At 40.5% G+C, this 122,122-nt stretch overlaps 4 protein-coding genes across 9 annotated transcripts in view; 1 reads left to right on the top strand and 3 right to left on the bottom strand.

The window, feature by feature from the left end:
* Window positions 1-15,484: 15,484 nt before the first annotated feature.
* porb (P450 (cytochrome) oxidoreductase b) lies at window positions 15,485-67,605 on the bottom strand. 2 transcript variants are annotated; one of them, XM_039654839.2, is made up of 16 exons: window positions 67,464-67,605; window positions 60,139-60,330; window positions 40,481-40,529; window positions 39,015-39,143; window positions 38,709-38,858; window positions 36,177-36,301; window positions 35,398-35,487; window positions 35,053-35,151; window positions 26,502-26,618; window positions 24,667-24,785; window positions 24,393-24,574; window positions 23,357-23,506; window positions 19,359-19,626; window positions 17,527-17,672; window positions 16,507-16,592; window positions 15,485-16,398 (listed from the first exon to the last, which is right to left on the bottom strand). In XM_039654839.2, exons 1-16 carry the CDS (start codon window positions 67,553-67,555, stop codon window positions 16,254-16,256), a joined length of 2,139 nt encoding a protein of 712 aa, XP_039510773.1. In that variant the 5' UTR covers window positions 67,556-67,605; the 3' UTR covers window positions 15,485-16,253. The 2 variants fall into 2 exon arrangements, with proteins under 2 accessions (XP_039510773.1, XP_039510774.2); XM_039654840.2 differs by lacking the exons at window positions 60,139-60,330; window positions 67,464-67,605 and adding an exon at window positions 42,830-43,474.
* Window positions 62,329-63,948, bottom strand: LOC148973295 (uncharacterized). The gene is made up of 2 exons (XM_089121609.1): window positions 63,595-63,948; window positions 62,329-63,507 (listed from the first exon to the last, which is right to left on the bottom strand). The coding sequence occupies exons 1-2, from the start codon at window positions 63,946-63,948 to the stop codon at window positions 62,425-62,427; spliced, it is 1,437 nt and encodes a 478-aa protein (XP_088977735.1). The 3' UTR covers window positions 62,329-62,424.
* Window positions 67,606-86,731: 19,126 nt separating the features above from the next.
* sbds (SBDS ribosome maturation factor) lies at window positions 86,732-93,030 on the top strand. The gene is made up of 5 exons (XM_039654869.2): window positions 86,732-87,005; window positions 88,642-88,771; window positions 88,867-89,067; window positions 89,378-89,542; window positions 92,650-93,030. Exons 1-5 carry the CDS (start codon window positions 86,878-86,880, stop codon window positions 92,776-92,778), a joined length of 753 nt encoding a protein of 250 aa, XP_039510803.1. The 5' UTR covers window positions 86,732-86,877; the 3' UTR covers window positions 92,779-93,030.
* An 8,675-nt stretch (window positions 93,031-101,705) lies between these two features.
* Window positions 101,706-122,122, bottom strand: part of dock10 (dedicator of cytokinesis 10) — a 188,844-nt gene continuing 168,427 nt past the window's right edge. For 4 of the 5 annotated variants that reach the window (XM_089120921.1, XM_089120920.1, XM_089120924.1 and 1 more), the window contains 13 exons: window positions 121,543-121,653; window positions 119,189-119,404; window positions 119,045-119,102; window positions 118,328-118,426; window positions 114,617-114,723; window positions 114,410-114,532; window positions 114,212-114,325; window positions 111,300-111,446; window positions 108,659-108,869; window positions 105,362-105,552; window positions 103,504-103,604; window positions 103,158-103,296; window positions 101,706-102,352 (listed from right to left, as the gene is read on the bottom strand). In XM_089120921.1, coding sequence (XP_088977047.1) covers window positions 102,305-102,352; window positions 103,158-103,296; window positions 103,504-103,604; window positions 105,362-105,552; window positions 108,659-108,869; window positions 111,300-111,446; window positions 114,212-114,325; window positions 114,410-114,532; window positions 114,617-114,723; window positions 118,328-118,426; window positions 119,045-119,102; window positions 119,189-119,404; window positions 121,543-121,653 — 1,665 coding nt within the window. In that variant the 3' untranslated portion in view covers window positions 101,706-102,304. The remainder of the gene's footprint in view (window positions 102,353-103,157; window positions 103,297-103,503; window positions 103,605-105,361; window positions 105,553-108,658; window positions 108,870-111,299; window positions 111,447-114,211; window positions 114,326-114,409; window positions 114,533-114,616; window positions 114,724-118,327; window positions 118,427-119,044; window positions 119,103-119,188; window positions 119,405-121,542; window positions 121,654-122,122) is intronic. The other variant, XM_089120923.1, reaches the window with a different exon arrangement.

Below are 122,122 nucleotides of genomic sequence, written 5' to 3'. Positions count from 1 at the left end.
ACTCTGAGGTCACGCGCTGGAACTTGCTCGTTTAATGCCGATCTCCACCTGTGAGACACAAGATCTGTATCTAGAGATTTAGAGATATAGCCTAGAATTACGAATAAATGCTTAAGCTGCACTGTCCCACAAAAAGCATAGAATAACATAGAATGAAGGAGGTGGTCACTGCTAATGGGCTATATGCACGCATAAGTTCCGCATTTGACGCAAGGATGCTCATCCATTTCCGGTTGTGGAGATTTAAGCGGAGGAGAACCGAGGAAAACGGGATTATGGCAGAGTCTTCAAAATTTACTGTCCTCCCGTCTTTGAAACGAAACGTACATACGTTTAGATGTAATTTTATATATAGTTATGTTTATTTAATATAATTTTGCACATAAACACAACGAGGGGTGTCTGTTTTATCTGTTTTTTGTGACTGACGTTTCTTTATTATAACCATGGAGTATAAAATTCAATATAAATTCTCGGTATTGCATTGGACTCTACGATCAGCGGAAGTTATCGAGCATCCTTAATCCTTCACCGGAAATACCGCCGTGCATAGAGCCCATTGCAGCTGCTTTGCCAATTGGCTTTATGCACAGTTGCACTACTTCCAGCTCCTTGTTTCCTGTCTGCCATTATTGGCCAAACTTGATTCATTCAGGTGTGTCTGATTATTGTTGCCGTGACTACTGAGGTCAGGCACGCACACCTGAATTAATCAATTTGTCCAATGACAGAGCCCATCTAACGGAGAGCCTTGGCACTTCCTATTAGCCCCATTGTGCATCACCTTGGTTGCAGTTCCATTAGAATTCCACTGGAGGTGATCGCGGGCGAGAGCAGAATGAATGGGAGTCTATGGGGCTAAACGGCTACATGTGTCTCTTTCACCTGCTTGTCGTTAAATCAACATGGATTTTATTGTTGATTCCGCAAGTTCAATATAGATTATAGACCAAAAGTCGAATGAACGAGTACTTATGTCCTTTCGATTTCTTACAGGTTAGGCCGTTGTTGGTCGGAACACGCTAGCATTCTGCTATTGTGTGACGTCATCACATTTTTGAACGGATTTTTAGAACAGATAAGTGAACTTAAAAATGCAATTTTCAGCTGAGTGTATTTTCTTAGCCCTTCCTTTTGAATGCAACTTTCAAATTACTTGACAAAAAATTACATCCTGAGAAAAGTGGATTTCTGGGGGTGAAACCCCATTGACTTAGCCTGACATCACCATACTCATATTCAAGAGAGAATATGAGTCTGAAACCCCTCAGTTGGGCTTTGATTATGAGGCGTGTCATAACCGAACCAGGAAAAAAAAAACAACCTCTGCACTCAATTGGATAGTCGGTAGACCTACAACCAATCAGAGCAACGCAGTAAGTCAACTACTTTGCATAGCGCAGTTTTCAAAGACAGAACGTAGCCTAACTTTATTTATTTTAGAAGTTAAATAACGAGTGTTGCTTCTTTTACTTACTTCTCAATGAGTGCCACCAAAGGAGAAACCACATCGACCACAAGCTTTTCATTACGTCCCATCTTCTTAACGACCGTCAGAGCCAGCTGATAAGTTACACTTTTCCCGAATCATGTAGGATTCGGAAGGACGCCAAAAATATCTTTCCGATTGACAAATGCCTTGATTGCAGTTCTCTGTTTGTCTATTAAAATGAATGCGCTGTCGATTTATTTTACAAAAGACGCGACAGCGGAATCTATACATTTCAATTCTCCAGCTGCAGTCATCTTTGACAAGCGCTCTTTGATACCGTGATGATTACGTCCCTGAAGATCATCTGTCCATCATCGTATAAAGCCCGCCCTGGCAATTTGATTGGCCCGTTCATTTTTTGCCTGATCATAATTTCTCCTCAATGGATCGAGTCCAGACCGAACTTCCCGACCAAAAAATGTGGGCGGAGTTCGGGCTGGCATCCAGGCTATTATTGTGCCTCAAATAAATTGACTCCCATTCATTCTGCACTCGACCGCGAGCGCCCCCGCATGGACAGAGACGCGTTACTGCAGCCAGTCCAGAACCCGGAAGTAATTCAATATTAGACATTCTCTGCCAATAATGGCAGAAAGGAAACAAGGAGCTGGCTTAAGTTCAGGAAGTATTATGTAAAGATTAAGTATTTAAGTATTTAAAATTAAGTATTATGTATTATGTAAAACCTAAATGTTTGTGTTGCTGTGCTGTGTCTCGGCGTTGAAACATAGGCTATTGTTGTGGAGACTTGTTTTGCTGTGTTTTCTGTTGTATCTAATGATGATGTTGTGATTGGTTTCTTATTGTTGTTTGTTATTTGTTTAATCCTGCTTCCGACCCTGTCTTGACTAGGTCTTACTTGTAAAAGAGGTTTTAACCTCAATGTGACTTTCCTAGTTAAATAAAGGTTAATAAATAAGCAGCATGCGGCCGGTGACATGGCCTCATCTGTGCTGCTAAAGAGCAAATGACCCAGAATTTAACAGTTCAGTTCCTGAAAAAAATAAATATAATATAATATAATATAATACTACATGATAAATTATCACACTATCTCCTACTACTTTTCTCGTAAAAACTCTTGCAACTTGCAATTCTGACTAAAACACGCAATTGCAACATTATCCCTGCAAACATGCCACTGCGGGGCCCACGCTGGCTTTTTGTGGGCACAGTGGGCTAGGGCCAGCCCACGCCAAACCTAAACAGGCCCAGTGCGGGTTGCCCAGGCGAGGCCCACAGCTTTGGGCTCACTGCGGGCTATCAGTAAGCAGCCCACACTAGCGGGCTGACCACATTAAGCCCACTGTGGGCCATCTCATTCGGGCCCATGAGAAGGTTTTTCACCTTTGGGCCCATGCGGGTTTAGTTTAGGTAGCCCACATTTAGATTTGCCCACATGCCCACAACATCGTCAGTACGTCCTCTAATCATAATAACTTGGTAATTTTAATTCTCTTAATATATATATATATATATATATATATATATATATATATATATATATATATATATATCAATTGCAAGTTTATATTACACAATTCATACTTTTTTCTGCAATTCTGACTTTATAACACACAATTGCGACTTTATATCTTGCAATTCTGAGAAAAAGTCAGTATTGCGAAATGTAAACTCAGAATTGTGAGATAAATAGTCACAATTATCTTTTTTTATTGCTTGGATATACCATGCCATACCAGGCTCAAGTGGGAATATAGCTGCAGGCAGCGATGACGGGCCCAAGCCCCAGTGGCTTCAGGACTACTGTGCACTGCAGGAAGTATTTTAAACCACAACAGCCAAGAGATCATTTACATTTCGATGAATTTCATGTCCATAGGATGTCATGTAGGTCAATTTCAAATAAGTAGTAATCCGAATCTGCCATGTCTGAGTTTTTCTCATACAACCTCTATAAAAAAATCCAGAGCAGATTACCAACTGGTTTTTGGCAAACAGTTGTCCTAACGCTTCTCTTTAAGTGTTTTTGACCTGAGCTACCGTTTGCGCACCAATCTTACGCACCAAAAGCATGCTCGCATTTAATTTCAATATCGATGGTTTCTGGTGGAAAATAAAATCATAAAATTAATAAATAGAGCCAAATCACGGAATTTGCAAAGATCTGTGTCAGGTAAGACTAAGATGTGTAGATTTTTCCACTCACTTTAGTCAGAGACAATTTATATGTTTTTAGTTTATTATAAACAGACACTTTTACATAATCAATTAAATTTTTTAATTTTTAAACAGTGTAGCAAGTAACTTTTTACACAAGCGCTTCTTACAATACAGATTGTTTCAAAGCAGCTTTACAGAGGTAACAGGACAATAATGCAACAAAGTTTGTTTCCAGAAGAAAATAGCGTCACAGTCCAGCTTATGTAAGTTCAGTGATGTTTCATTTTTGTTGTAAAAAAGTTATTAATTTGGTTCATTTATATATATATATATATATATATATATATATATATATATATATATATATATATATACAGTGCCCTCCACAATTATTGGCACCCCTGTTTAAGATGTGGTCGAGGACTTCTAAAAATTCTCCCTTTTTTTTAAACAACATAGAACCCAAATGCAAAAAAAGAGAAAAATCCAACCTTTTATTCAAGTACATTACTTTGGTGGTAAAAAAAATGTAAAAATTTAGAAAAATAAAAACTTCAAATCCTGTGTCCCACAATTATTGGCACCCCTAACAATTCCGCTGAAAAATGTAATTGATTTTTAAAAATATATATATTTTCTGTAGTTGCTAATGTTGGTCAGGATATCTAGGAACTTTTAATTAGTAATTCATGACTTCCTATTTCCCTGGGGTATAAATATGACATGACACAGAGGCCTAATTCTCTTACCCATTTGTCAACATGGCAAAGACAAGAGAACACACCATTCAAGTAAGGCAGATGTGTGATGACCTTTATAAGTCAGGCAATGGCTACAAGAAAATAGCCACTCACCTTATATTGCCCATATCTAAAGTTAGAGGAATCATTAAGAAGTTTAAAACAACTGGAACAGTGACAAACAAGGCTGAAAGAGGTCCCAAGTTTATCTTGCCACAACGCACTGTGAGGAGGATGCTAAGAAAAGTAAAAAAAAGTCCTAAGCTCACTGTCACAGAATTGCATCAAATAGTGGCATCTTGGGGTCACAAAATCTCCAAAACAACCATCAGACGCTCTCTACATGCCAACAAGATGTTTGGGAGGCATGCTAGGAAAAAGCCTTTTCTCACTAACACTGACAAACGTAAACGTCTGGAGTTTGCCAAGCGGCACTGGGACTTCATCTGGGATCGTGTGCTTTGGTCGGATGAGACTAAGATTGAGCTTTTTGGCAACAAACACTCTAAGTGGATCTGGTGTAAAACAAAAGATGTGTATGCCGAAAAGTACCTCATGCCCACCGTGAAGTATGGTGGAGGATCTGTGATGCTGTGGGCCTGTTTCTCTTCCAAAGGCCCTGGGAACCTTGTTAGGGTGCATGGCATTATGAACGCTTTGAACTACCAGGACATTTTAAATAAAAACCTGATGGCCTCTGCCAGAAAGCTGAAGATGGGTCGTCATTGGGTCTTTCAGCAGGATAATGATCCAAAACGTGTGGCAAAATCTACACAAAAATGGTTCAGTCACAAACTCAAGGTCCTCCCATGGCCATCTCAGTCCCCAGACCTCAATCCAATCGAAAACCTGTGGGGTGAGCTAAAGAGGAGAGTGCACAAGAGAGGGCCCAGGATACTGGATGATCTAGAAAGATTTTGCAAAGAAGAATGGTCAAAGATCCCTCTCTCTGTGTTCTTCAATCTTGTGAAATGTTATAGGAGGAGATTAAGTGCTGTCTTGTTGGCAAAAGGGGGTTGTACAAAGTATTAACATCAGGGGTGCCAATAATTGTGGGACACATGATTTGAAGTTTTTATTTTTTTAAATTTTAAAAAAAAAAATTACCACCAAAGTAATGTACTTAAATAAAAGGTTGGATTTTTCTCTTTTTTTGCATTTGGATTCTATGTTGTTTAAAAAAAAGGGAGAATTTTTAAAAGTCCTCGACCACATCTTAAACAGGGGTGCCAATAATTGTGGAGGGCACTGTATATAAACTCACCTAAAGGATTATTAGGAACACCATACTAATACTGTGTTTGACCCCCTTTCGCCTTCAGAACTGCCTTAATTCTACGTGTCACTGATTCAACAAGGTGCTGAAAGCATTCTTTAGAAACGTTGGCCCATATTGATAGGATAGCATTTTGCAGTTGATGGAGATTTATGGGATGCACATCCAGGGCACGAAGCTCCCGTTCCACCACATCCCAAAGATGCTCTATTGGGTTGAGATCTGGTGACTATGGGCAAGGCAAGGCAAGGCAATTTTATTTGTATAGCGCATTTCATACATAGCAGCAATACAATGCGCTTCACACAGTATAATATAAATAATTAAAATTCAATGTAGCCACACAACACAAAAATAAATACACATTTATCAAAAATACATGAAAAATAAAATAATGTAAATACATTTATTTGTCACGCATTAACTGGAAAAAGCATCTGAAAAAAACTTAGTCTTTAATCTATTTTTAAAAATTGTAATGGTTGGAGCGTTTTTAATGTTATCTGGAAGTTGATTCCAGAGATGAACGCCGAAGTATTTAAAAGCAGCTTCCCCTTGTTTTGTTCTAACTATAGGTTTTAATAGAAGCTGTTTATGCTGTGATCTAAGCGGTCTAGGTTGAGTATACTGTTGAAACATATCATGAAAATATGTAGGTCCCACCCCCTTTATTGACTTAAAAACTAATAAAAGTGCTTTAAAATTAATCCTATACATAACTGGAAGCCAGTGTAAGGACTTTAAAATCGGAGTAATATGTTCTCTTCTTTTGGTTTTTGTAAGGATCCTGGCTGCACTATTCTAAACCATTTGGAGCGGTTTTAAATTCTTTTTAGGGAGTCCTGCTAAAAGCACATTACAGTAATCAATCCTACTAGAAATAAAAGCATGTATGATCTTTTCAAGATCCTCTTTAGAATTTTTTACGTTTATTGATATTTTTAAGATGAAAATATGCTGATTTTGTGAATGATTTTATATGACTATTAAAATTTAAATTATTATCCATAAGGACACCAAGGTTTCTTACTATTTCCTTAGGTATTAGGCCCTTCTTTTCGAGCAGAGTAGAAATTTTACATTTTTCCTCACTTTTTCCAAAAACGATAACCTCAGTTTTATTTCTGTTGAGCTGGAGAAAATTCTGTGACATCCAAGTATCAATTTCTTCAATGCACTGGCAGAGAGTTTCAACAGGGGTATAGTCATTTGGCATTATAGGTAAATAAATTTGTGTGTCATCAGCATAACTGTGGTAGGAGATTGATTTTTGTTTTATAAGATTACCAAGTGGTTGCATGTAAAGGTTGAATGACAGTGGACCCAAAATTGAGCCCTGTGGAACTCCACAGGACAAAGAAGTTAATGCTGAGGAACAATTTCCCATTTTTACAATAAAACTCCTATCACTAAGATACGATTTTAGCCAGCCAATCACAACACCAGTAAGGCCAACCCAATGTTCCAGTCGATGAAGTAGTATAGAACGGTCTACACTGTAGACTCTACAGTGTCGAAGGCTGCACTAAGATCCAATAAAACTAAAATGGATGCCTTACCTGCGTCCGTATTTAACCGGATATCACTCGTAACTTTAGCAAGAGCTGTCTCAGGGCTATATGGTGAGTCCGGAAACCTGACTGAAAATTATCTAAACAATTGTTACGAGTTAAAAAAGATGTTAACTGATTAAAAACAATTTTTTCAATAATTTTACCAATGAACGGTAGGTTCGAAATCGGCCTATAGTTGCTTAATATAGATGTGTCTAAATTATTCTTTTTGAGAAGTGGTTTTATAACAGCCGTCTTCAGGATTTCGGAAATGTGCCCATTTGTAAAGATGAATTTATGATATTAAGCAATTCTGGTGCTAGAATATGAAAAACAGATTTAAAAAAAGTGGTGGGTAAAATATCTTGTGCACATGTGGAGGAAGTGAGGCTTTATACTGTTTTAAGCGTTTCAGTATATTGATCAAACTGAAGTTAGCCATCCTGTTTAATGTTTCTGTAGATGTCTGTTCTGGTTGCATAATAATATGCTTTTGATGTATTATGTTCAATCTAATTTGATCAATTTTAGTTTTAAAAAAGGATGCAAACTCATTGCATTTTACAGTCAAGATGAATTCAGGTGGTAACTTTTGAGGGGGAATTGTCAATTTTTCTACTGTCGAAAAAAGAACTCGAGCGTTATTTAAATTTTGATTAATAATGTTAGAAAAGAACAACTGTCTTGCTTTACCAGTTTCAAAGTTAAAGTTCTTAAGCTTTTCCTTATAGATGATATAGTGTACTGGAAGTTTGGTTTTTCGCCATTGCCTTTCTGTTTTCCTACATTCTCTCTTCAAGAGCTTAACTGTTGAATTAAGCTTCCATGGAGATTTCTGTTTGCTATTAACTTTCTTGAGTTTAAATTGTGCTATATGGTGCTGTGGGGGCCATTTAGTACAGTGAACTCATTGTCATTTTCAAGAAACCAATTTGAACCAAGGGATGGGCATGGTCAGAAACAATGCTCAGGTAGGCCGTGGCATTTAAACGATGCCCAATTGGCACTAAGGGATCTAAAGTGTGCCAAGAAAACATCCCCTACACCATTACACCACCACCATCATGCCTGCACAGTGGTAACAAGGCATGAAGTCAAGGCATGACTCCCATTCATTCTGCACTCGAACGCGAGCGCCCCCGCATGGACAGAGACGCGTTACTGCAGCCAGTCCAGAACCCGGAAGTAACCAGCCAGTGCCAATTCTCTTCAATTAGACATTCTCTGCCAATAATGGCAGAAAGGAAACAAGGAGCTGGCTTAAGTTCAGGAAGTATTATGTAAAGATTAAGTATTTAAGTATTTAAAATTAAGTATTATGTATTATGTAAAACCTAAATGTTTGTGTTGCTGTGCTGTGTCTCTGTGTTGAAACATAGGCTATTGTTGTGGAGACTTGTTTTGCTGTGTTTTCTGTTGTATCTAATGATGATGTTGTGATTGGTTTCTTATTGTTGTTTGTTATTTGTTTAATCCTGCTTCCGACCCTGTCTTGACTAGGTCTTACTTGTAAAAGAGGTTTTAACCTCAATGTGACTTTCCTAGTTAAATAAAGGTTAATAAATAAGCAGCATGCGGCCGGTGACATGGCCTCATCTGTGCTGCTAAAGAGCAAATGACCCAGAATGAAACAGTTCAGTTCCTGAAAAAAATAAATATAATATAATATAATACTACATGATAAATTATCACACTATCTCCTACTACTTTTCTCGTAAAAACTCTTGCAACTTGCAATTCTGACTAAAACACGCAATTGCAACATTATCCCTGCAAACATGCCACTGCGGGGCCCACGCTGGCTTTTTGTGGGCACAGTGGGCTAGGGGCACCACCAGCCTGGTTGTGGGCACAACATTACACCACCACCACCAGCCTGCACAGTGGTAACAAGGCATGAAGGAGCCATGTTCTCATTCTGTTTACGCCAAATTCTGACTCTACCTGTAACCGCTAAGCTTAAAACAGCCGAGGGTTATGCAGAGGGTTGAAGTTGGCAATAGTTGACGCGCTTACCGTGGTCGCTTTGGCTTGATTGAGTAATGATACAACAAGCTTAAAGTTCTCTTTTCTTCTCTGTTGTGAGAGATGTTTATTCAGGGTTCCCAACCCTTGGTTAGCTTCAAATTCAAGGACCTTTCAAGGACTTTCCAGGTCCAATACTCTCAAATTCAAGAACTTAATGTGGGACACATGTGTTGTGTCCAATAACAAACGTTGGGATACCATCGTAGTAGTTTTGTGCGTGAACATCATGGCAATGTACAACACAAAGTACCTCACGCAGGAAACACAACGTCACGCATAAATGTGCGTAACTAACATAAATGAAGAAAGCTATTATAGGCCACGAAGTGTTGGCGAAATAACACATTAGCGGACCAGAGGGAATAATATGGATTTTTTTTCCAGAAAATGTTTTGCACAAAATAAATTCAAGCACTTTCAAGGCCATTTTTTCTATATATGTTTATTTTCAAAAACTTTCCAGGGCCTTGAATTTTTTGTCTTCAGATTCAAAAACTTTCAAGGATTTCAAGGACCCGTGGGAACCCTGTTTATTGGATTTCCTTTTCCATAACAGAACAATATTCCATCTTCACCAATAGTCACATAACAAACATTCAACCACAGCCTCGGTGGTGGTCAAAAACTAGTTTGCCCTTTAAGTAGATGAGCCCCAATTGCTAAGTCATAACCCTAGTGCCACCTAATGGTCAAACCTGGACAGGACATTGAAATGGCTCCTACACTACCATCTGAATGTCTCAACAGAAATCAAGACTCATCAGACCAGGCAAGATTTTTCCAGTCTTGGAAAGATCTTACAAACTGTAGCCTCTTTTTCCCATTTGTAGTGTAGATGAGTGGTACCCGGTGGGGTCTTCTACTGTTGTAGCCCATCCTCCTCAAGGTTGTTTGTGTTGTGGCTTCACAAATGCTTCGCTGCATACCTCGGTTGTAACGAGTGGTTATTTCAGTCAAAGTTGCTCTTCTATCAGCTTGAATCAGTCGGCCCATTCTCCTCTGACCTCTAGCATCAACAAGGCACTTTCGCTCACAGGACTGCCGCATACTGGATGTTTTTCCCTTTTCACGCCATTCTTTGTAAACCCTAGAAAGTCAAGTCAAGTCAAGTCACATTTATTTATATAGCGCTTTTCACAATACAGATTGTATCAAAGCAGCTTCACAGTGATAACATGTAAGTAGCACAACACAGATCAACAACATTGCTAAACACTAAATAAATAACCCCAACTGAGCAAGCTCAAAGCAAGCCAAAAGCAAGGCGACAGTGGCAAGGAACCAAACTCCATCAGATTGGATGGAGAAAAAACCTTGGGAGAACCCAGGCTCAGTCGGGGGCTAGTTCTCCTCTGGCTTACATTCATATTGTTTAAATATAAATATTAAATATAAATATTGTTTATGAATCAAACGGCGCCATAACGCCGTTTGAGAAATGGTGCGTGAAAATCCCAGTAACTGAGCAGATTGTGAAATACTCAGAACGGTAATAATAGTTCACCTCTGGCCAACGAGCGAACAGTGTATGATTATGATTCAGGCATTACAGGTCAGAGGTCAGATTGGATCAGGTTGGATTCATCTGGTTGGAAGTCGGAGTCACGCCGGTACGGAGACGAGTGTGTTGAGTGTCAGTGCCGATGAGGCCTTACAACAGAAATGACCCATCACTGAACTTACCTCAGCTGCACTGTATTTCCTCTAGATCTGCTGTACAGCAGAAACAAACTCTGTTGCAGTATTTTCCTGTTATCTCTGTAAAGCTGCTTTGAAACGATCTTGTAAAAAGTGCAACATATATAATAGGTGACTTGACTTGACTATGCATGCACCAACATGCATCTCAGAACGATCTACACAAACTACACATCCCCAGCATGCTTTAGTAACAGTTTCATATTAAATCTAAAGGGGAATCTATTAGACGGCGACTGTCAAATGCGGCTTTATCAAGCTCAACAGCTATTGGCTATTTTTAAAAGGGGAGGAGCTGTTCAATATGCCCCGCCTTCCTTTTTCAGTGGAAGTGCGTCTCCACATTGGAAAACATGTTTCAAGGAGCGCCAGTGGGCCTTTAACTTATGGTGCGTTCTATTATACCCAACGAACCGACTCGGACCTCGGATTTGACGTCACGTCCATACTTCAAGCGTTCTATTATGTTTTGCTTGTCCGAGTCGGAGAAAGCTGTTGTAATGGTAGCACTGGCCGCCCAGACAGCAAACTGACATTGAATCAACGTGGAAACGACGTCTCTCATGACATTGAAACAACGTTGATTTTGCTCATCGAATTAACGTTGAACCAACGTCAGACGCGTCTTTCTTTAAAGCTAAATGAAAATCGAAAATTGGTTTGCTTTCATAACGCGTTGATTTCAAGTTGATTTTCCGTTAGTTTTGAAAGAATGACGCGTCTGACGTTGGTTCAACGTTAATGCGATGAGCAAAACAATGTCAGATCAATGTTGTTTCGATGTCATATTTCCACGTTGATTCAATGTCAGTTTGCTATCTGGGTAGGCTACTATGGAAGTCGGGACCAGAAAATACTGTTATTCTACTAAATATCAGAAAATCGGTTCAATGGGTAAAACTCAACTGTTTAACTCTGAGGGAGTTGTAAAATGAGCCTATTTCCAAAAAGAGTGAAGTTGAGTAGGCCTATCCCTTTAACGTTATTAAATTTTCTTCCCGCCCATACAAAATGTCAACGATCTGTTACGTCACACGCCAAAAACAATGGGGTTTTAGTACAGGTTCAACGCGTTTTTCTGCGCTAATATTACAATTATTTACTTGATTTAAGTCTTATTATAAATTCATTCACAATTACGTATTTAGAAGAGGCTTTTATCCAAAGCGAATTAAGTTGCATTTAAGGTAAACATTTATAAGGTAAACAAACATCAGTCATACTTTCCTTGGCAATCGAAACCGAAGACTACTGCCTCGACAGTACCTGTCCGGGATAAAATATCCACACAGTAAATGTTGAAGTGTTGCCACTTGCGGCAATGGCCTTGTTTTATATATGGAGGTGAGTTACTGAACAGTATTTATAGCCTATGCTAGGCCTACTTGCATTTGTTCATTTGATCATCCATGATAGACTCATTTAACAATGCTATCACGTGACTTCTCAAGTTAGTTCCCAGATAGCAAACTGACATTGAATCAACGTGGAAACATGACATCGAAACAACGTTGATCTGACATTGTTTTGCTCATCGAATTAACGTTGAACCAACGTCAGACGCGTCATTCTTTCAAAACTAACGGAAAATCAACTTGAAATCAACGCGTTGTTTCAACGTTATGAAAGCAAACCAATTTTCGATTTTCATTTAGCTTTGAAGAATGCCGCGTCTGACGTTGGTTCAACGTTAATTCGATGAGCAAAATCAACGTTGTTTCAATGTCATGAGAGACGTCGTTTCCACGTTGATTCAATGTCAGTTTGCTATCTGGGCGAGTACCAGGCACTTACATTAAAATAAAAATATTATGACTACACCTTATCAAAACGCAGCCATTTGAACTTGAAAATGTTCACTTTATTTCAAGTTTTTCATGTTAATCTTCTGTTAGCAACGCTAGCAACGTTAATTGCACTCACAACAACCGATTCCCATACCTACAGGGGACGCAGTAATACGAGTGATTATAATCGTCATTTAAAATACCAAAGTGGTTCAAAAACAATGAAAACAATTCATTCTTACAAGTCACAGGGCGCAGCCATCTTGAATTCCGAAACGGAATTCTTGCTCGGTGTCCTGACGGTTGTCCGACGTCCGAGAGGAGAAATCCGAGGAAAGGGGGAGTGTTTCTAGGCAACGTCTGTCGTCCGAATCGGATCTCCGAGACGGATGAATAATAGAACGCACCATTTGGACAGGGTGGCTACAGGTATAAACAATTTCAATTTAAAGGAGAACCCTGGCGAACAATGAACCTTTGGTCTAATAAAACATCGACACCTAGTCAATCGTTCTCTGAGTTTCGTTTTCATGATAATCGAATGTAAAGAGTTTTATCTCTAAAAACTGTTTAGCGTATAATGCTACCCAGATAGCAAACTGACATTGAATCAACGTGGAAATATGACATCGAAACAACGTTGATCTGACATTGTTTTGCTCATCGAATTAACGTTGAACCAACGTCAGACGCGTCATTCTTTCAAAACTAACGGAAAATCAACTTGAAATCAACGCGTTGTTTCAACGTTATGAAAGCAAACCAATTTTCGATTTTCATTTAGCTTTGAAGAATGCCGCGTCTGACGTTGGTTCAACGTTAATTTGATGAGCAAAATCAACGTTGTTTCAATGTCATGAGAGACGTCGTTTCCACGTTGATTCAATGTCAGTTTGCTATCTGGGTAGTAATGGGGGCATTGACTAAGTAAAAAGAAATCGCTAGTTTATACCACTAACAAGGCTCAAAATAGCCCCACACTCACACAGTAACATAATGAGGCTCCATACATACAAAACGAAGCATTCAGAACTTTGTAAGTGTACAGACCGTTTAATAAGAAGATACTTTATGAAGACAGTTCACTTCGCGTATACAGACAGGAGCCATCTTAAAAAATAGTCTCGATAAGTCAAACCACGAACGCCGCTCATACAGTTCAGAAGTTCGCTGAACTTCATACAGTTCAGATCACTCAGCACGACGTTCGTGGTTTGACTTATTGAGACTATTTTTTAAGATGGCTCCTGTCTGTATACGCGAAGTGAACTGTCTTCATAAAGTATCTTCTTATTAAACGGTCTGTACACTTACAAAGTTCTCAATGCTTCGTTTTGCATGTATGGAGTCTCATTATGTTACTGTGTGAGTGTGGGGCTATTTTGAGCCTTGTTAGTTGTATAAACTAGCGATTTCTTTTTACTTACTCAATGCCCCCATTACTAGCATTATATGCTAAACAGTTTTTAGAGATAAAACTCTTTACATTCGATTATCATGAAAACAAATCTCAGAGAACGGTTGACTATGTACCGATGTTTTATTAGACCAAAGGTTCATTGTTCGCCGGAGTTCTCCTTTAAGACTTTTTAATACCACTTCTAAATTAAATTTAAGACCAAACTTACGATGGAAATATAAATTAAAACTGAAAATATACAGTAATATTTCCAAGTAAACACACTGTCTGTTCAAAAATATGGTGAAATGACAATAATCAATTGTCAATTCCGTACGTGCGGTCGCCTGTGGTGGAGTACAGTGGAGTGAAAAGAAACATAGAATAATAAAAATAATAAAGTATATTAATAAAGGCTTAGATTTAATTTACTAATAAAGGCATAGAACCAGTTTATTTATAGTGTACTGATAATAGTTTCATAAAAAAAAGACTGAGATATGTTTGGTTATTGTACCTTTTAATGAATAAATTAAAATTAATTTGCTATATTTCAGATCAATATATTTATTTTCCTCAATTTTAATTAACCCTAACTTTATTCTCATCATAAGAATTATAAATAATTGATTTCCATATAAAATAATACTACAACATTTTTTACAGTCTATGGTCTCTACACACAGGTTACGTTAACGTTACCTTGTAGAAAATATTCGACCTGGCTGGCAGAACGATTGCCTTTGCCTGCATCTTTGCGGTGACACATGACTAACATATTTAAGACCTATCCAATCTGAATTTAAGACTTTTTAATACTTTTTAAAGTACACCCTGTGAACGCAGTCTCCACCCGCCCTTGATTCTTTGAGGCATTTGTGTATGTTTTAGTCCTGCACTGTAAAGCCCCATTATTTCTATCTCTGGTGTATGAAGAATTTTTATTTGTGTTTTACAAAGGAAGAGAATTAATAGGTTGCTTTTTTAATCTTCAAACAACATTATTAACTAATCGAAATTTGACGATGTAATGTTATCAAAAACATAATTGTATGGTGAAACATCACACCATTAAAAGAGTTGAACAAATCCTCCTCGTGACAATATCATTCAAGTGACTTTAATTGCGTCACACAACTTTCAGCATGCGAAATCCAACAATGGTAACAACAATCAAATACATTTTGCTAAGACGAACATCTCTCCCACTTCCACACGTTAATGTTGATGACTTAATAATATCGTAAAATGTGGGAAATATTAATTAAAAAGCAGGTGTGTCTAATAATAGGCAAACTACCTCTAAGATTAAAAACAAAACTGTCCTTACACGTAGAGGATCAAATCAGACAGGTGGAAGTGAACAAACATGGGTTAAGGACAAAGGTGATGTTAAAATGAAAATTTAATCATTACATGGATATGCCTAAAGAGTTGTAATGTAATGGAAACAATAGTTTGCATATAAAACTTGATGAGGTCCTGCCCAAACAACTACATCTACTTCTTCTATCATCTCCCAAAATAGTCACGTTTTCAGCAGCAATGCTGGTCTTCAAGATGCACTAAGGAAAAGGCAAACAACACAGGAAATAAGGCACAGGAGCTTGACCAATCAGTTCTTCAGACCCGCGTCTGTTTCTCCACATTCTCAGAGACTAGTGCGTCTAGTGTAGTCGTTGTGAGAACAGAATAGGGTTGAGTATTTCTGGCACTTCCAGGGTTAATTAAATCTGTTAGGCTCATCCAGATTGAAATGGTTACACTCATATTCACCCATAATTAAAAAAATAATAATAAAAATAATGGGATAAGAGATAAAGACATTAAAATGCTTAAGAGAACTACAAAAAATAAAATAAGTGTGATCCTCTGAAGGTTTCCAAAATATTTCGGAAATTAACAGGAAATCATCAAATATCAGTTAAAATCTCTACAGGAAGAACTGTTTTTCAGTGAGTTAAAGTTTCTTCATGCTTACAACCCATCCCATTACAAAGGTCCATGCATAAAATGTGTTCGATTAGTAAGTTTTCACTATAAAATGAGGGAATGTGTGTCAAGTGTTTTCTTTTCTTAGACAAACGTCAGAATGATGACGGCAAAACACATATAAACTCTTCCTTATAAAAACCAGCAGGAATGTTGCGGGTGCTTTAACTCCAGACGTCCTGTGAATATCGTCCTTTAGTCATCAGTTTCTTGATGTAATCTACAGCCTGAGCGCGGCTCATTCCTCCCAGCTCCTCTGCGATCTCGTAGAAGGCGTTCTGCACGTCCCGGGCCATGTTTCGGGCGTCTCTGCGGGGGAAAATCAAAATCGGCAAAATTAGAGCAGTTTTAGGGGTGCCTCGGTCTCATGATGTCTCGGCATGCGTTCGATTTTTCGGACTCGTTCGGTATACGCACCCACAGATGTAGATGTGGGCATTGTCTGTGTGGATTCGTTTCCAAAGACCCTCCTTGTTGTTCTTCAGGAGATGTTGTACATACACCTGGGTGTGAATACAAAATAAAGTAAGTGATGCAAAGAATGGTTAAACAGTTCATAAAAACAGATAAGCTCACCCTTTTCCCATGATTCATTCAGAGATGCATTAAAGGAGTAGTTCACTTTTAAAAAACTTTTGCTGATAATTTACTCACCCCCTTGTCATCCAAGATGTCCATGTCATTCTTTCTTCAGTCGAAAAGAAATTAAGGTTTTTGATGAAAACATTCCAGGATTTTTCTCCATATAATGGACTTCAATGGGAACCAAACGGTTCAAGGTCCAAATGAGAGTATCAGTGCAGCTTCAAAGGGCTTTAAATGACACCAGACGATGAATAAGGGTCTAATCAAGCGAATTTTAGAAATAAATAAATAAATAACAAAGTTTAAGTTTTATAAGCACAAATGCTCGCCTTGCTCTGTTCTGTGATGCACGTTTGTGACTCTCCTGTTCAAACTCGTTCATCAAAATGAACAAATCTTTTTTCGAGTCATAACTCGAAGGGTCCTAGACAAGACCCTTATTCATCGTCTGGTGTCGTTTAAAGCCCTTTTTAGCTGCACTGAAACGCTCATTTGGACCTTGAACCGTTTGGTTCCCATTGAAGTCCATTATATGGAGAAAATCCTGGAATGTTTTCATCAAAAACCTTCATTTCTTTTCGACTGAAGAAAGAAAGACGTGGACATCTTGGATGACATGGGGGTGAGTAAATTATCAGCAAAAGTTTTTTTAAAAGTGAACTACTCCTTTAATGCCATGCCGTTTATAGTTTTTGATTAAATATAAGATGGTTTCAGAGAGGAAGTGTGGATTTTTAAAAAAAATATTTTGTCTCTCAATCACAAAAATAATGTTACCAAAGTTTTTTAGGGAGACACATTTGATAGTGGGCCAAAATAACTGTAGAGGTGTGTGTGTGTGTGTTACGGTACCTTCTGTGCCTGGTCTCTGGAAAAAGCTACATTGAGTGCCGTCAGAACGCCAGTCTTCTCAAACCCCTCGAGCTCCTCTTGGTACAGAAAGTCCTCGTTCTTGCGACGACAGCCAAAGTACAACTCGGTCTCTCCAACTTCCTTACCTGCAAACGGGAAATCAAGATGTTGATTGCATAAGGGTTACAAACGTAGGGATTTGCACATAACTTCCCAATTCCCATTGTTTGTAAAACTAGTGTAGTGGGTAATGCAGATCCTAAGAGTCCCAATCAGTGTTGGGGTGAAACATCACAAGTAGCGCCAGTTACACAATCTGATTACTTTTTCGAGTAACTAGTAATGTAACATTACTTTATAAATGTTCAAATATGTGACGCATGTATTGACCGCCAGCTCTCCTGTCCCCATGTTGAGAGAAACCAGGAGTAAGTGCAGAGCTGTGTGAACATGATGATTCCTGTAGGCATTTACTCCTTAAAATGAACAAAAACACTGATATGCAAACCTGCAAATTAAATATGTTAAATAATCAAATGTTAAATTATTAAACAAATATACTTTATGTATATGATCTCACAAACAGATAAACATCACATTACATTACTTTCCCAAAAAATAACAAAGTAACTTTTTACGGAAGTAATGCAATATTGTAATGCATTTCCCCAACTATAAAAAGTACATAAAAAGATAATACGTCCCTAAAATCAAATGGTTATATTTATGCTCTTAATATATGCAAGTAAATATAGTTGTTAAACAAGTATGTATGAATCTGTCACTGCTACCAATGCAATTCTATATGGGTATTGTAAATGAAACTGGTAAATGTGGAATATTACAATGATATACTGCACATTATTGTTATGTTTGGGCTTCTCTCTTTCTATAATAGTTAAAGAGCGGACAGGGAAAGTAAGGAGGAACCTGTGAACTCTTCACATCACACCTAGACTGTGCCTCTCTGTAGATTGAACATGTGCTGTGTTTTTACATCAACGTCTGGGACAAACTTAAATGAATCATTTGAAGAACAAATGCAACAACTTGACCGGAAAAACTACACATTTCTGAGAGTGGAGTTACAAGATACAGGAGAAGTCCTGATGTGACATTACAGTTATTAGATCCGTGCATTGGGTAAACTCGTACAACAGTGGCCGTCTGTGTCATTGATGGTAATCAAATAACAAGAGAAGACCACTCACTGCACGTAAAGGAATAATTGACTTAAAAATGAGCAGACTTCCATAGTCTTTTTCCCCTACTTTGGGAGTCTATTAGTTGGGGGCCTTAAGCACATTTTCGCGCAAATTCATCTAAAAGGGCCAAATTTGGCACAGATGTAGCTCAGGTCATACCGAAACGATTTAGCTAGGGCGCCGGAGCCAGCGACCCTCGGGACCAAGATGGCGGCCAAATCCAATATATGGGATGCATCAACTGTCTGGTTACCACAATCTTCAAACTATCTCCTTTTGTGTTCATACAGGTTTGAAACAACGTGAGGGCGAGTAAATACAAAAATATAAATGAAGTGAACTATTCCTTTAACTCGGTGACTTCAGTAGCTAACATCCGTGCAGTGTTTAAAACTCACCTGGGCTACTGTGTGTGAAAGACATATATGGAAAACAGACACATGCTGTATATCATGCATCTGATTTCTGCACATAGTAAGCAAATCAATTAGAACAAAAGTTAAATGCGATTACTTCAGTTGTTGCGTTGATTTTGAACACATTTAGGAGAATGTCTCCGCCTCCATTGCCTCTTCTGATCGTAATAAGCACACAACAGCAGAAGTCCGTGAACTGCGCGACTCCTACCTTGTTCTTTGAGCCAGCCGCGCTCCTGAACGAAGCCAATGAAGGGTGCGATTCCAGTCCCAGGTCCGATCATTATGACTGGGTTTGTGGCCTTGAAGGGCAGGCGGAACTGGGATTTGCGGATGTACATGGGCACTGTAGCCTTGTGTCCGTTGTCGGTGGGCATCTTGTTCTTCAGCCAGTTCGTGGCCACTCCTTTATTCACACGGCCAGTCTTGGTCTCATACTCCACCACTACAGCACAGATGTGGACGCTGTTGGGGTGGACCTGTGTCACACGCAGCAAACATTTAAACACACACAACATACAAAGTCAATTATTTCATTTTAAAGAGACCCTATAAACACTATAAAAAATAAAAATATAACAAACACTATATTTCTCTCATATGCACTGCATATGAAAACGCTTCATTCGAAGATTCAGTCTCTCTAAACCCCTCCTTTCAGAGGGTCTACTCTGCTCTGATTGGTCAGATGGCTCAGTCTGTGTGATTGGTCTGCTCTGCTCTGATTGGTCAGATGGCTCAGTCTGTGTGATTGGTCTACTCTGCTCTGCTCTGATTGGTCAGATGGCTCAGTCTGTGTGATTGGTCTGCTCTGCTCTGATTGGTCAGATGGCTCAGTCTGTGTGATTGGTCTACTCTGCTCTGCTCTGATTGGTCAGATGGCCCAGTCTGTTGTGATTGGTCCAACTGTGCTCTGCTCTGATTGGTCAGATGGTCCAGTCTGTTGTGATTGATCAACTGTGCTCTGCTCTGATTGGTCAGATGGCCCAGTCTGTTGTGATTGGTCTGCTGTGCTCTGATTGGTCAGATGGCCCAGTCTGTTGTGATTGGTCAACTGTGCTCTACTCTGATTGGTCAGATGGCCCAGTCTGTTGTGATTGGTCTTCTGTGCTCTGATTGGTCTGCTGTGCTCTGATTGGTCAGATGGCCCAGTCTGTTGTGATTGGTCTACTCTGCTCTGATTGGTCAGATGGCTCAGTCTGTTGTGATTGGTCTACTCTGCTCTGATTGGTCAGATGGCATCGTCTGTTGTGATTGGTCTGCTCTGCTCTGATTGGTCAGATGGCTCAGTCTGTTGTGATTGGTCTACTCTGCTCTGATTGGTCAGATGGCTCAGTCTGTTGTGATTGGTCTACTCTGCTCTGATTGGTCAGATGGCTCAGTCTGTTGTGATTGGTCTACTCTGCTCTGATTGGTCAGATGGCTCAGTCTGTTGTGATTGGTCTACTCTGCTCTGATTGGTCAGATGGCTCAGTCTGTTGTGATTGGTCTACTCTGCTCTGATTGCTCAGATGGCTCAGTCTGTTGTGATTGGTCTACTCTGCTCTGATTGGTCAGATGGCTCAGTCTGTTATGATTGGTCTACTCTGCTCTGATTGGTCAGATGGCTCAGTCTGTTGTGATTGGTCTACTCTGCTCTGATTGCTCAGATGGCTCAGTCTGTTGTGATTGGTCTACTCTGCTCTGATTGGTCAGATGGCTCAGTCTGTTATGATTGGTCTAACGCTTAGCATGGGTAAAAAAAAAAAAGCCCATTACCAAATCTGGCGCTAAAAACAGCATCTTCTCGACATGTCGACAACAGGCCTCAGCTACACCTACAGTGCTTGAAGCTCAAAGTAGACATTGTTCATGGGCAGCCAATGAAGACCATAGGCTTGCATTATGCAATTTTGTTACATTTTTACGTAGGTTTGACAAAAGAAGTGAGTTTGGATATGACCGACGACTCGGTTCAGGCAGTTCAGAATCTTTTTTTTAGGAGAAAATAACTTTATTTGTCGTGCACTTTGATCTTTGAAACTTCACAGTTATGTTACATTCACAAACGGCTATGTTATACACTGCATGAGAGACGTTTAAGATCTGCTGATCCGATGTCCTGACAGAACATCACGTGACAAACTAAGGTACACTGTGTTTAGCATTGAAGGTAAAGATGATGATGATGATATCAAATGAATGATTCTGTTAAACAATGTTCCTGCCAGTTCCTGTTCTCTTTATTGTAAGTTAAATGAGCCGGATTACTGAGACTCTCACCTATTGTCATTGATAGCTTATTATGGTGCCCCGTTTCCATTCTCTGAATAGTTATGTTCCTATATCTGGGCTTTGTTTAAGGTGCTTTGTCTCTAACTCTATGCACTGCCCCTTAAATGTATATAAAACTACAATGTCCAGATGCCTAGTTGGACTTGATGACTGCAGCATCTTCTCAAATAAAACATCCTGCAGAAGATACAACCAAGTATCCTAGTCTTCACTTCTGAGATTTCATACAAAGATAATATCCAGAAAAGGCATAATGGGGCACTTTAATGGTAAAGCATCTCATTAGTCGAATAAAAGCAAAGTGGCCTTGTTTATTTATTAAACCACAAATGGATGTGACTTTCAGTGTGCTCTGTGTCGCAGTGCTCAGTTAAAGAGAGAAAATAACTCAGCTGAGTATTTTGCTAAATACATGCACTTTACTAAACATTCATTATATTTGTACTTAAGCTGATGCCTTTATTTAATGTATGTTTGATTCAGTTATGAAAATGTCTGTTTTTTTATTACCACTACTTTAAAGTTTATATTTCAACAACAAAATGAAAGAATTGGAGTAGAAACATAAAAAGTTGATATAAAAACTGCCTTATGTGTAATTTAAATGTTCCAAATATTACAATTATACTATTATAATGTATCCAAATATTGTTATTTATTCACTCAAAATAAAATATTAATATCATTTGTGAAGTGATTGTTTAGAATTTTTTATAAAACGGTTAGTTCCAATCCTTGATTCTGATTGACGATAAAACACGGCTATGACCGCTTCACCCAACGGTTCTATTTATCACTGCGCCCTTAGCAACACCCATAGCAACATAGGCTAAACATAGAAAAAAAAACGTAAGAATTAAAAAGGCTAAAATGTTTAAAGTAAATTTCGATTTACTAGGTGGCATGACGATGGATAAGTGGTTTGAGGAACAATTTGGAGAGACTTCTACAAATACGAACCGTCATGCTGAAGTGCTGAAATGTAACATTCGAGAAGACTCGTAAATACGTAATGAAAAAAATACTGTGCCCAATGGGCAGTGAAATGCTTCAGTGACTAGTGTAGTGAAAAGGGTTGCAGCATAGATTTTAAACAAATCACCAAGACGGAACTCAACGCACTTTAATATCCGTGACTTCTACAGAACTGTCAGAAGCTCCACAGGAGAAAAATATGGGATCTATGTAGCGTTACGTGCGGGTCTGAACAGATTCCTGAATGATCCACCTTTGAGTTTGTCCTGGTGTCTGATAAGAGACAGCGAATTCACCTCATCCAATAATGTTTTCGTTGGAGTCACAAAGACAATGAGAAGAGAGGGTCGTGATAAACCGGAGCATCACACCGTAAATTTCAGCACCATAAAACTGTCCGATGCGCTTAATCCCAAACCTGTCACCACACAGTCACCGAAGTATTTCACTGCCCATTGGGTTTGCTGCACCGCATTTTTTTCATTACGAGTCTTCTCGAATGTATCAAATTTACATTTCATCAGCACTTCAGCATGACGGTTCGTATTTGTAGAAGTCTCTCCAAATTGTTCCTCAAGCATCGTCATGCCACCTAGTATAAATCGAAATTTACTTCGATTTATTTACGAAATTTACCTAGTATAAAACGAAACATTTTAGCCTTTTTAAATTATGTCTGTGACATTCTTGCTGCAACAGAAAACACAGCTGACAGCGCTGAGCCCCAACTAAAATATCACCACAGTGGAGCCGATTAAAATGAGACAAATATAAATGCATGCACAATAAACGGAGATGTGTTTTCATTTGCAGTCTTTTCTGGAAAGAAGCTCACCAAAGAAGCTTAACAAGTGAAATGTAACCCATGAGTGAAATATTAGCATTTGTAGAAATGTTAACGCAAACACCGATCCAAAAAGTCACACATTCCGTCTTTAACGTGAAGTAGAAATGTCTGACCTTGGAGGAGGATGCAATGGAGTAGTAGCGGGCCTGCAGTCGCGGCAGGAGCTCACAGAGGTGGTCAATGGGAGGACGCAACGACGGCAAATCCTCTAGAATAGCCAAAATATTCCTACTTGAGTCCAGCACCCAGCTCTGGTACAATGCCTGAAATATGACAACGACAATGTCACAAACACTGTTAGCTATTGCACAACAACAACAATTACAATCTGTCCCACATTGCATTTGCCTCCAACAAGACTGATTAGACAAAACTGATTAGGTAAGACTACAGTCTATCACTTAATGAATCAACAGTCAATCTGCTTATCGTGTTCACCATTAAACATTAATTAGATATATATTTAGATATATAAGTGGCTTTCAGTACTATGTACTTGCATCTAAAAATAAGTACAATGTGAATTGTGTTCATGTTGTCCTGTAAAACACATTGCTGCTATTGAGGTGTGAAATGGGCAAGGTTAGGGTCAATTTATGTATTAATTACATAAATTAGTTACAGGTATTTTTAAAATATAAGTACAATGTAAAAACATGTATGTACACAGTAAGACCATTGTATCAAATTATGAATGTTAATGTTATTAAGCCACTTAATATAAAGTGGGACCAAAAGGCTTGTGAGTTTTTTGTTGCACATAGAGGGATTTATTTGGTAAATCCTCCGTAGTTTATGCGCATTTCTTCTAATCGGGAAAAGTTATTAATATTAGAATTTATGCGCATTTGCCGCTTCCATTCAGCTGTGTTTTTAATACAATATCAAAATGTGCATAAAATAGGTGGATGGAAACATAGCTAGTGATGCTTGCCCCACTTTTGCAACAGTTGACCTGTTATCGGTAACACTATAACTCTACTATTGTCATATTACAACAATGTGTTCCTAAATGATTGGTGTAAAACAGAGTGCAATTTATATTACGGCTTGCAAGCGAGTGAAATGTTTATTGTCTGGCGAGCTGTAAGCCGTTTTATGTGATTTGGCTCGATGTGTGCCTTTGGCTCTGGTGACGGCGATGCTTACTTTGCCCTCGGGTGAGGAGGAGGCCATTTTCCGCATGTTCTCCTGATCTTTGGGGTCAGTGGCATATTGTGCCATTTCATAAAGCACGTTTGTGCGTGGAGTATTCGTGATGTCCAGGTAGTGGGTCAGGGCGGTGCGGTACGTGGTGGGGCAGGGGAAGGGGTGCTTCTTATTGGACTCCTCTGAAAAGAAATACACACACACACACATATATTTTAGCTATGTTGACATGAATGAACTGTTCAAGTTGAACTTTTAAAGGTTAATGCCATACCATCAAGGTTGTTGAGGGAGATAACAATGTCAAGGTCCACACCAAGGATCTCACCAATCCTGTTCACTATGGCTGTGTCGTTGATGGGATACACAGCAACATGGTCTCCTGATTCATATCTGCACATACAGTATAAAGGAGCAATTAGTATAACACTAACTGAAACTCATTTTGCCAATAATAAAAAAGGCTCCATTTAAAAATGAAATACACACGAATTATTTGTATTCCACATTTTGCTACTTACCCTCGTACACACTGATTATCAAGCGAATGCACTTTCTGTACAATCTTTACAAAGAAATTAAATCAAAGGTCCAATTAGTCCATTAAAAATAACAATGATTTGCTAGTAGTGAATATATTTTACTTCTACTTATAATTGATTTATAATGCTTTATAAAAGGTTCTCACACTGTAATGCAATATATTAGTGTCAACTACCCGTTTACCTATTCATAGCTACACATTCAACAGGTCATGAAACCACACTTATTTTTTAGATATTAACCCACATCATTGAGAACAACATCACAACTTATTTGCAATATCACAAATCACGCAATGTGAGATCACACAGTGTGAGATCATGCACGCAGTGTAAAGATCACGCAGTGTGAGATCACGCAGTGTAAGATCACTCACTCAATGTGAGATCACGCAGTATAAGATCACGCAGTATAAGATCACTCACACAGTATAAGATCACGCAGTGTGAGATGACGAAGTGTGAGATCACGCAGTGTAAGATCACGCAGTGTGAGTTCACGCAGTGTAAGATCACACAGTGTGAGATCACGCAGTATAAGATCACTCACACAGTATAAGATCCCGCAGTGTGAGATGACGAAGTGTGAGATCACGCAGTGTAAGATCACGCAGTGTGAGTTCACGCAGTGTAAGATCACTCACACAGTGTAAGATCACGCAGTGTAAAGATCACGCAGTGTAAGATCACGCAGTGTAAAGATCACACAGTGTAAAGATCAGGCAGTGAGAGATGATCACGCAGTGTAAGATCCCGCAGTATGAGATCACGCAGTGTAAAGATCACGCAGTGTAAGATCACACAGTGTAAAGATCAGGCAGTGAGAGATGATAACGCAGTGTAAGATCCCGCAGTGTGAGATTACAGTGTGAGACCACGCAGTGTAAGATCACGCAGTGTAAAGATCACACAGTGTAAAGATCACGCAGTGTAAGATCACGCAGTGTAAAGATCCACGCAGTGTAAGATCACGCAGTGTAAGATCACGCAGTGTAAGATCACGCAGTGTAAGATCACGCAGTGTAAAGATCACGCAGTGTAAGATCACGCAGTGTAAAGATCCACGCAGTGTAAGATCACGCAGTGTAAAGATCACGCAGTGTAAGATCACGCAGTGTAAGATCACGCAGTGTAAAGATCACGCAGTGTAAAGATCACGCAGTGTAAGATCACACAGTGTAAAGATCACGCAGTGTAAGATCACGCAGTGTGAGATAACGCAGTGTAAAGATAACGCAGTGTAAGAACACGCAGTGAGAGATGATCACGCAGTGTGAGATCACGCAGTGTGAGATAACGCAGTGTAAAGATAACGCAGTGTAAGAACACGCAGTGAGAGATGATCACGCAGTGTGAGATCACGCAGTGTAAGATCACGCAGTGTAAGATCCCGCAGTGTGAGATCACGCCGTGTGAGATCACGCCGTGTGAGATCACGCAGTGTAAGATCACGCAGTGTAAGATCACGCAGTGTAAGATCACGCAGTGTAAGATCCCGCAGTGTGAGATCACGCCGTGTGAGATCACGCAGTGTAAAGATAACGCAGTGTAAGATCACACACAGCACCTGATTTTAGAGCCAGTGATGTCCAGCTCCAGGTGCATCAGATGCCTCTCGCCGCCCTTGTTCAGCTTGCGGTTCACAGTGACTGGTGCCAGGAAAGGGTTCTTCGAATCAAACGGCCTGTGAGAACACAATGAATGACACAATGAATAACAGACAATACACCAAGCACACTTGATGGGTCAGAGATGGCACAGAACACAGGGCACAGAGCAGAAATGTGATGCGATCTGGGAAAACCCATCAGATGTCGCGCTTGTGCGTTTTCAGTAAAGTCTAAATATAGATTGAATGTCAGTTTTTTCTGTCAAAATATGGTTTTTATTAAATTATTAGGGGCCAAGCACCGAAGGTGCGGAGGCACCTATTGTATCTGTTCCGTTTCCTATTATTATTATTATTCTTCTTCCGTTTCCGACTTGGCGTCTATGGCAGCCCATAGACCGGTTTGCGGGAAAGTTGTTTTGGTTTGACATTCTGATAGAGGACAGTCCCAACTTTAATTACACCAATTTTGGTGTCTCTAACTCATTCCCTCTAGCGCCACCAACTGTCCAAAGTTTCACTTTTATTATGCTAATAACTTTTGAACCGTAAGGCCTATCAACAAAATTCTTTTTTCCTCTTGTTCCTGAGCTCATGCCGATTCGATCGCACCCTATGACGTCATTTTCCGTCATAAAAAAACGGCCGCCATTTTGAATTTTCCAAAAAACCTACTTTTGCGAACTCGTCCTAGACGGTTTGTCCGATTTTCACCAAAATCGCACCGGATCATCTCCAGGCAGTGCTGACAAAAAGTTATGGAATTCAAGATGATTCGAATAACCGTTTTCGATAAACGCGTAAACAAAATTTACGTAGCGCTTGCGAAAACAGACGTGAGGTTGTATCTCCGCAACGCTTACTCGTTTTCAGACCAAACTTGGTACGTGTTATCACAAGCATGACCTGAGGCTACGTGCTGCGTTTCGGCGCAGCGCCACCTAGTGGTCCGGATATATGAAAAATGGCTATTTTTGCTCGTAACTTCTGAACGGTTTGTCCAAAAATCATAAATTTGGTCTCGTTAGATTCAGGGCGTCATGCCGAGTCCACCGATATCCAATTTTCCCAGAACGGCCATTTTGGCGGTCGGCCATTTTGAATTATGTGCTAAAATGCTGTATTTTTTGAACGCATGAACGAATTGTTACGAAACTCGGTATGGGTCATCAGTACGATGCCCTGAAGGAGCCTGAGAAGTTTCGAAACAGCGCCACCTAGTGGTGAAATTTTTTTTTCAAGCGCTTATAACTTTGGGTGTGGTACACTTATTTTCACGGGAGTCATCTTTTTGAGTTCCTGAATCGTTGCCGAGTCCAACTATACTAAACATGCTGGGTTTCGTGTTACGGTTGGTGTAGCGTAGCGATTTAGCGCGAAAAAAACACTTGGCGATATCTTCAAAACCGCTGTTCCGATCGAGACGAAACCACCGCCAGAAACACGGAATCATAGCTCGTTAACCATATGAAAATGCCCAAATGCGAAAATATTGATAGTAAGGGGTAGTAAAATTCAAACAAAGTCATGTGTCAGTCATTTTTTACGTGTTTTTTCATATAAATGTTTATAACTCGGAAGCGAATTGAGATATTTGCACCAAAATTGACACACATATGTATGGGGTCACTCTGAGGACACATAAAAAAAATTGTGGGACTGAGCCTCTTGGTGGCGCTATAATAGAACAAAACGTGAAATTCCCATTGACTTCAATAGAGTTTTGTGAATTAAAATGCTATACTAAACAAATGCATTGGTGTAATATTACAAAACTCAGTGTGTGCCATAAGCAGCATGCCCTGAAGGTACTCAAAAGATTTTGAGACAGCGCCACCTGTTGGTCAAAAGTTATAAATAATTTCTGAGAACGCTAATAACTTTTGAATAAATTTGCCTATTGCAATGAAACTGATCTTAATAGATTCCTTCGGTTATGCCGAAAACATAGATATCAGGTTTTCCATAATCAGACAAACGTCCTGTTCGCCATCTTTATTTCTTTGAAAAACCTTCTTTTTCGAACTCCTCCTAGACCGTTTGTCCGATTTTCACGAAAATTGAATCGTATCATTTCCAGACCGTGCCGACTAAAAGTTATGAATTGCACGATGATAGACAAAACCGTTTTTGTATACCACAGCATCAAAATTTAGGCATGCTGCCAAAATTACTATTTAGGCTTTATCTCTGCAATGCCTTCACATTTTGACACCAAACTTTGCATGTGTCATTGTCACCTCACTCTGACCACACATCTATTTCGTAACTGCGCCACCTATTGTTCGAAAGTGATAACCCATTAAATCATCTTATAAGGTAATGTTTATGTGATTTTCTTAGCCATTTGCCCAAAGTTCTCTCAAAATGCCCTTAATTGCTCCTTGTTGCAGTTGGTCTGCCACTCCTTGCCATTTTGGCATATGTTGCCGCTTCTTGCGCTTGGCCCCGGTAATGGCTGCTTGCAGCTATATTTATTATTCTTCTTCCGTTTCTGACTTGGCGTCTATGGCAGCCCATAGACCGGTTTGCGGGAAAGTTGTTTTGGTTTGACATTCTGATAGAGGACAGTCCCAACTTTAAATACACCAATTTTGGTGTCTCTAATGCATTCCCTCTAGCGCCACCAACTGTCCAAAGTTTCACTTTTATTATGCTAATAACTTTTGAACCGTAAGGCCTATCAACAAAATTCTTTTTTCCTCTTGTTCCTGAGCTCATGCCGATTCGATCGCACCCAATGACGTCATTTTCCGTCATAAAAAATTGGCCGCCATTTTGAATTTTCCAAAAAACCTACTTTTGCGAACTCGTCCTAGACGCTTTGTCCGATTTTCACCAAAATCGCACCGGATCATCTCCAGGCAGTGCTGACAAAAAGTTATGGAATTCATGATGATTCGAATAACCGTTTTCGATAAGCTCGCAAACTAATTTTACGTAGCGCTTGCAAAAACAGACGTGAGGCTGTATCTCCGCAACGCTTACTCGTTTTCAGACCAAACTTTGTACGTGTCATCACAAGCATGACCTGAGGCTACGTGCTGCGTTTCGGCGCAGCGCCACCTAGTGGTCCGGAGATATGAAAAATGGCTATTTTTGCTCGTAACTTCTGAACGGTTTGTCCAAAAATCATAAACTTCATCTCGTTAGATTCAGGGCATCATGCCAAGTCGACTGATATCCAATTTTCCCAGATCGGCCATTTTGGCTGTCGGCCATTTTGAATTATGTGCTAAAATGCTGTATTTTTTGAACGCATGAACGAATTGTTACGAAACTCGGTATGGGTCATCAGTACGATGCCCTGAAGAAGCCTGAGAAGTTTCGAAACAGCGCCACCTAGTGGTGAATTGTTTTTTTCAAGCGCTTATAACTTTGGGTGTGGTACACTTATTTTCACGGGAGTCATCTTTTTCAGTTCCTGAATCGTTGCCGAGTCCAACGATACTAAACATGCTGGGTTTCGTGTTACGGTTGGTGTAGCGTAGCGATTTAGCGCGAAAAAAACACTTGGCGATATCTTCAAAACCGCTGTTCCGATCGAGACGAAACCACCGCCAGAAACACGGAATCATAGCTTGTTAACTATATGCAAATGCCCAAATGCGAAAATATTGATAGTAAGGGGTAGTAAAATTCAAACAAAGTCATGTGTCAGTCATTTTTTACGTGTTTTTTCATATAAATGTTTATAACTCGGAAGTGAATTGAGATATTTGCACCAAAATTGACACACATATGTATGGGGTCACTCTGAGGACACATAAAAAAAATTGTGGGACTGAGCCTCTTGGTGGCGCTATAATAGAACAAAACGTGAAATTCCCATTGACTTCAATAGAGTTTTGTGAAATAAAATGCTATACTAAACAAATGCATTGGTGTAATATTACAAAACTCAGTGTGTGCCATAAGCAGCATGCCCTGAAGGTACTCAAAAGATTTTGAGACAGCGCCACCTGTTGGTCAAAAGTTATAATTAATTTCTGAGAACGCTAATAACTTTTGAATAAATTTGCCTATTGCAATGAAACTGATCTTAATATATTCCTTGGGTTATGCCGAAAACAGATATCAGGTTTTGCATAATCAGGAAAACTTCCTGTCCGCCATCTTTATTTCTTTGAAAAACCTTCTTTTTCGAACTCCTCCTAGACCGCTTGTCCGATTTTCACGAAAATTGAATCGTATCATCTCCAGACCGTGCCGGCTAAAAGTTATGAATTGCACGATGATAGACAAAACCGTTTTCGTATACTACAGCATCAAAGTTTAGGCATGCTGCCAAAATTACTATTTAGGCTTTATCTCTGCAATGCCTTCACATTTTGACACCAAACTTTGCATGTGTCATTGTCACCTCACTCTGACCACATCACATCTATTTCGTAACTGCGCCACCTATTGTTCGAAAGTGATAACCCATTAAATCATCTTATAAGTTAATGTTTATGTGATTTTCTTAGCCATTTGCCCAAAGTTCTCTCAAAATGCCCTTAATTGCTCCTTGCTGCAGTTGGTCTGCCACTCCTTGCCATTTTGGCATATGTTGCCGCTTCTTGCGCTTGGCCCCGGTAATGGCTGCTTGCAGCTATATTTATTCTTAACATCTTGTTTATCATCTCTGAATATAACTTGGGAAAATTCACTAGTTTAGTGCAGAAAAATAGCGATTTATAATGTCCAGCTGAAAAGATTTCAGCTTCTCTTTAAAGGGTTAGTACACCCAAAAATGAAAATTCTGTCAGTATTTACTCACCGTCATGTTGTTCCAACCCCGTAAGACCTTTGTTCATCTTCGGAACACAAATTAAGATATTTAAGATATTAAGATCACTCCTGTATACTAGTCCATAGGCTTCTTGAGGGAATGACTCTTGCTGGCATCGAAAAGTCATTAAAGACATCGTTAAAATAGTCCAAGTGACTACAGGGGCTCAATCTTAAGTTTATCAAACGACGAGAACACTATTTGTGCGCAAAAACAACAAAAATAACGACTTTATTTCAACTATTCGTTTATTTCTCCCTCTGCCTCGAGTCAGGTTACTAGTTTAATAGTGTAAGCTTCTGTCATTGTACGTCACACGCATCACACACATGACCAGCGTCGGCCAATAGTGAGCCTACGTGTGACGTAGCTCTACACAATCACACTACGTTAACGGACTACAGGCCGATAGATAAGGAAGTGAATAGTTGAAATAAAGTCGGTATTTTTGTTTGTTTTTGCGCACAAAAGTGTTCTCGTCGTTTGATGAAGTTAAAATTGAGCCTCTGTAGTCACTTGGACTATTTTAACGATGTCTTTAATGACTTTTCGATGCCAGCAAGTGTCATTCCCTCAAGAAGCCTATGGACTAGTATACAGGAGCGATCTTAATATCTTAAATATCTTAATTTGTGTTCCGAAGATGAACGAAGGTCTTACGGGGTTGGAACAACATGAGGGTGAGTAAATACTGACAGAATTTTCATTTTTTGGTGTACTAACCCTTTAACAACACGCACATAGGCGGAGGGGGGAAGCACAAATCTCCCATTTAGCTCTCCTTCTTTTAACACTACAAAGACAGTTCACCTATCAAAATAAACCACATAACAGAATAAAGTCCAGTCCTGGATGAACTACAACGGCATGCAAGTTATTTATTTATTTTTATCCAGCGTTATCATGTGGTTTAATGCGGCGCACAAGAGAACAACAGAGTTTGAAGCTGCTCCAATTTCAAAACGGTTTTCACAGGATGAATTTTGAGTTCGTAAGCTTTCGAATGATACCTAATCTATGATGATTACTAAAATATATGATATGAAAAAAAGGCAATAAAAAAGGGAGCGCCAGTCGTCCCGCTAGCAGGACATGACAGTTAATTAAACCTGTTTTTCTCAAAATTCTGTTTCTGAAAATCACAGCGATCAGCCGACTTCAGATAACCATAACTTTTGATACAGACGACCGATAAAATGAATAAAAACAGATTTAGAAAGGGCTTGAACCCAGCTTTAATATGGTATCAAAACCTGTAATATGTCAAATTTCGTCATGTGGTGGGTTTTCCCGGATCGCATCACAAATGCCACCACAAGTGACACCAATTGACCTTATGCACAGCAGCACTACTTCCTGAACTTAAGCCAGCTCCTTGTTTCCTGTCTGCCATTATTGGCCGAACTTGATTAATTCAGGTGTGTCTGATTATTATTGCCGTGACTACTGAGGTCAGGCACACTTGGATTAATCAATTTGGCCAATAATGACAGACAGGAAACAAGGAGCTGGCTTAAGTTCAGGAAGTAGTGCTGCTGTGCATAAGGTCAATTGACCCGACATTTAAAAATGAGGTGGCATTTTTTGTGCAATAGTCCCCCCACCCCCCACCTATTTTACAGTATTCTATTTAATAATAATTATATTATCATATTATAAGAATCTAAATATGTCATATCTAGTTATGAGTTAGTACAGACACTACATTGGCCTATAGCAACTACACATCTGTATTCACTGTCTCAGCAGAGATATTACATTTTGTAAGACGGCGTGTGAATACCCTACGCAAGCGAATGAAGCCATTGTTCAAAGTAATAAGCAATCGCCCATGCAGATGATTGATGGCTAGACTACTTTAACAACAAACCTTCCGCCATGTCAGTAATTCACTGGAGTAACATCAGCGACAGTGAGCTTTACAGTGTCTCAACCCAGCCTCTAACACAAGGAACTTTTGCCTGTGGTTTAAAAATACCAGCAAAACCAACTAGCCTAACTAATATAAATGTCAAGCATTATTAAAGACAAGTAAATACTAAAAAGTTAGCAATCGCAACATAAATACAACTAAACAAGTATACTATTGAAATAAACAGTGTTTTAAAGGGGTCATGAACTGGCTTTTAAAATTGTATTATATTGTTGTCCGAGGTCAACTTAAGACGTTCGCTTGGTTTTTACATTCAAAAACATCAAAATGAATAAGTAATAGGCTATTGTTAGCCTACCTGAAAAACGGTCGGTTTTTATGGGCGTGTCGCACTGAAGACTTGGAAATAAACGCCCACTGCTGTGAGTGGATAACAGTTTTGCATATTATAATGAGTTTAACGTACCCGTCGGTGTATGTGGGGGAAAACGTCCAATGTTGTCAAATGGCAACCGGATTCGCCCATACATATTCAACCAAGAGTCCGTGTGTTGCACAATTCCTGTCCAATATAGACGGCACAGCACGTTCTTTACTCTTAATCGGTCTGCAAATCCAGTCTTGTTTATAAAACAATCCTCTGTGAAATGAAGCGAACAGACGACGATGTTTTACCCTCATCAGCTGGAACGTCATTAAAAATAAAGTTTATCCATGAAGTCCGATTGGAATCCAGAGGAAGCTTATGCAGCGACTGTCTTCTTCCACAACCAGGCACTGCACAATATTCTGTATTGCTTGTTAGATCGATCCGGTTTGTCATCACGAGGTAGGCATGTATGTTAGGCTACTTAGCTATGCGTGTAATGCGCGAATCGGTGGGCGGGGCTAAACCGGCCGTGTTGAAGTAGGTGTTGATCTTCTTCTGCGAGGGTGGTGTTTTAACCCTTCGACGTCATAGTTTCCCACTTTTAAAAACGAGACGTTTTCAGAGGCTGGTGTAAATAAAAGCTTTTATTGGACTAACAAGGACGTTTTCAGTTTTGAAACTTACAGGATATTCTTATAATATGATGACCTCTTAGATGTCAAAAGCTCAAGGAAAATTTGATTTCTCAGTTCATCACCCCTTTAAGATTTTCAGATATTCAGGTTCAGAAAATAATTCAATAAAAAAAAAAAAAAAAAAAAAAATCACTGAACTTTATAAATAAAATAAACAAATAGAAAAGTTATTGTTAAGAACAAGTGCATTTTCTCTTTATATTTTTTTGATTGATTGTTATTATCAGCAGGAATATCAGGCTGCAGTCAGAAAACAGATTTGAATGGTTTAAAATCATTTTGAAATGCTTACAAAGGAGTCAATAAGAGGAATCGAAATTCAAATTTTTACAACAAGTATCCAATTCCTGACCTCCTGCCGTTTTTCACATGGGTCAGGATTTTGGGCCGAAATAACCGGAATCGCAGATTAATCCGGAAGAATCAGATCCCTGCTCAGTGAATGAATTTGACCTTTAACAGCCATTATTGAAGAACGCAAATTTACTTTGATAGATTGATTCAGCGGGTTTTGCTTGCAAAGTAAACATGCCCTCATAAAAGCCATTAGAGACATGCCCCTAAAAAATCCATTTCAAGGGGTAAATATTAACCTTTAATAAAAACTGTATTATGGTCTATATTATATGGAAATTTAGTCATTTTTAATAATAAAGTATCAAACATGTCTGTATCCAATCAAATTAAGCACAGCAGGAGTGTTTGTTCTGTCGTCAAGGTGAGGGAGATATTTAAACATGTGGGAGGAGCTTAAGCTTCTGTCTGACTGACGGATGAGAAAACGGTGCTTTACTCACGGCTTCTGGTTCTCAAAGCTCTTGAGGCGTCCCAGCTCTCCAGTGTAGACCTTATTCATGTTCAGATCGCTGTGTACCTTCAGCTCGTACTGGCGGATGCTGAGAGAGACAGAGTGTGTGAGACAAAGACAGAGTACAACCCAGCAACTGTTACTTCACAAAGCCAAGAGTTTTGTGACAAGCTATTCTTCAGTTTGTCTACGGAGCAGTGTTTTCTAGTCTGAAAAGGCCGGTTAATTAAGCAGAGAACGGCATGTTGAGCTCAGGTCACTGTGACCCACCAACAAAGAAGGAAAGACAAACAAAAGCTCCTGAAGAGATGGACAGATCATTGAGGTTTCAGACCTGGATTCTTCACCAGTTGCTTCAACTCCGAAGTGTTCACAAACAGCTGGCCAGAACTGCTCTCTCCACGACACAAAATCCTCCTCGAGACTGACAGAGAATCAATGACAAAACATGCATTATAAACCTTTTTATTTTACATCAGCTGCTCCATGGGTTTGCTTCAGGACGCAGATGTTATATTGCACACCAAGAACTTATTGTTCACTTTTAAAAAAATTTTTTGCTGATAATTTACTCACCCCCATGTCATCCAAGATATTTCTTTCTTCAGTCGAAAAGGAATTACGTTTTTTTTAAAGAAAACATTCCAGGATTTTTTTCCATATAATGCACTTCATTGGGAACCAAATGGTTCAAGGTCCAAATGAGAGTTCCCATTGAAGTCCATTATATGGAGGACCAAAAACATTAATTTCTTTTCGAGTGAAGAAAGAAAGACATGGTCATCTTGGATGACATGGAGGTGAGTAAATTATCAAAAAATAAAGCGTTATATTTGATTTATTCTGTATTTTTCTGAAATCGTTATTTCAGTTAAAGTTCCGCAAATCTGTGATCAGGATAGATCATGGTTCCCAACACTCACACGAATGATATTTTCACAAATCATTCTATTATCACTGTTAATTATTTATCAGCTTCAAAATAACAAGGAATGTTGTGTTTGGCATTAAAAGTAATGGTAAATTCATTTTTTCTTTTAAAATGTAGAGAAGTAAAAACATTCAAAGTGAGCATTATAATCTCAGACAGAAGTGTTTAAATGAGTCACTTACTTTCCATCGTCATCTCCCATTCCCAGGTCAAAGATCCTCTGCGCTCCCAGCTCTGCTAGCCTCTTGTCCACATACTTTCCCGTGGCGTTATAGTGTTCATATGTCTTGTTGCCCAATGCAAAAACCTTAAAAATAAGTTTTAGAAATGATTTATACAAATAGATTAATATTAACTGTTCTATACTGTGTATACATCACGTTCATGGCTTCACTCACACCTGGTTTTAAGATCACAAGTAGCCAGCGCTAAATACGAGTGCTAATGTGGTCCAGAACCTTCTGAATTGAAAATTGAATTAAGACAGAAACATACATGATTATTACACTTCAGTTGTAGTGTTATTTTTTGCAGATCAAAAGATTTAGTTTTTAACTTTTTGGGGGATTTAACAACATTGATGTATGTAGTCACGAAATCATCCTGCTTTTGAAATCAGATCAAAAGTTCATCACAAGAGACCATTTAAAGGCGAATACTGTAACCTTTCATTTAAAACGTTGTGTTGTGTCATGGACAGACAAATTAAATGAACATCTTTTAATCATATTCTTTAATCTCTGGATTCCTTGCTTTATAGATCAAGTGAACAAGGCCAAAAAGACAAACAGAAACAATACATATAAAAATATAAACTTAAACCACACACATCAAGATTTATTAAAAAGCTATTTTTAATATAGGCCGCGCGCAGACGGAAGTGTAAACTTGAAGTCTAGAACACAAAAACTTCAGCTGAATAGCATCATGTCGAGAAGACGCTGTGTTCTACAATGGAAAGATAGTTCAGCCACTTGTTTTCATTGTCCAGGGACGAGCATGTGAAGAATCGGTGGTCAGAGTTCATATTTGCAACGATACCACAACAGTATAGACAGTGTTCTCATCATTTTAATGACGAATCATTCAAAAACATAAATGAATTCAAATGTGGATTCGCGAGCGGTTGTTCCTGAAGGAGGGCTCAGTATCCCCACAGTGTATATGGATATGGATCAGTTTTCTCCTCCGAATCACAACCTGTAAGTATTATTAATAATTGTTGCTTTTATGAGTTTTGTAGCGTCGGGGCGCGAGGAGGGAAGGCGCAATAAGTGTGTGTGTGTGTGTTTGTAAGTTACGCTCAGCGCAGCTTCTAGGTCTCCAATGTCATTTTTTTTAAATATGTGAAATGTTTGTCGCTGTTATTGGAGTTGTCATAAAGAATTGAGCGTCTTGTAGTACTGCAGTGCTTTATCAATATGTTATGCGTTAAATATAACAAACAATAACTGACTGGGTCATCTGACCAATCACCGCCGATTAGCGTCACGCAAAGGAGTGGTTTGGAAAAATGAGTCGTTGTACGAATCATTTGGGAGTCGGTGAGCAAATCAGGTATAAATTAATGCATATTATAAGACAACCAAAGTGTTTTTTGTCATTGTATTCATGTAAAACTGTTGTTGGGGACTCCCAGAACAATATTAGGAACATTTTAAATGCCATAATAGGTGCCCTTTAATGTCAACGTTCTCTGGTATTTTCCATAAACGTGTATTTACTATCACAATGGTTAGCTTAAGTAGCCTTTAGCATAACATATAAATATATTTCTGCCCCATACGGTGATCAGAATCCCCATCGGATCGCAAGGAGGATAACACCAGCTGGTGTCTGAAAGCGCGTTTTGAGCTGAAAATTGTTTCGAATGTCTTATATGTTGAGAATAGCTGGTAGCCTCATATGACCTCAGGTAAACTCCGCCTCTGTTCATGGCCACACCTCAAGCCCCAGTTGGCCTGATTTGGACCAAGGTACTCGGCGGGCCAAAATCCCAGGCCATTGGCCTAAGGAATACCCCGCGAGGCCCGATCAAGCTCCTGAAGTGACAGTGGAAACACGACTGGCCCCGGCACGCACTAGCACAATCGCTCTCGGCCCAACAGTGGAAACATGGCTATTGAGTTTGAAATAACTGGAAGCGGATGACACTGGAAGCCAGGCACATTCAATTACAAATTGTTAAAAGTAAAGAGGATACAAGAGAAACGTAACAGTAAACGGGTTTGGAATGATATGAAGAAGAGTAAAAGAAAGAATTTTCATTTTGGGTGAGCCGTTCCTTTAAATCCACTTGAGCAGAAGTTACACAGTCATGTTTGTAGTTTGTACTTCTGCAAAATCTGTGGGCAAATATCTTTTCTCAGGTTTTTTTTTTTTTAAAACCACTGATCATGCTGAGTCACTGTACTTTCCACAACTTCTGTGTAGTATTCATGAAGTAAGCCGTCCAAGACATTGGCTTGTAGAAGTATGACACAACATATTCCCCAGAATCACTTCTGCTCTGCTGCAATGTGTGTCATGGGTCTTGTTTGTTAAGTAAGCATTTGTTGGAAAGTTCCTAAATTATTGGAGTTTTTTGTTAAAACCAAAAAAGCTTCTGTATAACTAAGTGCTTTGCCAACTGTTCAAGCTAAAAAGCTCAGAGCATACAACTAATAAACTGAACCTGACAGGAGGAAGTCAGTGTGGTGTGATGAGGAACTCACTGTGTATTTAACTCCACTGAGGTCCGCATCTCCCTCCTGTAGCCAATCATAGAAGTCTTGAGCATTATCAGTGGGGTCGCCCTCTCCATACGTGGCCATGCAGAAGATCGCTAAAGAGTTTTCTATCTCAGCCAGACGAGAGAGCTCACCCTGGGAATAAAAGTGTGTGTACACCAACACAAATGGGAAAGGGGGGAAAAAAAAGAGCTTGTTGAAGATATAGACAATTTTCAGCCCACAGATGAAATAATGTTTGTGAAGTGCAATGAATAAATCTAGCACTGACAGAGATGACGTATGCATTACCATTTCATATTCTTCCGGGTCCGCTGTCATCCCCTTCATGCCGTAGCGATGAGCGTCTTTTGCAAGTCTATTAGAAAACTCTTCAGCTGTGCCCGTCTGTGAGCCGTAAAACACCACAATGTTCCTGCCCTAGAAGGTCACATTAAACGTCATTATGTATTTCAATGCCTATCCCAAAAGATTGACCAAAGAAAATATTATGAACATGATTTGCACTTCATTGACTTTAAAAAGGGTTATTTTTACATCCAGCAAAGTCAGCATATTCGGAAAAACTAAACAAACTAATATAACTCTCTGGAGAGCCAATAATCTAATCCAAACACATTATGAGGTTAGCTCTTCATCTGTGCCTGCTGGTTGTCTTCCCTCCCCATAATGCAAGCTTTGTCTTCCATATTGTTATGTTTTCTGAGATTGCACACGTGATATTTTTGTTCCATGTTCCATATCTGCTGTTGTGTCTAGACCACAGACTGTAAAGGAATATAGACGTAGTGTCTGTGACGTGAAGCTCATTTTGAAGCCCTAAGTGGGCGGAGGCGAACTCTTTTATAGTTATAAACTAGGTATTAGGGGTCGCCCAGCCCGCCACCCTGCAAGTGTCTGTTAGCGACATTGTGTGCTCATATTCCAGAAGGGCATGGCACACCCTGTGCCTGGTACGCCAAGGCAAAGACATCCAAACTATGTTTTCCCTTTCTGCTGTTCCCCAATCCCGAGAACGAGCCGCTCCCAGCGTCAGAGTAAAGGGCAAGTACTGGACACAGCATCGATAGGCTTCTTCTCGAGGCACCACTCGCCAGTTCACTACTTCATCCCTAAAAGGGTAGTGGGAACATTGAGCACGTGAGAGTGTGCCGGACCGAACCGGAAGCACGTTTAGCTGACAGAAAAGCTCAACTGTACTGTAGACTACAGAGGGAATAAGGCACGGTCTTGGAGGATTTAACGTCTGCCTCCAATGATTATGCTTCCTGAAAGATCTGCCATGCACTGCATTGTGAAGTGATCTCTAAAACATGTTAAAGTAAATTTGAGATGTCTGCTTCCTAAACGATCCAATTATAGGCTAGCCCAGTGGTTCCCAACCTTGAGCCTGCGCGCCCCTTGCCAGAGTTGCCCACCAAAGGCATTGCAATAATTTCCCAAAATGTAATTTGTGTGGAAATATTAGAAGTCTGTAAAGGGGAATGCTAACAGAGGCCAGAGAAGGGACACGCTGAAGACGGGCGCAGAAGAGAGCAGAGAAAACACTGTCCCGGGCAGAGCTGGGGGTGGGGGTTTATATGAATGCATTTCACTAAAGTTTTGATGACATTTTCATTTCATATTACCTCTGTATGATCCTGAAACTGAAAGGTTCTCAACTCACAAGCCCTTTAAAGATCTGTTTGTTGACCTGTTTTGTCAGATCATTTTAACATAATAAACTCTACGTTGGAAGAGAAGGGTACAGGTCTTACCGTTTTCTTCATTTTGTCAATAAAACTGGTGTCCCTTGTTGTTGGAGCCCTACAAAACAAAGACAACCAGAAGTCATACAACAAAATGGATTGCAGCAAGTATATTATTAACTATTATGTATACAAATATAGCCAATAAAGATAAAAGTAAAGGAGGAAATTTTGTTAAGGTTTCAAGGACTCCTGAAAACACTGTGAATCAATGTGTGCCGAATAACAACAGATAGACCTAGCGGTTGCCAAAAAGACCACATTGATTTGGAATTTATTGTCCTTTACACAAGAGTTTTAAGAAATATATGAGGTCTATTCCAGGTTCTAGAAAAGAACTAGAAAAAAGTGCTCACTCACACACTCATGTCATTCACAAGAAGCGCCAATATCCGAGCAGCATCACGTCTGAAGCTATCACCAATTATTATAGCAGCCAGATTAACGAGTCTACACACACTCACCTAAAGGATTATTAGGAAGTTGGAACACCATACTAATACAGTGTTTGACCCCCTTTCGCTTTCCGAACTGCTTTACTTCTATGTGGCATTGATTCAACAAGGTGCTGAAAGCATTCTTTCAGGGCACAAAGCTCCCGTTCCACTACATCTCAAAGATGCTCTATTGGGTTGAGATCTGGTGTACAGTGAACTCATCGTCATATTCAAGAAAGCAATTTGAAATGATTCCAGCTTTGTGACATGGTGCATTATCCTGCTGGAAGTAGCCATCAGAGGATGGGGACATGGTGGCCATAAAGGGATGGACATGGTCAGAAACAATGCTCAGGTGGTGCTTTGGCATTTAAACGATGCCCAATTGGCACTAAGGGGTCTAAAGTGTGCCAAGAAAACATCCCTCACACCATTACACCACCACCACCAGCCTGCACAGTGGTAACAAGGCATGATGGATCCATGTTCTCATTCTGTTTACGCCAAATACCATCTGAATGTCTCAACAGAAATCGAGACTCATCAGACCAGGCAACATTTTTCCATTCTTCAACTGTTCAATTTTGTTGAGCTCTTGCAAATTGTAGCCTCTTTTTCCTATTTGTAGTGGAGATGAGTGGTACCCGTTGGGTTCTTCTGCTGTTGTAGCCCATCCGCCTCAAGGTTGTGCGTGTTGTGTCTTCTTCACAAATGCTTTGCTGCATACCTCGGTTGCACCAAGTGGTTATTTCAGTCAAAGTCGCTCTTCTATCAGCTTGAATCAGTCGGCCCATTCTCCTCTGACCTCTAGCATCAACAAGGCATTTTGGGGACTGCCGCATACTGGATGTTTTTCCCTTTTCACACCATTCTTTGTAAACCCTAGAAATGGTTGTGCGTGAAAATCCTAGTAACTGAGCAGATTGTAAAATCCTCAGACCAACAACCATGCCACGCTGAAAATTGCTTAAATCACCTTTCTTTCCCATTCTGACATTCAGTTTGGAGTTCAGGAGATTGTCTTGGACCAGGACCACACCCCTAAATGCATTGAAGCAACTGCCATGTGATTGGTTGATTAGATAATTACTGATAAATTGAACAGGTGTTCTTAATAATCCCTTTAGGTGAGTGTATAGCATGATGTTTTAACATCATATAAAGATTTTGGCAGACAGGCCAACTGTTTTTTTTTCTTTTAAATGTTGATATTTTTGATCTTTTAATGTTGATTTTTTTCCTGCAAGTTTTCATTTGAGTGTTCAATAAATAAGTATATAAGACAAATGTCAAATATAAAATAATTAGTTAAAAGTAAATGTAAAATAATTAATAAAAGAACTATACAACAATTGTTGAAGAACAACAGAAGAACAGGATAATAACATGTAACCACACCATCATCTCTTATTCAACTTTCATCTAGCTGTATTTACACTTATGCATCTCGACACTGAGATTCAGGAAAAGAGCAACCTTTGAGTATTTACAAATGTCACCCATAAGAACCCTCAACACACACACATGCACGTGCGCACACACAAAACAATTGTTAAACAGTTCAACAGAGTGCAGTGAATGAAGAAAGCGTGAGAGACTTTTCTCTCTGTAAAAACTCTGGGCTCATGGCCAACTATTACACAAGGATGTGAACAGAGGGATTTAATGTGTGACAGCTACAGTTTTAAATATACTTTTGTCTATTCAACAAGAGAATGCTTTAGCACTTTCATTAATGCTGGTCATTGCTGTTATATAATAACAAGCTGCCCCACCAAGACAAACACATGTGCCTTACTTACTCTATAGGGACTGAAATACAATGCTCTATAGGATAAGATGTGTAACGTTTTAGATGTTACATCTTCGCCTCTCCGCTCTGGGTGTCATGTCATGACTATCACAGTAAACACTCACTCACCTGTCTATTGCGGCCAGCCGGTCCTCCGGTAAGGAAAACACACACCCCATGGTGACTAAAAGCACGTCCAAGAAAGCTGACCGCAAAAGACAAACTCGTCGACAAACCATTAACTAAAGCGCACGCTGGAAAAACAAGGCACCGCCATGGGTAAGAGGGAACATCTGTTGTACATGCTGGAGAATCAGAGGCTTCCTGCTCACACAGACGGAGAGAAGGAGACACAAGACCAGAGCTCTGATAAAGAGAGCAAAGAAACCTTAATGAGGGCCTGAAGGAGAGCTTGAATGGGATTGTGTGTGAAGGAGTTGATCCCAGAGTAAAGCAGCACTCGCGAGAGGCTTTTACGACGTCCCTCCTCCATCACGAAGCTCTGCAGACGGACACAGCTACTGACTCTCTGAACCAGCCTCATGTCAACAGGGTTCAGTGCTCATATCCTGCAGAGTATACTATATACATATCCTGTTAGACTACAGTATGTTCACTACGGTCTCAAACACGAGCACCAGCAACATCTGGACACCACAAAGCGGGACTCTGATGAAATCCCATGCGTGAGCAGCAAATCTGAAGCATTCGGACAAGCCAAAACTCATGTAAACACAAGGAGAAACTGATTAAGGTCTGTTGGTTTCTTATTGTTCTTCATCCTCTCGTCATCCCGGAGAAAAAAAGACGCACAATCAGCCAACGCAGGACAACCCTGTAGCCGTGGCAACCGCTTTGAAAATGACAGTTGACTGTTTTGAAGACGGCGAATGAGTGCGGTTGGGCCCTCCCTCCAGAGAGCAGGATCGCCATGGCAACCACATCTATCATAAAAGCCGGATCCTCCGGTGACAGGCCAGGCACAGAGAGCAGCGAGACAAATTGGAAATGGTTTCCACATAAAGAGAGAGAGAGAGAGAGAGAGAGAGGAATAGGGTGAATATAATGGAGGGCTTGTGTTCTGCCTCAACTTTCCACCTTTGGAAAGCTCAGAGAAAGACTTGGCTGGCCTTGCCAAATACAAACCCCAATTGACATGAGACTCTGAACAGATATACATACTTTCATAAGCACAACATTAAAGTAATATAACAGAGAGAGAAAGAGGACATACCGCCATTTCGTACAGACTCCATCGCAATGAAAACAATTATTAAGTTAAAATGTTCGTGCAGGGTTGCTGCACATTTTTTCGAATTTAAGGCTTTTAAGACCTCAAGAAATCTGCAAATAAGGAACTTCCACGCCTCATGAAGGTTGTGAGAACGAAACGTTGTTAATAAAACATTTTTTTATTACTTGCAAGTACTGATTGAGTACAACGGGAGTTCCTTATAATTTGCAGATTTGTCGACCTACCTATTTAGACTCCTTATTCTACGCACCTATCACTGATGTCATTTGTTATTTGATTAAGAACTAAAGAAATAAAATTAGAACTGTACATTAGGGATGAGCAATATTGACAACAAAAATTATTTCTTGATATTTTCACAATAATTAGTGTGTTTTTGTGCTGGTACAATGCCTGGTTTAGGCCTGTTGTGACTCACAAAGACATTCATATTATTCATATTCTATGCGGTGGTCAGTTCACAGCAGCGACAGATATTACCCTTTTTTTAATAAGGGGCAATATTTGGCACATTAAATTGATTTCCAGTGGCATTTTTACCTAGAAGGGCATTTTCTGAACATTTCTTAGATATATGAATCACTTTATATATCAAATTCTAACATTGAAATGAAATAAAATAATAAAAGTATAGGGTTGTTCAAATGAAATAAAATCATTATCAACAGAATCCATCTTAGCAGTGCAGAGGAGACACAGAAGTGGAATCAGAAGTGGCATTAATATATTTACACTGCATTTACATTTAAATGACGCAATGACGCACGTTACACTGTACAACGAAGGTCTTACTGTACATCATGGTGTTTGCATTGGTGAAAGCATTAGATGGAGCAGAAACTGCGTTACACTATACAACGAAGCTCTTACTGTATGTACATGATCGTGTCTGCATTGGTGAAAGCAGAGAGAGCAGAAACTGTGTTGCAATAAGATCTTCATTCTCGCGATCGACAGACTGTCCTCTATGGAAGCTTGTTTCCGCCACTGAATAAAAAAATAAAATAAATAATTGCGACTTTTTATCTCACAATTCTGACTTTTTTTCTCACAATTGCGAGATAAAAAGTCAGAATTGCGAGATATAAAGTTGCAATTGCGAGTTATAAAGTCAGAATTGCGAGATAAAAAGTCAGAATTGCGTGATATAAAGTCGCAATTGCGAGTTATAAAGTCAGAATTGCGAGACATAAAGTCAGAATTGCGTGATATAAAGTCGCAAAGCGAGTTATAAAGTCAGAATTGCGTGATATAAAGTCGCAATTGCGAGTTATAAAGTCAGAAATGCGAGATATAAAGTCAGAATTGTGAGATTTAAACTATTCTGAGGGGGAAAAAAGTTAGTCTTTTTTTCCCCTTAGAATTGGCCTAATAAGTCGCAATTGCGAGTTTATATCTCACAATTCTGAGAAAAGATGTCAGAATTTCGACAAATAAACTCGCAATTATGTGTTATAAAGTCAGAATTGCGAGATGTAAACTCGCAATTGTGAGAAAAAAAGTCACACTTCTGTCTTTTTTTCTCAGAATTGCGACTTTATATCACACAATTCTGACTTTATATCTCGCAATTCTGACTTTATATCTCGCTATTCTGACTTTATAACACACAATTCTGACTTTATAACTCGCAATTGCGACTTTATATCACGCAATTCTGAGAAATAAAGTCAGAATTGTGAGATATAAACTCACAATTGTGAGAAAAAAAGTCAGAATTGTAAGATAAAAAGTCACAATTCTTTATTATATTTTTTATTCAATGGCGGAAACAAGCTTCCATAGTCCTCTGCTGGTCAGTGCTCCTCACAGCAACATTTTATGTGATGAGAATCTAAATACTTCAAAAAATTCTCACAATTCAGTAATCTCAATAGCTGTAATAGTAAAAACGTATAATAGCTGTAGTGAAATTATTCAAGAGAGTTTCACATGTAATATGTAGCTATTTCATATCCAAGCATGTCAGCCAATCACAGCAGTGGGTGGTTACATTGAATCCCACAGCAGACACGCCTTTTCAAACAGAGCCTTCAAATCAGGCTAGGAAAAATGCCTTTTATTTCTAAATTATGTCTATTTTTTATCTAAAAAACATACAAACATTATACCCAGGAAACATTATAAAATAATAAAATAACCCCATGTCAGGGGACCTTTAAATCCAGGCTATTGGTTGACAAAACATTGATTAAAATGCGTTGCGGGAGCGACAAATCTCCGACAGTAAACTGATGCCCCATTCTGCTTTATAACGGGCGCTTTTTGGTAAACAGCTGTTGCGACGCGAGCAATAACGGCCGCGTCGGGTGTAGACACAGTGTTAAAGCTCATTCTGCCTATAACGCTACATTACACGACAATAATTTATATGATTATAAAACTTAAACATTTAGTACATTTTGCTTACTATTTAAAAATAGTATAAAATGTAATTGAAAACGTTTTCATTATAATATTCTTAATTTTACTTTAGTAAAAAGATCCGAGTTCTTCCTCCACTGGTAGAGATTAGAGGAATTAAGACTAAAAATAGAAGATTTTTGATATGATTATTAATACAAGTTATGTTTTATAAATGTGACTAAATTAAAAGACAAAGTCATTAGTGAAGATTACTCAACAGTATTTATAATAAAATAGCCTATAATCTAACATGCAATGCAAACTAGCTTGGTTACAGCTCAAATGTATCATTCTCATTCTCATTCACCCTGCCTCCATTACATATCTTTGTCACACAGGTGTTTGATCACCACATTTGAGTGATCATTGCAAAACATTTATATATTTATTCTGATTATACTGTGTATTCCATATACAGTACCCATCAAAAGTTTGTACACACCAATGTAAGGAAAGTGTGTCCATACTTTTGACTGGTACTGTACTATAATACACATACATAATATTGCTACTGTATTATAATTTACACATAAATAATATTGGCCGAAATATCGGTATCTGTCTTTTTTTATTGGTATCGGCCCCCAAAAATCCATATCGGTCGGGCTCTCTTTGAACATAAAAGGGTAAACGTTTTTAAAAATTTCAGTGTTTTGTACGCACACTCTTCAGTCCACACACACACACAAGCTCAAACATCAGCTAAAAATTTATCTTAAGCTTCACATACACTCTGGGGACATCAAAAACATATTTTACATTCTGTACATTAACACATTTACATTAACACAAACACACACACACACACCTTTAACACAAACTTCTTTAACTAATTCTGGAACTCGAGCCTCATTCAATTCACTAATATTAATTTAATTCGTCCATTCCTAAAAACCCAGACATCTATTGTTCCCATAATGTACTGACACGTGTTTAAATGCTAGACTTATTTTAATGTGACACAGTTGTTTAGAAACTCCTGCACATCACGTACGTCTGTCCAGTGGTCCAGTGGAAGGCAACCATTTATTTTGTGTAAACTGGCCATTACTCTAGTAAATTAGAGGACCATATTTAGTGTCATGTTTACTAGTTCAAGTACAGTTTGACTGATTCTAAAATCTCATTTCTAGTTGATTTATAGTGTACATTTATTTTATTGTATATTTTATTGAATAAAAGATGGCTTAAGTTCTGACAATAGTACTGTAGTAACTTGACAGATTAGTAGAATTAGTAAAACTATATCCTTTATCCGACTGATGTTCTTTATTGTTAATTAAAAATGACTATCAATTGAACTGAAATGAAAATATAGCACTTTAAAGAAGGTGATTATACATTCGTGAACACTGAAATATATTTTCCTATTTTTTTTTTTCCGAAACTTTGTCAGTCTATTTGTGGGCACACTACTACATGCACAACTTTTGTTTCAATAGGAATTAATTCATTGGGATTGATGAATGCAAACGTAGAGTTTACACGAACGCTTATGCCACAAGTTTTACACCAGAACTGATTTTTTTTGGATGCACAAATATACAGTTTCCCACTACTGCTACTCTCATATGTTGCTCATTTTCTTTGATTTTGAGTCCTAATAAGCACATAAACTGGAGTCCCGTACTGCTTAAATGGATTAAGTTGTAAAAACTCCCCAAATGAAATGTGTCTGTGGATGCGAGTATGAGACTGATAGAACATTGAATTTTACAGATGATAGTGGGAGGAGAACTTGATAATCACATGATTTCATTCAACAGCAACACACTTGCGTCATACACCATTACTACAACATTGCACATGCACAATACTTTCCAGTTTCAGTTCTCAATCTGCTCAAGCGTTTCCATGTTCTCTCGATCAGATTACAAAAGGTTTAAACCAGGGTTTCTCAACTTTTTCCCTACCATGACCCACTTTTTTTTCATACAACCCACTAAGGCTGGAAATAATTCAATAACTGAAATGCCTCTTAGATATATAGGCTACTACTCCGTAGGCCTGTGTTTATTATGATTAATTTCACAAAAACACAGAACCATTTTCAATAGACAGACTATGAGGCAAACTGATTTTTTTTTTTTTTACTTGCGTTAATGGAGGTAGAATTTGGGAAATTGCGACTCATAGTGTGGCACACAAACTAGCTGTTGTCAGTCTATTCCTGCTTTTTGTTTTCGTTGCAGTCACTGTTGAAAATCCTGACTCGCAAAGATAGGTAGTGCTAAATGGCAATAGAAACTCCGTTGCACGTTCTGCAAGTTCAGGATATTAGTGTCTGGTTTAAATCCAGAATGATCTCAGGTCTGTTTTGCGAAATGCAAGCAACAGGCTGCCATCACATGCAAGTTCCCCTGTGTTTGCAAATGAATGGGGAGTTCAACATCCACATCACTTGGATCTACTGAAAAAGGATCGCGAATCCACGCATTCCCAACTCTTCGGTCATCGGGTCAATAATCAGAGAATTTCTGTGTTAATCTAGTCAGGTGTTCCCCATACAATTATCTGTATGTTGGTGCTGATGTGAGGGAATTCCTGCAGAACATCAGTGAGGTTAGGAAACATGTCAAAAATGTTCTCCTGCACTCTCTTCTCCCACAATACCAACTTCTGTTTGAATGCTTCAATTTTGTCAGCCATCAAGAAAACACCGTTGTTTCTCCCCTGAAAGGATAGGTTTAACTGGTTTAGCTGGTCAAAGATATCGGACATGTATGTGTAACGGAGGCCAGCTGGTAGCTGCTGTGCGAGTAAAACCTCACTCCCCTGATCTCAATAGGCACTCAGACGCTAGAGGCTAAAGTCTTTAGCCTCCTCGTTAGAGCGCCTGACTCTCATGCCGGAGACCCGGGTTCGAGGCCCGCTCAGAGCGGGTCGAGTGGGACCCGAGTATAGGGGTTACATTGGTGCCGTGACCCGGATGAAAGTGAGGTTCGGGGGTGAGTGTAACGGAGGTCAGCTGGTAGTTGCTGTGCGAGTAAATCTCACTCCTCTGATCTCAATAGACGCTCTAGCGACAGACGCTAGAGGCTGCAGTCTTTAGCCTCCTCGTTAGAGCGCTTGACTCTCATGCCGGAGACCCGGGTTCGAGGCCCACTCGGATGCTTCGATTTTGTCAGCCATCAAGAAAACAGTTGTTTCTCCCCTGAAAGGATAAGTTTAACTGGTTTAGCTGGTCAAAGATATCGGACATGTACACTCACCGGCCACTTTATTAGGTACCCCATGCTAGTAACGGGTTGGACCCCCTTTTGCCTTCAGAACTGCCTCAATTCTTCGTGGCATAGATTCTACAAGGTGCTGGAAGCATTCCTCAGGGAGTTTGGTCCATATTGACATGATGGCATCACACGCCGCAGATTTGTCGGCTGCACATCCATGATGCAAATCTCCCGTTCCACCACATCCCAAAGATGCTCTATTGGATTGAGATCTGGTGACTGTGGAGGCCATTTGAGTACAGCGAACTCATTGTCATGTTCAAGAAACCAGTCTGAGATGATTTCAGCTTTATGACATGGCGCATTATCCTGCTGAAAGTAGCCATCAGAAGTTGGGTACATTGTGGTCATAAAGGGATGGACATGGTCAGCAACAATACTCAGGTAGGCTGTGGCGTTGCAACGATGCTCAATTGGTACCAAGGGGCCCAAAGAGTGCCAAGAAAATATTCCCCACACCATGACACCACCACCAGCAGCCTGAACCGTTGATACAAGGCAGGATGGATCCATGCTTTCATGTTGTAGACGCCAAATTCTGACCCTACCATCCGAATGTCGCAGCAGAAATCGAGACTCATCAGACCAGGCAACGTTTTTCCAATCTTCTATTGTCCAATTTCGATGAGCTTGTGCAAATTGTAGCCTCAGTTTCCTGTTCTTAGCTGAAAGGAGTGGCACCCGGTGTGGTCTTCTGCTGCTGTAGCCCATCTGCCTCAAAGTTCGACGTACTGTGCGTTCAGAGATGCTCTTCTGCCCACCTTGGTTGTAACGGGTGGTTATTTGAGTCACTGTTGCCCTTCCATCAGCTCGAACCAGTCTGGCCATTCTCCTCTGACCTCTGGCATCAACAAGGCATTTCCGCCCACAGAACTGCCGCTCACTGGATGTTTTTTCTTTTTCGGACCATTCTCTGTAAACCCTAGAGATGGTTGTGCGTGAAAATCCCAGTATATTAGCAGTTTCTGAAATACTCAGACCAGCCCTTCTGGCACCAACAATCATGCCACGTTCAAAGTCACTCAAATCACCTTTCTTCCCCATACTGATGCTCGGTTTGAACTGCAGGAGATTGTCTTGACCATGTCTACATGCCTAAATGCACTGAGTTGCCGCCATGTTATTGGCTGCTTAGAAATTAAATGTTAACGAGCAGTTGGACAGGTGTAAAGTGGCCGGTGAGTGTATGTGTAACAGAAGCCAGCTAGTAGTTGCTGTGCGAGTAAAACCTCACTCCCCTGATCTCAATAGGCGCCCTAGCGACAGACGCTAGAGGCTGCAGTCTTTAGCCTCCTTGGACCCGGGTGGAGGGGTTACATATGCCATTTTCCGGAGAAATTCAGGCTCCGTATAATGCTTTGCCAGGGGAGACCGTTTCTCCTCCAGAAATGTGTACACCTGCTTGCGCATTTCGAAGAGACGATTAAGAGCTTTTCCTCGAAAGAGCCACCTAATTTCGCTATGATATAACAACTGGCGGAGGTCTGATTCCTGATGGTCACACAAAATTGAAAACAAGCGGGAACGGAGAGCACTGTTCTTCACTAAATTAATTGTTTTGGCAGAAATGTCCATTACCTCATTTAACGGCACGGACATTTCTTTGGCTGCAAGGCTTTCACGGTGTAAAAAGCAATGAACCCACATCGCCTCAGGAGCTCTGTCCAAATTTTTTCTCACAACACCACTATGTTTGTCAGTCATTGCGGCCGCGCCATCCATGGAAATATCTACGCAATTATTCCAAACCAGGCCATTCTTTGTGAAATAGCTATCAAGGCAATTGAAACACTCATCTGCTGTTGTCCGTGTACCGTGTTGAAAGCTCATTACACATCAGTAGATCCTCATGTGTTGCACCTTCGTAGTTGTAGCGTTAAAATGCAAGCAATAATTCCATCTTTGAAATATAAGTTGATTCGAATGGCAAACAAGGGGCTTGCTCGCACTCAATCCAAAAGTTGCGTTTCAATATTATCGCTCATGTCTATAATCCGTCTGGAGACAGTGTCGTTAGAGAGTGGTATTTCTTTTATTTTGCTAGCAGCACTTTCCCCTAGTACCTCGCGGCACATGTCAACTGCACATGGGATAACTAGCTCTTCACCAATATTAAACGATTTCTTAGCACGGGCGATATGGCCAGCTGGCAGAAAACTTGCCTTCAGGGTGCTTTTTGAAGCAATTGTGAACGACACAATACTACTTTGCTGTCTTTTAAGTAGGTCTCACTTTCGTACAAAGTAATCCACAGGTTTACCCATACACGTTGAAGTTTGGATGGCTTCATGGACTCATTTGCCAAGACCTCGCCACACTCGACACACTGCGTTTTTTTATCTGAAGAAGTAAATCCATATTAAATATGGTCCAGGTTGTTCTTGCGTTTACATTGTGCTGGAGTTTCAGAATCTTCTGCTTTTTTTCTTTTAAAAAACGGATGCATTTTGTCAAGCTAACAGGCCCATGGCTGCGTTTAATTTAATAAGAAGGTCTGGCATAGCAGGTAGGGCAATAGTGAAGTACGTACAATTTGAAAATCAGATTTGTTTTCTATGTTTACATGCACAACTTGTGTTTCAATCTGTGTGCGTTTATATGATTAGTTGTTAAGGGTTTTTAGTCCGATTGAGCTACCTTTGTTTACTAACGGATTATTTTGTTGCACTTGCACGTATTGTAATGAGCCTATTGTGAAGCCCACTGATTGGCTGTGCTAGTGAACGCTGAAGTCTTGCGACCCCCTAAAGAACCATCAACGACCCAATTGTGGGTTGCGACCCACCGGTTGAGAAACCCTGGTTTAAACAACCCCTTTCAGTCCGAATGAAAGTTTAATGGGATTTGGCCGGTTCATTACGATTGATTGATGTGGTTGCATGTTAGTAGATTACTAGGGTCCATTGAAATGTAGCTACTTGTGAAAACACACTTGGGGCCAGATCAACTATCAGCTTGCACCAACACAAACCCTCTTCTGGTGTTAGAAAACAACTGTCAGGATTTCCTGAAGCACTGAAAGGCGTGGACAGCTGTTTTTGTGGCTGATCTTATGGCGTTTGCATTTAGTTTCCCTTTCAGACGCAAAATCATTGGGAGGAGAGTATTTAAATGAATCACGCAAGGTGATTTACTAAGGTTTGCTCTCATCAACTGGTATTTCGCCATTATGTAAAGCCCAAGAAAACATGTATAAACCCGTCCGGCACTCGACATACTGTAATCGTTGCTGTAAAAAGAGGAAGAGCAGGGAATCATGAGCATGTGATCATGTGTTTCTCCACTCATGTTCGTTTGCCAGATGAAGATGCTATACTACCATATGATTTGCCCAGCCACATTATTTTTAATTTGCTATGCTTGTGTTGTTGGTAGATTACCCGCACCTGATTTGTGACCCTACGTTATTTTGCGCTGCTCTTGGTAGATTGCGTTGGTCATTTTGAAAATGAGATGCTGAGTCTGTTCTTAAATGCTCATTGACAGTGGATCCCGCACAGAAGTTTCCACTCTCATCTGCGCTTTTGTGGGATTATGGTCTCACGATAATTTTCCTGTTTAGTCAATCTGGCCCATGATCTCACACACACACACACCTTTTAGCAAAATGAACTAGCTCAGAATTGATTCTTGGAATAGAATCGAACAGCACTTCCTTTATCAGCCGACTGTTTGACTTTTCCTTCATAAAAATAAAAGAGCTCTTCTGTGCATTTTCAAACAACAAATGACCACTTATCCTTTACAGACGCAAATACAATTTCTTCTTTTGCCACTAATTAAAAGATAAAATCTGTCACGCAGCCGTTATGTAACATTAGGGGCTGGACTGATATGTGCTGATATCTGGAAGACAATAACAACCCATTATCAGCTTGATTTATATGCTCATTCATCACACACTTTCACATGTATATGTGGTGTATGCGGTGGTGTGTCATAGGGACAAAGGCACACTCCTTTAGATCTAGACTCATTATATCAGTACATTTGTAAGTAATGATTCAACAGAGTTTTTTATCCAAATTTAAGCCCCTTAACTCCTTCCCCACCAGTATTTAAAGAAATAAGTTGCCAGCGTTTTTGGTCATTTTCACACAAAAAAACAAAACATTTTTTTGCATGAATATGTGAACATCCAATAAAAAGAAAGAACTGTACCCGGTTGCATAAAGCACCTTAAGTGTAATTTTCCCTTAGGTTCGCACTTATGTTTCCCTTAAACCTAAAGGTGTTGCAGAAAAAAGCCCTTATATGGTACAGTACTTAAGGGTTTCTTTAAGTGAAACAAACGTCATAAACGCTTAGATTTTCCCTTAAATGCTGTTTTTTCACTTAAGTAATCCCTTAAAAACCTTGAAGTGTTGTATAAAGCCCTTTACTGTAACTCTTTACCTTAAAGGGGGGGTGAGTTTTTTACACTGTTTGTTGGAGTTGGATTCCCATGCTAAACATGGACAAAGTTTAAAAAATTAAGTTGTACGTTTGATTGAGTATTTCTGTTCTCAAAATACTCCTTCCTGGTTGTCCCAAGTTTCGGAAAGTTTTTTTTCGAGTATGGGTGCGTATGACGTCAGACGGAATTTCCTTATAAGGTCCTAAGGGCACTTCTCTCAGAAGGGCGCGTGCGCGTGCAGCTGTAGAGCGATAGCCGTAACCTATGCCCATCAGCTGCGCTGTAATATGTCACCAAAGAAGTGTGTTTTCGGTTGCCAAGGCAAGACAACACTGCACAGATTCCCAAAGAATCAAGCATTAAGGGACCAGTGGATGGAGTTTGTTTTTTCCAGAACATCAACACAGTTGTGCAAGTCTTCTTGTTTGTTCCATACATTTTGAGGATGATTTTTTTACAAACAAGGCCCAGTTCGAAGCCGGATTTGCTAATCGCTTAGTTCTCAAGGATGGAGCAGTCCCAACACTAAAGGTTAACGGTCTTGCTGGCGGTGGTGAGTAGAACTGCTTCAAATGTCTGTGTTTGTAACTTAAGCACAGCAAGTAGGCTAAACAACATGATCACGTATAGTTAATGTATCTATGGAGCATGCGATGTATGGTGTGTGTTTGTTTAAATACATTTGTTAGGGTGGCTACTGTAGGTGTCCGTTTATTGTGAAACCAAATCATGTCTTCATAAACCACGAGTAGACGCACACAAATGTTCTAAAAACACCACCCACACGGCACGCCTCCACCCGCTCGGCTTTTTCCCGGAAAGACTCGGTAAAGCCTATCTTTCTTTTATAAATATAATAAAACTAAAGACTTTTTGGAGATATGATGGATGCAATATTACTCTATAGGTACTCAAGATTAATATGAGATTGACTGAAACTGAGTGTTTCGAATTTATGGAACCAATTGAAGATAATTATGTGCCGAGAAGAATTTTTAGGGATAGGGAGAACCCTTTGGATCATCTTAGTGATGAAAAACTTATGAAGAATTTATGAAATTGCAGATAAACTGGAAGGCGAACATGTTACCCAGCGCAACCATTCACTACCCACAGTGCTTTAGTGCTTTCCCTCTGCTTTTAAAGAAAAACAAAAAATAAGTTTTATTCTAGTTATTTATTCAGCTTTATTACTTCATGCATTCTTTTGTTATCAACACATGAATGTGGGTAAATTTAATAAAAGAGGCAACATTTTGAGCAAAGAGCTGAGAAAATCACATTTCTGTCACAGACAACGCCTGGATCAGATTCGGTACGATGATCAAAGCCCAGATGAGTGTATCGAGTCCATCAACACACCAAACCTTCAGTCCTGCAGCTGGTCTAAGTCGACATTACATTCAGTAACATTAGGCAGTTTTGGTGATCTATTTTACATATGAGTCCGCTTACATAGGCTATCACTTGTTTCTGCCTCCTCTTCCCTTGCCTCTTGCCTCCTGAGTCTTCTGTATCTATCCAGCCCTACAGCACTAACACAGTTTCACAGTGTTCATGCCCACTGGATGAAGATACATACCAGAGACTGCGCAGCGAGTTGAGTGGACAGAGTTTAGCGAGAGAAAACTAAGAAACGAGCACATGCACACGTTAGTCAGAGCAGTAACAATACGATGAAGGCGTTTACAATTGTAAAAAAGTCATTGTTTCACTTCTAAGTCAGAAAGACTGTGAGCATGGTCCTGTTTTATCACATTTTGTTGAGTGGTGTGGAACTGCCTTTCTAAACATAAATGTAAACAAAACTAAAGAAGTGTAATCAACTTTGGCAGGCTCTTATTAACAGCCAGGCTGTGGATCAGGTAGAGAACTACAAATACCTGGTGACAGTCATTGACAATAAGCAGGTAGATGCTGTCTGCAAAAAGGCTCATCAACATGTACTTTTATCGGAAACGTCAAAATTTTAACCTGGATACTACTTTTATGAAAATTGTTTATTCCTGTTTTTTTTTTTTATCAATTCTTACTTTTTCATTTATCTGTTGGTACGGTTCTCTCTTGGAGAAGCAAAAGAACCGTCTTAATGATGTTGTCAAAGTGTGTAGTAAGATTGCTGGAATTGCCTTAAATGACTTTAGCGAGGTGTATAGGGTCAGATGGTTGAGGAAGGCTAAGGCTATTATTGCTGACCCAGCTCATCCGTTGTGTCAAGAGTTTTTACAGCTTCCTTCCGGGCGTCGTTATAAAGTTCCACAGGGGAAAAGGCCAATTTATACTTCTGCGTCGAGGGTACGCCGTAGTGTACGGTGTTGGCTACGCACGTAGGCGACGCCTTTGTGAGCATTTATACTTCTGCGTTCAGGTCTTGGTTGCTCTGCAGTACTGCTCCGAAACACTAGTTGGCAGCGGAGGGTTTTAATGTTCCACTGTTTAGATTCCTCGAGTTGCGGCTAGTAACCTACAAGCCTGAAAGAGAGCGGATCATGTTGGAGTTGGAGCTTATTGAGGTGGAAAAACAGTTCATTTTAGTGAAATTAATAAAACTGAAAGGCAGAAATGAGAGAAGATGTCGGAGGAGATGGTACGTATGGAAATGCGTGAGAAGGTACGTGCAGAAATGTGTAGGAGGAAATGCGATGCTACCAAGCCGGCCAATCACCGATCTTGCGGTCCGCGTCGTCGCGACGTGTAGTTACATTTTTGAGGAGGTGCGCGTCAGGCTACGGCGAAGGGTATGCGATATGGGGCGCGTCTCTGCGTATGCTACGCCTACTGCGTGCACACTATGCAGAAGTATAAATTGGCATTAACACCAACAGGTTCAAGAAGTCCATAATCCCCACAGAGCGATTAGTCTTTTAAATGAATGAGTGAATGAGAATATTTAATGTATCGATTTAGAATGTGTCCTTTGTTTTGTGTCGATGGTATGTTGTATGTGACTGCTGGCTGTAAACTAAATTGCCCCATGGGGGATAATAAAGCCTAACTAACTAACTATAATAGCATTATGAGGTTGCATGTAAACTAGGGCTGGGTATTGAGACAAATTTCACAATTCGATTCGATTTCGATTCACAAGCTTGCAATTCGATTCGATTTCGATTACGATTCGATTCAATATCGATTATTTTGGATATCAGTTACAATAAATGGCAATTTTTCTCAAGGGAATCAAATCTCTTAAATGCTGTCCCAGATAGCAAACTGACATTGAATCAACGTGGAAATATGACATCGAAACAACGTTGATCTGACATAGTTTTGCTCATCGAATTAACGTCGAACCAACGTCAGACGCGTCATTCTTTCAAAACTAACGGAAAATCAACTTGAAATCAACGCGTTGTTTCAACTTTATGAAAGCAAACCAATTTTCGATTTTCATTTAGCTTTGAAGAATGCCGCGTCTGACGTTGGTTCAACGTTAATTCGATGAGCAAAATCAACGTTGTTTCAATGTCATGAGAGACGTCGTTTCCACGTTGATTCAATGTCAGTTTGCTGTCTGGGGTAAACTATGGTCTATGTCTAGTTGTAGCCTACTAGGCTTCATTAGCCTAATATGAAGGTAATAATTAACTGTTTTGTAGCTATACAGACACTTAAATTACACTTTTATTCAAAAATATGCATTAAATATTGAAGAACACTAACGAGTGTGGACTAATGAGTTTATGTGGAGTTTTCTGAGGTAAATATGACGATACATGCATTGATTACAAGCTGTTTAATTGACGTCTTTCCACGGTTGAAACGCTGATTGAGGGAATCAATGTGACATGATAGTGATTTCGATAAGTTGTACTCTATCTTTTAACACACGTTCAGATGCTCATTCATGTTTATTTCGCGCTGTAGCTTGTATTATTAACCCGGAAGAGAGATCAGCTCTGCTGTTTCTCTTGAGCTGCGACAGAGCGATCTCACGCCACAGCGCCAAAACGGCAAAACGCAATTTATGTTTTTGAATTTCTAAAGAAAATGGACGTAATTTGAAAATTGAGACTTTGTTTCATATCAATAGTAACAAAGGACAAAGATTATTGCGATTTGTTGGATGCGCGCAGCCGCGATACAATGTCTCATTCATTCAAATGAAACAGGATGACTAATCGATTCTTTAGATTTAAGAATCGATATCGGTTTGTAAAAATGAGAATCGATTAATATCGAGAAATCGATATTTATTACCCAACCCTAATGTAAACACAGCTTAGACTAGGCAAAGGTTCACAGGAGGAGAGGTAATACCTTCAACACACTGTGATCGGCTTATAACGCTATCACTATAGTTTTGTTTTCATATTGATAGTGTCACGCATCATATTAATAGTGGCATATGCATTTAACATCAAATACAGCTTAAAGTTACTGCACTTCTGCAGCCACTCAACTGCTCACAAGACACATGACAAACAATGCACAAGTGAGGACCACACAACCACAAGTCTGCTATTTGGGATTAATTGGAAACACATCTTAGATGAAAAAGGATGGTCATTATAAAAGTATTAAAATCGCATAAAGTATTTAAGAAACATAATATCAGATTAAATGTTTGCATCAGTAATATTTTCATCATTTGTCCTCCAGTGAGAACTTATGTCTATAATATTTATCTATAATATTTTAGAACGTCTGGTATACTACCTCAAAATGGTGCAAGCTAAATATTTTATTTCAACTTTTAATTTAATTTACTTTTTAATACAGCATATAGCCTTTTATCCATTGATAACAAGAGGGAATGCTTTGCAGAAATACAAATGTTTGAAAATGTTCAAGGTTTGCTACTGTTCTGTTTGACTGGCTGAATTATTATATGATTGATGAATTATTAGGCTATTATTTACTGAACCATTTATAGAATTTATTTTTTTGTTATTATTATTTTTTTTTATTTCAGTAACATCTCCCCCCCAACTCTACTCCTGTCTGTCTCGTAAGCTCAGGAGAGAGATAAATGAAGCCCGAAACGTGTCCTTCAACCATGTGGAAGTTTGTTATCTCTCTTGCAGAGCTTAGGCGTGAGTATAATGTCTGGCATTGAGGAAGACCTTTGCCAATGACATTACCCAAGGCTATAAAGCAATAAACATTCCCTGCAACCCCTGCGTCAGCACAATGAAGTACGGCATAAAAAAACCACACAATATGTTTCCAGGAGGACAGTGGCGTTTTAGCAGGAAGACTTCAATGATAAGGGTCAATTTCTTTTTGAGTCATTCCTCAAATGCTAGGAAAAACAAACTCAAGAAATTATATTTTTGAATTAAGAAAATAAGGGCCTATTCACATTTCATGGTGGCCGAAAAACTCTCATTATTGTAACAAAATTTGTAATTGAGTGACAGAAATTGAAAATGAAACCTGGATAATATTATACTGTCTGAACAGAGTCTGTTTTTTTTTTTTTTGTAATGAAATAACCAAAAATAAATAGAAAAAATTGGCACACCACATACTACCATTACAATTTAAATAATTCTCATTACGGTAGCTTTACAATAAAAAAAGTTCAAGTTCCGTTTATTTATAGAGCACATTTACTACCGGCTGGTAACCGCCCAAAGTGCTGTACAAAAATTATAATAAAACACAATAAAACAAACAGTGATCACTTAGGATCAGTGAGTACAAGTCAATTACATGTTAAAAGCTGCATCAAATAGATGAGTTTTCAGAGCAGATTTAAACTCAGATAAGGAAGAAGCCATTTTAATTTGAGTTGGGAGTTTGTTCCACAATGTGGGGCCCGCTACTTCAAACGCTCTATTTCCCCTGTTTTTCAGTCGGGTTCTGGGAATCTGAAGGAGGCATTTATTTACAGATCTAAGCCCTCGTTTAGGGGTATACAAGTGAAGTAGTTCCGATAAGTAAAGTGGTGCAAGATATGCATAATTACCTTAAAATAAGCTTCATTAGCTTTATACATAAAACAATTCTTTAAATTTTGTGGTGAAATATGACCCAACAGTCAAACAAAGACCTGTGTATTAGGATTGAAGATTTGTCCAATTCCCCATCCTAATGTCCACTACTCCTCATCTGGACAGCAGGGTGGATAAGTTCAAAGTTTTATTTGCCATTTTTATGGCACAAAGAAACCATACATGATGCATTTTGAGGAACATGTACTCACGCAGTCTCCAGTTTCTTAAACTCTGGGATGGGTTCAGGCTTTCTGCGGAATATGAGCCAGTAGATGAGCAGGCCAGCGATGAGGGAGAAGAGGAGGAGGTCCAGGCTACCGAAGAAGGGCTCGTCCTCATCCACCAGCTCCGGCTGGGTGGAGGCGTCGGGCTGTGTGTCTGCCATGATACGAGGAGCACAGCTGCATCCAGACAAAACACATCACATGTTACACTCATGCCAGTGTTGGATCATCCAAAAAGGAAAATCAGTTTAGTCTCATCCATGTAAGGTGCAACCACACATTTAGTAACCTTGCACTGACAGTTTAATCCATGGCTAACTAAATATCAATATGCACTAGTCTTGCCACACAATACAGTATATCAGCCACGCTCTAAAAGTCAAAATTATTAAAAGTTAAAAAAATGTAGTAAAATGAAAACGTGCCACAATACGGTTTGGCGGCATACACGTTTAAAAAAATGAATCAATGAGTAAAAAAAAATTATTAAAAACTGTGTGAATTTACACACTTAAAGAATTAGTTTATCCAAAAAGTGAGGTGTCAGAGTAACGATGGCCTCAACTGGGTGCTCACAAGCAGCAGGGTTAAGTCAGCACAGGCCTGTCATTCTTTACCATCCGTTTCACTTTTAAAGCCTCATATATTTATATCACCTCTCAAAAGAAGGAGAACAGAGATATGTGACAAATTTAGGGTTCCCTCTACAGCACCAGCACTATGGGACAATCTGACACAAACACTAATGTACTAGACAGTGATTCAAATTCAATGTACACCTTATTGATGATGATGTATGGCAAGCAGATGAGCCGAGAATATGAACGCAACACACTAACTTGCATTATATCATGCACTTGTGTTGATATCCTATTCTAGTTTTAGGGTTATGGTATGTGACCCTAATGGATGGGTCCGGATGTGTTATGTTCAGGGGAAAAGAATAAAGAGAAAGATGTTCATACTGAATTTGGTGTTTATTATTAGAAGATCGCTATCGGCCGATAATCGCTTTGGGGAGTTTGATTGGCCGTCTCTGTTAAGGGATCTCATGCTTCACCTCACGCATGAAGTGTTGACTCATGTTGACGACGCAGAGATTGGGCGCCGTCTCAATCTCTGTCCGGCGCGGGTACAATAAGTACAATGCAATTCATATTCTTTATATCCTTTATAAATCCGCAGTCCATAGTTTTTCCTCTTTGAGGCCATCTCTGTTCGAAGTCTGCTATTGCAGTAATTCGTGGAATTATCAACTTTACGTGGGTTGTGCCTCGGCACGGCAAAGCGTGGATGAACACAATGTTTTGAGGAGAGTGTGTGGCTGTCAGTCACCGCGCCGGTGTGGATACTGGCATTCAGAATCACAGATTATTCTTTTTGCAGACTGATCAAATGAAGTAGCGTGTGTATGACACGCCAATTCGTATTTCCATTTTTGGCGTGCTATCAAGATGATCGCTTTTCAGCATGTTTATGAACGCCGTTGACTTAACGTTATTACTGTATATATAAATATATGACTTACCTCAACCCCGTCCCTAAACTTAACCGTCACTGGGGTTTATTGGCATTTATGACTGTTCACTTACCATCCTAGGAAAAAAAAAGATCACTCCCCAGATGTACAGTAGATCTATATTTTGCTTCGTTTCGCTCGGACATTTGACGGCGTGCCATGTACAGACACGCGGAATCACTCGGTGGTTAATGGCGTAGACATACACGCATACACACAGATACACGCGGATAGCTCAAAATGCGTAGAGATAACACGCCACTTGACTCGAAAGTGGCGTGTACGTTTACGCAAAAGTCATTGTCACGAACTGCTCTGAGGAGAGGGTTGAGATCCAAACGCAGCTTTATTTAAGATTAGTCGTACAGGCAGGGTCGAGAATAAGCAGACAGGACAATGGAGAATACACAGTGGGAATCCGGGAAATAGGCAGAGGTCAGGGCAGGCAGCAGTAATCAAAATCCAAGAACAATCCAAAGTAAAAAACCAGAAAACAAACACGGAAACCGCTCAGAAATGCAGTGTAACACTTAAACAAGACTTCGCAGGGATTGAACAAATGAACCAGGTATATATAGACAGACAAACAGGATGATGCACAGGTGAATGCTATCAGTGAACGAGGTACAGGTGAGTGTGATGAGTGAAGATGAGTCCGAGCAGTGAGTTATGGGAATTGTAGTCTGAGAGTGATACAAGACTAATCTGGAGTGCCTTCTGGTGGGTATCAAGGGCACTCCAGCTGGTGACCGTTACATAGCCCCCCCTTTAAGGAGCGGATTCCAGACGCTCCTCAAAATGTCCAGGAGGGAGGTGGAGCGGAGTCGGACCTGGGGGCGGGATTGAGGGCCAGGCCCGTGGAGCGGAAGAGGACCTGGAGACTGCGGTGGAGCTGGCTGTGGAGGCGACCAGGTCGGAGCAGGCTGTGCGGGCGGCCAGGGCGGAGCAGGCTGTGCGGGTGGCCAGGGCGGTGGAGACCCCTCGGGTGGCCACGGCGGTGAAGACCCCTCGGGCGGCCACGGCGGTGAAGACCCCTCGGGCGGCCACGGCGGTGAAGACCCCTCGGGCGGCCACGGCGGTGAAGACCCCTCGGGCGGCCACGGCGGCGAAGACCCCTCGGGCGGCCACGGCGATGATGCCCTCTCAGGACCAGACACCGGCTCAGGAACAGACACTACAACAGAAATGGTCACAAGGACAGACACAGACACAGAAACAAACACTGGATCGGGAGTAGACACTGGATCGGCCATCTTGTCCGGAGACACTGGATCGGCCATCTTGTCCGGAGACACTGGATCGGCCATCTTGTCCGGAGACACTGGATCGGCCATCTTGTCCGGAGACACTGGGTCGGAGGTGGCCATCTTGTCCTTAAACACTGGCTTGGAGGCGGTGACGTGAACAGTCTCTAAATTGGCAGAAGTAACATGAACAGTCTCTGAATATGCCATCTTCTCTATAGACACTGGCTCGGAGGCGGTGACGTGAACAGAATCTGGATCAGCAGGAGTGATTTGAACGGTCTCTGAATCGGCCATCTTGTCCGTAGACACTGGCTTGGCAGAAGTGACGTGAAGCGTCTGTGGCTCGGCAGAAGTGACGTGAACAGGCTCAGACTCGGCAGGGCTGACATGGAACTCAGGCTGGGCTGTCTCGGCGGGACGAGACTCTGGCTGGGCTGTCTCGGCGGGACGAGACTCTGGCTGGGCTGTCTCGGCGGGACGAGACTCTGGCTGGGCTGTCTCGGCGGGACGAGACTCTGGCTGGGCTGTCTCGGCGGGACGAGACTCTGGCTGGGCTGTCTCGGCGGGACGAGACTCTGGCTGGGCTGTCTCGGCGGGACGAGACTCTGGCTGGGCTGTCTCGGCGGGACGAGACTCTGGCTGGGCTGTCTCTGGCTGTGCGGTCTCTGGCTGTACGTGACGAGGCCCTGGAAGCTCTGCTGAGACGTGACGAGGCTCTGGAAGTTGGAACCCTGGAATGACGGTCTTCTTGGCCCTCCGAACTGACATCAGCTGCGGCTGTGTCACGGTGGACATCAGTCCTGGACACCCATAAACGGATGCCATGGCTGGCTTGACGGCTGAAGTGACGAGAAGATTCTCAGGCAGTGCGGTTGTGATAACCTCCTCCTCCACCTTCCCTACGGTGAAGGTGGATCCACAAAACTCCAGGACAAAGTCAATATACTCTGCCAGGGTCCAGCTGGGGTCTTCCTCTGGTAAATTTATCCTAATGTCCTGGTCTAGTCCACTCCAGAAACAATCTTTCATCATTGAATCATCGCCGGGAACAAGATGACTACAATTGCAGCTTTATTTAAGATTAGTCGTACAGGCAGGGTCGAGAATAAGCAGACAGGACAATGGAGAATACACAGTGGGAATCCGGGAAACAGGCAGAGGTCAGGGCAGGCAGCAGTAATCAAAATCCAAGAACAATCCAAAGTAAAAAACCAGAAAACAAACACGGAAACCGCTCAGAAATGCAGTGTAACACTTAAACAAGACTTCGCAGGGATTGAACAAATGAACCAGGTATATATAGACAGACAAACAGGATGATGCACAGGTGAATGCTATCAGTGAACGAGGTACAGGTGAGTGTGATGAGTGAAGATGAGTCCGAGCAGTGAGTTATGGGAATTGTAGTCTGAGAGTGATACAAGACTAATCTGGAGTGCCTTCTGGTGGGTATCAAGGGCACTCCAGCTGGTGAACGTTACAGTCATGATGTCATGTTGCTTTTTGGAAGTATGACCAATATAAGAAGTTTCACCGGAAAATGTCGGAAAAAAATAACATCCACTTTTGCTCTGACCAACTAAGGGAAAAATAGCATTGCAGTAAATCACGCTGATTAAATCTAACGATCGTTTTTATTATCACGTCAAAAACCATGCCAATTATGCTTTGTTCTCAAATTGTTAATGTTCAACATCAGCATTGCATGACTACATTTAAAGCCCTTCCGATATATCCTTGTTTTCGCATGGGCCGGTTGGAGTCTCTTTTTTTCTGTAGCCACTCTGAAGTCTGAACGAAGTCTTTCGCATTTTTACAGCGGGTGAATCTGTTGTCACTGGTGAGTGGTGATTGTTGTTTGAACCTAAGGTCCACGGTCAATCTGACTGCAGTAGATTTGAAAGATATTAATATAAATGATGTTATTTTAGCCAGCTCACATACCTGTATTCACTTCCTGTTTTCGGTTGAAGTCCACAGTAGTCGATTGTTGAGTTCGCAAGCGCAATCATTGGTAACGAAGCAACAGTGGAGACTGTCAGCTGTCAGTCGATGGCGGTGCTGTGTGGTGTTCTGAGAATATCAGCTCAAATGGATTGTTCATCCGAATCAGATGTTGAACATCATTTAGCTACCAATGGCGCACAAACTTGAAAATCGACTACTGTGGACTTCGACCGAAAACAGGAAGTAAATACATGTAGCTGATTTAACATCATTTTTATTAATATCTTTCACATCTACTGCAGTCAGATTGACTGTGGTCACTCTTAAAGGGTTAGTTCACCCAAAAATCAAAATTAAGTCATTAATTACTCACCCCCATGCTGTACCAACCCCATAAGACCTTCGTTCATCTTCGGAACACAAATGAAGATATTTTTGATTAAATTTGAGAGCTGTCTCACTACCACATTGGCTGCCAAAGGGACTGGCTCTTGACGGCCCAGAAAGTCAATGAAAAAAATGTTTAAATGTTTAAAACCCTGGCTCAACTATAAGTTTATCAAGCGACGAGAATACTTTTGTGCGAAAAAACAAAAATAACGACTTTATTGGACTATTCCTTTTCTTCCTTGTTGGCCTGAAACGAGACTTCCTTAGATTTCCATGACGCATGCGCGGGAACTGAACTGAAGTAGTTGAAGGAGATCGCAATTCTCGCGCATGCGTCGTGGAAATCTAAGGAAGTCTCGTTTCAGGCCAACAAGGAAGAAAAGGAATAGTCGAATAAAGTCGTCATTTTTGTTTGTTTTTTCGGAGTTCTACTTTAAGTGAACTTGTACAGTTGAGAAAGTTGTGTATCAGTACATTGGATCTGTGCCACTCTTAAAAGTGACAGCAGCCTAATAATCCTTTGTCTTTTGCTGTTTGATTTACATCACTGCTCTTGAATGACTAACTTTTGTAACGTTAGTTGTAAGGATTAATCGTATTTAATTTAGTCAAGGAATACCATCCAGTATTATTTTACATTTGATGTACATTTTTTTCAAAAAATGTTATTAACCGCTGTCTCAGCAAGTATTGTTGTTCATTTCCACGGCAAAATCTTTATTAAAAGCGCTTCTTTTTTAATATGGTTGCGCAATGTATCGGTTTAGAATTGATAAAGTGATGTGCACATCCACAATAGTCACATTTGTGCTTGTCACGTGCGATGTCAAGTATAGGGATCATAGTTGACCCGTGATCAGCAGACCCCAGGTACTGCAAAGTTTAACCTGCATCATAGAGTGAAACTTTATCATTTGCATGTGTCCCTATGATGATATAGGCTAATGACTGTTGTTATAAGCCTATAATTCTCTCCCTTTTAAACCGGTATGTAATTTCATACTGGTATTGCCCCTCATAATCGGTATAACTGGTCTGTTACCTTACATCATGACAAGCTCAAACAAATCCTCTCTGGATTTCAACATTATTCATTCATTTAGCTATTCATCCAAAAACAAACACTTGAGTATTCGACTTAAATGTTAGTATTACTAATATCAAATAACCCGATGTGGTGGAAATGAACTTTAATAGACTTGTATGCTTTGAAAACTTGAAGGCTTTTGTCAAGTTGTTGACATACAAGGAAAGGTTGTCAGATTTATCAAGTACACAAACTCAAATGATGTCGTTGTTGCCCGTATTTAGCATTTAATTTGCAGCTTCTAAATGACTGGCCATAATTCATGCTCCCATCATGAAAATAAAGAAGAAGAAAAAATAGTGAACCTTGCATTTGACAAATCTGTCAAACCATTTGTTCGAAAAGAAACTGCTTTGTCCGCATCAGGAACATGATAAACATGATGAAGCATTTCATGCTTCAAACTAATGTGTCTCAGCAGACAAAAAATACTACTAGTGATAGAAATGATTGGAGTCAACTGCAAATGATCTCTAGAAGTAAGAAAAGTGCAGTACGCCAAACATCTTTGCAATACTGTTTCCAACTTAGATTCTGATTACATTTATTTAAAATTAATAGATGTATAATATTAATAATATCATTTATAGTAATGTTAAGTATATTATTAAGTTAATTCATGAACTATGTGAAATTTCACAAAACATTTCACACTTTTTACATTCAAGGCAACAAGTTAACAATGTGCATCATTGTGTGAATCCATGAGGCCAAATTAATAACACGACTATTAGCTACTTCCTCAACAATGCAGAAAACTACTTATTACATTACCAAACCACAGAGTATACTTTGTTTATATAACGTTAAATGCAAACGTAAAACAGATGTGGAAATCACAATGATGAGCATACTAAAATGTTGAGCAAACATGGGCAATCTAAACTGTAGAATAAAGTGAATCAAAACTCATTAGATGTGTAAGTTAACGTTAGTTTGAGGTCTTTTTGACTGTTTACTGTTTCTATAAAACTGAAGAACAACAAACTGAGAACTAACGTACAGACACACCGTACTAATCCGCTGCACATTTTTAGCGACATCTAAATGCAGAACTTCTATGTCGATACCATCTTTATGAGATAGTTTTAAAACAGACAAGTTTGAGAAAAGTCCTTACCTGCTCCCTTCAGTACTGACAAGAGATTCACGCGATGCGGAAAACTGATGTGATGTCACTCCTCCTCCGTCATACAAGCTCGACGGGTCCATTCCTCTAAGAGGGGGACATATTTGTAAATGTAGGCCTATGTATATTATTTTACGTGGGTAAATAAAATCATATTTATCTATAATGATTATTTTTCGTAGTTTAAAATACGTAGTAGTGTGTCCTTATTTCGCGTTGTGGTAGTACAAGTTTTACAAAACTATATATCCACCTGGTGAAGAGCAGTGGACGCTTCTAAAAAAAGTTTTGTAATGTTGCACATGCAACGTGAATAATCCATTTCAAAGTGCAACGGGTTAAGGGTGATGGTTATGCAATCATTAGGGTGGTATAACATGTTTTCAAGTCCCTGAATCCGCAGTAAACTTTCCTCCATTGTGAGGTTACTAAAATATAACGACGTGAAACATTTTTTTTTTTTTTGCCATTTTTTCTAATAAAAAACCCTACCTGAATTGCCTTTCAGTAAAGTTTATAACCTCTCTAGACACATATGATCAGATTATGCTTGGTCATGAAATTAGTAAAAAATATGCTTAATACCAAAAGTGAAATCTGGAATGGGCTTAATAGCCCAGACGTGCTCCAAAAACGCCAACTTTTAATGTAAATGATTCACCTTTTTATTAAATGAACACTTAAATTTTGATGAGTCAGTTTAACAAACTTAAATTTCCATAAACTTAAGGCATTTTTAAAAATTGTAAAAAGGATGTTTTAATCAAAGTTGTTAGTTGTTAATATCAAGACATAATAAGTGTTGGGACAAGGATCGACGCTGGTGCATTTATTTCTATTTATTTAACTGAATAAAAAAAACAACAACTGTCTAATTAAGCCCCTTTCACACAGCGAGTTGATCCCAGGAAATTGCCGGCAAATTGCCAGAACGCCTTCTGTGTGAACGCAAACACGACCTGGGATTGCTTCTGGGATTGATCCCAGGTGGGACCTAGTAACATTGCCGTAATCAGTCCCGGAACGCGCGCTGTGTGAACAAAAGCCAGGACCAATGCCGTAAAGGGTGTGTCTTTAGTGATGACGCTCGTGCCATCGCGCGACTCTGTTGCTCTTAGAAGAAAGTTTGTGTTCGTCATCAACAAAGAAAGGACGAACAAATACCTGCAAACAGGGCCGGCTTTGCCGACAGGCGACACAGGCGGCCGCCTGGGGCGCCATCTGCTGGACGGGGCGCAAATTGCAGAATTGAAAAAAAAAAAGTGAATTAAATGTATGTATCGTATCATGAAAGCTGCGCACACGCTGTACACTTTTACTGTACATTGTCTACACTACACACTGCTTGTATTTGTCCATTTCTTTTACAAGATTATACAATCCTAAAAAACGACTGACTCCAGGCAGCAGGCAGCTGTCAAACTCACGCGCGTTGCTCAGCAACCGGGAGTGGCGCGAAAACATATGTTATGCGCGAGCCAGATATCTGACAGCTGGTTTTAGCGCTTTAGTTTCCTCGGTGTAATACGCACGGTTCCGTGCCTTCGGCTCAAAATAGTCCTCGTCGGCTTTGTTTCGCCCGATTCGACATGTTGACAAGGGGATGCCCGCGTATATTCAAAATGGTTGTCACGCGCTGCTTTGTTTACGTTATGTGTATCTGCAGCCGGCCGACAGCGTCGGTTTTCCTTTATATCTGCAGAAATAGACAGTTGGCTCATTGCACGCAGGCGCAGAATATAGCTGACAGTCGCCTATAGTTCTCTCGGTGTGTTCAAGTCATGGTTCAAGTGCAGCTTTTTACCCCGGCTTTCATCAGCGCTAGTTCGTCGGCGTTATATTAACCTTCAAATGGTCTTCGTTTCCTGTTTACACTTCTGGGCTTCGGGGTCTATACGACCAACAATTGATTGAGTAATTGTACAAAACATATAAATTTTTAATCATACAAATATTATATATATATATATTTTTTTTTTTTGTTTGTTTACTTCTCATCTATTCATTAATGCTGTGTTTTTGGAGATATAAAGTACTTTTGTATCCATATACCACACAATTCCTCAACTACATTAGCTTGCATGAATTTTTTTTTTAACGATACATTATGCTGTAGTACTAGGCCTTCATTTCTGTGTAAATTTTTTTAGATTTATGCTGGATTTTTTTTGACACATGAAGAAAATATTTTTAGTCCTTTTTTATTACTTTTTTTTTTTTGACATGGGGGGGGGGGGGGGGGGGGGGGTTGAGGGCACTCTCGCCTTGGGCACCAAATAACCTAGAGCCGGCCCTGCCTGCAAACTAGGGCTGCACGTTTTCAAGTTTTTCATTAACCGTTAACCGCGGCCCTTTCGGTTAATACTCGGTTAACCTATAGTGTGCGCGCCGCAACCTCGAGATACAGAGTTAATTTTTAACACCTTTAATAACTGGTTGGACCCCATGCATTTGAAACGAAATTAATTTATAGAAATAAAACGCAGTGGTAAGTTCAGAGCAGTTAAAGTGCGCGTTTCCATCACCCTTCAAACTGAAATTGCCAATTGAAAATACGCACATTGGCAACACGTCCATTTCGCAAAAACTCTGTGTCCCCAAATAATAATAATAATTATCATTATTGTAACATTTTATAGGCTGCATGTAGAAGACGCTTTTATCCAAAAAAGGAGCAAAGCACAAATAAACACAATATTTTGACGCATATCAGTGTGCCTAGTGTGGAGGCTGCGAGACGCCCATGTGAACACTTGCAGTTTCATTGCAGTTCTTTCAGTGGAAACAACTTAAAATACTCTTTCATTTCTGGTCATACAGAAAATAATAATACATTATTCGCAAATACATTTATTTGCGTAAACTCACAATAACAAGAAAATGTTGTGCTTTAACAAACAGGCGCGCATCATGATTTCCGTGAACTGAAGCGCGAGACCTGAAACAGCCGCATTAGAATTTGTTCGTTTTAAATTTGGACATTTAAAGCTTTGCTTTAATTTAATTTAATTTTAATTTAATTTAATTTTGCTTTCGAATTTGTTCGTTTTCGAATTTCGAATTCGAATTGGACTTTTAAAGCTTTAAATGTCCAATTCGAATTCGAAATTCGAAAACGAACAAATTCGAATCAAAAGCCAATATCTTCTGACTATGTAATTATGTAGCTTAGCTATTTCTCTCTAAAGGTGCATCCGGGGATGGAGATTTGTTTTTAGGAGAAACTGATTTAGAAAACAATAGTTTATTAATAAACAATTAATGCCTCGTTATTTTATATTATTTTATTATCAGACACATTTATTATATCTTATAAATCATATATAAATCCCCTTTCTGTAGGCTTACGGCTCTTTTCATTCAGCACTGCGGGGGAAATATAATTTCCAGGTTCTAATTTGGCGTCAGAAAACACAGAGATTCCAGAAAATACACGGATAATGTGACCCAGCATTTGTCCCGGAATTGTCTGATTTCGGTTCATTCACACTGCCAGTGAATTGCCGGGATCTGTGTGTGTGTTCACACACAACCCGTAAAAATCCCGGGAAGACACATGACGTCAGGATGAGACGTATAACGGACGCGTCAAAAACATGTAAACGCGCATACCGTACACGCACTGGTGAACGATCTCAGCTTCAGTACGGATAGTGAGGAGCTCCTGGTCTCTGCTTCGCTCCAGTTTGCAGTAGGAGTGTCCATGGTTAACCGGTTAACCGATTAGCAGTAACCGTTTAAAATTGCATAACCGAGTGAAACCTTTTTGCTCGGTTAAGTGGCCTCAATACATATTTGCACAAAACTTTTTCGTTTTTTTTTCCTTCTGATTGTCGATAAAAAAATATTGTGAAATGACAGCGTTTCTATTAACGGTGTTATGCGACTAAAACATTTTTTTCCTTTCGCGATAAGCCATTCCAAAAATAATGGCAACGGACGTTGGTATCACAGCCACCGCACTAGACATTATTATTATTATTTATGGAAGGAGACGTGGTGTGTCATCCAAGCATTAATGGCAGGGAAAGTCGCAGAGTTTCTGTGTGTTTTTCCCTCATTTCTGCTCCGCGGTCTTGAATGTGGCATTTCTTTGAGGTTTTGTCTAGTAGGCTATTCCTTGTATCTTTTATGAATTTTAAAAAAGAACTCTGCCTCGTATATGTCCAAACAGTCAGTGTACTGTTGTGTTCATTCGTTTCCCCTTATTTAATCCGTAGGCCTAATTGCAAAACGAAAAATGAACGGTTGTTGTATTTTGTAAAACGCAGAGTTGAACACCAAAATGTTCATTTGAACTGTACGTCAAATGTTGCGCAAAAGGCTAGGCTATATATCGACGAATTTTCAAATATTTGTTTGATTGTTTTGCCCCTTTAAACATTTAAAATATTTGACAAATGAATATGGAAAAAAAAAAGATTTTACTGGTTTTCTGAGGCCAAATTAGAACCTGGAAATGATATTTTCCCCGCAGTGCTGAATGAGAAGAGCCGTAACCACAGCCTACAGAAAGGGGATATATAGATGATTTATAAGATATAATAAATGTGTCTGATAATAAAATAATATAAAATAACGAGGCATTAATTGTTTATTAATAAACTATTGTTTTCTAAATCAGTTTCTGCTAAAAACAAATCTCCATCCCCGGATGCACCTTTAGAGAGAAATAGAATTAGATAGGCTATAATTACATAGTCAGAAGATATTGGCTTTTAATTCGAATTTGTTCGTTTTAAATTGGACATTTAAAGCTTAGTCTACTCAGACTAAAGCTTTAAATGTCAAATTTAAAACGAACAAATTTGAATGCGGTGGCTGTTTCAGTTCTCGCGCTTCAGTTCACGGAGATCATGAAGCGCGCCTGTTTGTTAAAGCACAACGTTTTCTTGTGTTAACCATTCCTGCTTCTGTCTCCTAATAGTGATTGGAAGACACAGGGGAGATTCATCTTCTCCAGGGCCGGAACTTCTCTTCCCGGGGTTAACCCCCAAAACTTCACAATTCACGCTGTGTAAGAGTGTTGGTAGCATAAAGAAAACAAAGAGGCCGTCTTGCCGAAGACTTTAGGTGCTTTATTTTACTGGCTGCACTGAAATAGGCTACACTGCACATAACTAACTATCTGCACCGATCACCGCGTCACTCTCGTGCGGGAGTCCAAAGGTGAAAGTAAAAGAGGCGCGCCTCGGACATCTCGCACTCTCTCAATCTCATTCACACACACACTGAGCTATGCTGAACTAAACACATCGGAGACACATCCCACAACACTTGTTATTGTGAGTTTACGCAAATAAATGTATTTGTGAATAATGTATTATTATTTTCTGTATGACCAGAAATGAAAGAGTATTTTAAGTTGTTTCCACTGAAAGAACTGCAATGAAACTGCAAGTGTTGACATGGGCGTCTCGCAGCCTCCACACTAAGCACACACACTGGATATGCGTCAAAATATTGTGTTTATTTGTGCTTTGTTCCTTTTTTGGATAAAAGCGTCTTCTACATATGCAGCCTAATAAAATGTTACAATAATGATGATTATTATTATTATTTGCGGTCGGACACGGAGTTTTTGCGAAATGGACGTGTTGCCAATTTGTGTATTTTCAATTGGCAATTTCAGTTTAAAGGGTGATGGAAACGCGCCTACTTTAACTGCTCTGAACTTACCACTGCGTTTTATTTCTATAAATTAATTTAGTTTCAAATGGGCTCCAATCAGTTATTAAAGGTGTTAAAAAATAACTCTGTATCTCGAGGTTGCGGCGCGCACATGGTTAACCGAGTATTAACCGATAAGGGCCTCGGTTAACGGTTAATGAAAAACTTGAAAACATGCAGCCCTTCCGTACTGAAGCTGAGATCGTTCACCAGCTTTGTAGAACGGTATGCGCGTTTACATGTTTTTGACGCGTCCGTTATAGGCTACGTCTCATCCTGACGTCATGTGTCTTCCCGGGATTTTTACGGGTTGTGTGTGAACGCACTCACAGGTCCCGGCAAATCACTTGCAGTGTGAATGAACCGAAATCAAACATTCCCGGGACAAATGCTGGGTCACATTATCCGTGTATTTTCTGGAATCTCTGTGTGAAAGGGGCTGATTTACACAAATAAAACATATTTTTTCTGTTTTACACAAATAAAACATATTTTATGTCTAACAGCAGCAACACTAATATTAACCATGGGAAAAATACATTTACAAAGTTTAATATTTTTAAATGTAAAATAAATAAATAGCAGGTGAGTCTTTCAACTTTGCATAATTGTAATAATTTACTAAACTACAGTTTTAAAAGAGAGCAGCCACAATGGAATAAGTAAAGTTGGCTATACATTGTCAGGAAAGTACCAAAAAAAATCGAGAATACCTCATTGCAAGGGCACTGATTCAGGGCTGTTTTATTCAATTAATGTAAAGTTAAGTTTTTGGGACATGACATTAAACACTGACAGATCTCTCAAGATCTCTGCAGAGGAGGATTAAACAACAAAAACAGATTGACTTTATTTCTGTCAGTCATCAGGATTTCTTTTTGAGAATTAACAGAGGTTTAGATTTGGATGATTTATTGAAAAAAAATAATAATAATACAGTTTTTTTGTTACCATTATGGTTATCAGTGTTTGATCTATCGCTGTTGAGATCTTGAGAGATCTGTAAGCGTTTAAATGACTGTTGGGATTTAAATGGTTGTCTGAGTTTTGTGGGTCACCATTGTGCTGAAGTGTAGCCTGGCATGCCAGACCTACAGACCTGACTTTCAACACCTTTTTGTTTTTAAGATGACTAAAAGGAGAAAAAAAAAATACAAGCATTGACTTACTTCACACAATCATTACCAAGGGTAAGAGTGCAAAGAATTGCAAAGGAATGTTAGTGTGGGGTTAAAAAGACATCGAGACATTCAAACTACACCTCTCAAAATGTTTGAAAAGCAAACAAAGTGTCAGACATCTGATGCCAGCTCAACAACACTTGACATGATGCTGCTTACAGTGATAGCTGCTGCAGAAAATCAACCTTTCACAATATTTGGAAATAAAGGATTTCAGAGATTCGAGGCTGCTGCAAAACCAACATGTACACGGACGAGGGAAACGAGTTGGTAACCAGTATTCACAGCAGAATAGTTGAAAAGGTTAACGTGCTGATAAAGCCTGATAAAGCAGATTATAACTTGGCTTTTACCACAGACTGCTGGTCTGATAATGAGTCTAAAATGCCATTTCATTGATGATTAGTGGATTCACAGACAAGTAATTCTGAACATAAAGCAATGATTTGATAAACTGGGAAGTCTATTAGTGAGGCATGCTGAAACAATGGTAAATTGACAGAGATAGAGCAGTTCTTGTTTTCAGGGACAGTGGTGCTAGCATTTTTAAAGATAGGAGAATTACTGATCTGCAGTGGGCGCACATACTCACATACATGCATATTACTTCTTGTTGTGAATGATGGCCTTGAAGGGATAGTTCACCCAAAAATGAAAATTTACCCTCAGGTGCTCTTCGTTTCGGAGTCACAGTTGTTATCTTATCTTCCCTGTCAAAAGTGACTAAAAATGAAACTTTTTCCATCCCAGTAAAACCAATGCAATTTATTTTTGTTCTATAATATTTATTCTTTTTAATTTAGTATTTTGAGACAATTTAATTGAATTTATTAATATTTATGCAATATTTATCATTTATTTTTGCCATGGAAATATATATATATATATATATATATATATAATTTTTTAAAAAATAATAATGCAGTATTTTAGTTTAATATAGAGTCTAGGCCTTCAGAAAAAATATTTTTTGAAGAAAATTAGCACCATCTGGTTACAGTATAGAGAAAAAGCGTAGAATCATGGTGTACAGCTCTCTATGGAGAGGCATGTGAATTCCCCAGCTGTTTATGAACACATTTTCTTTTGGTGGATTTGAATATATAATTGAAACAATCTCAAAAACTATTTCTTATAAAAAAAAATTGACAAAAAACCAAAAATTCAAAAAAAAAAATTCATTTTTTTTTTACAATTTCCAATTCATTTCCTACTGTATGGGGGTCATTTTTAACCAAAGACCACAAGTGTGACTATTTTTTTAAGACCACTTAGCATGCTCAGATCATGACCAGATCAATTTTTTGTGTGTTCACATACATAATGCCATAAAAGTCACCAAGTTTCGTAACATTGCGATGAAGCTGTGATTCTTTAAAATTCAAAACATACGTTTTGTAATCAATATTTATTGGTGTGTATGTGTATAAAAGTGTGTTTGTATGTGTGTGTTTGTTGGTGGGTGTGTCAGTTTTGCACTCTATGTTGTAGAGTGTCACCCCTTTCCTGCGGTGTACTTTTTTTTTTTTTTTAGAATTGTGGCCGATTTGTAGATTGTACATACAAAAATTCAGAGAACTATTTTTTTTTTTCGTCAATTTCCCATTCATTTCCTATGGGTCGGTCATTTTTGACAGAAGAGCAAAAGTGTGACTCGTTTTTTACGACCACTTAAATTGGTGGTTTCGTAATTTTCTGAAAAAGCTGTGATTTTTAAATATTCAAAACAGATTTCTTTAATCACAATTTATTGGTGTTTTTGTGTATAAAAGTGTGTGTGTGTAGGGGTGGGTATGTCTATTTTGAACTCTTGATATTTTAGAGTGTCACCCCTTCAATGTGTTATGAAACAGTAGGAAACAATAGCAAGTAAAACTGTTTATTCAAGTTGGTCAGGTGACACACAGATCGGGGAACAAACACTCAGGTGGAGGTAAGACACAGGGACGTTGATGGGCAACCCGGAGAGATGTGATGATGATCGGCGTGCTCAGTGACAGGAACCAGGAACAATAAACAATCCAACCGTGAAGACGTAAAGACGATGACGATCACGGAGACAGGAAATCCACACGGGGAGAAGACTGAAGCCACACAGGAACAGGACACAACACCGGGGAAGCCACAACGATCTGACAACATGAGACTGAAATTACTGACATTATATAGGAAGCGGTGATGAATCGCAGCTGGTGCTGACAATCAATGGAATTAGTAACCACGCCCACTCATACACACACACACACACAAACATCAGAATGAGACAGTGGATTCATGAACCGTGACAGTACCTCCTCCCCTAGGAACGCCTCCTGGCGTTCCCAGCCACACTTACCTGTTGATTGTAATCATCGATAAGGGAGTGATCCAGAATGTCTCTAGCAGGAACCCAACTTCTCTCCTCCGGACCGTAACCCTCCCAGTCCACCAAGTACTGAAATCCTCGTCCCCTCCGTCTCGAGTCCAGAATACGATGTACCGAATATGTAGGCTCCCCATCTACGAGTCGCGGCGGGGGGGGAACCGGGACAGGCGGATTAATGGGAGAATAAAATACGGGTTTGATTTTGGATACATGAAAGGCGGGACAAATTCTCCTGTACGCCGGAGGAAGTTTGAGTCGGACTGTCACCGGACTAATAATCTTGGTGACAGGGAACGGGCCAATGAATTTGGGAGCTAACTTATTAGAAACGGAGCGGAGCGGAATGTTTTTAGTAGAAAGCCACACCTTTTGACCCACGACGTATACGGGAGGCTTAGACCGGTGGCGATCGGCCTTGGCCTTCATGCGCCTCCCTGCTTGGAGCAGAGTCTCCCGGGCTCTGGTCCAAGTACGGTGACACCTCTGGACGAATGCGTGGGCGGAGGGGACCGCGACCTCGGATTCCAGACTGGGAAAAATAGGTGGCTGGTAACCTACACTACACTCAAATGGCGAGAGGCCCGTAGATGACATTGGTAACGAGTTGTGAGCGTACTCAACCATAGAGAGCTGCTGGCTCCAGGATGAAGGATTCTTAGCTACCAAACATCGTAACGTTCTCTCCAAGTCTTGGTTGGCTCGCTCAGATTGACCATTACTCTGGGGATGATAACCCGATGACAGGCTGACCGTAGCCCCCAATAACTTACAAAACTCTCGCCAAAATTTGGACACAAATTGGGAACCCCTGTCAGACACCACGTCCTTCGGGAGGCCATGTAACCGAAAGACGTGATCAATGACTGCGACCGCTGTCTCCTTGGCTGAGGGTAATTTGGGCAAGGGAATGAAATGTGCCGCCTTCGAAAACCGGTCCACCACGGTTAAAACAACCGTCATGCCATTAGACGGCGGGAGGGCGGTGACAAAATCTAGCGCGATGTGGGACCAGGGTCTCGAAGGGACAGACAGCGGTCGAAGTAACCCATCCGGAGGTCGGTTAGACGTCTTGTTAGTGGCACAAACTGAGCAAGCCAAAACAAAATCGTGAACATCACGAGCCATTAATGGCCACCAGAATCGTTGCTTTACCAAGCCGTTGGTGCGACTTACTCCTGGATGACAAGCCACGCTAGAGCAGTGACCCCATTGAATGACGTCGGACCGTAACCCCTCCGGAACAAATAAACGGCTCGGTGGGCAACCGGGCGGAGGCGTTACCCCTTCTAAGGCCGTCTTGACCTTCGACTCGACCTCCCATGTGAGTGCGGAGATAACTACCTTCCCCGGTAAAATACACTCGGGAGTCACCGGGCGTTCGGATGGATCAAAAATACGAGATAAGGCATCGGGTTTGATGTTTTTAGAACCCGGGCGGTACGAGAGAACAAAATCAAAACGTCCGAAAAAAAGTGCCCACCGAGCCTGCCTGGAGTTAAGTCTTTTGGCAGATCTAATATATTCAAGGTTCTTGTGATCGGTCCAAACGATAAAGGGAACCCCTGAACCCTCTAACCAATGTCGCCACTCCTCCAGCGCCAACTTGACTGCCAACAACTCTCTGTTACCAATGTCATAGTTACGTTCCGCAGGTGATAAACGATGGGAAAAAAACGCGCATGGGTGCATCCTGTCGTCTGAGGAAGTGCGTTGGGAAAGAACTGCACCTACCCCCACCTCTGACGCATCGACCTCCACCACGAACTGACGTGTAGGATCAGGGGTGACAAGAATCGGAGCCGAAATAAAACGACTCTTGAGGTTGGCAAATACCGCCTCGGCAGTATCTGACCACCTGAACGCAGTTCTGGGGGAGGTCAAAGCGGTCAGAGGCGCGGCTAGTTGGCTGTAATTGCGAATGAAACGCCGATAGAAATTGGCGAACCCCAGAAACCGCTGTAGGGCCTTACGGGAATCCGGGCTTGGCCAATCCATCACTGCCTTAACCTTGTCAGGATCCATGCGCATTCCCTCAGAAGAGACGATATACCCTAGGAAGGAAACAGACTGTGCATGAAAATCGCATTTCTCCGCCTTGACAAAAAGCCCATTCTCTAACAACCTCTGAAGCACTCGTCTGACATGTTGAACATGTTCCTGGAGAGACGAAGAAAAAATCAATATGTCATCCAGGTAGACATATATGAACTGATCGACCATGTCTCTCAACACGTCATTAACGAGTGCTTGGAAAACCGCTGGGGAGTTGGACAGACCGAATGGCATAACCAAATATTCAAAGTGCCCCCTAGGGGTATTAAAAGCAGTTTTCCATTCATCCCCCTTCCTAATGCGAACCAAATGATAAGCGTTACGCAAGTCCAATTTTGTGAAAATGGATGCTCCCTGTAACCTCTCAAAAGCTGAAGACATCAACGGCAAAGGATACCTATTCTTTACCGTGATGTTGTTCAGCTCTCGGTAATCAATGCAAGGTCGCAAAGATCCATCCTTCTTTCCAACAAAAAAGAACCCCGCCCCCGCAGGAGAAGAGGAAGGTTGAATGAACCCAGAGGCGAGAGAATCAGAAATATATTTCTCCATAGCCTCCCTCTCAGGAATGGAAAGAGAGTAAAGTTTGCCCTTAGACGGAGACTTACCTGGCAGTAAATCTATAGCACAGTCATAGGGACGATGCGGAGGAAGAGAAGCAGCTCGTGACTTACTGAACACCTCCTTCAGGTCTAGGTACTCTGCGGGCACGTTAGATAAATCCATTGCCTCGTTCTGAAACAAAGAATCGGACACAGACGAACAGGCAGACAACAAACATGACTCATGACAGTGGTTACTCCAGGAGGAAATGGAATTGTTGTGCCAGTCGATACGGGGGTTGTGTTTAGAGAGCCATGGGTGCCCTAAAACCACCGGTGTCAGAGGTGAGTCCATGAGTAGAAACGAAATCCTTTCAGTATGATTGCCAGATGTGACAAGTGTGATGTGTTCAGTAGAGTGAGAAATCCTGGGAAGTTCCTGTCCGTTGAGTGCGTTGACAGAAATAGCATGTTTAAGGGCAGTGATGGGAATCTGAAGTTTAACTGCAAGACTGTAGTCCATGAAATTACCCTCTGCTCCCGAATCCAGAAGTGCTTGAGTGGGGTGCGTGGATGTTGCCCATCTCAGTCTTACCGGGAGGAGGGTTGATGATGTAGATGAGGTCTTCTCGACGGAGATCCCACCCGATAGTAGCCTCATACTTACTATCGGGCTTGCTCCTTTACTGGACAAGAGTGGAGGAAATGGCCAGCCTTACCACAGTACAGGCAGAGTCCCTGGGACCTCCGCCTTTCTCTCTCCTCCCGGGAAAGCCGAGCTCTTCCAATCTGCATGGGCTCGTGGTCGAAAACTGGGCTGACCGCGCTCCCGTCGCCACCTCGTGGTTCTTCAAAGTACTGTTGTGGTCGATTAGAGCGTGCACGAGAATTCACGCGATTTAAGCGTGAGTCGACCTTCATCGCCAATTCCACCAGACCATTAAAAGTCTTAGGAAGGTCCAAGATATATATTTCTCTTTGAACGCGGTCAGCCAGCCCATGCAGGAACATGTCCCACTGCGCCTCCTCGTTCCATTTGCACTCTGCAGCCAGGGTGCGAAAACGAATAGAGTAATCCGACACCGAGCCATCCCCTTGGCGTAGATCCGCGAGTAATCTGGCTGCCTCCTTACCCGCCACCGCACGATCGAATACTCTCTTTATCTCCTCGGAGAGTGCCTGGAACGAGTTGCAACAACTGTCCTGGTTCTCCCACACCGCCGTTCCCCAGAGTGCCGCCTTCCCCGATAGGAGAGTCAACACAAACGCTACTTTAGACTGTTCATTATGAAATGTCCGTGGCTGCAAAGCAAAGTGCATGGAACATCTCGTGAGAAAAGCTCTGCAATATTCAGGCTCACCAGAATAGCCCTCAGGCGTGGGAAGACGGGGCTCCGGTTGACTCTCATGCGGTACCGGTGGGGGTTGAACGGGCGGTGTGGGCGGCGCAGTGGGACCGCGTAGAAGTTGAAGCTGCTGGGTGAGCTCGGACACCTGTGTCACGAGTGCCTGAACCGCACGACCTGTGTTCGCAATCTCTTCTCCTTGATGATCCATTCTAGAGATGCTGTGTGCGATGAAATCATTCAGCTTCGAACCTGCTGCTTCCATGATTGGTCAGATCGTTCTGTTATGAAACAGTAGGAAACAATAGCAAGTAAAACTGTTTATTCAAGTTGGTCAGGTGACACACAGATCGGGGAACAAACACTCAGGTGGAGGTAAGACACAGGGACGTTGATGGGCAACCCGGAGAGATGTGATGATGATCGGCGTGCTCAGTGACAGGAACCAGGAACAATAAACAATCCAACCGTGAAGACGTAAAGACGATGACGATCACGGAGACAGGAAATCCACACGGGGAGAAGACTGAAGCCACACAGGAACAGGACACAACACCGGGGAAGCCACAACGATCTGACAACATGAGACTGAAATTACTGACATTATATAGGAAGCGGTGATGAATCGCAGCTGGTGCTGACAATCAATGGAATTAGTAACCACGCCCACTCATACACACACACACACACAAACATCAGAATGAGACAGTGGATTCATGAACCGTGACACAATGCTGAGCACTTTTTTCTGCATCGTGGCCGATTAGTAGATTGTACACACAAAAATTCTCAAAGTTTTTGTGTTTTTGTCAATTTCCCATTCATTTCCTATGGTCGGTCATTTTTGACCGAAGAGCACAAGTGTGACTATTTTTTTTACGACCACTTAGTATGCTCGGATCATTACCTCAATTTTTTTTGTGTTCACATACCCAATACCATAAAAGTCCCCAAGTTTCGTAACATTCCGATGAAGCTGTGATTTTAAAAATTTCAAAACAAAAAATTTTTCGGTCAGAAATGACCGAAGAGCACCTGAGGGTTGAGACATTAATTACTCACTCCCATGCTGTACCAACCCTGTGTGACCTTCGTTCATCTTCGGAACACAAATTAAGATATTTTTGATAAAATTTGAGAGGTGGATCACTGGTGTTACCAGCCTAAGTGCTAGGCAGACGAATATTTCCTGTGATATTGAGACCCTTGAGATGAGCCACTACAAAAGTCCAGTGTCGTTCATCATCCCATCTGTCAGAGTTCTGAAGAAGCTGCTCAGCAGCCAAGGCCCACGTCTCATGGGATTGAAACAATGAAACAAGGGTTGTTGGAGAGTCTCAACCATCGGGTTGCAAAAGTGGAGGTGAAATATGTGGGCCTTGCCTGGTTTCTGGATTTAAGATACAAATCACTAGTGTGCAGCATCCACTTGGGTGAGGCAGGCACTGCTCAGCCACAACACACCAGCTATAGGTGGAGAGAGGAGAGAGATTGATAGAACCAGTTCAGAGGATGGGGATTATTAGGAGGCCATGATTGGCAAGGGCCAATGGAGGGGATGTGGCCAAGACACAGGGGTTTACATCCCTACTCTTTACAAGAAGTGCCATGGGATTTTTAGTGACCACAGATACCTCGTTTCCACCCAAAAATAACTGAACTGGTGCTGGTTTAAAGTTGGTTCAACTTGCGAATCTTCTCAGAACTTGTTTGTTTTTCCATTGACTAGAGAGCCCAGCAAACAACATCAGTACGTCTGTATACTACTGTGCACGTCGCCATACATCTTAGCCCAATGTAAGCATGAAGTAAGGGGTGGTGATGGCGCAGTGGATAAGACACATGCCTTTGGTGTGAGAGACCCAGGTACGAATCCACTGTGAGACGCAAATGTGTCTGAGCAAGACCCCTAGTTGCTCCAGAGGCGTGCAACCTCTGACAAATATAGCAATTGTAAGTCGCTTTGGATAAAAGCGTCAGCTAAATGAATAAATGTAAATGTCGTAAAAGAGTTGGTGTCACTTTGGAACAAATTTCCAGGCTGAGAACCGGTTCTTTGGTTGTTGAAACACAAAGAGCTGTTTGTCAGAAAAGAGACACAGTCATTTGATTGCAGTACCCTTTCAAAAAAGCCCCAGGCAGAAGACTGACTGATGATATGTGGGACACTTTAATTGCTAGCTCTGAAGTTGCTGGTTTTAACCTTGAAGGAGGGCTTCAGCAGCGCCTCCTGGAACCGGTAGTTGATGGATAGATGGACAAGCTACTTGAACGGTGGAAACAAAATGAGAAAAAAAGATGAAGACACTGAGAAAATGGAAAGTGACAGTGAAGAAAGAGAAGGCATGGCTAGTGAGGAGAAACAGGGACATGTGACAATACCAGTCAGCCACCAGCCAGTCGATTGAATAGTTTTAAAAAAAAAATATATATATAAAAAGACCAGAAAAAAAATCACTAAGAAAGCAAAGGCAGCAAGAAAATATGGAAAATGCAGCTCTTAAGAAGAAAATTGAGGAAGAAAATTGTAAATTGGGGACACAATATAACTTTTTCAACAGACCAAATGAAGGCATAGGGCAGACTTATTAGGGCATTGGAGCAAAGGCACAGTTAAGAAGGTGTTACAATTTCAGGAATCCGAACCCTGCAAAGAAAGATGGTATTTGATTTCCTAAAATTAAAGGTAGATGGATTAACAGACCTTGAAAGGAAGTGGGCATTGTCCTTGGATGAAATGTCAATCATTCATGTGTGGAGTTGCACATGCTCACAGTCACATACAAATGATGTCTGGTCACAAAATTAAGTTTGGTCTTGCTCCCAGTGTATTCAGAAAGGCAGCAAGTGCTGGGTTAAAACACATGGTGCCACAAGAAAACTGTCATGAAACTGCACATGGAACATGGACAGAGGTGATCCAAACGCAGGCTTATTAAAGAGGAGAATCCAGAGACCGGTACAAGGAAACAGGCAGGGGTCAAAACCAGGTAAGCAGTCCAGATCAGCGATCAAACAATGCAGGGATTAGACAAACGGGAAGACCAGATACAGGCAGAGAGTCCAGGAAACTAGGAAATACTAGGAAAACACTCGAAGCAGTCAGACACTATACACAATACTGAGCACCGAACAAAGGGGAAACTCGGGCTTAAGACAGGTGCACTAAACAAGATAATAAAACACAGGTGCATGAAATAAACCATAATCAGTCCAGGGTAAAACATGAATGAAACAATAAACTAGGAAGGAGTGCCCCCCAGAGGCTCAAGCGGGCACTCCAGCCGCAGATCGTCACATACTGTAACCCCCCCTCTAAAGAGCGGCTTCCAGACGCGCCTAGAACGATCCAGGCGGGGGGCAGAGTGAAGGTGATCCCGGGGGAGGGACGGAGGGCCAGGCCCGTGCAGGGGAACGGGACCAGGACACAGGCAAGGCGGGCCTGGGCCGTGGAGCGTGGGTGACCAGGTTGGAGCAGGACGTGATGGTGGCCAGGGCGGAGCAGGACGTGATGGCGCCCAGGGCGGAGCAGGCTCAGGCAGAGACGAGGGCGGAGCAGACTCAGGTGCAGTCCATGTCAGTGTCGCCTCCATGGCCCCCGCAGAGTACCTAGTGCCCCTCCCAAAAAAATACTTGGGAAAATTCACGGGAGGAACCTCTGGGTGGTAAACGGGTTCAGGAAAGGTCTCCTGTCCTACCTGACTACAGTGTGTTCATGGGGAAAGTTGATAATTCAACATGACATCATGACTTTTGCATAAACATACACACCACTTTCAAGTCAAGTGGCGTGTTATCTATACGCATTTTGAGCTATCCGTATGTCTACGCCGTTAAATGTCCGAATGATTCCGCGTGTATGTACACGCCGTTAAATGTCCGAGCGAAAAGAAGCCAAATGTAGATCTACATCTGGGGAGCGATGTTTTTTTTCCTAGGATGGTAGGGGAAGACTCATAAATGGTATTAACCCCAGTGACGGGTAGGTTTAGGGACGGGATTGGGGTAGGTCATATATTTATATATACAGTAATGTAACGTTAAGTCAACGGCGTTCATAAACACACTGAAAAGCGATTATGCGTGTTGATATGGATGGAAATGGTTGAAATGGAAATACGAATTGGCGTGTCATACATACGCCATTTCATGAGATCAGTCTGGATAATTGGTTCGATCTGATTGTCATCTTCCCATGCAATTGACCCTTTGCTGGGAGTTTGATCGACAGGCGATCAGACCAATCATAATCCGCCATCCGCCGAATTCGCCATTTTTGTCCGACAAAGCACTCAGGAGAGTTTACTTAGTAGATTAACATAGGATTTGAACTTGAAAAGCATGTTCATTCATGTTTATTTGATGCTATACGTTAACTAGAAGGAAGAGATGTTCAGTTCGCGAGCAGCTTTAACTGAGGCTCTACAGCGCTACAGCCAGAAAATGGAATTTATTGTTTCAATTTCTTTAAAAAAATGACCAAATTTGGCAGTGTTCTCTCTGCTCCGTGCTCCGGTATATTCCACTGAGTGAGAACATTGTGGGGGGTGAGAGAGGCGTGGGTTGTCGGACATAGCAACAGTAGTTAAAGAAACCCGCTAACAGCTACAAAGGCCGAATCCATTGGAAACAGTCGGAGTAACCATTGTCCCAACACCCAGCCATCACCAATCCTGCTAGCACAGTTAACATCGCTGACCATGAACATCATCGTCCCTGACCAGTGCCGTCAGTGATCCCCACCTTGCAGTATGATTCCTTAACTTACTATTTGTAATATATATTCAGTGTCACGTTTGGCTATGTATCAGATTTAGGTTTTCATGTCACAGTTATGTTCCTGGTTTTGTCATGTGATTTTCTGATTTCATCATGTGATACTGTAACGTACCCCTTTTGTGTTATGTTATGTCTCTTTGCATCGTTTGTCAAGCCTGTTCTGTTCATAGTTATGCCATGTTTTAGTTTGGTTTGTATTGTGTTTCAATAAACTGCACATCATGGGTTCGCATTAAACTTATACCTTCAGTGAAGTAGTGTTAGTGAAGCTGTCATAAAGCCAAAACAATCTCTGTTGCTTTTACTGTTATCACTGTAAAGATGACTTGACTTGTTACTTTCAGTCATATAATCGTTATATAGAATGGCAGTATGGTACACATTTAACATGATTCCTTATTGCTGGCTCCTCAAAACTCAAGACCTGCATTATTGCTGATGCTCCATTACATACGGTAGCAGTCCTGGGGGTATTCCAGAAATTAGGTTATGTGACATACATACCTGACTTAGTTAAGGTTAAGTAAGTCGATAACCGTAACTATCGGATCCAAAAACGGAGGTAAATATCAGGGTATGTACGTAGCCACAGCAAATTGCTCTCTGAACATAACACAACTGCTCTCTGCAGGGCCTGTAGGGCCAGAGAAAGATTCCTATAGGGGATGAGGTGAGGTCTGGGAGAATTTGGCTCGCAGGAACCTAACGTCAGGTCATGCTTTCCCAGGGACCTGTCACCCACCGCGTTGTGGTCAGATTGCGCCAGCCTCTGAGAGAGAATGTCCTTCTTCAGGGGAATCTGCCATCAGTGTGAGGACCGGTTGGGCCAGTATGGTGCGACCATTAGGACTTGTATTAAAAACTTTTAGTATTAATTATTAAAATATTCTAAAACATTTCAGGAAATAAAGAGATGGAAAAAAGAATGGTAAACGTCATAGGTCTATTGTTATTATAAACTTAAAGTAATCATTTGAAGTATTTGCAAATATATTAATATGCACACATCCACTCTTTATCGTACATGTCTCTTAATTTATTGTCTTGTTGCTATTCATATTTGGGCTAGTTTGGGCTATTTTGTTAGGTCTTTTTGATTAGCTATTTTTGATCGTGGTGGTTCTGTTACACTGACTGACCTGGCAACCCTTGGTGTCACTGCACAAAGCCAAAATACATTAGATTGCCCCCTACAGGTTAATCTACAAAAACTCACTCTACAACAGAAGGACTTTGAAATACTTGTGCTCCAGTACCTCTTCATGCAGCAGAAATATGTTGCATTGCGTTGCATCCTTTTCACAGTCTAGGTTGCATCCCCCTCTCGACTCTATCTCTTATTTGTGCGCCATTACTCCAGTCCTCCAGGAGTCGCAGATCATCACCGAGAGTGCGTGCGAGGAAGAGGCAGGCAGGAAGAGGGAGACGCAGCACTGGAGCACCGCGTTGAGCTGCTGGACATAATCAAACATGTCAATATTTACACCTACAAACCAGATCAGGCTAACAAATGTTGCCATCGTCAGGATGAAGAAAGGAGGGAAACGATTTGAAATAGCCTGTTATAAAAACAAAGTGATGAGCTGGAGATCTGGAGCGTGAGTCTGTTATGAAAAACTCATACGATTTTTTTTTTTATATTGTGTTTATTTTGTGATTATAGCTATTATAACAGTGTTTAAGTCTTACATTACTGATATATCAATATTGTAAAGACTTGTATTGCGTACTTTTGATTGTTTTTGTATAGATAGATAGATAGAAATAGCTTTTAAAGAGTGCTCACACTATGGTACCAACAGTACCAACACTTACTAACTAGCGCCAGTTGGTTTACATGTTTTTTTCCAGTCTGTTTCACGGGTTCTCGCAGTACTCTGCAGTGCGCAGCACGCGCTTATCGTGTTTTCAGAAATGACGCATTTGCAGTGCGCGGCTGTTTACTACAAACACAACATTCATTCTTTATTTTTATTTCAAATCCAAACGTGTCTTTTTCACTGTACATTTATACAATCTTTCATATACATATTTACTTTTAAAGAAGGACACCAGGTGTGTTTAAAAACAATAACTAATAGATGCAAGTTACCATACGTTCCCAAGTTGATCTTTGCTTACATGAAGTATTGCACATTTTTATTTTATTTTTATATTACAAGTTTTATGAAATTTTATGTTTAAATATGCACTATTTTGCTACATTTATTGAACAAAAATCTGAACATTCGAACATCCCACAGGTTAAAAAAGTATTACTTTTTTTAGGGCTGTCAAATGATTAATCGCGTCCAAAATAAAAGTTTGTGTTTACAGAATATGGGTGCACTGTGTATAATTATTATATATATATATATATATATATATATATATATAAAATACACAAACATGTTTGTATATATTTAAGAAATATTTTCATGTATATACTGTATATAGATTTAAATATAATTTATATTATATATATAAATAATATTTTTTTCTTAAATACCGGTATACATGCATGTGTGTGTGTGTGTGTGTATATATATATATATATATATATATATATATATATATAATAATTATACACAGTGCACCAACATATATTATGCAAACACAAACTCTTATTTCTAAAAGGGTTTTACAGAAGATATTTTGGACATCACTTTGCATCACTCCAAAATCTGAAAATAATGCCAACAACCAGAAAAAAAAAAGAATTGAAATTGTTTTAGTAATAAAACGTTTATATCAAATTATATATGAACTAACGCCTTTTGTAAAATACGGCTTCAGAATATAGACAGCAATAAAACTGTAATTGTAATTAATTGTAAAATTGTTATAGAATTGTAAAAAAACTAAAAATCAAATACAGAAATATAATTACAATACAGTAGAATAAAAAACTTAGTAATAATTATGTCCTGAATTCTTCACTGGCAAATGTTAAACCCTCAAGCTGTATGGGTTTTTTTTTGTTTTGTAAGTGTAAGTGAACAGTTTTTTTCTGGTTTGTAAGTGTAAGTGAACACAGCAGGCGCATTACATTACAAACAGCCTTTTTCTATTTGAAAAGCTATATAGTAATATATATTTGTTTTATTTTAATGACTACTTATGATGCAGTTAATTGATAGCAGTTTTATCAACCCACAAACTCCCAGTTGGGAAACGCGATTTGTAACGTTATTTGATGGAATTTCATGATCACTCATGACATTAATGTAATGCACAAATCAACTGTGCCTCCAGGGAGAAAGACCTCGATGAAGTCCTGCAGACAAACACAGTGTTTGTGAATGTGTCTAAGGGTCAAGTGGCGAAGAAAGAGGACCTGTCAAATGCTTTCGGCACAGATGACTTGACAGAAATATGCAAACAGGTGAATCAGAAGACGATTGTTTTTATCGTTATAATCAGTTGACACGTTTTCTACGAATCCTTAACTGTTTCTACATAAATGGCTTTTATTTTCAGATTTTATCCAAAGGAGAACTGCAGGTGTCAGATCGGGAGCGGCAGAGTCAGCTGGAACAGATGTTTCGTGATATTGCAACTATTGTGGCAGAAAAATGTGTGAATCCTGAGACCAAACGGCCCTACACAGTCAGCCTCATAGAGAGAGCGATGAAGGACATCCACTTCTCCGTCAAGGCGAACAAAAGCACTAAACAGCAGGTCAGTAGACCTTGATCATGTGACGATCTGTGAACTGATCATTGAAGAGGCCACTAACATCAAATCATGCTTGTTTGTGACGTTTGACGGCAGGGCTTGACATTAACTTTTACTCACCAGCTTTCCAAAGTTACTAACCACTCAGCATTCATGAGGATGACCTGACTTGACTTGAAACCCATTTTCAAAAGTTTGCGTTTTTCAGGCCCCCAAAATGCCGTTTCTGTGTAGATGAACGGCCAAAATACTTAAAAAGTTTTAAATGTTGAGACATTGATGATGCTGAAGGTCAGTGCCGCCCCCTCCCCAGGCTCTCGAGGTCATCAAGCAGCTGAAGGAGTCCATTCAGATCCAGAGAGCTCACATGCGGCTGCGCTTCGTCCTGCCAGCCAAGGACGGGAAGAGACTGAAAGAAAAGCTCAGACCCTTAATAAAGGCAGTGGAGGAAGAGGACTTCCATGATCAGCTGGAAATGGTACGAGTCTTTCGTTCATTACGCTTTATATACTGGATGTCAAGGACGTAAACCGATATCATTGGTCTATAAACGAGGGATATGCCAGCATGATCAATTAATAGACTGGTTATCCAACAACAGACTAGTTGAAAAGTGAGTTTAGTGAGTGAGTTTAATATGTTTAGCAGTGGTGCGTTAAACGAAATGTAATTTTGAAATAACAGAAATGTGATTTTTAGAGTCAATGTAGTATTTTTCTGCAGTCTGTTCTCTCTTTTTAAGATGTGCTAGTGTACTTGCTTCCGGCTGTCAGTCAGAACAAGTGTCAGGCTTTTATAAAATGGCTTAAGTAAAAAACAAGCATATCACGACAAAGAGACCAAAACTACCAATGCCCGGGAACATTTCACTGTTCTCTGTACCAATTCTAATACATTAGCAAAAACTCTGGGAATAGTTCATCATTAACTATTTTAAAATAAATAAAAAATTAAATTAAATGCAACACTTTACTATGAGGTTTCATTAGTTAAAATTAGGTTGCTACTTTAGTTTTGAATTAACAATAAACAACACTTTTCCAGTATTTATTAATGTTAGTTAAGTGTGATTTCAACATTTACTAAAACATTAAAATCTAAAGTTGTATCGGTTAACGTTAAGTAACACAATGTGAACTAACATGAATGACTTTTTTATTAACTAACAATAATAAAGAAAAGATGAATAAATACTGTAACAAATGTATTGCTCAATGTTAGTTAATACATTAACTAATGTTAACTAATGAACCTTATTGCACCGATAAAATGCTAACAGTCGTTCAGATTATTTTGTTATAATTTGTCATTTATCGTAAGTTTGGATTAATTTGTGTATTTAAATAGAGGTAAATCCAGTAAATGTTCAGTGTACTGAACCGTAAATTGCGTATGAGAAGGACAGAGGACGTGGCCGTCACGACCTCAACAACTACACACTTCACTTTCCTTTAAATTTGTCCATTTCCCACAATTATATGTGAATTAATGTGAGGACTGTTTGTGCTACAATGGAAATGAAGACAGAGTTGGCAGATTTACTGTGGCGTCTAAATATCACATTTTGTTGCCAGCTATTTTGACAATAATGGCTGTATTTTTTGTTATTTTCAGAGGACATTAAGTGTATATACTGCTATACAAGCAGCACATTGTCTACTCTAAATCAATATATCCAAGTTTAATTTCTGTAGTATTGTCCTATGAGAAGATATACTAAAATATTTGCTGAAATGTGAGGGTTGGACTCACTTTTGTGAGATACTATAGAGGGTATGCGTGTGACGTCACCGTCGGCCTGCAGTTCCTCACAGTGAGTGGCAAAAAGACTGAGCGGCTGAATATGTATTCAGTGTCAATGCCCCGAAAAACAAACACAACGCATATAAAGTGGGAAAGAGCTTTGCGATTGACTACAACTAGATTTGACAAAAAATCAGAGGTATATTTTCACAGACTCCTATAGAAAGAGGAGCAAATGGATCGCTGCAATTCACAGAAACAACTGGACTCCAGTCAGCGAAAGGTGGTATGGAAGCTTGTTTCCGCCACTGAATAAAAAAATATAATAAATAATTGTGACTTTTTATCTCACAATTCTGAGTTTATTTCTCAGAATTGCGTGATATAAAGTCGCAATTGCGAGTTGTAAAGTCAGAATTGTGTGTTATAAAGTCAGAATTGCGAGATATAAAGTCAGAATTGCGTGATATAAAGTCAGAATTGTGTGATATAAAGTCAGAATTGCGAGATATAAAGTCAGAATTGTGTGATATAAAGTCGCAATTCTGAGAAAAAAAGACAGAAGTGTGACTTTTTTTCTCACAATTGCGAGTTTACATCTCGCAATTCTGACTTTATAACACAATTGCGAGTTTATATGTCGAAATTCTGACATCTTTTCTCAGAATTGTGAGATATAAACTCGCAATTGCGACTTATTAGGCCAATTCTAAGGGGGGAAAAAAAGACTAACTTTTTCCCCCCCTCAGAATAGTTTAAATCTCGCAATTCTGACTTTATATCATGCATTTCTGACTTTATAACACGCAATTGCGACTTTATATCTCGCAATTCTGACTTTATAACTCGCAATTCTGACTTTATATCTCGCAATTGCGACTTTATATCTCGCAATTCTGACTTTATAACTCGCAATTCTGACTTCATATCTCGCAATTCTGACTTTATATCACGCAATTCTGACTTTATATCTCGCAATTCTGACTTTATATCACGCAATTCTGACTTCATATCTCGCAATTCTGACTTTATATCACGCAATTCTGACTTCATATCTCGCAATTCTGACTTTATATCACGCAATTCTGACTTTATATCTCGCAATTCTGACTTCATATCTCGCAATTCTGACTTTATATCTCGCAATTCTGACTTTATATCACGCAATTCTGACTTCATATCTCGCAATTCTGACTTTATATCACGCAATTCTGACTTTATATCTCGCAATTCTGACTTTATATCTCGCAATTCTGACTTCATATCTCGCAATTCTGACTTTATATCTCGCAATTCTGACTTTATATCACGCAATTCTGACTTTATATCACGCAATTCGGACTCTTTATCTCGCAATTGTGAGAAAAAAAGTCAGAATTGTGAGATAAAAAGTCGCAATTATTTACTTTATTTTTTTATTCAGTGGCGGAAACAAGCTTCCATAGGTGGATTTGTGTTAATATCTTTTCTGAATTTAGCTGTAAAACCATACCCATATATTTTGAATTGTTCAATTAAAAAAAAACTCATCAATTAAATATTTATCATTGCATATTCTGCATTATTGGATGTTTTTTAATAAACACTGGCCAAAAAAAAACAAACTATAAAGTTTTATGGCTGCTCACGCGGCATATCTTTTGCCACTCAGTCAGGCTGAGGTGGGTTGTTCCGGCGGGAAAGTGACGTCAATGCATTCCCTCTCTCTCTCTCTCTCTCTCTCTCTCTATATATATATATATATATATATATATATATATATATATACTGGTATGTGTAATTATGGCATTGTATATTTTCCCCTTTTGTCTGAGCTAAGGTAACTGTGTGTCCTGCCTCCAGGTGTGTCTGATAGATCCAGGCTGCTTCCGTGAGATCGATGAGCTGATCCGCTGTGAGACTAAAGGAAAGGGAACGCTGGAGGTCCTCAGTCTCAAAGATGTGGAGGAAGGAGACGAGAAACTAGAATAACCTCTTCATCTTCACCTGCTTCAACACATTAAACTATTGCCCATTCATTTAACACACAGAGCCTTTTTAATTGAGTTCTCTTTTGCAACTGAAACAGGCTTTATTAACAATTCTAAATTGGTGAATATTTAAAATTATGTTCCCAAAAAGACAACATTTAGCATGTTTGCAATAATTTATTTTCTGTGAAAATTTGAATTGTTATAGTAATAAGAGAAATTTTAATAATATACAATAAAGCATTGTCACCTAGTGCTTGTGTTATCATTTTAATGTGCTCATTTGGTGCCAGAGAATATAGTTCTTATAGTTTATTAGTTAGCTGGTTTTATAATTGAATGATGTAAGAAAAATATATGAAATTAATTCAAATCAAAATCACTTTGAGGCTGCTTAATTGGATCACTTAAGGGCCATTCCACCGAATGGGTGGAATAAACTTTATTTTTGATCTTTTTCAACATTGATTCTAATACTACACATATTTAACTATTCAAAATGTGTATCGGTCAATCTCAGGCAACTTTTTTTTATTTTATTTTTTACAAGGTTTAAACAGAATATGGACGCATGTTTTCTCAATCATGTTACCGAAAATCACGTGTCATTTAAAAAGCAAGTTTAGAGTTTAGTTTGTTTTCCCCACAAGAAAGTGTTTATTTTAAAGAAATTGTTGGTTATATGTTCAAAAAAATTATATTTGTGCCAATAAAACCACTATTAAAGGTTCTCTAAGCGATGTGGGGCCAAAACATTTTTTGTCACATACATCAAACGTCTCCTCACTATCGGCTAGCTGCCTGTCCAATAAACAGACTGTAAAAAAACGCGGTCTCTGTAGACACCACAGGCTCCACAAACGCCAACAAAAACAATCATGTCTCACCCGTCCCGGACCACGAAACCTAACAAACAGTGTTCCAGCCAATCACTGGCAAGAAGTATTTGAGGGTGGGTCTGGGGGGTTAGTGCGCGTGCACATGAAGGGGGTGTGTGTGTGAAGGAGATAGAAGCATCAGAGGGAAGTTTGAAAAATGGCCGACACACGACCAAAGAGACATCGTTCTGAAGAACAAATGAAAAAGAAGGAGTCGGATAAAGAACATGCGAAGTTCCGAATTTACATCGGTAGCAAAGCTTTTTAACGATGACGAGAACTCCGGCGGCAGAAGGTCTTCCAGTCCGACATTCAGGTTGCTCTGTTTTTGCTGGACAGGTGGGTAACGTTAAATTGTTTTTTTCTTCTAAACTGACGCTTATGTTCGCCAAACCCACACAAGGATATAATTAGCTAGACATGGACGTTCACAATTATTTCAGGAAGCACGGAAGGGAGGGGGAGGAGATGAGATGCAGAGGAGGGAGGGTCTAGCTAGCCTCCGATTTGTTTGAAAATATTCCGAACGTCAACACCCAGGATCGCTTAGCGAACCTTTAAAGCAAAGGGTATTTTGATAAAAAAAAAAAAACGTCTCAGTTACGGATGTAACCCTCGTTCCCTGAGTAGGGAACGGAGACGTTACGTCAGAAGTGACGGAGAATGGGGGTTTCGCATGAAAGCCAATCCTCTTCGAGTATTTAACAACGAGCCAATGGCATGAAAATGCCTTGGGGCTGCGGAATTTGCATAGCGTATCTCCACCCCATTCAGTGGGTATAAAAGGAGGAAGTGAACGCAACCGCAGTATGTCTTCGCTGAGGAGCCAAGACTGAACTCCGGCGTCTACCCAGCGATACAGCTGAAGTGGCAGGGAGACGTAACGTCTCTGTTCCCTACTCAGGGAACGAGGGTTACATCCTTAACCGAGACGTTCCCTTTCGTAGTCACTTCGAGTTACGTCAGAAGTGACGGAGAATGGGGGTCAGTGCCATCACGCCATCTTCAAGCTGTCTTCCAGTGCCCTGCGAAAGTCTGGACCCCTGCACCTTACCTTTTTTTTTTTTTTTTTCAGGGATCCCACTTTGACACAGGATTACCAAGGTACACTGGGAAACATATCCTGGGAGGGACATGCTACCAGATGCCTACCGAAGGAGGACTTACAAATACACATATGGCCGCATAGGAACGCATATGGAGATCACTGGAGCACCAACCGCAGGTGGCTACTAGAATTTAACTCCAGGGGTGGCAGATGGCTTGCCAAGGGAAGACACATGCTCAGAGAGGCTTACAGTGGATAATACACATGAGACAGTTACCATAGGGAACCGTGCACATGGAGGCACCTAGCCGGCATCCAGAGCAACAGCAGTGGTGCCCGCATCGTCGGTGCTGGAGGACTCAAGGCTTCAACGGAAGACACTGAGGAAATATCGCACTTATCCAATCCGAGGAGTGGAATGGCGAGCAAGCGAAGACACCTAAGCGGGTCCAGTACTGGCGGAAGCGAGTACGTGAGAGGACACCGGCTCAATTCGCAGATTATAGAATCTGGCGAAGGTGTTTGGTGTCGCCCAGCCTGCAGCTCTGCAGATGTCTGTTAGCGAGGCGCCATGCGCTAGAGCCCAAGAGGAGGCCACACTCCGAGTGGAATTGGCCCTCACACCAAGGGGGCACGGACAGCCTTGCTGCTGATAAGACAAAGCAATGGCGTCCACTATCCAGTGAGACAGCCGTTGCTTTGAGAGAGCCCTTCCCTTCTGGCTCCCTCCATTACAGACAAAGAGCTGGTCTGAGGTCCTGAAACACCACGTTCTGTCAACGTAGGTGCGGAGAGCACGTACCGGACAGAGCAGTGGCAAGGCTGGGTCTGCCTCCTCCAGGGGCAGCGCTTGCAGGTTCACCACCTGGTCCCGGAAGGGAGTGGTGGGAACCTTGGGCACGTATCCAGGCCGGGGTCTCGCTCCCCTCAGGAACCTGATGACCAGGTCGTGCTTCCCTAAGGACTTACCTTCTACTGCTTCATGAGAGGCAGCAATGGCCGCGATGTAAACCTTAAGGGTGGAGGGCGACAGCCTGCGCTCCAACCCTTCTTGCAGGAAGGAAAGCACAACACCGATCGAACATCTCCGGGGGTCTTCTCCGCGAGAAGAGCACCAGCTGACGAAGAGGTTCCACTTCAACGCATAAAGGTGTCTCGTGGACGACGCTCTAGCGGAAGTGATGATTGCCGCCACCGCAGGTGGCAGCGAACTCAAACCTGCCTCGTCCCGTCCAGGAGCCACACGTGGAGTCTCCAGAGCTCGGGACGAGGGTGCCACAGAGTGCCCCGTCTCTGAGTGAGTAGATCTTGTCTCAGAGGAATAGGCCAAGGAGGTGCTATCGCGAGGAGCATGAGTTCGGAGAACCACGTCTTGGTGGGCCAATAGGGGGCTACCAACAAGACCTGCTCCTCGTCCTGCTTGATCTTGCACAACACCCGTGCAAGGAGGCTCACTGGGGGAAACGCATACTTGCGTGGGCCCCGCGGCCAGCTCTGCGCCAGTGCATCTGTGCCGAGCGTACCCTCGGTCAGGGAATAAAACTGGGCGCAGTGGGATGAGTCCCGGGAGGCGAACAGATCTATCTGTGCCTCCCCGAACTGGTCCCAAATCAGCTGGACCGTCTGGGGATGGAGTCGCCATTCGCCGGAGATAGGGCGGACCTGTGACAGCTCGTCGGCTGCCAGGTTTCGGTCTCCTAGAATGTATACTGCACGAAGGGACCTCAGGTGCTTCTGACTCCATAACAAGAGGTGGCGGGCGAGCTGCGACAACCGGCGTGAGCGTAGACCACCCTGGTGGTTGATGTACGCTACTGCAGTGGTGTTGTCTGAGTGGACAAGTACATGTTGACCCCTGAGCAGCGCTCGAAAGCGGTGCAGGGCCAGGCGTACTGCCAGCAGCTCGAGGCAATTGATGTGCATGAGGCGCTGGGGTCCTGTCCAGGAACCCGCGGCTGCATGCCCATTGCACATGGCACCCCAACCCGTGGTAGATGCATCCGTGGAGACAACGAGATGCCTGGAAACTCGCTGAAGAGGGACACCGGTCTGTAAAAAGCTGAGGTTCGACCACGGGAAGAAGGTTCGGCGGCATGCTGGAGTCACTGGAACTCGGAGCGAGCCGCGATGCCATGCCCGCCTCGGGACTCGATCGCGAAGCCACAGCCGAAGCGGTCTCATATGAAGCAAACCGAGCGGCGTTGCCGCGGCTGCGGATGCCATATGCCCCAGGAGCCTCTGAAACAGTTTCAGTGGAACCGCACTCTTGCCCTCGAACTGTCGAAGACAAGTCAGCAGTGAGTGCGCGCGCTCGCGAGCTGCGCGGACATGGCGACCGAGTCTATCTCCATGCCGAGAAAAGAGATCCTCTGCACAGGGCAAAGTTTGCTCTTTTCCCGGTTGACCCGAAGGCCCAGACGGGCTAGGTGCCGGAGCACCAGGTCTCTGTGTTTGCAAACCTGTTCTCGAGAGTGTGCCAGTATCAGCCAGTCGTCGAGATAGTTCAGGATGCGAACCCCGTGTTCGCGAAGGGGAACAAGGGCTGCCTCGACAATCTTCGTGAAGACGCGAGGGGACAGAGCTAACCCGAATGGGAGAACCGTGTACTGATATGCCTGGCCCTCGAAAGCAAACCGAAGAAACGGTCTGTGTCGAGGCAAAATGGAGACATGAAAGTACGCGTCCTTCAGGTCGATCGCAGCAAACCAATCCTGAGGCCGAACGCATTCGAAAATGCGTTTGGCTGTGAGCATTTTGAACGGTAGTCGATGAAGAGCACGGTTCAAAATGCGCAGATCCAGGATCGGTCGTAACCCACCGGTCTTCTTGGGGACAATGAAGTAGGGGCTGTAAAACCCGGACCTCATCTCGGCTGGAGGGACCGTCTCGATTGCACCCTTCGCCAGCAGGGTCGCAATCTCCGCTCTCATGACCGGGGCATTGCCACCGACCATCGTGAAGCGAACTCCCCTGAAACGGGGAGGAGACCGTGCGAACTGAATCGCATAGCCGAATCTGATCGTTCTGATGACCCAGCGGGACAGCCCAGGAAGCTCTTGCCAAGCTTCCAGGAAGTGTACCAGCAGGGTCATGCGAACCACAGACGTCCCCCCGGAGGGGCAGCGAGGCGGGTCGACTGGCATGCGCGCAGGAGTTACCCCGCCCGGATGCACAGTGGAAGCCCGCTCCCCGACAGAAGAGACCAGGGAAGGACCAGCGTTCCACGGGGGTCTGTTCTGCCGGAGGTCTGGCGATAGAGGGGGAAGGGAGTGGCGTAGTCGGGGGACGACACACGCTCCCTTCCGCACCCTCAGAGACAGAGAGGAATGAGTGGTCTGACGCACTGGGACGTCGAGCGCACTCATTCCAGTCTGTGTGCTCAGTGATGAATTCAAGTCTTTCTTTAACCAACTCAGGGTACTGCCCACCCGTGGGTGAGCAGCGGGGAGCTGAGAACAAAAGATTCTCCCCCGGTGGAGGGCCTGCTACCGCCTCCTGGGAAAAACTCGCCTTCATCACTGAGCAGCCCGTCTCAGGAACGTCGCTTTGCCTGGCGTTTAGCGGGGCGTGCGGCCTGAGGGGGCTGTGACGCCTGCCTGCGGCCTCCTCCGCGCCGCGGCCCGGGTGAAGGCTGCTGCTGGGGCCGGGCGGGAGGGAGGGGAGCCGCAGGGGGCGTCCTCGGCAGCGAGCAGGGGGAGGCGTCTGCACCGACGGCTGGGTGGAGGCAGCAGCTGGCCGTCGGGGCAGAGTATGTTTGATCGCCTCCGTCTGCTTCTGGGCAGTCGAGAACTGCTGGGCAAAGTCCTCGACTGCACCGCCGAAAAGGCTAACCTGGGATAGCGAGACGTCGAGCAGACGAGTCCGCTCGGCATCCCGTGTATCTGCCAGGTTAAGCCAGAGATGGCGCTCCTGGACCACGCTAGTGGCCATCACCTGACCAACGGAGCGAGCAGCCACCTTCGTTGCCCGGAGAGCAAGGTCTGTGGCCGTCGCAGTTCGTTAAATGCCGTTAGATCAGTCCCGCCCTCGTGCATATCTCTGAGCAGTTTGGCTTGGAAGACCTGCAAAGTGCTCATCGCATGCAGGGCGGTGGCCGCCTGTCCCGCCGCTCTATAGGAACGCGCCGCCATAGCAGACGAGAACCTACAGGCTTTGGATGGGTGCTTAGGAGGACCACGGGAGGAGGCGCTCTGTGGACACAGCTGCATCGCAACAGAGCGCTCCAACGGGGGCATCCCAGTGTACCCACGGGCGGCCCCACCATCGAGGGGAGGAAAGGCGGGGGAGGCTAGATCGCGCTCTCGGGAGGACAAAGGAGCCTTCCAAGAGCGCGTCAGCTCCGCATGCAGCTCGGGGAAAAAAGGTATTGGGGTCGGCTGTGGCCTTGCGGCGGCAGCCTTGCCCAAAAACCAATTATCCATCCGTGAGAGATCGGGGCAGGGCGGAGGGTTCCACTCTAACCCGATACTCACGGCGGCCCGAGATAGCATGGCCGTTAACTCGGGATCAGACACGGGCAACGCTGGCACTCCCGAGGGAGGCAACGCAGCCGCATCCTCATCTCCCGAGGAATCCAGCCGCTTGTGATGCCGCGATCGACATCGCATCATCATCTGGAGCGCCGAACGAAACAGACGGTACCTGCAAAGAGGTAGACGGCTGATTCGAACTGGCGCTCGCTGGCTCTACCACTGGAGCGGGGGGTGTGGCCCGAGGAACTAGCGTCGGGGCTTTGTTACACACTGTCACCGTCAAATCACCCTGGCCGTGAGTCGAAGAGCTTCTCGTGGAAGAAGCAGATCGAGTAGCGGGGACGGGGACTCTCACTTTTGTCAGATCATTGAGTCTAGATCTCAGTGTAGAGATGCTCATGTTCCCACAGAAGGAACATGAGTCATCCACGGACGCTGCTGCAGCATGCTGAATGCCCAGGCATACAGAGCAGCGATCGTGACCATCAGAAGACGACATGAATCGACCGCACCCAGAAGAACACGGGCGAACCATCTTTAAAAAGACATGCCACGTGCAGCTCTTTCAATGAGAGGAGGAAATTCACTCTTTCAGCGCTGAGGCGACCAGGGAGAAGCGCAAAGTCTGGCAGACCACTGCTCAGATCGCAGGCAATGCAGAGTCTCGCTGGGTACCGCCGTCACACCAACACTGAAGAGGACGCTCGTCTCGAAGAGTCTTGAACAGTGAGAATGGCTTTAGGAGTGATAAGGTCTCTTGGCTCCGAAGCGAAAACATACTGCGGTTGCGTTCACTTCCTCCTTTTATACCCACTGAATGCCATTGGCTCGTTGGTAAATACTCGAAGAGGATTGGCTTTCATGCGAAACCCCCATTCTCCGTCACTTCTGACGTAACTCTAAGTGACTACGAAAGGGAACACAAAGGCATTTTTTCATTTTAAAGTCGACGAAGCCTCAAGCTTATACTTTTTAAAAAAAAATTAATTCATTAAATAATTGTATAAATCATGGGCCAAATAAAACTGATAAAAATAGTGGTTTAATTTAATTTTTTTTAGAAAAGAAAAAAACAGTAACAGGACTGAAAGTAACAGGATTGAGTTTTTAAGCAAAAAGTTATCAAATATACAGTATGGCATATGGCCACCTGATGGCCACATAGCATTGATGCTAATAGCGTGAGGACACTGAGCCATTTCTAGTACCTTACCAAAAGTTAATATTTTTAAAATAAAAAAAAATAAATCTAAGAAAAAGTTTAGGTAACAGGACTGTATGTTGAGATTGACCTTCTCATTCATAATTACAATTTCATCAATAATACAGAAATGAAAATGAGAGGAATTTTTTAGTCTCTGTGTCGTTTTTATTAATGTTTTTAATTATATGTTTTAAATTTGTAGTTAGCTTGACATTTTAAAATGTATTTTAGAGTTAAAGCTGCAATACCTAAGATTTAGATGCCGCTAGAGGGCGCTACATTCAAAACAACAACAACGGCTTTGCTTGATGACGACGTGGAGGAACGCGGAATGATGGGAACTGTTGTTTTCAACTCCACCGTGGATAAATCAGTCAGACGGGAATCGAAAATTAGTTGTCATGGATGAGGTAAAGTTCGATTTCTATAAACGTTGCGTTTAATGACATGCTTGTTTTTCATTAAACTGAAATAACCGCAAGAAAAGTCAGGTTTAAAAGTAAATTAGTTACTGTACGAGTCACTGGACGAAGCTATGGTGGAGAGGGTTTGAAGGGGCAGGTCTCTTGCAAGGAGTTGACGTGGCTGGTCCTCCTTGGTAACTTTATAAAAATAAAAAATCAATTTAATGTAATGTCGTGTAAGTATTCAACCACAGCTACAGTTTCACAAAATTAACGTTAAGGGGGTCTTTAATCTTACTTAACCATGAAGTGAAGTGCCCTTGATGATGCATGAACTGTGTGTTAAGCAGAGAGACTGTACATCTCATTTCTGCTGGCCTTCAGTGACATTTACAGTACATTCACGACAGAAAGTTTCCTTCATGGCTCCTTTCATCCTCATGTGTGGGCGGACCAGGAGAAGCAGCATTACTGAGTGTGTCCATGACCGCTCAATGTTGGAAACTGCCCTTTCTCCAGGTGTGTCTTCCTGAGCTCAGTCCCCCAGATTTGTGCCATCTTCTGCGGTCTGCCATCGCAAGTCTCCAGCTGAGCAGCACCAGTCGAGGTTAACTGGACGAGTTGCACACACACTTCAGACGCAGCTTTCCCCACAGCGCAGCGTCTCGTTCCCCACTCAGGGAACAATGGTTCGATTCGGAAACTCGTTTTCGCCAATTTCATTTTTAAAAAAATGTAAAGGATATATATAGAGAGAAATCTTTTGTAACATTATAAATGTCTTCACTGTCGCTTTTAATCAATTTAATGCATCCTTGATGAATAAAAATAGTTTTTTCCTCTCACTGAAAATGTTAAAATGGTATTATTGTTTCCACAAATAATGTTCATCAGTGTCATGCATTAAAAATGGACACAAACAGTCATATATCATATTTTAATATATAAAAAAACATTTTACATTTTAATTATTCTTATTTACAATTTACAACAGTACACAAAGTAACAGTAAAACATTATCAATCATAAAAAAACGTATAAAATAGCACATTTGCGTTTGTAAAATGAGTGAGCTGGGAATGTTAGAAGGGCTTTACATTCAGGGACTAGAGATGTGTGCGCATACAGAGAATGAAACATGACAATCAGACTGCTAACAGTATTCAGATATCAGTGATGATGTAAAAAATGACAAGAGAAAGCCCTATAAAATATTTCGAACACGAGATTTGCTTAGTTAATTAAGGTCACTGTTTTCTAAAAGCAGGTTCTAGAATAAAAAGGCATATTTGATGCGATGCATGTACTTGTTGAGATGGTATTGGCGAGTTTATGCAGGGGTGTGTGTGTGTAATGCAAAAAAAAAAAAAAAAAACAGTCATATGCTTCATCCACAATACTAGAATGCTTTTCCTTTTTGTCTTTTCTTTTTCATTAAAATCACAAACTCTGTTAATCCCTCTAGTCATAAAAACCCGGCAGCCATTTTGGAGAAAACCGTTTCCGAAGCTCACTAGCAGCTCAGATGGCATTGTGTCGTTCGGGTCCTGGTTGTCTTGTGAACTGAATCTTTGAAAGGCAGAAAAAACATGCAATCAACATACAGAGTAACTGCTTACAAGCGAAGAACGGGATAAATGAGCTAAACATCACATTTTTAATGTCGGCAGTGCTCGAAATCACAGACCAAAACAAAACCAGACATGAGTGCACATTAACTGGCTGTTGCATTGTTTTTCGGAGAAACAAACAAGTGTGTGGGAACTTAGCGGGAAAAGATTTGTTCATTTTGATAAACGAGTCACAAACGTGCATCACAGAACAGAGCAAGGCGAGCATTTGTGCTTATAAAACTTAAACTTTGTTATTTATTTTTTAAATGAGCGATCATTTCGCTTGATAAGACCCTTATTCATCATCTGGAATCGTTTAAAGCCCTTTGAACAGTTTGCAGTTTGCACTGAAAGTGTCTTTTGGACCTTGAACCGTTTGGTTCCCATTGAAGTCCATTATATGGAGAAAAATCCTGGAATGTTTTCATCAAAAACCTTCATTTCTTTTCGACTGAAGAAAGAAATACATGGACATCTTGGATGACATGGGGGTGAGTAAATTATCAGCATAAGTTTTTTCAAAAGTGAACTACTCCTTTGACACTAAACTGCCAATGATGTATCAGCCACTGGGAGACCACATACGCTTGTCATCCACAGGACTGTATTAAGAGAATGCCAGTAAATATAAAGATTTGTAAAAGTATTTGTCCAAAAAGAAGAGCGGGGGCAGAAACATTTATAACGTAACCATCCTTTTCCGTCTCATTCTAGCGTTTAATGTTGAGGAGCACTGTGTGTGTGTGTGTGTGTGCGCTGACCTGCTCATTCATGATGGCGGAGAGCTCAGTCAGCATGTCTTTATAGTGAGCTTTCATCTCCTCCTGATACTCCAGCTGGTCTTCTTTTATGAGACGCTCGTTCACTTTCAGGGCCTGCCCACATGCGTCCGCAAACTGCCTGAGCGACGAGAAACAGCCAATCAAACCACACCTTTGTGCTCATTTATACCTATATCCTTATGTCCTAGTCTTATTGTAAGTCACTTAAAAAAACAACAAGCAAGCGCACAGAGAGATTTACACTCTTCATAAGAGAGCGCAGCATATAGGAAGCCCACTGTTTTTATAAATCCTCGACGGGGTGGAACAATGAGTAAAGAAGTACCTGAAGATTTCTTTCAGGAGCTTGACTTGGTTGTCTGGGTATTTCTTGGCATTCTTCTCCTCAAGGAAGGCTCGGGCGTAGGCCATGGGCCCCGCATTCACCTAAAACACACAAACACTTCATGAAATTCATTCTTATTTACAATCTTAGAATAGAATAGCTTGCCAATGTGATTCAAGAGAGAGTTCACCCAAAAATTAAAATCCTGTCCACAATAACAGAATAATAACCTCATAATAACAGAAGTCAATGGATTTCATCAACTGTTGGTTTCCAATATTCTTCAAAATGTCAAAATGTTTTTGGTCCAACAAAAGAAAGAAACTTAGGACAACTTGAGGGTGATTCAATTATGACATTTTTGGTTGGACTAGACCTTTAAAGGGGAAATGAAGCAGTGAATCAAGTTTACATGATTTACAAGATGGATTTCCAATATAATCAACAATTATATAAGGAACATTACAAATGTAAACATTTAGAAGAAAAAAGGAAAAAAACTTTGTATCTTTCGCCGCCAGGGTGCCGCCATTGTGCAGTTGACGTCACGGGGTTGGTTGGCTCAAGTTTAACAGGCTCTAGGCATCGAAAATCGCGACATCAAACTGTGTTTACGCCAGTGTTTTGACCGCGAACGACTAATGTTAGGTACAGATATTAGACAAAAAGACGACGTCTCATGTTATATGTTGACAAACTGCACATAGAAACATTGTTCGCGATGTCTGCCGTCAGATATTCCCGTCTCGTCAATAACATGTAAGTTAGCACGTATTTGTGAAAGGGGACATGAAACGTCCATATTTTCGCACTGGTAGTGCTAGTAACGTTAGCTACAGCCTACATATACTAGGAAAAAGTGTCTCCGCTCTGACATCCTTCAGGGAAAGCATCGCCGCTTCCACACGTCTAACGCCGCCTTCACACTGGCAGTGGAAATCAGCTCCGTAATACGCAATACGCTCCCAACGGACGTCGTACTACACAGTGAAAAGCGTCGGACGCGGGTAGAACAAAAATGGCGGAGAGATTAAAGTTTGATTCTGTCAGTTCTGTATGATCTCTCTGATTAGGGTTATGCTGCGTGAGGAAAGTTGCTCAGGACGTTGACATGTCAGGTCGAATAAAAATGTGATATAGTGGTCAATAGTTCAATATCTACCTTCAATTTAATTGTATTAACTGCCCTTATAAACGTTAGAAAGTCATGAAAATAAAAAATGACATCACAACTTATCGTTATAAAATCAATATTTATTTTATTAAAAGTTAATAATTCAGGTTTGTTTATCAGTACCATAGCAACGGTCAACTTCCGCTGGAATTGTCGGATAGGAACCGTCCGTATAGCTTTTCGCAAGAGTTCGAATTTTTGAACGCATCCGGATGACCAACGGACACGATTTTCTTCGCACCGCACTCGGTCGGACCCGTTTCGGACCCATTCGCATGCGGTCTGTGAATCTCCATAGGAAATGAATGACTTCCGGTCGTTTCGCAGCCGCATCGGAGCTGATTTCAACTGCCAGTGTGAAGGCGGCGTTGAGCCAACCAACCCCGTTACGTCAACTGCACAATGGCGGCGCCCTGGCGGTGAAAGATACAAAGTTTTTTTCTTTTTTTCTTCTAAATGTTTACATTTGTAATGTTTCTTATATAATTGTTGATTATATTGGAAATCCATCTTGTAAACTTGATTCACTGCTTCATTTCCCCTTTAACGTAGAAATCAATCAGAAACAGCAAAATGCGCATTAAACAATTTCAAATTGCACAATGTGGAGAGAACACCGCCTGACATGCGTTTATGATGATCATGCGAGTAATTGAGGATATATATATCGATCCGCCGGTTCACCTTAACACTGACACTGCCCTGTAGTTTGAGCTGCAGGCGGATCATGTCCACCTCCTCCATGTTGCACAGCTGTTTGAGTTCAGACACCTTCCGGCTCATCTCTTCGATCGCCACCTCGATAGGGTTCATCTCAGTGCTCTGCTGCTCCACCACCTCGATGCGCTTCTTCAGGAAGGGCAAACTGGAGCTGGCTGCAGGACACACGGACAGAGGAGAGAGATAATTACTCGCATTCCCATATCAACCTCGACCCGTTGAAGGACACAACGACAGACGTGAAACTGCTCTTTTGATTCTGTCAAATTAATCATATCAAATTGTATTGTTCTTAAACTGACCAAAGTATTTAAAGGGAGAGGGTTACATACAGCATTTATTGCAATTACAGCAGAAGTAACTAATTAAAGTACAGAAAAATTAAGAGTAATCCCTTACTATACTGTTTTTTAAGGGAAAAGTGTTTTGTCGTCTAATTCTGTCAAAAAAAATAAAAAAATAAATAAATAGAAATCATCTATCATACTGTATTGGAAAAATAAGTATCGGCAGTCTTTCTATATTTTATTAAATACAGATTGCACACACTGCAAAAATATATTTTCATACTCGGTATTTTTGTCTTGTTTTCCAGTATAAAAATATTTTTTTTAGTAAAATCAAGACACATTTATTGGAGAATCAAAATTACTTGATTTAGATTTTCTTTTTTACAGAAGTAATTTTGTAGGATAACGCTTAAAACAAGAAACAATATCTGCCATTGGGGAAAAATAAGTAGATTTTTCTGATTTTGGCAGATTTTCCTTTCATATTTCAAGCATAAACTCTTAGTCTTTCAGAGAACAAGACTTATTTTCTAATGCCATTTTGCTTCTCCAGTAAAAGTTTCAAAATAAGAATATAAGAGTGTTTTGATATTTATATTGGAAAACAAGACGAAAATACTGAGCAAGAAAATCTGTTTTTTTTTGTTTTTTTTTGCAGGGCACAATACTTTTTTTTTTTTTTTTTTTAATAATTTAGTTTTTTTTCATGGGAAAATTAGAGAAAAATGCTCCTTAAAATTCCACTGAAATAACTTCCCTATCTAATATCACACAAATCTCTGAGACAGTCCTAGTCTCTGTAAACAGAGTTGAGAGAATTATTAAAAACGGCCTACAGCAACAGTTTTGGTCAAGGAAAATAAAAGGTCTATATATGAAAGTGGTTTCCTTTGGGTTCAACTTTAACCCCTTCAGACCTGAATTATGTTTCAAGTTTCTGAAAAATATAAAAGTACATTTTCCCAGCTCATGAGGCTTCTATAAATGAAAACAAATGAAAAAATTTTTTTTATATGATGGCTTTCATTGTGATTTTTTTTGTCCATTCCAATGGACATCAGGTCAAAACAGGTGTACTTCCGAAAAATGTACCAACATAAAATAAATTAATAAACATAAAATTTGTTGGTCTATACTTTAAGCTTTTTCTCAAGGTCAAAAAAATTCCAGCAGTATACCATTTCAACTATAATTTTGAGGTTTTTGTTTTACAGATTGCACATTGTTTGTAACAAACTAAATATCTTCGAATCAATCAATCTGGTCATTTTCTGTGTGCATCTTTCTTTTTTTGGATCAAAAACTTGAACATTATAACATTACAACTTTAATCATAAGGTTTTTCCTTTATATATTGCACATTTGTTGATTCATAACAAAATAAACCTAGGAATCAATCAATGCATTCATGTTAGAGTCATTTCCGGTGTGCATCCTGTGTTTTCTTGTATTTTTACAGTACTGGCAGGACGGTTGCCAGCAAGTCACTGTATTTCGATTTCCAGTACCTAGTGTAATTCCCTTTACAGTGCACAAGATCAGTAATGCAAACTACAAAATAGTACTTTACTGTATTTTTACTGTATTTCGTAATTTCGCAATTTGATTACTGCTGTAATCAATTATACGGCATTGTACTGTAATATATATTGATACATTACTGCTAAATATTATTGTAATTTTCGAAATAGTTACTAATAATGATAATTTTATATTATAATAATATCATATAGTTATTTGGAAAATATATAGGAAAACAAAATACTATTGAAGTCAATGGCCACTGTCAGCTGTTCGTTACCGACATTCTTTAAAATACCTATTTTGTGTTCAGCAGAATAAAAATGGTATGAAACTCATACAGGTTGGGAACAACATGAGAGTGAGTAAGTGATGACAAATATAATTTGTGGGTGAACTATACCTTTAAAGGGATAGTTCACCCAAAAATTTTAATTACCCCATGATTTAACCTGGCCTCTCACCCTGGCCTCTAGCCATCCTAGGTGTATATTACATTCTCTCAGATGAAAACAATCAGAGTTATATTAAACAATGTTCTGACCCTTCCAAGCTTTATATTGGCTGTTGTTTTTGTTTTGAAAGTCCATAAAAGTGCATCTATCCATGATACAAGTGCATCTAGCCTTCATAAAAGTTCATCTATCCATGATAAAAGTAGATCTATGCATCATAAAAGTGCATCTATCTATAAAAATATATATATTAATATAAAATATTAAAAATATTAATATTTAAGTTGTGCCTTAGATTTAAGTCAAATCCATGCGTTCTTTTGGCCAGAAGTTATTTTACTATATAAAGTTTTAAATATGGATATTTTTCTTACATCTTCATCTTCCTCGTTACTCCACATAAAGTCAACATCTGAGATATTTTCATCAGCTATATGTTCAAGCACTTCAGAACTAAATATTCTGCACATGAAAAAAATTCAAAAATGTATCGGTACTGTGATATTATTTTTTTTTTATAAAAGAAATTTCAATCAGCATTACTGAAAATGTGACTTCAGTAACAGGCTTTCAAACCTACTGTCCATTCTAATGGACAGACACATTTAAAAAAATCCTGATTTAAAATCTGCTATTCTAAAGTCGATTTTTAACTTTAATTAATAAGTTCAATCTTTCTATTTTACATACAAACCATGAAATACTGGAAAAAATATATACAAAATGTAAATATAACTTAGAAAATGTTGCTTGCTTCTGTGTTTGGAGTGAAGTGCTGACATGCTTCTCTTCAATGTAGTGTTTTTTATATATAATTACCACATGCAGAGCTTTTCTGGCATTTGATTGGATGACAAACGTCCAATCTCATGGACTGCAGGCTTTAAACTAGGTGAAATGCTCCAGAAGTTAAAAAAAAGGGGGCTGACATGTGATGTCCATTGTAATGGACACAGGGTCTGAATGGGTTAAAAGGTTGATTTTAAGCGCCTCACTGGTCAGGATGGTTTTTCTTTTGCACTGTTCCTCCACGTCTCCATGTTTTTTTCCAGAAAGAGTGAAGGGCGTCTCAAAGACAAAGCGATTGATGTTGTGATGGTGCTCAAAGTCGGTCTTCTTCTCCAGCTGCTCCTTTTCAGTAAAATAAGGCACTACATAGGTCACTTGAATGTAGGCAAATCTGGGGTCCAGGTCTTTAGGATTCACCTGTGAGAAAAAAAAAATAATGCACATCCTAGTTACTATAAAAGAGATTTCCTACACTGTGAACCCGAATAAGTTGGCAAAACTCAAATAATTTGAGGTAATCGGTTACATCACATTTTTAAGGTAAGAAATTTAACGTTTAAAGGATTAGTTCACTTTTGAAAAAACTTTTGCTGATAATTTACTCACCCCCATGTCATCCAAGATGTCCATGTCTTTCTTTCCTCAGTCGAAAAGAAATGAAGGTTTTTGATGAAAACATTCCAGGATTTTTCTCCTTATAATGGACTTACATGGGAACCGGATGGTTCAAGGTCCAAACGACAGTTAATAACTGTTTCAGATGCAGCTTCAAATGTCTTTAAACGATATCAGACGATGAATAAGGGTCTTATCATTCGAAACGATCGGTTATTTCAAAACTTATTCCAAAAATGTAACTTTTCTAAGGACAAATGCTAGCCTTGCTCTATTCTGTGAGGCGCGTTTGCAACGTCACGTATTACGTAATTACGTTCAAAAGGTCACGGGCGACGTAGCCGAAAGTACAGAGTCAGTGTTTACAAGTTGAACGCATAGGTTGAATGTGCAAACTAACTCAAACACCGTTTACAAAAAAAGGAATTAAAAGGAAAAACAACGATGTCGGACGATTTTGATTCTGTACTTCCAGCTACGTCGCCCGTGACCTTTTGAACGTAATTACGTATTACGTGACGTTACAAACGCGCCTTAGAGAATATAGCAAGGCTAGCATTTGTCCTTATAAAAGTTACATTTTTGGAATAAGCTTTGAAATAACCGATCGTTTCGCATGATAAGACCCTTATTCATCGTCTGGTGTCGTTTAAAGACATTTGAAGCTGCATCTGAAACAGTTATTAACTGTCTTTTGGACCTTGAACCATCCGGTTCCCATTGAAGTCCATTATATGGAGAAAAATCCTGGAATGTTTTCATCAAAAACCTAAATTTCTTTTCGACTGAGGAAAGAAAGACATGGACATCTTGGATGACATGGGGGTGAGTAAATTATCAGCAAAAGTTTTTTCAAAAGTGAACTAATCCTTTAAGTAAGCAGAACTTGCAGATTTTTATTTTGTAATAATACATTTTTATTGCTCTTAGCTTTTAAAATTTGAGTAATCTTATTCACACACAACTTAAAATGATCATGTAATCAACTTAAATATTTTTAGTAGAGGAAACTTGGCTTGCATTAACCAGCTAATTTAAAAATGCTACTTTGCTAATTGGTGACCCAATGCTTTAATAGTACTAACATAGCACTTTATAAATGAATTCAGCAATGGGCTCTATACATGGCGGTATTTCTGGTGAAGGTGTAAGGATGCTCAATAACTTCCGCCGATCGTAGAGTCCAATGCAATACCGAGAATTTATATTGAATTTTATACTCCATGGTTATAATAAAGAAACGTTAGTCAGATAAAACAGATAAAACAGACACCCCTCGTTGTGTTTATGCTTCTTTTTAAAATTATATTAAATAAACATAACTATATATAAAATTACATCTAAACATATGAAAACCGTTTTCCTCGGTTTTCCTCCGCTTTAATCTCCTCAACCGGAAATGGACGAGCATCCTTACGTCAAATGCGGAACTTATGCGTGCATATATCCCATTGAAAATATTAAAACATTCACTGTTCTCAAACCAAGCTCATGCTTCACATGACGCTAACCCCCCAAATACCGGAAACTCTTCTAAACTAGCAAAACAAAACATTAAACACTACTAAATCTCCCACTTAACATTAATCTGCCACAAAACACTTAAAGCAACACCATGGAACTTTTCCTCTTCGTCGCCCTACTGGTTGGAAACGAAATTGTCCATTACCGCTGTCGTAAATAATTTAGCCTACCGTCGCATACACGCTCGTTGTTTATCCAGCACCGGCTTCGGAATGAACAATGTCCGCAGACAAGGTAGAGTATGTTACATGATTTCATGAAAGGATGATGTATTGTGACATCAGAAACGCAGAAAAACGAAATAATGACTATTGTAACGCTTGGCGTAAAGCAGACGAATTTTGTAGTTCTTAACAAAAAGGTAAAAAATGTTACATAGTGTTGCTTAAATTTTAGCATTTACTCTCCCTTTTAAAGCAAAGCATGCTGGGAAATAGAAATCCCAGCCCAGTTTCAGATAAATTAAGTTTGTCTAAATTAAAAGAAAAAGTTCATAGAACTCAAAACAATTCAGCTTACTTAAAATGTGTCAGTTTTGTGAACTCAAAAGAAAAATAAAGTTCTAAATACTCATAAAAGTTAATTTGATTGGACTAATTTGTATAATGTAAGTTGGGCCTACTCAAACCAATTAATGATTTTACAATGCTTCAGACAAGATATTATTGATGGAGAGGAAGAAGGTCAGAGAAAGGCAGCAGGACGCACCTTGTTGGAGTCTTGGATCATCTTGACGTTCTCGGCTCCAAACTTGTCAGAATAGAGTTTGAGGAGTCTTTGAGAAATCTCCGACAGTCCTGTGAGCTTCGGCTCCTTGTAGATAAACTCCTTGCTCTCCTCCTCCTCAAAGAAGCCCTGTCGAACACAACATTACACATGACCTAGAGATCGCAAGGCAGGAAGAGATGTATAGCGGCTCTCACTGAAGCCCGATTAGAGATCGGTGTTAAAGTTAAAACGACAGCAGTGTTGGACAAAGCACAATAATGAAGGTTAACGGCACATTTAGATGTCTCTGTCTGAAACACAACTGCATTTACCTGAAAGCACTCACAGTGTACACAGAAATGATTAGAGGATTCATTTCCAGGAGAAGTGTGGAACATGTTTTATCAAACCACGTGTGCCATATGCCACACACATTATTAGCATGTAGGGAGATTATGAGTGTTAAACCGTAAAAGGGCTGAGTGCGGAACAACTTAAATGAACCAAAGATGAGAAAACTTACCACTGCCTGATATATACAACACACAGGAGAGAATAGAGAAGTGTTTAAATACATTGATTTCTGAGATAAGCGCTGGGGGAAATTATTTTGGGTCCTTGAATGGACAGTAAATATTTATTTGCCTTCAAATACTTGGATTAATAAACTTGAATAATTGAGGGTACTCATACTCATTATTTGAGTTCCATTTTCTATGATGTTTCATGCCATTTTGTATTTGCTTTAATTACCCCCCTATGACCATTTTAAAGTGCTCCTATTATGCTACAGTATTTTAAAGTCTCCTAATGTTGTTCTGAAGTCTCCTACAACATGCATCAAATGGAAGAAAAAAAAACACTTTAATTTTCTATAATATACATTGCACATCACAACATTATTGGTCAGATGGCTCAGTCTGTTGTGATTGGTCTGTTCTGCTCTGATTGGTCAGATGGCTCAGTCTGTTGTGATTGGTCTGTTCTGCTCTGATTGGTCAGATGGCTCAGTCTGTTGTGATTGGTCTGCTCTGCTCTGATTGGTCAGATGGCCCAGTCTGTTGTGATTGGTCTATTCTGCTCTGATTGGTCAGATGGTCCAGTCTGTTGTGATTGGTCTGCTCTGCTCTGATTGGCCAGATGGTTCACTCTGTTGTGATTGGTCTGCTCTGCTCTGATTGGCCAGATGGCCCAGTCCGTTGTGATTTGTCTACTCTGCTCTGATTGGTCAGATGGCCCAGTCCGTTGTGATTGGTCTACTCTGTTCTGCTCTGATTGGTCAGATGGCCCAGTCTGTTGTGATTGGTCTGCTCTGCTCTGCTCTGATTGGCCAGATGGCTCAGTCTGTTGTGATTGGTTGGTCTACTCTGCTCTGCTCTGATTGGCCAGATGGCCCAGTCCGTTGTGATTTGTCTACTCTGCTCTGATTGGTCAGATGGCCCAGTCCGTTGTGATTGGTCTACTCTGCTCTGCTCTGATTGGTCAGATGGCCCAGTCTGTTGTGATTGGTCTGCTCTGCTCTGATTGGTCAGATGGCCCAGTCTGTTGTGATTGGTCTGCTCTGCTCTGATTGGCCAGATGGCCCAGTCCGTTGTGATTGGTCTACTCTGCTCTGCTCTGATTGGTCAGATGGCTAAGTCTGTTGTGATTGGTCTGCTCTGCTCTGATTGGCCAGATGGCCCAGTCCGTTGTGATTGGTCTACTCTGCTCTGATTGGTCAGATGGCTCAGTCTGTGTTGTGATTGGTCTACTCTGCTCTGATTGGTCAGATGGCTCAGTCTGTTGTGATTGGTCTACTCTGTTCTGCTCTGATTGGTCAGATGGCCCAGTCCGTTGTGATTGGTCTATTCTGCGCTGATTGATCAGATGGTCCAGTCTGTTGTGATTGGTCTGCTCTGCTCTGATTGGCCAGATGGCCCAGTCCGTTGTAATTGGTCTGCTCTGCTCTGATTGGTCAGATGGCCCAGTCCGTTGTAATTGGTCTGCTCTGCTCTGATTGGTCAGATGGTTCAGTCTGTTGTGATTGGTCTGCTCTGCTCTGATTGGCCAGATGGCCCAGTCCGTTGTGATTGGTCTACTCTGCTCTGCTCTGATTGGTCAGATGGTCCAGTCTGTTGTGATTGGTCTGCTCTGCTCTGATTGATCAGATGGCTCAGTCTGTTGTGATTGGTCTGCTCTGCTCTGATTGGTCTGCTCTGCTCTGATTGGCCAGATGGCCCAGTCCGTTGTGATTGGTCTACTCTGTTCTGCTCTGATTGGTCAGATGGCTCAGTCTGTTGTGATTGGTCTACTCTGATCTGCTCTGATTGGTCAGATGGCTCAGTCTGTTGTGATTGGTCTACTCTGCTCTGATTGGCCAGATGGCCCAGTCTGCTGTGATTGGTCTACCGCTTACAGCGCCTGTCTGAAGTTAAAACGCTCATTACCAGAACTGAACTTCAGCTCCAGAGGCTTCCTAAAGCTCAGTGATTGTACACATAGTACAAGTAACGATGACTCCGATTTAAATCTGAGTGCGAGTCTGATGATGAAACATGGGAAGAACTAGTAATTCAACTCAGACCTTTTTTTCGGCGTTCATGTTAACAGATTAGAGCATTGATACTGATCAAAATTGACCTGATCAACATGAAAAATAACTAATTTCACCATAAAATCATGAAGTGATCTGTTTTGTGATTCACAATCACTATATAAAATTCTGCGCTGTGAAAAAAAAAACCTTGAAAACACCATGTCCCAGATCTAAGCTTTTGGTGTGAAAAAAATCCCACATTAAAAATTATACAAACACTAATTTAAAGCTCGGCTTCAGGATCGGAATTGGGAACCAATGGGTAACAACTGATCATTTCCACTTTTTTTTCTCCAAAATATGATTTCAAGAGTTTTTGAGTGATTGAGTGTCTTACCTGTCCATAGAAAGCCACACGATAGTACCGACCAAACAGACGTTTCTCTGAGTTCACAACCTCTGTCACCTTCAGGTATGAGCGGTGAATGTCATAGTACAGCTCCGATAACCGCTATTGGAGACACACACACAGTTGATAAGCATGCTCCCTCGTGTTTCTTTTATTTTAAAGTCAACCAATAAACAGTCCAAGTACCTTGAAATCTCGTCTCTTCTCAAAGACCGCTATAACAGGTTTGTTGATCTCTGCAATGAGCTCGTATCTCTCAGACTTCCAGAGGTAATCCACACACATCTCTAACTGCTCCACCAGTGTGTCCTACCGAAACAGAGACATTATTCAGTGTGTATGAGAGACATTTGAAACTACGATTCCTCTGAAATGTGCAAAGTGAGAGTGCACCTCTGTGTAAGGAGTGTCCTGATTGCCAGCGTCTTCTTTCATTGCTCCCTCTTCTTTAACATTCGGAGATATATTCATGAAGGCGGCCCAACCCATACTGAACGATGCTGCATTTTAATACACAAACACTGGTTATTAATTCATCCATCTTACATCTACCCATCCACCATCATTAGTCCTTGTATTCCATCGATTCTCAAATCAGTTCATATTCATCTTTCATCCAGTCTTCACTCATCATTCTATCAATCTTCACATCGCAGACAGCAACATAGTGACGGCCCAGATCCGGCCCACATCTGGTACACGTGGAATTCACATCTGGGCCGACAACATATCGCTGTCTGGGATCCAATCATCCATCAATCCATTCATCCATCCACTTTACTCCCTCTGTTAAATCATACATTAACAATTCAAATAACCAGTGCTACCATTAATCATAAACAAACTCTTTCTTTGCATTGTGATAATATCACAATATGTGGCACATTACAAGGATGTTTGTAATCATGATAACGTGATTAGGTGAGCTGGAAACAGTGAGTGCTCGTGGACACGTCATTCACATTCACGTGCACGGTTGTTCACATTATTATTTCTACAGGGGTGACGGGTGCCTTGCACAAGCAAACATTCTGGAAGACCTTTTTAGAAAAAAATTGAAAACACAAACATAAACTTTACAAATATACCCGATTATAAGAACTGAGCAACGAGCCCATTTCAAGAGTTACACTAATGGAAACACGTGTCTGAAAACTATTAAGAGCCGCTGTATTGTATAAGCATGAGACAAATGTGCACTCTGTTTACATACACTTGCTTCCTGTAGTTCCTTTAATAATAATAATAAAACAAGCTGACGTATGCTGCCTTCACTGCTAACATAGATGTTTTGTCAAGTTAAGAGCCCGACTGAATAGTTTACCTGCCTTGCTTTTTGCTTTTACTGTTAAAAATATATAAACATCCTCCGAACAGGATGAACATTCCCAGACAGAAACATAATGTCGGCCCAGATCTGGCCCACATCTGGTACGCGCTGAATCCACATTTCATGTACCGGATCTGGGACGACACCATGTTGCTGTCTGGGTTACATACAATAAAATGCAATATTTACACTGTCAATCTGGCAAATGTAGGCTTATGCCGCAAGGTTTATGTTAGATTTCTCTGAAAATAAGTCTTATCAGCACATTAAATATTTCTTAAAGTGATAGTTCACTTTGAAATTACCTCAAGGGCATCCAAAATGTAGGTGTCTTTTTTTCCACAGCATTTTCAATTTGATATTTTTCAGTCAAACCGTTGTTGTCTATCAGTCATACACTGGAGGCTAAGGGGGTCCACCAAAAAGCATGCACAGAGAAGTCAAAATGAAACATGATTTAATGACTCGTAAATGTAAGTACACATTGATGGCCTAAGACACGAAACGAGCGTTTTTTGTGAGAAAACGAACAGTATTTATATCGTTTTTACCTCTTGTAATCACAGCCATGACAAAATGATCTGACGGCACGGGCGCTTCGGAAGTGATCGCTTGCGCGCCGACGTCACTCTTTGTTTATACAGAGATTTCGGAAGTTTTACCTTTCACTAAACATATTTAGATATATGGGAAACCGCAATGGAAGACGATTTCGGTATATCTAAATATGTTTAGTAAAAGGTAAAACTTCCGAAATCTCTGTGTAAATATTGAGTGACGTCACACGCAAGCGATCACTTCCGGCGTAACATTGAACTGATTCAGTTCGGTTCAGTTGGACATTGAACAACTGATTCAGATCACTTGGACGTCACTGTGATTACACGAGGTAAAAACGATATAAATACTGTTCGTTTTCTCACAAAAAACGCTCGTTTCGTGTCTTAGGCCATCAATGTGTACTTACATTTACGAGTCATTAAATCATGTTTAATTTTGACTTCTCTGTGCATGCTTTTTGGTGGACCCCCTTAGCCTCCAGTGTATGACTGATATAAGCCATGTTTCCATCGACACGTTTTTATCCAAATTAAGTGATATCGAATGAAAAATGCCTTATGGAAACAGTAAAATTCGATGAAATTTCATGAAAATCGACTCAAATGAAATACGTTCGGTCTCATCGAATTTTCTCTTGATCGATATACGGCTAATGCGATAAAAGCTGATGGAAACGTTATTTGCCGAATAAATAATGAATTGCGATTAAGTTTTATGCCCTTTTATGGTTGCAACACGTCAGAAGACGAGTTCATTTCCGGCCAGTCTGTTTGCGCACACATGGCGCATGTCAACAAAGACAGATGTAAGTGGACAAAGCAAAAAGATGCTTCAACCAAAGGGTTTCGTGAACCACGATCTCCCAGAACTGATTGAGCGCTCGTTCCGAAACCACAGTCACCTCCGCTGTCGTCGGGCATACGTGCATCGTCATCATCATAGCAATGTTTATAGCGTCGCTGTTTTCTTAGGTTAGTTTTGCTTGTTTTTACGTGGCTTGGTTGAGTTGTAATGTAGAATGTGGTCTGTTATTTCTAGTTAACAGACTGCGGCGTTGCTATAACACACCGTTGCCATGGACGCAGTTCAGAGACGGAACAGACTATTTTCTTTAGCAGAAGCAATACTCGTTTTTAAATCAATAAACTCGTTTTTAAGTCAATATTTTGTGTCAAATTATTGATTTATTTATTTATTTGGTTGATTTATATGTAATAAGCAGGATATTATAGCGAGGCGGTTGTTATAGTGAATACAACAACCGCCTCGCATACATTATCCCATTCATATGTCGCTATCAGCTGCCACATAAGCATTATTAGCCTTCAACTTCTGAAATATTGATCATTTTTTGGTAGATGGTGCGATCCGTTTTGTCAAAACGTTGTTCGCAAAAGTTTGCTTGAATGTTGTTCGATTTAGTGCGAAAATAAATGGAAACACCTTAAAATGTCTCAAATCAATTCGATATACCAATTTGATCGCAAAACAGCATGTGACGTCATTACGTACAGGTTTTTATTCGCTTTAAAGCCGTTGGATGGAAACACACTTTCACCAGCTTTATCCACATGAGTTTTTTAACCGAATTTCAGATAATTCGATTGAATTATGGAAACGTGGATGGAAACATGGCTATAGACAACAACGGTTTGACTGAAAAATATCAAAATTGAAAATACTGTGGAAACAAAGACACCTACATCTTGGATGCCCTTGAGGTAAGCTGAAACATATCAAAAATTAATTTCAAAGTGAACTATCCCTTTAAGAACATCTGGAAACTTCATATTTAGTCCTTAGCACAGTATTGTATACCACAGAAAACAAGATACAAATTATGAAAAATATTTGTTGTAGTGTGCACAAACTAACTGAGCAGCACGGGTATAAATATCTTAATTAAACCTGTCCAAAACCTAAGCTTTGCATCCTTGCTGCAGTAAGTATTTAGAAATTTTACCAAAACATTTTAAGGAGTTAATATTTGCCTCATTTGCCTTTGGTTCGCTTACTGGGCATTGTTTTCTGTAAAGCTGCTATGAAACAATATGAACTGTGAAAAGTGCTACACAAACAAAACTGCTGCTTGAAGAAGAACAGACGTAGCTCTATACTAAGTAAATGTTTTAGTGTAGACAGTAAGACACATCGGGACCCCTGAAGGGGGGGTCAAGAATACTGCAGGTCAGGGCAGGCGGAGGTGAACTCACATTCTCCATCTTGGGGAGTTAGTAAGGGGCTACAGTTAATTACACAGGCTCCCTCTTTGCTCACACTCGGGATCCGACCCTTCTCAGACTTCCAGTAACCTGTGATTGCAGAGTGGCATCAGGTTTAACACAGGTTTACTTGCAAACTAGCGCTGGGCAGTGTGACAGCACACCGTATGCTAGGGTAGAAGAGTCCGTTCAAGACATTTAGCTATATTCTTAAGAATAATGATAAGGAGTAGTGAAATTTCCATTCACTAAATTATCTAAACAAAATAAAAATGAATTTCCAGCAAAAATAACTATATATATATATATGCTGTTCCCATTATATTCAATTAGTCATATTTGAATAGGATTTTAGTCATACTGCCCAGCCCTATCTTAGACTCAGAACGAAGGCATGCATCTAGTGTAAACTAACTCACACTCATGCCCGCATGCACATGCAAGAGCCAGACAAACCAGCACAGAGAACGCATCTGATGACAAGGCCACAACAGCTCACAGTATGAGGAATAAAGCAAGTGGCAGGAAGCAGATAGGAGCATTTTTCATTCATTATGAAGTACAGCACTGAAAAAAAACAACAACAACTGAGCAGCAATGATCAAGAAGCATGTCAAAAGAAAGCTCAATAGGGAGGTTATTCATGCTGTTCACAAAAAAAAAAAAAAGACATAAGCATGCATCACGTAAGTACTGTGAGGTGCTCACCTCTCCTCCTCAGAGACTCTGCTATGAGTGCCGAGATGTGGATGTAGCACATGGCCGCCTGGAGAAGGAACACAGTGTTTAAAATGTCACATAAACGTCCGAATGCTAAAGTTCATGTAAACTTGGTTATCCTCTGATTTTGACCTCAGACAGGTCTCCGTTTCTGACGTGGATCTTGGCCATGCTCTCCAGCCAGGTGCGCCTGAGCTCAGGTGTGCTGGCGTAGGAGTTGGCCAGACTGTACTGCAGGTCCACCAACATCTCCGGGTCCTTCTCATGCTCTTTCATTTGGGAGGTTGCCATTAGGACCGTGCGTATCCTCTTGGTCAGGTCCTTCACCTCAGCCGGGAATGTTGTGTTCTGGAAGAAGGCAACATAACTTTTGTTTAATATTACAATAGGTCGTGTATTTGGGCCGTTTTTGTTTTATACCATTGCTCTAAATCCTGTTTGAATACATTTACTCATCCTTCCCTCAGGTCATTTTGACCCGAAACTCATTTTTTGAAATTGTTTAAAAATTGAGTGTTCATCAAAAGGGCAAGACCCTAGGACTTTTGTCACACTTGAACCATGAATACACACAGCAAATTTTTTAATGGATTTTCTTTTTGGAGTTTTGTGGTTGAAATGTAAAAAAGTAACAAATCCTTCCTTTGCGGGTCAATTCGACCCCCCGAGGAATGAGAGGAATGCTTCAGTACGCATAGAAACATGTAAAAATGCTCAAAATTCAAACTAAAAATTCTAAAACTTTACCAAGATATTATTTTATAAATGTCTACATGTGTATCTGAATGCATCCTGAAGAAAACCTGACTTTAGGACCCAGAGGAACAGCTCATTTTGCTCCATATAGACAGAGCTATAAGGCCATCTAGTGGCTGGAGTCATGAAATATCATGTTATATAATTTTATTTCCACAAGAGGTCGGCAAAGACACGCAATGTAAGATATTTTTAGCTGAATTAAAAGTTATGCATGAAATTGTATTTTGAAGGAATGTGTGCTTAATGACTATTTATTTCTTATTTATCGAACAAATCTAGTCATTTTAGGATAAATAAAATAAAAAATGACAAAACAAATTCATTAAAAAAATGTAAAACAAAATGATAAAATTGAAATAAAATAAGCGTTCTAGACACACAAAAAAGTATAATTTTAGGGCTTTTTGGGTCATTTTGACCGACGAGGGAAAGATGAGGGTTAAATATGGCTCCTCAAGGTCATTTTCTTCAGTGAGTGACATCAAACTTCATTGGGGGGCTAGTCTTGAGGTGCCATATTTGAACACAAATGCAGAAGACTAAAAGGGAACATTAATATACAGAAATTGGGGAAGCTACTCTGAAACTGTAGTTTGAACAGCTACACTACAAGTTACTATCAAAAAGTAGCTGGCTACCATTAAAACTACTTTAATATAGTTTACGAGGACATTGTATATTACAAATAAATGAATAATTGTTAATAAAGAATGTTTTACGTAAAATAGTTGGGGTTAAAACCACAATATAACAAAATACAACTGTAATTTCAAAGGTTAGCCTGTTGTTTTATTGTGTAAAATATCCAAATACAGCCGACACACAATACTCTGTAACGCTTTATTTTGATGGTCCCTTCTGAATAGTCTGCTGACTATAAGTAACTTTGCAACTACATGTCAACTAACTCTGTTAGCGGACTAATACAGTTTTACTGTATAACAGACTAAGGCAGATTTATCTGTGTAATTAATGAGAAACACAGATTCATCATCATAATTAAAACAGAAATAGACATTTAATATATTTTCTGCTGAATTCATTTGTAGCTCATAACAAAACTAAACTTGAGTCTTCTTCCTCATGCTGATTGGTACATGCATGCAATGGTATTGTCACATTTTTCATATTGTAGTACCACCAAGTCTCAGACAAGTGCATCAATGCAACCACTTAAGAGTCTGTATAAACAAGCATTGAAAGTCATGGATAAAAAAACCTAATTACTGTAATATAGTTGAAAAACATAACCTGTTGACTTTTGAAAATTTCCTGTTTATGTCTAATGTTGGGTTAGTATACAAGATCATTCATGGCTTAGCACTACAATCTCTCAAACAATATGTAACAATAAGCAGACCAGGCTCAAGGTTAAGAGCTGTTGTGTTTAGTTAAAGCAAAACTGCTTTTCAGTAAAGGCAGCTGGCATGTGGGATTCTTTACCAGTGACAATGCAGTACGTTAAACATTTTTAAAGGTACTGTAAAAATATGATTAAAGGACAATCAGGTTTGAGCTATGAGACATTGAATGTGGTCAGTATGTTTTTTACTGTGTGTATGGTAAAATTCTTGTAAAACGGTTTGTTTATTTTTGTATATGTTGGTTATTATGGTTTTATTGTAATATTTTGCACTCATAGTTTGATTCTGTGGTTTGAACAGTTCTGTTTGGCGGCGCAGACATGACACTGCAGCTTTAAAGTGTTGTTTTTGCGAAACTCTCACTTTAAGTGGCGTGTCTCCATTGGCGAAGTTGTTGATGATGGCCAGAGACTGCTGGAAGCGTGAACCCCCGATTCCTACATCCGCGATCAGCTGACTCACAGCTTTAATCACCTGGAGGAGAAGAAAACACACACATCGGTCTCTCAAACTCCCGTAATCCCCAAACCAGCCAGAGAGCCACCTCTATTGCATATCTACACTAATGCACTGACCACTTATATCTACAGTAATGCACTGAACACATATCTACACTAATGCACACACATGCAAAAATAACGATAGTCCACTTTACACATTCTAAGTTCATGTCAACTTGCTCTCATTAGAGTATTAGTAGACTCTCTGCTTAATATCTGCTATCACTTTATTTCGATGTTTCTCAACAGACATACTGACTAAAATAAAGCAATTAATTTATTCATGCCGCAATGCACTCTGGGAGTACACTTCCTCGGTTCACAGATACTGGAAAGTAAATTATTTTAAGTTGCTGGAACTCTCTTGTAAGTGTACACTACTAGGCATGCACTTGTTAGTACTACATATTATTCCTATTTCACTTTACTCAGTTTTTTGAGTG

Source organism: Pimephales promelas, chromosome 16 (assembly GCF_988280905.1).
Source record: "Pimephales promelas chromosome 16, fPimPro1.hap1.1, whole genome shotgun sequence".
NCBI lineage: Eukaryota > Metazoa > Chordata > Actinopteri > Cypriniformes > Leuciscidae > Pimephales > Pimephales promelas.
The sequence above is the reverse complement of the archived record's forward strand: the minus strand, read 5'-3'. Positions and strand labels throughout refer to the sequence as shown.

Bases quoted from the DNA above. Each gene is read 5' to 3' on its own strand.
- LOC148973295 (XM_089121609.1), bottom strand. From the start codon at position 63,948: ATGAAAGATTGTTTCTGGAGTGGACTAGACCAGGACATTAGGATAAAT. The intron at 63,508-63,594 runs GTACAGCCAGAG...CGTCCCGCCGAG, and splicing joins AGCTTCCAGGGCCTCGTCAC to ACAGCCCAGCCAGAGTCTCG.
- porb (XM_039654839.2), bottom strand. From the start codon at position 67,555: ATGGACCCGTCGAGCTTGTATGACGGAGGAGGAGTGACATCACATCAG. The intron at 36,302-38,708 runs GTGAGTTCCTCA...CTTATTTTTAAG, and splicing joins TCAGTGGAGTTAAATACACA to GTTTTTGCATTGGGCAACAA. The intron at 35,488-36,176 runs GTAAGTGACTCA...ATTCTCTGTCAG, and splicing joins ATGGGAGATGACGATGGAAA to TCTCGAGGAGGATTTTGTGT.
- sbds (XM_039654869.2), top strand. From the start codon at position 86,878: ATGTCAATATTTACACCTACAAACCAGATCAGGCTAACAAATGTTGCC. The intron at 89,068-89,377 runs GTCAGTAGACCT...CCCCCTCCCCAG, and splicing joins ACAAAAGCACTAAACAGCAG to GCTCTCGAGGTCATCAAGCA. The intron at 89,543-92,649 runs GTACGAGTCTTT...TCCTGCCTCCAG, and splicing joins TCCATGATCAGCTGGAAATG to GTGTGTCTGATAGATCCAGG.